Source organism: Gopherus evgoodei, chromosome 16 (assembly GCF_007399415.2).
Source record: "Gopherus evgoodei ecotype Sinaloan lineage chromosome 16, rGopEvg1_v1.p, whole genome shotgun sequence".
Lineage (NCBI taxonomy): Eukaryota > Metazoa > Chordata > Testudines > Testudinidae > Gopherus > Gopherus evgoodei.
Genome location: NC_044337.1, coordinates 5104885 through 5245082, shown reverse-complemented (window position 1 = coordinate 5245082; position 140198 = coordinate 5104885). Strand labels below are relative to the sequence as shown.

Genomic DNA, 140198 nt, shown 5'->3' with positions numbered 1-140198 from the left:
AAGCACATGGGCATGGAAATTTCTTGGAGTCCCCTGTCCACAGGCATGTCCTTACATGTCCTGCTGACGCATAGGCATAGCCCAGTGGCTTCTCTCAATGGGTTCATTGTACAGCTGATTGCCCTTGATGGGCCATTAAGCAGTCCAGATAGTGCTGATGCCAATCTGCCTGGGAGGCGTCACCCAGGAGCACAGCACAGGTTTGAGATACAGAGATATCATATAGATTTATAACTCACAATACAAAGACGAAACATACATATAAACCAGATTATCATACTTAGCAAATCATACCTTTTCCACTTCCATGGCATATCTTGTAAGATTCATTGCCGTTTTGTAATATCGATATCAATAATATTATAAATGGTCACACCCCCTAACCCGCTCCTACACAAAATTCACAAATTGTGATGAAACTAGATGTCCCAAATGCTATTCTGGCCTCTGGGGGACAACACATTGTGTATCACAACTTGACCCTGGTCACATTAGTGCTGGTCAAAAGCAATATGATTTTTAGAAACTCACTTAGTTCCTTCTCAGCTGGTTTGTGATAGGGACTCAGTCCTAACCATCTGGACCGAGCTCTATGCAGGAAGATGATTATAGAGTGGTTGAGGTAAATGCAAAGTTGTTTCCTTTTCCAGTACTTCTGCTTCCTTTTTCCAATAGCTTCGTTCAGAACTGAACAAATATCTGGGGCTTCTAATCATTTTACTCAGAGTTTTCCAGGCTGTTTTCTGCAGTGTCACTGTTTCTATCTTCCTGTCTAGGAGCCATAAGCAGTTCCAAAAAGCTGTGTGCGCTGTATGAGGTGGGGAAGTTGAAAATGCTTTTGTGGTTTTTATAAAAATGTCCATTATATCTATGGAGGCCACACTCGCTCCGCCTTTCTTCAGGGACTTCCTCATTCTCACACCCAAACTATACAACAGCGGCTCCAGTCTGCCTTGCCCCACTTCCACAGAGCAGCACGTAGCTAGTGCGCACACAAGGCTGAGAATCACAGCCGATGTTATAAACACAGGGTTTGGTTTATGTTGAGTCCCAGTGTCACAACGAGGCAGCCCTTCCTTTGTTTAAACCACAGCTTAAGCATGCTGTAAACAGAAGTGGCGAGAAATGGTAAAAGGAAGCGTAAGAAGGAAAAACAGACCTCAAACATGAACGCCGGATAAAATAATGGGGAGAGGAAGGGAGAATGAAACAAAAGGGAGAAAGAGTGAACCCTTGCCAAGGGGCCTGGAGAGAAGCTAGGGGCACTTTCTGATATTCATGGACCCCTCCATGTTCACAACCTTGCAGCAGAACTCCTCCCACTTCCCCATCCACAGGGGTCATCCTGGTCTGCAGACAAATTACAACAGGAAAAACAGGAGGGAAGCCGACTAAGGAGTTGGGAATTGATGCATTCATACTCTGCCGTGATCTGTGCAGGCCTATGCCCGAGCCCGGAATGGAGCGATGCAGAGTGGAGCTGCCTCGGAGAACACATAGTGGTGCAGGCTGAGGATAGACGAGTGATGGGGGCTACACAACAGCTGTTTGCAATACAGTCTTTGTTGGCTCAGCATCCACGTTGTTACCGGAGTAAAAGGAGAACGTACAGCATGCAATGTACAGGAGCCCTGCAGGCACAGACGAGTATTACTGGGGGTGTTCGTTGATACAGTGTCTGGATCTACCCATCTAGGGAAAGAGGGAGGAGGCCCTTTCCAATTGTCACCTAGCAGCTTACACATAAGGGTTGTTAGGGATAATGCTGGCTCTAGCCATGGGTGGTGGGTGAAAACCCCTCACCTGCCAGAGCCTTGAGCGCCCCCTTGAGGAGCCCCAGCCTGCCTGCCCTCCCCCACCCCGAGCCACTCACCCCACCCTGCACAGCCCCATGCTGCTGCCAGGCCTTCAGGTAGAGGGGGAGGGCAGGGCCTTGGGGCTCAACATGGGCAGGGCTACACCCTGGGTCAGGGGAGGCTTAGCCTGCCCTGCCCTATGATACCCGCTGCCCATGGTTCTAGCCCTTTCATCTTGGGGGGCACTGAAATCAGTCTGAAGAGGGTGTGTCAGAGCGAGAGACACAGGCAGTCACACAGGAGGCTCGGGAGGCTGGCCGGGCACTGTTCTGTTCCTGTGACAGGGAAGCCAGTCTAACTTAGCTTGCGGTGAAGTGGAGACAAAATGTGCATGGTGGGAGTTTGTTGTTCTAAAACCCTTTTTTCTCGGATGCTTTGTCCCAACTGCTAAATAAAACCACTTTGTTGGAAGGAGGCTGTTGGTCACTGGCCCGGGTTCCTGAAGGGAGGAAGCGCAGCTGCCCTCGACCCAGTCAGGCCTGCAGAGTGAGAAGCGGTTGGTATACACAGGGTAGCACACCAGGGGCTGGTCTAAGAGCTGAAGTATCCTGTGACTCCCCACCGAGATAAGGAACGGCAAGAGCCGAACACCTGAAGTGGGTGCACTCAGAGAGCAGAAAGGACCAGAAGGTCAACTTGCCCCAAAAGCACGACAGTTCCATGTGGAACCCTTCTGCCAGGTGGAATCGGCAGTAACAAGGGCCCAGTTCAATATCCAGGGGTTCCCTCTTAACATTATAAAACAGATACGGCTCGAGTCCCCGCATACACACCCCCCAGGCATCTCTAGGAGGCAGTACTCCCCCCATTGCAAACACGGAGTCCCTCTACAACCAAAGAAGACTTTTATCATGAGAAGAGACCACAGCACGGATTTGGAGAAACACTGCAACAATGAATTGAAATTATACAAACAGTAAGTAGCACAGCTGGCCCAGAGTATCTTGTGCAATGCCCTTGGCCTGTTTCCCACCTGGAGGTGTGAAAGTCCAATGGATGAATTTTCCTCTAACATGCCGCTCCCCTCTCCTTTTGCTGTACCACACTCACAGTTTAGTGTCCAAGGTCAGAATCCAGACCCGAAGGGCAGTTGAGTGACTCCTTCGCCTCTACTCTCCACTGTCACTGCGGTCTCTGCTCCTGCTTGCCATAGCTGCAATGCTGTGTTTGAGCGTCTACCACTTCACCTGGTGGGGAACCTCTCTGGTCCCACCTCATCTTTTTACTGAAACCCTGTCTCTGTACCATGTCAAAGGCTCAACCCCTACATCAGTGATTTCAGCTTTAGTGATCAATGAGGTTAAAGTTAGGGTGACTCCTCAATAAGGACATGCTAAGGACACGTCTGCTGCCTTTTATTCTTACAATAAGAACAACAACATCTATTACCCTGGCGTTCAATAACAAAGTAACTTTAACCCAAAACAGCCAAAATTGATCACTTACTGGAAAGCGGGTCTGTCTGCTGGTCAGAGTAGCTGTGACTATGCAAATAGTCTACTCCTGAGGTCTTTTCCCTTAGTTCATCACTAGATGTCAGGGGAGAGCTCCTTCAACCCCAGATTACACACATCCTGAACAAGGGACTCTTCTGCTGTCAAAGCAGCAGAGTCTTGCCCTGCAGACTCTGCCAGGTCTGTAAATCCTGAATGTCTCCTAGACATTACATTTTGTATGGATTTGCAGAGCACCAGTTAAACACAGTCAAAAATACAATCCCCTCCTTCCAAGGTTTTGACCTATTACTATAAAGCCCAGTAGATTTCAAACCCAGGCCTGTGGAGCTGTCAGGCAGACAACACCTCCAAGCTGCCAACCAGCAGCAGGTGCCAGTTTATGCTCCACTACATACGACCTACTGCACCACTGCGGGCATAGACCCCAACAAGTCCCACTGCAAGTGGTCTGAGAGGCAGTAGCCTCATGGCTCCTTGCCCTACATAAACCCAAGTGGTTCCAGGAAGCAGGGGTCAGCAACGTGTCCGTACATGGACACAAGGGTCCGTGGTAAAAATTTTGAGATCCGTGGTAATTTTTCAAGAAACGTTGAATGACTGAATGATATAAACACCGCCCCCCCCCAATGTCCGTCACTAAGTAATTTTGTCAAGTGTCCATTGCGCAACATGGTGCTGACCCCTGCCAGGAAGTGTCTAGGTAACAATATGGATTTTCTGTAGGTGCCTGACCATTCCTGCTCTTGAACTCCAGTCTTCAACCTCAGCTTGATTTGGACTTCGCCTTCTGACCTGGATCTTAAAACCCAACTCAGTCTCTGATCCTCGGGATCAGTCCCTGCCTGGAAGTTGATGACAAACTCTGCTCCACTTCCCTCAGCCTCAGGTTTGACTCTTCCCTTACCAGGATTCTGACAGTTTGCCTGGACCACCCTAGCCCACAGTGAAGATCTACCCTGTGGGAACATGGCGGCAATGGGCCACTTTTTACTCAGCATGCCCCAGATGACAGTGGAGATGCCAGAACAGGCTGACCACTCCCACTCTGCGAGCCCAAATATTACAGCTTCCAACAGAGAACCAAGCACTGCACAGGCAATGCTCCTAGCTCCATGATGAAAATGTGGCACTGTGGGCCCAAGTGGCATAGTATGCTGCAGATAACCCACTGCCACACAAGCAGGTGACCCAGCTACAGAACAAGAGCACTGCACTCGAGACATACATTGTGGTTACGCACCCAGACCTGGGGCCACCAGTCCCCCTCCCAGAACATTTTAATGGGGATCACCAAAAATTCAGAGACTTTCTTAACCAATGCTGACTGCAGTTTCTGCTCCATCTCCCTGGTCCTACCACACCAAAACAGGACTCATTAAAGATGAGAGATGCATTGGATTGGACGCTCTCCTGCTTGAATGAGGAAGCCTGATGCTAACTGACTAGAATGCCTTCCTCCAGGCATTTTGTGCTCGATGATCTCCACAGGGCCCACTCAGTTGCAGTGGCCCTGTACAAACTCTGTCAGGGGCAGGGACCAGACCTCATCCATGAAGCACTGTGACAGGGTGGGGTACCCCATCCAATGTGGGGTGAGTGCACCCCGTGAATAAGTCCACCAGAAGGTCCTTGGCCTCAAGACTGTAAGGTCTAATGGTCAGAGCCAATGGAGTTGTCTCTCTTCCCAGGGCTATAAGGCCTAGTGGTCAGAACCAATATGGCTACCCCCTCTCTCAGGGATTAGCAGCCCAGCAGCCAGTAGGGGAAGTGGGCCACCACCTAGGAGTGGGTGATGGCCAGTGTAGGGGGAGCCAGGCCCACCCTGCTCCACCAGGTCCCAGCCCAGGGCCTTATCACTGCTGAGCCAGCGGGGCTCCAAATGAAACATTCCGGCTTCCCGCAGGACTATAACTAGTCCCCACAAGCCACTTCGTACCATGTCTCTTGGAGCTGCCATTGAGCCGTCATTGGGATCTCCAGGGTTCTCTGCGTGTGCGGTTCCCAGTGACTCTCGTCCCTCTCGGGAATACACATGTACTTGGGCATCTGTCGGCATCTCGGCACCTCCGGCTTCCGCAGTCAGGGGTTCCCACTGTTCACAGGCTTGAGCCAGCAAGGAGCATCCTTCCTCCTCGGTGGTCAGCCCAGACTGAGCTGCTCTCTCATACTATTGCTGCACCTGGAACATGCCCAGCAGAGACGGGGGAGCATGGCTTCCTCAGGCCACAGTGAGGACTTAACCCTTCCTCACCCAGTGCGGGGTGCGTGCACCCTGTCACAAGCACATAAAGGCCAGTTATTCATGGCAGTAGCCTGGAATCAACAAGGGCATGAAGAATGAAGACCCTTCAGGCAAACATTACAGAACTTACAAACCACACAATGCAAAGAGCTTCTGATAACAACACCTGTACTAGACAGACCCTGGAAGAGGCTAGCAGCGGATTTATGTGAATTCTGAGGACCTCATTGCCTAATTGTAGTGAATTATGTTTCTAGATATATTGAAATAATATATTTGAAAGACAGAACATGTTGCAGTGTTATTGAGAAATGAAACAGGTGAATGGGTTCTTTAAGTATCCCAGAACCACTACTGACGGACAACAGACTACAACTCACTACAACTGAATTTAAGTCATTCCAAACAACATGTGATGTTGAGTGTATCACTAGCAGCCTCCACTGTCCACAAGGAAAGGGAGATTCTGAGCAGGCTGTACAGACAGCTAAGAAAATATTGAAGCAGGAAGATCCATTCCTTGGTCTTTTGAACTACCAGTCAACACTGTTAGTAGCTACCAGCTACAGCCCAGCTCAGCTCCTGATGGGAAGGCAACTCAGGACAACGGTTTCAAGAATAGAAAAGAACCAAGCCCCAAAGTGCCCAGACCACAGAAGAGTAGCCAAATCCAGTCAAAAGAAGCTCAGGAACACTTTCAAAACCAACTCCTTTCAAAGAATTGCCAGATCTGAATCTAACTGAGCACATTTGCATCAAACTGGATGGAGGAAAAAGGATGGAGAACCCCAGCTGTTGTAAAGAAAGACAATCCATGGCCCGATCATAGAACTGGAAGGGATCTCAAGAGGTCATCTAGTCCAGTCCCCTGCACTCATGGCAGGACTAAGTATTATTTAGACCATCACTAAGAGGTTAGGAGCCAACCACAACAGAACTGCTGGGGCTCTTAGAAAAGAGCAGCTGCATTGGCCAGGAATCAAACTCAGGAGACCTGCATGAGACTTCTACCATTGAACCACCAATGCCCTGCTCATCACATGCTAGTGAGACTGATAGTGGGACATGCAACACAAATCTTTCCTATCTTCAGTTTGTTCCAGAAATCAACTGAGCAAACTCTAAAAATTGCACGTGCAGAACCAGGGGAAGACGATCCACCTATTCTAAACCTGCCAGGAGAGCTGATGCAAATAAAAGACAACCTAGCCACCAAAGTGTTACCCATTCTAGCCGTGTAGTTAAAAAACAGTATGACTTAGGGAGAAGTAACATATGGACACATGGAAATTTTGAGTTAGTTTAAAAAAAATAGTTGTATAATTTTTAAAACTGTCAAACTGGGCTGGGGGTGAAGGGAAGAGAAGATGTGAAGCTGCATTGTAATGTGTCATCACTAGGGGGTGCTGTGTGAAGAACACTGTACTGCACTTGTCTTTACCTAGTGTTGGACACAGGCTACGTTCCCTCCCTCTGGCCCCCCTTTTTTAACAATGAAGCTGTTGCGAGTGCCCATTTCACCTCCGTCTGTGTGTCAGTAACCTGGCACTGGTGATAGCACTTCCCCTCTCCTCTGGATGCTGCTTCCCTGGCACTCACAGCTGGGGTGTGTGGCCCTCCCCACCCCTGGCAGCCCCACTCTGCTCTCCCACCAGCTGGCAGACACCAGGCCTTGGCTCACAGTTCTGCTTCCCCTCTCCATGGCAGCCCCTAGCAGCCTGTCTCCCTGCAGCAGCCTCCTGCCCTGGGGCATCGCTGCCAGCCCCACCTGTCTGGGGTAGCAGGAAGGATATTGCTCCCCTGGGCTTTCCCATTCTTCTCCGCAGGATCCCTGTGCTAACTCCCTCCAGCAGCACGAAGGGGGGACCTAGGGCCACACCTGGCCAGCTCCCCGCACCTTGGCCGCATGGCGCTCTCCTGCTGCACAGGCTGCTGGGTGCCTGCTTGCTATGCAAAGGCAATAGCATCCCCTAGTGGTCAACAGCGGGATGCTCTGCCGGGTGCTGGCTGATTCCAGATGCCCCTCGTGTTCCCCAGCAAAAGGAAGCCCAACATTTTAATAATCTCTCCTCAGCGTGGAAAAACTAAACTGCCACCGTTTCCCTGCCGACCAGTTCAGCAAAAGCATCAGTTGCAGTATTGCCAACGCCAAGCATTCAAACACTTGAGTCAGGACCCAGACAGGGCTGCACAGAGGTTTTCAGGCGCCTGGGGCAAAATCTGAAACTGAGGACCCCCCACCCGTCCAAAAGACTCACCCCTGAGGGGAGGCCCAGGAGATCAAGCCTCCCCCACACTCCCTCTGCAGTGGCAGCCTCTGTCATGGGGGACAGGGAGGTGCTGGGTCCTACTCTCGGCATTGGGACCTAGTGTTTGGGGTTGAAGCGCCTTTCAGGTTTGACCCAGCTGCCCCTCCATCATGAGGGAGAGGCCATCAGGCCAAACCTGAGTGGTGTGCAAGCCAGGTCACAGTAGCACTCGGTTTTGGGGCCCTCTCAAACGGGAGGCCTGGGGTAAACTGCCCCTTTTGCTCCCCTTTGGGTGGCTCTGCCTCCAAATATCACGCTGGGTTCTTTTCCTTTGCCTTCTGGGGCTTGAGCAGCACTTTCCCTGGTTCTCCACATCCATTAAAGCAAGAAGAGAGAGAGTGCGAGAGAGAGACTCAGCTGCTCAGCTCCAAAGCTGGGGCTCTCAGAGAAACATGAACTGTCGGACGTTGAAGCTAGATGAATTCAGATGAGAAATAAGACACTGGGAGGGGAATTAACCATTGAAAAAACTGGCCAGGTTCTACGCTAGTTCAAACAGGATGTATTGGGGAGGTTCTAGGGCCTGTGTCACACAGGGGGTCAGACTAGATGATCACCATGGTCCCTTCTGGCCTGGGGAGCTCTGGCCGCTGGCAGCTCCATCAGTGTGCTCCAGCCAGGCAAGCACTGTGCCACGTTTCCTTCACAGCCTTGGGGGCTAGAGCTGCAGGTCCATACGAGTAGCTGCATAACAATGGCACCCAGCCCAGCTAGGGAGGGTGGGGTGGTGAGGGTCAAAGGTGGCTGCACATCACTTCTGCAGCCTCCAAAGTCCCAGGTCAGATGAAGCCTGGGACTTTGGAGGCTGCAGAAGTGATGTGGTTGGTCAGCAGGCCTGGCAGCTCCTCCGGATAGCGGGCACAGGGCAGGTCCGGCAACTCCTCTGGATAGTGGGCGAAGGGCAGGCCCGGCCAATCTGGGCGGCCACCTTGGGCTGCAGGGGTTTCCCAGTCACGGGCTCCGCTAGGGACGTCTGCTCTCTCCGGCAGCTGGGCTCCTACTGAGCTCTGAGGGTCAGCCTTTATAGTTCCGGGTCGCTGCCTGACCGTCTGAGGGGCGGGCTCAGAGCTCCCTAGCTCCACCCACTCTGGCTCCAGATGGGCTGTTCCTCCTCCGGGGCGGTGGGGAGCCACATCGCCTCACTACAGATAAAAATGCACAAAAGAAAAAGAATCAAAATGAGAAGAGCACTGAAACGGATTGTTTATGCAAAACAAAATCAAAACCTATCAAAGCTCTTTTTGGAGACAGTGAATATTGATTAAAGTCCCTTATTCAGTTCAACAGGCCGTCCTGGTGAGGAAGAATGAGTGAATTCTGCTGTCCAGTTCTGAAGCAGGAATGATAATCACTTCCCTGCTCTAGACAAACAGACAGACCCAAAATGGAGAGAGGAGTAAGATAGTAAAGGTGGGGGAAATACAGGTTTTGTGGTTGTTCTCAGGCTACTCTGAGCCTGGTCAGTCACGGACAGATACGGCCGGCAGGTCAGCCTTGAAAGCTGTTGCTCTGGACCTAAGCTCACTTCCCCAGGCAGGGACATCATCTGGTTGGTCTGGACAGGTCCCTCTCCTTCACCGGTCCTTTTCAGGCTGAGCAGAGCCAGATGGGCCGTCTCACCTCTCCATGCTGGTGCCGCGTAGGACAATTGAGAGCAGGATCAGGTGAAAAGCAAAGAGAGAGAGGATAAGAGGAAGATTTGGAACACATGAGGGAGGGAAAGACAGAGCAGGATCAAACATGTATCAGGTGGGGTCCTTGCTGGTGCAGTGATGATGGTGAAGGGGAATTAAGGGCTGGTATCCAGAGGTCTGTAGTGAGGCAGCCTGGCTTCCAGCCACCCCGGAGAGGGATGAGCCCCTCCAGATGCCAAAAGGGGCGGAGCCACTGGAGCCTGTGCCCACACCCCAGAGGTCAAGGCGCAGGACAGGAAGTATAAAAGCCCAACCCCAGGGCTCAGAAGCTGCCTGGCCGCCAGAGAGGCCGGACGCGGATGCCTTAGCTCTCACTGGGGAGACTCCTGCCACCTGTGACCGCCCCGAGGACTGGCTAGACCAGTCAAGGCTGGATGCCGACCAGATACGGAGAAGCTGTTAAGCCTACTGGTGCGAAGGGACCCAAAGGAGCTGTCGAGCCTACCACTCGCCAAGGAGCCCATAGTGCTCGATGCCGCGGAGGACGCTGACCAGACGCGGGTACTGCTAGAGGGGCAGGTCAGAAGTAGCCCAGGGGCAGCCGACCCTAGTCTGGCTGCAGCACACCCAGAGCCCATGTCGGTGTGTTGAGGCCAGGATCCCCACTGACACAGCAGTGGGTTGCCTGCCGCTGTCAGGGCCCTGGGCTGGAATGAGTGGAGTGGGTGGGCCTGCGTCCCCCCTTCCACCCAATGTGCGGGTGGCAGCCTCCCCCTCTCCCTGGTCCTTCGGAGCTAGGACCTGGGCCTTCTAAACCTGTCTGTTTGCTCAGCCCTTGCCTGAGGGTCTGAGCCCTTGACTGTTTGCTGCCCCACCAGGCTAACTCCCCGACGCACTGGACCTAAGTAGTGAGGCAGCCTGGCTCCCAGCCGCTCTGGAGAGGGGCGACCCCTCCTCCAACCCGTCTACATGGTTACAATCCTTCCTCCATACGCAGTAAAAGTCTTTCTCCCCCCTCCAAATCTCTTTAAGGGCCCCCAAAAGGCAATGAGTGAAATAATCCATCCTCTCATTATATTGTCCACTTCATTTCTGACACTCCAGTTTTGGTTCATTGGTTTTTGATCCTCTGCTCCTCTTGTTTACCAGTCCTAATCTGAGCGCAGTCCTTTAGGGGTATCAATAGACCCTTCTGTCCCCTTAGCCCATCTTTTCTTACACAGTTTTCTACAACAGATCATTGCAACAATTCCTGAACCTTTGCCCACTTTTCACCTGTTAGGCTAACAATTAAAGCAGGCCTGCTTGGCCTCTGTTATTACAGCTCCTTTCCGCCATAGGATTGGCTGCAGCTGGCATGGGGGAAGATGTCAGGCTAGAGCAAAGAAAAGCAGCTGGCTGGATCAGACATTTTCCTGCTGAGCTCCAGAGCCCAGAGCCTGGCTGAGGGCTGAGGAAGGAGCCAGGTGGGAGACAGCACAGCCCAGGTGAGCCAGATGGCACATTAGCTGCTGCCTCAAAGTGCAGAGCTCAAGCAGTGCGATTTTAGGCAGGCGAAGTAGGTGAGAGTCAGGGACCGAAGCTGGGAGTTGATTCCCAGGGGCTGCGGCCTGCATAGAGACTGAAGTCAAGCTATGCAGTAACACGGACAAGAGGCAGCAGGTCGGGCCCTGCCTCCTGGCTACGAGTCTCCCTTCACCTTGGTGTGAACATGGAGAGCTACAGGTAGGATGAATTTCCCACAGCTCTGGGGGCAAATCCTGCCAGGCCTTATCCAGGTTTGATTCAGGCTGCCCTACAACTGGACAAAGAACTGGTTTCGCGGTTCACTGGCAGTTCCAAAAAATTGGAAAGAAAAAAAAAGATTAAAATTGGTTAGAGTCAAACAGAAACCAGAAATTCTGAAAATGGTCAGTGATCAAGCCAACAGTTTCCTTTCGGCTCAAACCAAACACTTAATTCAACCCCAAAACTCAGGGCTTGGTTTAATTTCCACCAGGCATTTTTTAAAGCAAAAGGAATGAAGCTTCACCAAATGGCTGGAGCAGGAAGTGCCTCTTTTATCATCTTGAACCAGTTACCTGGGCACTCTGAGCTAGGGCAAAGGTCTGTTTCCCCAGGGCTGCCCAGAGGATTCAGGGGGCCTGGGGCAGGATCGGGTCTTCGGCGGCAATTCAGCGGTGAGTCCCTCTCGGAGGGAAAGACCCATCACCAAATTGCCGCTGAAGAATGAAGCGGCAGCGGTAGAGCAGCCTAAGTGCCGCTGATCGTGGCTTCTTTTTTTCCCCACCACTTGTGGTGCTTGTACTCACCGGGTGGCGCTCCGAGGCATTGGCAGCACTTCAGTGGCGAGTCTTCCACTGCACTGAAGGACCCACCGCCGAAGACCCAGAGCGAGTGCTGCTGAAAACCCAGAGCGGCTCGCGGGGCCCCTGCAAATTGCCCCACTTGCCCCCCCGGGCGGCCCTAGGTTTCCCCCTCTGCTGGCTGTGGCGAAGGGATTTGAAGTTGGGGGTTGCAGGAGAGGGCCCGACCACGGGCTCAGGCTGCTCTGGGGCAGCGCTCTCTAGATCTCTCCTGCTTAAGCTCTTTCACTTCTTTATACCAAGTACCTACACTTGCACTTGGGCCCCTACCTCTCAGGGGAGGAATGTTTCGGTTCAGCCCATATCTCCCAGAAAGGCCTGCTTGCCTCCGCCCTTACCTGCCTGCCACAGCGGCTCCCCAGCCACAAGCTGTGTTGTGGGGGGGGGGAATCAATCCATAGCAAACAAGCAGGAAGCAGGCCAGGGAGCATCAGCTTTTCAGACAGCCCCTGGTAAATAGCCCGGCCTGCTCCCCCCACAGCCACTGCACAAATTACCGGCCGGTAGCGGGGAAAATGTCAAGTGTCTTTATATAACACGCGTTCTGGCAGTGAGGTCACCGAGAGGCAATATTGACACTGGAGACTTGTTTTGAACAGCAGCAGCTGGGGAGGCAAAGGTCCTTCTTCGGGCTGGAATGGGTCACTGGCGGTAGCTGCCTCGCAGGCTGGGACCCCAGTCCTGCTGCAGAACTCTGGGAGCAGCCCCCAGGCCCAATGGGCCAGGTCCCAGCCTGTGCTGGCTCAGAGAAAGAGAAGGGCAGTTTGCCCCTTCCATGGCCAGGGGCTGCAGATGCTGGTGCAAGCCCGGGGACCCCCGAGGGCTGCCCTGAATTGTACCCTGTTGCAGTTGCCACGATGGGCCACTCACTGCAGGGGCACAGAATGGCCTCCTCTGCCATGCCGTGCCCCCTGTGGAGCAGAGCTGGCTCTGCACTGGGCATGGAGCCACTTGGGCTGGGCCAAGGTTACACCTGCCTCACTGCCCTAAAGGGCAGGAGAACAGCAAACCCGCCCAGCGAATCCAGCATACACAGGGCTCATTCCCCTTCAGTCCTGCCTTGCACTCCCCCGCTGCTGGGCCAAACCTGCTTCAAGCCTTGCAGGGCAAACACCCCCCAGTAACTCCTGATTCCCTGAGAATCACCCAGCAGGGCCCAGGCAGCCAGAGATCGTCCTAGAGTAACAAGCGCTAGATGCAGAGGGCCAGCGGCAGCCCGTCTAGGAGTCATGACTCTCATCTCCCCTTCTAGGTGTGGACCCACGGCAGCAGTGTGGTGGGGAGGGGAACGTGGCTGCAGTGCGACACAGGGGCACAGAGGCTGCTGGAGTTTGGAGGTGGCTGCTTGGCACAATTATATCCCGTGTGTTTGTCCCACTCTCCACTGGCGCTGCAGGCTCAGGCTGTGAGATGCATTATGATGTTTGAAAGCCTGAGCGAGAGCCTCCACGGCACCTCTGCTCTGGCCAGTCATGATCTGTGTTTGAGGAAAACTGGAGCTGGGTTAAACCCATTACATACCTGCTCCGTTACACGTTTCCATTCCACTCTATGGGTCTGTGCACCAGGGCACCAAAGCCAGAGAACTTTTTCCCAGAGCAGCACCTGTGCCCTCCACATGCTGGTGCTGCAGGCTGACAGCAGAAAGGGGCAGAGTTGCTCCGAGATCCTCAGTTCCTTCACACTGGAAGCCAGCATTGCCATTACCCCAATGGAGAGGGGAAGGTGGGTGGGCTGCAGAGTGGACATGTGCAAAACATCTCAAAGAACAACAGTTACTGAACAGGTGTAAATGTCACTGATGACGACATGACCCAAGAAAGCTGCTGATGCTGCCTGAGCCCTTGTAGAGTGTGCTAAGACTCACGGAGGTAGAGGGACATTAACAATGTCATAACAGGGATGAATGCAGAAGGAAATCCAATAAGAAATCCTCGGAATGGTACCAGGTTTCCCTTTCATCCTTTCTGCAAAGGAATTGGAGAACTGAGGAGATCATCAAAACTTCTCAGTTCTGTCCCAGGACAAATCTCTGCTCTACGAACATGAGGTATGGAGTTTTTCTTCATCTTTGTGAGAATGAGGTTTCAGAAGGAAGGTGGGCAAGTAAATAGTCTGATTCATATAAAAATCTTAAACCATGTTAGTGAGGAATTTGGGGTGTGACTGCAAGAACACTGTTTCCTTGAAAAAACCTATATAAGGAGGATCAGCTATCAACCCTCCTAGCCAAAGTAATAGCTATTAACAGAGCTCAGACAATGGGCAAGCAACACAGAGGCCTCATCAATCATGAGAGGACTATGTCTAGGCCGTAGGATGGAGCTGGATTTTCAATAGGTGGGGAAAGCCTGTCCAAACCTTTTAAGAACTTGGTCACCATAGGGTTGGAGAACACAGACCTTCTGGCGAGGGGCAGATGGAACACAGAGAGCAGCCAGGTGAACCCCTATTGAACAGATTGAAAGGCCTCTCTCTTTCAGGTAAAGAAGATAATTCAGAGTAAACTGAATGGGATCCTGTGAAGGAGAGATATCTGTCCACTGGGACCAAAGAGAGAACCTCTTCCACTATGTGCTATTCAGAAGGATATTCTGAACTGCAGCAGATTTCAGCATGTCCTGGTTCTGAGCCAAAGACTCAATAGAAACAAAAGAAAAATAAGATGAACGAAAACATATAACAGGTGACACTAACTGACTCAAAACTTTTTAAAACTGTTTACACAAAAAAAGCCTTTAGAAATCGTTTTCTAAGCAAGGTACAAAAGGAAAACATGAGAACCTCACATTCACTCCAGTTACTGACCACAGGCAGCATGAAAGAACTGGGAGATTAGGGCACTCCGCCCCTTTATACTCTTGGCTGGCAGCATGAGTGTGAGGAGGGCACATGCACAGCCCCCCCTAAGGGATACTGCTATGGGAAACAGCTCTCCAGCTTCGGTGCACTGGCACACAGACACCTGGAGCAGAACGGACCTGAAGAATAGCCGGGTTAAGCTGAGCCCAGCAAAGAGGGAAAGGATGCTGATTGGAAAAGGAGACGCTCTGCTATATTGGTAAATAGAACTCAAGGGGCAGGCTGGTTGGAATGAGAGATCCTCACTTTTAATTAACAGACAAGCAAGCAGCCAGCTCAGTCCAAGTCTGCTCAGACTTCAGGAGACACCAAATTCAGACTTGGAGTGCTCAGAGCTTAACTCAGCAATCAACAGCCAGCCTCCCACTTACCACTGAACCATTGTATTTACATAATCTTTCCCATGCTAGTCACATGATACCCATCCTTCCTGCAGAGTGGAGATTAAAAAGGTATTTAGCTATCATTTTTCCAGCTCTTAGTGTGCAATTTACCCCACACAAAGCGGAGGCACCATTTAAGTCCCACGTAAGCACATAGGAGTGAAACTGACCCTTAAAACAGTTGGCCAAAGATTATGATGGAATATTTTTCCATTAGAAAATGCAATTCCATTGAAATCTAAATGTTTCACTGGAACATGTCTCTTTTGACAAAATTTTGGACAAAAAAAAGTCATTTTGACTTTCTTGCTTTGTTTTGACAGTGTCAAAATGTTTCACCGTGGCTTTATCATTTTGATTCAACTTTTCTATCAAAATAGTATTAATAATGACTATAAGCATGCATAATTATATTTAATATTTATATCAATGTTTTGACACTATCAAAATGAAATAATTTGATGGTCCCAATTTGAAATTTTTCAGACTTTTTGTTGCATGGGAAATTTCAGCTTTTTGAAACATAAGCCTGTGTACCAGAGACCTCTTCCTACTACAAACAGACTTAAGGCCTGTGAGCTATTGCCCTGAAACTTGAGCGAAAGCCTCTGACCATTTCATCAAGTCATGCCAAGAAGAACATTAGCTCCCCGAACCTCAGGCCTGGACATTTTTTGGCTTTTACTCACAAACTCCAGCCAGTCCTAGATTTGGTTCTGTCTGGTCTGCTGACACCTGATACTGGGAAAAAGGGGAAACTCCATCCAGCAATGGTCCTGTGCCTCCAACCATGCAACCTTTCCAATCTGACCCCGGAGCAGGGCTGGTGCAACCATTTAGGCAAACTAGGCTGGCGCCTAGGGCGCCTAGTGGTTGGGGGCGCCTAAAAGCCTGCTCAGGCGAGGAGGTGGAATGCAGGTGAGCTGGAGTGGGGCGGAGGGGGCGCAGAGAGGGCCGCCCGCAGTAACGGGGGGGGAGGCGCACAGGGGAACCGCTCCCTACCCCAAATCACCTCCACTCTGCCTCCTCCACTGAGCACACAGCCCCCGCTATAAGTCTCCTCCAATCGGCACGACACGCCTAGGAGGGGAAGAGAATTAGACCGGCACCGAGGTGGAGGATGTGCTGAGGCGAGGAGGCAGAGCCGAGGTAAGCTGGGGCGGGCTCCCCAGGCAGGGTTAGCTTCTGGGGGGGGGGAGTCTCCCCAGGCGGGGTTAGCTTCTGTGGGGGGGGAGTCTCCCCAGGTGGGGTTAGCTGCCACGGGGGGGGGGCTCCCTGGGCAGGATTAGCTGCCACAGAGGGGGGGGCTTCCCAGGCAGGGTTAGCTTCCGTGGGGTGGGAAGGTCTCCTCGGGGGGGGGTTAGCTTCCGCAGGGGGAGAGGAGGTCTCCCTGGGCGGGGTTAGCAGCCACGGGGGGGGGGTCTCCCCGGGTGGGGTTGGCTGCAGAGGGGGGGTTAGCTGCAGAGGATGGACTCCCCGGGCGGGTTTAGCTGCTGTGGAGGAGTGCTCCCCAGGCGGGAGGGGGGTGGCAGGCTCCCCAGGTGGGGGGCTGGGTTAGCTGCCGTGCGGGGGGTGGGGTTAGCTGGGTTGGGGGGTGGCGCAAGGTGGAAGTTTCGCCTAGGGCGCGAAACTTCCTTGCAGCAGCCCTGCCCCAGAGTGCCTGCTAAGGAAGAGCTGTGATTCTGGCCCGGAGACTCTCACCTACCTATGGCCAATCTGAGAAAGGAACATCAGTTCCTTCCTCCTTGTCCCGCCTCCTGTGTTTTCTCATCTGGGCATGTCTGTGGACAGGGAAAAGAAATTCACAAAATGGGTAGCTTTGTAAGTAGCTGCAAACATGCTGGTTGTGTCACCTCTTCCATTCCTTTGTTCCCAGGAAGGGGAAAGAAAGTTGGTTTGTAAGTTGTCGTGTTGTTTGCCTGCCTATGGCCCGATCTCCAGCAGAATGCCACATCCCCGTCCTCCCTGCCTCCTGGGGCCTGGTGCCCAGCCAGGGCACCCATCCCTGCTCCAGGGTCCATCTCTCAGCAGGACTCTGTGCCCAGGACTCACTTTCCAGCAAGGTTCCTTGCACTAGGCACATGGTGCCTACTGAGCCTTCTCAAATCTCTGGCCCTTCATTGCCATAGTGGGATCTGCCTGGGCACTGAGCCCGTTGCGAACGTCTTTCATCAGAGGCTTTCACAGCCCCTGCAAACCTTTGCCAGGGAGCTCAGGCCCAGCTCAGGGTTACAGATGGGGACACTGAGGCACAGGCTGGGGAAGTGGCCAGGCATGCCAGTCGTTGTCAGAGACAAGACAAAAGCCAGGACAGTCCCAGTCCATGTCCCACTCCCTAGAGCGCCCTGCACTTGCTGGGGTTATGGGGCTGCAGCATTTCTCTGCAGGCAGCGTGTGCATTGCTCTGGACCTGGACACTGCACAGGCCAGCTCAGTTTCCTTGTTGATGAAGGAAGATAACTTGCCCGCCAAGTACTCTGGTGTTTACAGGATCCCTCTTCAGCACTTGTAACCACAGAAACACAGCAAGGGATGTGACCCGAGTCTGGCAGCAGCTGGGGTTATTTCTGGGAGGCTTGGGAGGGGCCAGACCCGATTGGCCAGGAGCTGTAATAAATGCCTGGGCAGCGGCACCTGCTCTAGATGCTGGGGCTTGTTGACAGACAGTGGCACTGCAGGAGACTGCAGCCCTTTTCTCCAGGTAAGGAATGTGCTGTTTGCTGCACCTGTCCCCTTTCTACTCTCCCAGTCCCCCCTGTCCCCCTCCCCGGGCCCCAGCAGTGGAGCTGGCCTGTAGGGGGCAGCAGCAGGGAGGCCCTTATGGGGCTGACTCTGTACTGGTGCCTGGGCCAGCTTCCCCTCTGGAAAGCAAAACCAGGAGCTTAGAAGGCTGAGTCCCTTATCTGGGGAGGACAGGGGAGCTCCTAGCCCCTAATGCCCCTGGGAGGTGATGGCTGCCACTCTAGTCTCAAACCCAGCTGACCCCTTAGAAAAGCATCAGGCCCAGTGCCTGGCAGACAGTCCCCTCCCCTTGGGCATCCTGCAGGATGAGCACCAACAGCCAGCTAGGCCTGGCCCCCAAAGGGCTGACAAGTGAGGCACTTGTAAAGCTGTCCTGCCCCCCCCCAACAGCTGAGGGGTGTGACATTCTCACAGCTGCCAGGGGACAGGGCTTGGCCCACTGCCAGAGCACTGAACTGTGGTCTAGCTGGGTGAAACCCTCTGGGGGGTGCTGATCCATGGGGACAGAGTCAGTGGGTGCTTGGCCCAACATTTTCAAAGGCACCCACTGACTCTGTCCCCATGGCTGGGCACTGGCACTAAAGCAAAAGCCAAGGGGGCCTGATTCTTAACTCTGCCTTTGGCTAGAACAGGGTTGTCTGGGTGGCAAACTCCATGTCCATTTTGAAGCACTGTTGCAAGTGTAACCTGGCTCCAGGCATTTCCAGCACCCCCTGGCCTAAAGCCCCTTTCTAAGCAGAGCTGGACCCAGCTGAGCCCCCTTTCCACCATCCCAGGCACTAGGGCGGCTGCTAAACAGGCAGTGCCTATTGTGTGTCGCTGCAGCTCCATTGACGCCGAGAGAGTTGGAGTCAGCCGTGCCTGGGTGACAGGGGCCAAACAGAAGGCTGTGTGCACATATATGAGCAGTGAAGGAACCTTTGTTATTGACACACTGCACCTGTGTCTGAGGTTAGAAGAGAACCTGACGCTCCTTTGAAAGCCCTACTCTGCATACTGAGTTTTGGCTCGGGGTGGGCACGTCTGCACAGCAGATTGTGGGGAGGGTATGTGCATGGACAGCATTAGGCAGGACGACTGCCCTGGAGCAATGCCTGGACCTGCTCTGAGCAGACGGTCTCTGCTCTTACCCTGCTGGAGCCAACTGGCCCCAGAGACCTTGCCCATGATCTGTCCTCAGGACTCTCTGCACACAGCTCTTCAGTCTGCAAAACACTGAGGGGTTTTCCTGGGTCCATCGAGAAAACCCACTGGGGCTGGGGACTGGGGCTGTTTCTGGATAATGTGATTGGTTCTTAATGGCAACTGTTGTCTCGAACCTCCTCCACCCATCATTTTTCAAACGTGGAAGGCTAATCTAACCCCCTTTCAATCCACCATATGGTGTTAGACTGTCTCCTAGATTATATCCTTAGAATAACTACATCTTCTCCTTTCTTCACTGCTTTGAGGAGTGGAGATACTTCAGATGTCCCCATTACCTATCATCAGTGGCATCTGAGATAATATAAACAGGGCTGTTCACACATCAGAGCTACTATTTCAGACTCTCTGCAAACTCAGGCAGTCACCAGTGACACGTGGGTCATGTTTTGAAGGTTTTCTCTGCAGCTATAACAGCGAAAAAGTTTTTTCTTCTAAAAAGGAAAGCTGGGACTCTAGAGAACATGTCTGTGGCCTGCCCGCCAGCGCTGGGGAACACCCCACATTCTGAGAAAGCACTGCTGCCACTCATGGGGGCTGGGACCATCTGAGTGCCATACATGTTGGGTCTTCCCTGCCCCTCTGGAGGGCAGAATGTGCTGGCTGCATTTCTTTTCTCTGCCAACGAGGAGAGGCATCTACATAGCTGCCAAATGCCTTGTGGCTGGTGTCACTCGCCAGCTGTTCCATCCCCATGCAGACCCTCAAGGGCCAGCAGCAAGAGAAGAGATCCCTGGGTGGCTTTTTAGCAGGTGCCACACTAGCCCCAGCTAGCCAGCAGCTGTAACTGGAGCTATTCCTGCACTGGGGCGTGGCTGCATGAGATCTCAGCTGGGCTGTGGAAATGTGTGGCAGAGCTGCCAAATGATTGTCCTACAAAATGCATGGCACGGGTAGCCCTGTGCCAGCTCACAGTTGGGATTCTGGTGGCACGTACTGTTTAAACCAGGCAAAAATCCAGTTTCACCAAACCTGCACTGTCCAGGCAAAAACCTCCATGCTGGAGAACTCCATCAGGCTGGGGTCTCCTTGTACCTGGTTACAAAGTCTTTGTAGGTCCACCCATTTCTCACTAAATAGACCAGGCAAGTAACCCTATGCAGAAGTGTCACTTCACTTCCTACCCACCCGCTGACTACTGCTGAGGCATCTGTCAGAACTCCCTTTGTTTTTCCATGCAGGGCTTTGGGAAGCACCTAGAACAGCTGGTTAGCGTGACGTTCCATTGGCTCCTTCTGCTGGGAAGCCTGATGTGACTATGAAGACCAAACTGACAAGTCAGGATGATTTGGAGACTCCAGGGCTATGCCAGGCTGAGGCAGGCTCCTCCAAGCTTGGAAGCATCCGCTCCGTGCTCCTATCTAGAGTTAAGTGTCTACTTCAGCCCCACAAGCCAGGGGTGCGTTTGGCCAGTACTGAGCAGGGACAAGCCTGCCTGGAGCCTGACTCATCCAAACCTGGCAACTGCCCCTGGAAGAAATTGCTGATTGCCCTAGGAATAATGATCACCATTGCACTAATGGTCCTGCTGTTCCTCTGGCATTACAAGTGCATTGTCATTGACCGGTACTGTGAGGGGAACAGGGAGGTGCTGCCTCCCTTGTTCAAAATTCTTCAGAGAAAGGGGACATGAAACTTGGCTGTGGCCTGCTCCCAGCGAGACCACACCCCTGCCTTCCTGTCTGCAAGGACGACGTGGACCTCTGCTGAGCAGTTCTGACCGGGCCTCTCCTGGGGACAGCGGCCTACCCAGGAATGTGGCTCCTGAGCTAATGGACCTGTTTGCCTGGACAAATTCCGCACGCTTGCTTTGGCAGGCTCTTGTTTTAGTTCCTGTGTAACTTCCTCCCACTCCTGTACTTGCTTTCCCAGAGCCTGGTGACTGTAGCGTGAATAGCCCAGCTCTGAAGTGATGTAACATTTTGATTCACACTAAATTTCATGACCCTTCCCGGCTGTAGTTCTGTCTGAAGTGGGTGGCGGCGGCAGGGGAGGAAATCTCTCTTGCTCTGAGGGGCACATCAATACTCATCCTGGGGCCTGGCATGCTAGGATCACATGGTCTAGGGCTTCTCTGCTTACTGGAGGCCAAGTGGCCTGTCACAGGCTTGCCATTTACAAGGCCCTGAACAGACCTTGTCCAGCAGTCACAAGCCCTGATATTGGCCCAAAAGTCCAGGCTGGATTTCCCACTGGTCCTCTGTCATCGTTCACACCTGTGCAGAAGAAGAGTAAAATACTGCCCCTGAGCATCTCACTAGTCACACCCTTGCACAGCTGTGAGCGGTGACCCCAGGGGCAAGGCCATGGAGAAGCAGGTTCTGATTCTTGGCGCGTAGGGTGGCCATGGTGGAAGGGGGTCTAGAACATGCATCTGATCTCCACTCATCTCTGTAGAACTGGAATGATACAAATCTCTCTGGTCAGGTATCTGCTGAACCACCTGTAGATGTGATGGCCTAATCCATGTTAGACATGCCCTGCCAACTATAGTAGTTTGTTTTTCACCCTCCATGCTTGTCTGTGTCAACCCTGCAGCCTCACTCACCCTCAGAACTTAACAGCATCAGCCCTAGCTGGGGGGACAGCATGTTGGAGCAGGTCAGAGGAGGGAGGGGATGGAGCAAAGGGAGGTGTGGCTGGGGCAGTCCTGCACCCTTGTGATTGTCTGCCCCATAAGGCAGCCCCAAGCGCTGCACACGGAGATGCATCAGCCCCTCAGTTGGGCAGGTGTAAGCCAGCTGCATGTCACTGGGCCAAGCCAGAGCTGAATCAGCAGCTGTCTCAAATTCTTCACTGCTGTGACACTGTTCTTGTGAAGACTGAAAAAAGAGGGGATCCCCCATGACAAAGCTAGGAATGAGGTGCTATTAGCCAGGGCTCTGGAGGGGGACTTGAGAGCTGGGCTCAGTTCCCAGCACAGCCCCAGGCTTCCTAGAGGATCTTGGCCAAATCACCTAATCGACCCTGCTTCTCCATTCCCTAGCAGGAAATAACTCAGCAAAATGCTGTCTGGTCCTGGGAAGGGAGGGTAAATCATGAGTGCCTGGGAGGAGCTCACATGCTGCGGGGAGGAGGGCTGCAGAAGGACCTAGACAGAAAGCTGCATCTCCCTCCCAGGGGAGGGCTCTGCTGTGATTACACAGCCACAGCTGGCCCATGGAGGCTGACTCAGGCTCGCAGGGCCTGGGCTCAGGAATCGTCACCCCTGGCCGGGTCCCCAAACAGCTACACAGCAATGTTAGAGCTGAGCCTCACAAGCCTGACCCAGCTGTAGCAGGCCAGCTGTGGTGTTTAAGTGCAAGGGAGGCAGAGCCTAGGTAGCTGGTGTAGACACTTTGCCCCTTGGCCGCCTTTCTAAGCGTGACTGTCCAGTAAACCTGGTGGTGGGGCTCTAGCAGGAGTGTCCAGAACATTCCGCCAAGGGCCCAGAGCCTGAAAAGCTCCCCTTCTGCCTAGGCACCAAACGAAGTGGCCACACTTTCAAGAGTGCAGCCTGCACGGTGCTCCTATCACGGGGGAGCAGCTGGGCTCTCAGCATGCTCAAACTTCTCCCCCCATGGGTGCTGAGCACGTGGAAAGCCAACCCCGTGTCGTGTGCTGCCTGCCCCAGCCTCCACCTCTCCTGCGTGCACCAGTAATGGCTGCTCCCTTGGAGGGTAACGCTGGGCTGTGGTGGTGGATTAGCACAATCAGAACTGTGGAAAGCTCCTTCTGCTACTCCTGCCCTCCCCTGCTGCCTTGTTTACCTGGATCGATGCCTCATTCCCTGGGCCCCCGTTTAACGACCTCCTGGACACGCACATGGGTGTGTGCGCACACACGGTCAGGCCCTCTCGCCTCTCCCTCCCCCCACTCCTTCTGGAAGGTTTGCCAGTTTAATTCCCCACCTGCTGACTCTGTAGCCGCTGTCCTGGTTTCCAAACAAACCTGCCGAGCAGCCGTGAAGGGCTGTTCCCAGCACAGCGCCCTTTGCATGAGGAGAGCAGAGAAGGGACCCAGAAACACACCTTGCTTTAATTGCTAGACCCAAGAGCTTTCAAGGTGGTCCCCACTGGGAGATGAGGCTGGTGCAGGCTCCCTGCTGAGGGCTTTCCTGGCAAAAGCATTGGTCTGTTGAGTTTGCTGTCAATTCACTTCTTCGTAAATGGGCTCCTCTTCCATGCTGGGGGAAAAAAAAACAGGTCAGTTCCCCCTGGCGCTCTGTAAAGTGCCTGCTCCTGCCACTGCGTGTGTGACATGCGTATGTATAAATTTCACCCATATGCGGTGTTGCACAGAGCTCCATCGGGGCCAGCTGGCAAAGGGTTTGCTGTTCTTTCCAAGTAACTCCTGCCTCAGACCTGACAAACTCACTGGACCTACTACACCACTTTCATAGCATTGATCCATAAAGGACAGCATGTCTCCACTGAAAGCTGGTAACTTATCAATACTCATTGTGAGATGTGTGTACGGGTTGTATTTAAGGAATAATGTAACTATTCTGAAAAGTATGGTCTGGGAGAGAAAAAGTAGCAGTCAATGGAAAACTGTCAAAGAGACCAATAAAGATCGAAACTACGTGGCAGTGAGGAGGAACAATATGAAGCGTGGGGGTCACTCTGTCAGTGAATAAAGACGGGTCTGACTTCAGTATATCACAGGCTGGAGAAAGACCCTCTGTATCCATTCACTGAGGAGACACCTGGCTGAGCAGGGCTGCCTCACGAAAGAGTGGGGTCTGGCTCCTTATGGCCAGCAAATGCTGCAAAAGACTGAACTTTGGGGGCAAGAATCTACATTATTAGATAGGAGAGGGAACTATTAAGTATCAGCCCTAGTTTGCATTTTGTTAGTTTCTATATAATCACTGGTTGCCAGCACTCTCACTTGTTTCTATTTGAATCTGTCTTCTTTCTTAAACAAATGTCCTTATGTTTTACTATAACTGAACTCAAGTGCTGTACGTGATACAGGAGCAGTGGTTTATGGTAAAACCGATAAACTGGAGGTCCCTGTCCCTTTTGGGAATGGAGGATCTGGAATTTCTGTGGCTATCCTGTGATCAGGAGCGGGACACTTTGAAGGGACTCCAGGGCTGGGGTGCATCTATTGGCAAGGGACAGGACTGCATCTGAATGGCTGACAGTGTCAGGGAACTGACATGCAGCTGGCATGGGCAAGACTCCCTCACGCTGGAGACAAGTGGCAAGAAGGTGACTTTCAGCGCCAGGTGCCCAGAGAAGCATCACATTCTGCCATTCAGGTGGGGTTTGTTTTGCTCTAAGTTATCCTAATGCTGGTGGCTGCTGGGTTCAACAGTAGCAGCTAGAGTCTATACTTCTCTTGAAGCCGTCCATGGATCTTAGCAAATTCCCTTTCTTGGTCTCCGTAGTTTTTCTTGTACACCACCAATTCATGGTAATACACCCACACTGAGAAATACCAAGTGGCCCAAGGCCCTGGCTGTGCTTTTCAGATAAACCATATTGCAGTTCTGCTAGGAGAAATTAACCACCAAGGTTTGCAACTGCCCCTGGGCAGGCATGGCTGTAACAGCTGAACACTTTGAAGTCATCACATGGAAAGATGCTGATCTAGTGTTCATAAATCCCCACACATCCATTTCCTCTGCCGTGCACATCTCAGGTTTGTTCACCGACAGGAGCTGCAGCTTGCAGGGTAGTTGTAGCCATGTTGGTCCCAGGATATTAGAGACACAACATGGGGGAGCTAATGTAGTTTTTTGGATCAACGTCTGTTATTGAGAGAGAGAAGCGTTCGAGCCACGCAGAGCTCTTCTTGAGGGCTGGGAAAGGTACTCCCAGCATCACAGCAAAATTGAAGGTGGATCGGATTGTTTAGCATAAGCAGTTAGCACATGCTACAAGAGACCATTCAAGGTGGAGTGGCCCGTTAACAGCTCTGCAGTCATAGGACAAAAAGAGGGGGTTAGTGGGTTACAGACTGGTGTAATAAGCCATATGTTCCACCCTGCACTTTGCTCAGAGTTCCTTAACCAGATCTCTCCTAGGTGTCCCGTATTCCTTGAAACACAATGGTTGTTCTGTCCGCAACCTCAGCAGACCTGGACTTCACCTAGACTGGTCTCCTGAAATCTGTGTTAAACGCTAAACAATTTGTTCCCCCTGTATTTAGCTTTGTACATTTCCCAGACTTGAAGAAGAGCTCTGTGTAAACTTGAAAGTGTCTGTCTCTCACCAACAAGAGCAGGTCCAATGAAAGATATTACCTTCCCTAGCTTGTCGCTCTGATACTTAGGCAGAATGGAAACAACCTACCGGAAATAGCTGGGGAAAATGTGGGAATTGTAGAAAATATTTCAAAATACACCAACGCACGCTAGGTCTAAAAGAGGTTTTCCCTGATGTCACTGCTGAACTCGAAGAAAACAGCACAGGAAAAGACGGTTACTCACCTTTGTAACTGTTGTTCTTCGAGATGTGTTGCTCATATCCATTCCAGTTAGGTGTACGCGCCGCGCGTGCACATTCGTCGGAAAACTTTTACCCTAGCAACTCAGTGGGCCGGCAGGTCGCCCCCTAGAGTGGCGCCACCATGGCGCTCCATATATACTCCTGCCGGCCCACCCGCTCCTCAGTTCCTTCTTGCCGGCTACTCCGACAGTGGGGAAGGAGGGCGGGTGTGGAATGGATATGAGCAACACATCTCGAAGAACAACAGTTACAAAGGTGAGTAACCGTCTTTTCTTCTTCGAGTGATTGCTCATATCCATTCCAGTTAGGTGAATCCCAAGCCTTACAAAGGCGGTGGGGTCGGAGTGAAATGTGGCAGAATAAAACTGCCGAGCCAGAGGCTACAGCCTCTCTTGAACCAGGGCATACTGCGAAGCAAAAGTAAGGACCGAGGACCAATGGAGCTTCGCGACAGGTCTCATGGGTAGAAACACGAGCCAGCAAGGCGGCAGATGAAGCCTGAGCCCTGGTAGAATGCACGGTGATGTGGCTTGGGGAAATATGAGCCAAATCATAACAAGTGGGGATGTCCGCCATCACCCAAGATGAGATCCTCTGAGAGGAAAACAAGCAAGCCCTCCCTTTGGCCCGCTACCGGGGCAGAGCTGGGGCACCTTAGGAAATGATTCTGTCAGCACAACTAATGCGAGCACTCCACAGATGTCCAAGGAGTGCAACGGTTATGCCCATTGCGTTGAGCTGTGGGTAACATAAAAGGCCAAAACACCTTAGGGAGGAAAGCCGGGTGCGGTCATAACTGCACCTTGTCTTAGTGGAACCTTCGTAAGAGCTCTGATCTCAGAGACCCGTCTGGCCAAGACTAGGTTGAGGCCCCAGGGCGGGGCTGGGCGGCGCACCCGAGGGTGCAAGCGCTCCAAGCCCTTGAGGGACCTCGAACCCATAGTGGGACACTGAACGTCCATCTTAGCCTGCTGGAAGGTAGGGATGGCTGCTGAGAGTATCCTCAGCGATGATACCGCCAGATCCTGCCGCTGAAGGCCAGAGGCAGGCCAAATAGAGGGGATCGAGACCTCAGCAGGAGCAAGATCGAGCGTACTGCAGCTGTAAAGGAAACGCTTCCACCTGGCTCGGTACGTTGACCAGGCGGAAGGCTGCCTGTCACCCCGACTCAGGTACGTGAGGCGAAGAGGCTGCAGGTCCAAGTGACGAAGCCTGCCATTGCCCTGAGTGATGAGGTCTGGGCTGACAGGCCGAGCAACGTGGTATGTCAGTGCTGCCTGGACCACTCTGGAGTGATCATGATGATGATGCACGCTCCGCCCCTGCGGAATTTGAGCAGGACGTAACGAACCAGTGGGAACAGCGGGAAGGCATAATGCAGTTGGCCGTTCCACGGCATCAGGAATGCGACCAAGATCGATTCCGAGGAGAGACCTTGGAAGGAGCAGAACATCTGGCATTTCCTGCACTCGCGGTGAGCGAACAGGTCTGTGCGAGGAACCATTTCCACTTCCGGAAAGCGGGACGCCTCACATGGGGCAGAGTGATGACTCGTAAGACAGGAAAGACCTGCTGAGTCAAAGAGATAAGACGTTCCGAACGCCTGGGAGAAAGGACGTCGCCAGCTCCATCGAGTGGGCCATGCAAAAGACCCGGAAATGGATGGCCTCCTGACAAAAAAGGGGGGAGGACTATGTCCCCCCTGAATGCTTATGAAGCACCTGGCCATTGTGTTGGCTGTAAACACCGAGATACAACGGCCTCGCAGCTGCCGATGGAACCCCTGGCATGCCAGGCGGACTACTCTCATTCTTGGGGCATTAATGAGGAATGCCAGCTCCCTAGAAGACCGAAGGCCTTAAGCTCGGAGGTGACCATGAGCACTCAAGCAGAGAGATGATGCGTCCGCCGTCAGGGGCAGTGAGGGCTGGGGCGGATGAAACCGCATCCTGTCCACACCAAGGAGGGAGTTAGCCACCACTCTAGGGAGCCTAAGGCGTTCGAGGGAACGGTGACTACCATGACCATTGGCTCCCTGTCCAAGCGGTACGCCGAGGTGGGCCGGACTTGGAGAGGACGGAGGCGGAGCTTGGCGCGTTTGGTTACAAACTTGCGGGCAACCATGGACCCAGGAGACTGAGACAAGAACGAGCTGAGGTCGTTGGGAAAGCCTTCAGACCTCAGATGATTGATGCCATCGCCTAAAACCGCAGTTGCGATAAGCAGGCTCCGGCTAGGTAGGAGACCAAGATAGCCCCTAGGAAGCCCAACCTCTGCGTGGGAACCAGAGCGGATTGCTCTATTAGTAATCATCAGGCCTTGATCTGTGAATAAGACCGTGACGATGCCCACGGGCTGAGTGGTTTGTGTGTCAGAGTGTCCTCGGATAAGCGAATCGTCCCAATACGGAAAAACGCATATCCGACATAGCTACGGTAGGCGGCGACTATGGCCGTAAACCGGGAGTATTCACCGCTGGCTATAAAGCGGAGGCATCTCCCATGCGGAGGGAAGATGGCATTGCAAAAGTACGCGTCCTTCCTATCCAGGGCGGCATAGTAGCCCCCCGGAGGCAAGGATGGAATAATGGTTCCCAGGGATACCATGCAGAACTTCAACCTTATCCCAAACCGGTTGAGTCCATGCAGGACCAGGAAGGTCTGACCTGTGGTCGAGTGGGGGACTAGGGCATAACGGGAGTAAAACCCCTAGCCCCTTTCGTCCGCTGAAGGGGGACAGGGCTGGAGCAATTTTAAGGTGGTACCTATGCTCCATCGTGCGCAGGACCCAGCGACCTAAAAGTAACTGGGGCCATGCCAGGAGAAAGCGGGATCAGGATCCCGTCCTGCGACTGGTACACCGCCCTCCGGTGAACCTTGGAAGGTCCGTCTTTGGTCCCAGTGGTAATTGCGAGGGACCTCGACTTTGGCTTTTTAGGGGGCCTGACGTTTGTCTGCGACCACCTTGGCCTTGCCGTTTTCCAGAGTTCTGCCTCTGGCTAGGCACAGAGTATGGCGGCTGGGGCCATAAAGGCCTGCGTTTGGTCGCAGGCGTATACATGCTGAGACGCATTAGGACCCTATTGTCCAGCAGGCTTCGCAGTCTGGGGCTGTCTCTGCCGCGAAGATGCCTTTACCAACAAAGGGTAAATTCTTTCCCCCGTCCTCCAAGACGGCAGCGAACTCTAGGTGGGAGGTTCGAGGGAGAAACTCCTCCACCCAGGTGCTATAATTATCGCAGCTAAGCAAGGCTTGTTGCTTTGCTACCCAGAGGTGCAGGGCCCCTGCAGAGTACACCTTGCATTCGCCAAGGCTCTTTCCGCTTCGGGGCTGGCGCCCGCTGGCCATGATATCAGGATCGTGGTCCTGAGCATAAAATCCGCGCATATGGGGTGACACGGATGCGTGTCCGGACGGCCATGGAGGTACTAAAAGAGGGCACGGGCCGAGTCCCTGACTCACTCGGACCTTGCCCAACTCGGCACCGGGGACCGGCATCGGGAGGCGTATCGGTACCTGGAACGAGATCCAGACCCGCAACCAGAACGGTGTCGGGAGGTCGACCGAGATCTCGAGGCTCGGAGAAGAGCTACAGGAGTCAAGGTACCTGCCCCGGTGCCAGATGTCGGAACGGTGCCGATAGCGGGTCGGCGAACGGGATACCGACCGGTGCAGCGAGTGTGACCAGTACCGAGGAAAACAGTACCGGGACTGCCAGTGGTGTCCGGCGTGCCGACAGGACTTGGAGCGTCTGCGGGACCGTGATCATAGACGGTGCCGCTCTGCTGTACTGACAGGGGACAGTCCCTTGAAGAGACTGTATTACCCGTACCGGCGGTGCCCGGGTCAGGCAGCACTGACTCCGTCATGGCACTGAGAGCCCTCGCCGTTGGTAACATCTCCGGCGCGCAGGGAACAGCAGGCTCAACCACAGTGCGTACTGGGGAGCTGTCAGGCACCGGATTCGACGGCCCTCGTGGGGCCGGGATCCATGGTACCGAGGTCATCAGAGCTTCGGTAGGTGCCGGTGCCGGGAGAACCGAGTTAGATAAGCCGTCTGGCTGGGGTGCCGTCAGCACTGAAGCAGCGGGAGTAATACGCTCAACCACGGCGCGTGCCGGGGAGCCGTCGGGCACCGGATTCTACGGCCCTTGCGGGACCGGGATCGACGGTGCCGAAGCAGGTGTCGGTGCCGGGCGATCCGACTTAGACTAGCCCTCTGGCCGCGGTGCCGTGGGCACGGAAGCAGCCGGAGAAGTAGCTCGACCACGGCGCGTGCCGGGGAGCCGTCAGGCACCGGATACTATGGCCCTTGCGGGACCGGGATCGACGGTGCCGACGTCATCGGTGCCGCAGCAGGTGTCGGTGCCGGGCGATCCGACGTAGACGAGCTCTCTGGCTGCGGTGCCGTTGGCACGGAAGCAGCCGGAGCAATACGCTCAACCACGGCGCGTGCCGGGGAGCCGTCAGGCACCGGATTCTACGGCCCGTGTGGGACCGGGATCGACGGTGCCGACGCCATCGGTGCCGCAGCAGGTGTCGGTGCCGGGCGATCCGACGTAGACGAGCCCTCAGGCTGCGGTGCCGTTGGCACGGAAGCAGCCGGAGCAAAACGCTCAACCACGGCGCGTGCCGGGGAGCCCTCAGGCACTGGATTCTACGGCCCGTGTGGGACCGGGATCGACGGTGCCGACGCCATCGGTGCCGCAGCAGGTGTCGGTGCCGGGCGATCCGACGTAGACGAGCCCTCTGGCTGCGGTGCCGCTGGCACGGAAGCAGCAGGAGCCATACGCTCAACCACGGCGCGTGCCGGGGAGCCGTCAGGCACCGGATTCCACGGCCCTTGTGGGACCGGGATCGACGGTGACGACGTCATCGGTGCCGTAGCAGGTGTCGGCGCCGGGCGATCCGACTAGACGAGCTCTCTGGCTGCGGTGCCGCTGGCACGGAAGCAGCAGGAGCAATACGCTCAACCACGGCGCGTGCCGGGGAGCCGTCAGGCACCGGATTCTACGGCCCTTATGGGACCGGGATCGACGGTGACGACGTCATCGGTGCCGTAGTAGGTGTCAGCGCCGGGCGATCCGACTAGACGAGCTCTCTGGCTGCGGTGCCGCTGGCACGGAAGCAGCAGGAGCAATACGCTCAACCACGGCGCGTGCCGGGGAGCCGTCAGGCACCGGATTCTACGGCCCTCGTGGGACCGGGATCGACGGTGCCGACGTCGTCGGCGCCGGGCGAGCCATCTTAGACGAGCTGTCTAGCTGTGGTGCAGCCGGCACAGAAGCAGCAGGAGCAGTAAGCTCTACCACGGCGCGAGCCGGGGAGCTGCCAGGCACCGGATTCCCTGGTCCTGGGGGAGTGGAATCGACGGAGCCGAAGTCATCGGTGCCTCTGCAGACCGGATAACGCAACTGAGGTGAGCTCTCTGGCTGCGATGCAGGTGGCACGGAAGTAGCGGGAGCAGGGGGCTCAACCACGGCGCGTGCCGGGGAGCCGCCAGGCACCAGCAGGAATCGTAGACTCTCTCGACCTCGGAAGAAGGGAACGGTGCCGAGTCGACATCGGTGCCGGCGACGGTCGGTGCCGGAAGGCCTTGGTGGTACCAGCGGGGTCCGGTGCCGAGGAGGCGCTTCTGCCCGCCGCTTGAACATCGCTCCGCGCCCAAGGTGGAGGGGCAAGTGAAAGTCCCGCACCTTTTTGTTCTCGGCTTAAAAGCCTTGCAAATGGGGCACTTATCTGTCAAGTGTGATTCTTCAAACAGGAGTCATGTAGATCTCTCTTCGGCCGCGGCTTCTGGTAAGCCGGGCCCCTTTTGAAAATCCGGTGAGCCATGCATGGCTCCGGCACTGGGCTCATGGAAGGGGCTACTTCCTGAACCCCGCTAACTAAACTAACCATGTTAGCAAGGAAAACACGTATAACCATACAAATATATATATATAAAAGTGTTATAACTGCATAATTATATACGAGAAAACGAGTAGCTAGGGAAGTGGAGGTCAGCTAAGCCGCGCTCCACTGTTCCAACGACCGACACGGGCGGTAAGAAGGAACTGAGGAGCGGGTGGGCCGGCAGGAGTATATATGGAGCGCCATGGTGGCGCCACTCTAGGGGGCGACCTGCCGGCCCACTGAGTTGCTAGGGTAAAAGTTTTCCGACGAATGTGCACGCGCGGCGCGTACACCTAACTGGAATGGATATGAGCAATCACTCGAAGAAGAACAGACTGTATTCTCATAGACACACATGCTCTGTCTGGGTGACTTTGCCAAAGCGATCCATTCCATTTTGGCTGTTTTGGGTAAAAATTCACTTTAGTCTTGCAGGCAGAGGTAATGAAATGTTGTTATCCTTATTGTATGACTAGCAGGCAATGGAACTGTACTTAACAGGGCCTAATTGAGGGGGGATGTTTCCCTAGACAAGCAGGAGGTAGTGGTGCCAAATCCAAGCAAAGTCAGAGTAGGTGGGGCAGGTGTTCTTACAAGGTAGTGCATCATTTGACCCGCCAGAGTTTAAAGAGTGTGCAGATCAGACTCAACTCGGAATCCTTGTTTCTTTCTGCTCAGTGATCACTAGGCTGAATCTTAGACCTGGGGTGGGGACAGTGTTGCAGTAGCAATGAGGTTCCCCACTGCCCAGTGAAATCGCTGATGAACTGGGAATGTTCTTAATGTTTTCTCTGAATACTGTGTTGGTGCCTCAGTGTCTCTTTTGCAGTTCTTAAGTATCCAGGTGGTGGGATAAGGGTGTGTGATTGCTGTAGAGCAAAGGGCCAGTGCACCTAAATGCCTGGCACTCTGTCTCCAAGCAACTGATGGCCTGGGCCCCTCCTCTGCAAAGGTGCCAGCTGAAGGTGTTGGAGACAGATCAGGTGACCTCCTGGCCCAGGAAAGAGAAATCCCAGAGATGGAGGGGCTGGAGGGGGTTTCAGCTGGGGGTTGGCTGGGGATAAGGAGTGAAGTGCAGACGTGGGGGTCTGGCTCACTGCCCCCCAAAATGGACCCAGCTGAAGGGTCTCATTTGCTGTACCTACAAGCTCTGTTTTAGATCGTGTTCCTGTCATCGAATAAACCTCTGTTTTACTGGCTGTGCAGTGGGGGTGCAGGACCCAGTGGCTTCCCCAGGACCCCGCCTGGGCGGACTCACTGTGGGAAGTGCACGGAGGGACAGAGGATGCTGAATGCTCCAAGGTCAGACCCAGGAGGTGAAGCCGTGTGAGTTTCTTGCCCTGGAGACAGTCTGCTCACAGAGAGGAGGCTCCCCAAAGTCCTGACTGGCTTGGTGGGGAGCAGTTCCAGAGCATCACCCGGGGACTCCATGACAATCGCTGAGAGAGAAAATCTCTAGGAAGTGGGCAGAGTAGTGGAACCTGAGAACACAGCATCGCAACGAGAGCAGAGGCAGCAAGCGGCAGCAGTAGGGGCATTGCTTGACCTTCCCTTCAGAGACGGGTAGTGAACCCACAAGAACTTTGGGACTTTGCGACTTTGGACAGCCACTGTGGGATACAGTGGTGGGAAAGGGGAGTGGCGTGATAAAAGGACACTATCAGACTTTTGAACCCCAAGCTGGGAAACTGAGGCAAGGGACTATTGCCCAAGATATTGGGGTGGGGAGGGTTACTTATGATCACTTACTTTTGAATCATTGCAGCGTTTTGGGCTCTCTCTCCCTTTTCACAAACACTTTCTTTTGCTGTGCTGACTCTGTGCTTGCAAGTGGGAAAATACTGCCTCTTAGAAGTGCCCAGGGTGGTGTTTAGTTTATCCAGATTCCATGGTAGGGCTTGAGCCAGTTCTGTTTTGTAATGTTAACAGGAATCCCTAGACATTGAATCCGGCCCCTGTTGCTGCCAAGCTACTGACACCCCTGGCAGACGGGTTCTAGGTGTAAGAATTAGAACGTTGGCTTCAGTGCAGCAGGCTGCAAAGTGCAACCTTTGGAGCTGACTCTGGTGAACGCTGGAATGGACTGGTGCACATCAGAAGTAACTCTCATGACATCAAATGAGAGCAGAGTCAGACCTACTGTCTGACCCAGCACAGCCTGTGCCTCCTGCTGCTTCCAGAATAGCAGCTGGTAGAATAAAGGCTGCAGCCAGCACCAAGACTTGCTCTTATCCCTACTGGCCTCTCTGAACTGACTCAAAAGCCAAAGCATTCCCCAAAACTTGGGAAACATCTTGCACAGGGATCGGAGCTGCACTTCAGAGAGTTGGTCCTGCTACCATCAAGGAAAAGCGGGAGTGGTACAAAGAGAGAAAGGACGGATTCTATACCAATCTGGAGAGCTTCACATAGTAACCTATAGGCTCTGCTGTATCACAGTCCACCTGTCAATAAGGCCTCCTTCCATTTGCATGGGAATGAAACTATTCCCCTCCAAAAATGGGTGAAGGAAAAGAACATACTGATGAGCTTTCAGTTCAAGCCCTGAAGGGCCAAGGTGGTCAATGGGATTTTCAGAAATGTAAATCGGGATCCTCGTAAAGATTGCAAGAGGAAGAGAAAACAAAAACTCCCCCCAAACCTGTGTGTTATTTTAGTGTTATTTCTTTGCATTGCAGTAGAACCTTGGACAGATGCTGGACAAACCCAGAGCAACAGACACTGTCCCTGCCCCAAACGGCTGACAAAGGGAGAAACCCCATTATTACGGTGCAGAATTTGAAGAGCTAGATGATGCATTGAGTTAACCCTTCTCTTCCAGCTCAAATGCAAGTGGGATAGAGAAAAAAGAAACGGGGGCAGGGAAGAGGGTGCAGACCGTTCCGAGACATGGACTTTCAGAAACTTCACCTAAAAAGTTGGGAGAAGCCCTAGCAGCTTTTCGGCTAAGAAACAGGAAACTTTGTGTCTCTCTCACGTAGGATTCCATCATCCTTTGTAACTGCAGCTTTGTGCCAGCCAAACAAGCTTTCCAGCGCGGGGAGTTTGAATAGCCCACGCCAAATACGTTTAACATTCCTGCCACTGGAGTGGTGACCCAAGTGCCTCACAGAGAAGGAAACTGGTTTCTGGCCTTACAAGAAGAGGAATGACACAGACACTCACCCAGGGGCAAAAAGGTGCCATCTCCTCCCCAAACCATGCTAGGAACCTACCTAGGCCAGCGGGGGCTGGGGAGAGGGTGTCAGCAGTACGCAGAGGGAAAACAGCAAGGGCAGAGTTATAGGTTGTGGACAGAAGTCCCATGTCTAGTACTCACCTTGGTGCACAGTTCAGCTCAGTAAGGGTGTCACAGACTGGCTCCGGAAGGGCTCTGGAACAGACAGAAATGAGAGCCACAGTATTCATCTGGGCAGCAGGGGGAAAACCAAGCACAGCAGGGAGCTGCTTCCCATCTCCCACCAGAGAATCAGCAGCCAGCAGGGGGTGCTTTCCCCATGGCACCAGCTCCAAGGGGAACTGACTGGCACAGCAAACCAGGGCTCTGCTAGGAGGCAGACGTGGGCATGGGTGACTTGCACCCCACCTGTATGTATTGTACAGGCTTAGGAGATGCTCCCAGGAGCTGAATTTCCACAGCACTACAGGGAGGATCAAATGTGACAACCTAACAGCAGCAGTGGCTCTGACCACACGGCCCACGGGACAGCCCAGCTGTAGTGCCACCCAGAGCGGGGGCAAGGGTCGTCACAAGAGGTTTGTCTAAAACATTTCCTCCCCTGTCTCAGTCAGATCTGTCACACCGAGCAGCTGGCAGAGGCGGGCAAGCAGATGCTCTTCCCCAGTTACATTGACCAGACACTAATGGTGCGGGGCAGGGAGAGTAGCTGTTTGCCAGGGCATCTGTCTCTGCACAGCCCCTCCCGTCGGTTCCCTTACACCCCTGCTTTCCTCCATCGTTCTCCGGAGATCCCAGCCACCCCCATTCTTCCCTTTCCTTGCCCTCACCCCAGGCCCTGCACGCCACGGGAGAGCAGTGGGGAATGTAGGGCTATGAGGTGTTTCTCTTGTGCACTGGAAGGGTGAGGTAGGTTTGTCTGGCCAGGGAGCTCTGCTCACACAGGGAGTGCCATGCTAACTTGCTGGAAGGCTCCCTTTGCTGTAGCATATTAGCCTGCAAGTCACACCCTACAAACAGGCTTCAGTTCAGGGCTGCATCACTTGGCAGAGCCAGGCCCAGCAAACAAGGGGCAGAAAAGCACGTGTCAGTCTCCTGTGTGCTAATCCTGCACCACCTGCCACGATCACTTGTTTCCCCAGCTCCATTCCCCTGGGGAACAGCAGCCCAGAGAATGGCACCTCACTGCCAGACTCTGCGCCCCCCTAGTGGCTGTCCCTACAATTAGACTGGATACTTCCCTATAGCACAGGGGTGGCCAACCTGCGGCTCTTCAGAGGTTATGTGGCTCCTTGTATAGACACCGGCTCTGGGGCTGGAGCTACAGGTGCCAACTTTCCAATGTGCCAGGGGGTGCTCACTGCTCAACCTCTGGCTCTGCCACCGGCCCTGCCCCCACTCCACCCCTTCCTACTCCCTCCTGAGCCTGCCGTGCCCTCACTCCTCCCCTCCCAGAGTCTCCTGCACACCACAAAACAGCAGACCGAGAGGTGTGGGGAGGGAGGGGGAGGTGCTGCCGGTGGGTGGGAGGCGCTGGGTGCGTGGAGCTGATGGGGGGCTGCTGACATATTACTGTGGCTCTTTGGCAATGTACATTGGTAAATTCTGGATCCTTCTCAGGCTCAGGCCACCCTAGCAGCTCATGATACAAAAACATCAATCCTGTTTTTGTACCTCCCAAACTGTGGCCCTTACACTAGATGCTGCTTCTTGGAAGTGTTCTGATCCTTGCCCTAAATCTAATGGCTGCCAAAGCTCATATACAGGGAGCCCATCCCGCTGCCCCTTCGCCCGGCCTACAGGGGTGGAGTGCATTCTGACTGGTTGCTTCCAAACCCTTCTGTCCTCCCTGGAGATACTGAGTGATGCTGACAGAGTGGGGACAGCCTCAGGGAGCAATGGGAAGCTGTGCTTTCAAGACAGCAACAGATGACAGGAGTGATTGTGAGCTTGTGCCATCCAGCTTCAACCATCTCTGGTCCCTGTACCTTCCTCTGCCTTGTTCCAGATAGATCAGGATGACACCAGGGAACCTGCTGCAACATTTTCTGGAGTTTCTTTAACTCTGTTGTGTATCCAATTGGCTGATGTGACCCTCTTGGATTTCAGTGATGTTGCAGCAATTTGGCGCTATTTAGTTTGCTCTCTTGTGCTGTACACAGTCCTGCATAACCAAGGACCAGCGTCTGCTATTATATACAATAGGGAGAGTTCCTACTTGGAGTCTTGCTGAGCCTCGTTACAATGGTGGATACTTTATTTAATTTTGAACCTGAGAGTTACAAACTGACCGGTCAACCACACACCTCCTTTGGAACTGGAAGCATGCAATCGGGCACCAGCAGAGACCAAATAAATAAAGCAAATACAGTCCAATGCTGTGTTAATGGAAACTACTACAAAAGAAAAGGGAAAGTTTAAAAAACAATCTGACAAGGCGAGGAAATGGTTTCTGTGCTTGGTTCATTTAAATTACGATGGTTAAAAGCAGCATTTTTCTTCTGCGCAGTAAAGTTCCAAAGCTCTATTAAGTCAATGTTCAGCTGTAAATTTTTGAAAGAGCCACCAGAACTTTTTGTTCAGAATTACGAACAACGTCCATTCCCAAGGGGTCCAGAATGCTGAGGTTCTGGTCTATTCAGAATCTAGAAGCCATTCCCCCACCTCCTGTCAGGGTTAAAAACTAGGCCTGAACGACTCATCAATACTCTTTACAATTTTGAATATCCCATCTCAGGCTACCAGGTACCTCCCACCATTCCTTAGGAGCTGGCTGCAGCACCACCAAAGCCGCACAGGAGCTTACATTTTTGGCCGCTCGCATTTGTTCAGAGGACTTCGTTTCCTGAACAATAAGAGCAAAAATATGTGAGATGCAACTCCAGTGCCCCGGCTTGTAGCCCCCAAAAGCCACACTCAGTGGGAAATATCCCACAAATGGGCTATCGGGGCCAAGCCAGGAGCCTGCAAACTTGTTCATAGTTCAGACAACATCTTAACTGAGAGACTGGCTCATGGCCCCATTGCTCCCTCCTTGCATGCAAATGCTCACCCCTGCCTGCCTGTCCCCATCCAAAGACCAGGCTCACAAGCCAGCCTCCCCTCCCCACGCTGATGCACACAGTCCCTGACCATGTATGCACACTCTGCCCTACCATCCCCATTTGTGAGGATGAGGACTGTGGGAGAGCTTCCAGTGACCATGAGACACACCCCAGGGCTGCCATTTCAGATTTTAGGGTGGGGGGCAACTTTAACAGTGATTCCAGGGGCTTCTTAGGCACCTGAAAACTCTAGGACAGGGGTAGGCAACCTATGGCACATATGCCGAAGGCGGCACATGAACTGGTTTTCAGTGGCACTCACACTGCCTGGGTCCTGGCCTCCAGTCCGGGGGGCTCTGCATTTTAATTTAATTTTAAATGAAGCTTCTTAAACATTTTAAAAACCTTATTTACTTTACATACAACAATAGTTTAGTTATATATTATAGATCCATAGAAAGAGACCTTCTAAAAATGTTAAAATGTATTACTGGCTCGCAAAACCTTAAATGAGAGTGAATAAATGAAGACTCGGCCCAGCACTTCTGAAAGGTGCTGATCCCTGCTCTAGGGTTTTGTTTTTGTTTTTGTTTTTTTTTTGCAGATAACATAAATTAGCTGACAGGAGCACTGTATCTAATTCCTATATAAAGAAAGAAAAATATATATACAAACACCAAGTAAAGCCATATTTTAAGTTTATATGTACATTTAGAACAATCAGGAGATGATCAAGCATGATATTCCCAATCCCAAACCTTGAGGTACCAGTTTTGGGCCTTAATACAAGAACTAATCACTTTAACTGGTAGATAAAATTCATGCAGAATATTTGCTCAACATCACATCAATCACCCTCAAGCACCCACATACTTTTAAAATTTTCATTTATATTAACTTTTGGGAAATTATGAACAAGCAAATATATGCACTCTTTGTATATCTCATCTCTCCTTAAAAAGTTACGCAGTCTAAAGTAGTTGAGTTTCCTCTCAAACACGGAATAACTGAAAAATTAGAGAACAAATCCCGTTTCATAAAAGCTTAAAAAAAGGAAAGACGTAAAGCTTTTAAAGTGATAATTGGAAAGAAAATATTATAATAGATTGGCCAACATAGGTTTCCTATCAGCTTTAAGACATCTGAAGGGGCATTTCCAATAGATGATGTTATCACCTTTTTTCAATGGCAATATGTTTTCTTTTCCTATAAAGTTACTCAGTAATTAGAAATAAAGTTTTAAACATTATAATCTGTTTATACAATTCATTTGATATTTCTCCTGCACAAATGCAAACACACTTCAGTTCAAGGTGCTCAACAGGTAAAGATTCAAAACATAAAAACGGATTTAAAAATTGAACTTGCATTTACAAACAACTGATCTAAAAGCCTTTTTTAACCACTGGAAACTGTTCAGTCCTATAATGTAATATAGAAATCCTGAGTATGTATCTACAGTGACCAAACTGGATGATTCTTAATCATGCTTTAATGAAAACATAATATGACACTATGTGTCTTAAATGTTATTAAGAAAATTTGCTCTCTAAACAATGTCATTTCATGACACATTGAAATGTTAAGAAAGTTAGTAAAGAGACCTGTTCCAAGTCTGTAACAACACTGTAGAATTAAGAGCCCTCCAGGAACTGTGCCAAAAATTTTTTAAAAAGTCCCAGGAGTACATAGACTAATCCAAGGAAGAAAACATTTCTATTTTTTGAGTGAGAAGCAGAGGTCTGTACAAAAATTTCCTCTGATTTCCACCAGAAGCCGAGCAACTGACTTGTATAAGGGAAGCTAGGGTGACCAGACTGCAAATGTGAAAAAACAGGATGGGGTGGGGGGTAATAGGCACGTATATAAGAAAAAAAAACCAAAATTGGGACATCTGTTCACCCTAATGGAAGCACTGACTGTTAGACGGAAAATAAAACTGATCAGCTTTGTGGGAAAGACTTAAGGAGATCGGCACCCGACACAGGTCTCTTCTCTCCGCCAAGGTTAGCTAGAAACTGCTCTATCCTCGCTCTCATCCTATCAGCTGGGTAACAAGGAGCTATTTACAACTGGTCCCGGGGCTGCTAGCCCTGCTGCTGGCTGCAGGGGCTGACAGGGGGTAGGCAGGCCCAATTATAGATGATTTCCCTGCAATAATTGCAGGAGAATTAGCAGCTGGGTGCTAGGTGCAGTCTGGTGGAAATCAAAGTGGGTTTCTAATCACCGCACAGGCTCTCAGCCAACCCAGCAGGAGGGGGCATTTGGGAACCTCATTAGACTCATACAGCAAAGGGGCTGGATCCTGGGGGCAGACAGAGCCGTACAAGCCCCAACCCCAGTCCCAGTGGGGCAGCCCCTCCAGGGGAGGCACAGCTCAGCAGATCCCCCCAGTTACACAAGACACAGCTTGCCCTCTCCTGGTCACAGAGCAGCCTACACAGTCAGGGAAACATTTCCCATAGCCTGGAGCCAGGGGATGAGGGAAGCTGCTGGTCTAGGTGCTCGGGGACAGCCCTGTGCCAACAGCAACTTCATAATCTCAGCCTGCAACTAAGAGCTTTGGATTCCTCTGGCGAGAGTGCAGACCAACGAGTCTCTTTCCTGTTTGCACTCCGCTGTGGGGTGGTATGAAACTCAAGGGGGGCAGGTGCCCTCTCTGCCCATCCTCAAAGGCACCCTGCACCCCACTTCCTCACCAGCCAGCGGCTCCTCCAGCGGTCAGGTAGGCCAGACTGACACTCAGGATATTGCTAAGAGAAAACACAACCCAAACTCTCCTGCCTTTTTGGAATGGGCCCCCTGGGCCCTGTATCCATCACAAAGAAGCAGGAAATGACAAAACACCACCGTTTATAAAATCCTTTGCATAGAAGATTCCCCATTTCTTGCTCTTCCCACTCACTTGGGTCCTGGGTGCAGCTCACTGGGATCCATGTACACACTCTCAGGACGGGGTCTGAAACAACACACAGGTCTCAGTGCCCCAGCCCGCACCAAGTAGGGAGAAGGGGAGTCACACCTATTGCTCTCCAACTTGCTGGCACCCCATGGGGAGGCATAACCCATTCCAGCAGGCACCAGGCTCCTAGCTGCCATCCTGTCGTGCCATCCCATTCTCTCTCCTGCCAGCTGAAGGGCCTCACACACGCAGGCCGCCAGTTCAGCCAAGTTAGCAGGGATAAGAAGCGTGAGAGTCACAGGGAACTCCTGTCTCCCACCTCCCTCCCTCGGGCTCTGGGGGGCAGCTCCCCATGAGCCTAGCCACGCTGGCCAAGAGGGGTCCCTCACAGCTCGGTACTTCAGTTGACTCATAAGTTGGGTGACCAGATAGCAACTCTGAAAAAGCGGGACGGGGGTGAGGGGCTAATAGGCACCTGTACAAGAAAAAGTCCCCAAAAAGGGACTGTCCCTTTAAAAACAGGACATCTGGTCTCCCTACTCAGAAGGCAAATGTCTCACACTGACCCGCCGTATTCCCCCCACCCATCCTCTCAGACTTTTCCCCACTGCCCAGGGCTCTCACTACAGCAGATATGCAAAAGAAACGTAAAGCCTAAGTGTCAGAGGGGAGCCGTGTTAGTCTGGATCTGTAAAAGCAGCCAAGAGTCCTGGGGCACCTTATAGACTAACAGATGTATTGGAGCATGAGCTTTCGTGGGTGAACCCCACTTCGTCAGATGCATGTTTGCTCCAATATTTCTGTAAAGCCTAAGGAGAATTTAGTCTCTTTGGGACCAGGATCTGATCTGTAAAGCATAAGCCCCCTGGCACCGCACTGAATACAAACACAAAAGCTTGGCTGAAGCAGTGTGGGTTGCTACACACACAGGCCTGACACAAACTTAAGGAAATAATTGTTAAGCCACCTATTGGGACACGTCCTCTGCTCCTCCACCCACGAGCACATGCTGTATCCTCGTTCTTTACACAATATGAACAATGCAAGGAAATCACACGCACACTGTTGGATTCTAAATAACTGTGTTTACTAACTATACACAAACTTCCAGGCCTTCCACTGCAGCTCTCTCAGGTTCTCAGGACTTCTGCAATAGAAGACAGAGAGGGCTCCCAAACCATTAAAAGGAATCCAGCCAATTCCTATACACTACAGCACACAAAAGACGGTTACTCACCTTTGTAACTGTTGTTCTTCGAGATGTGTTGCTCATATCCATTCCAGTAGGTGTGCGCGCACCGCATGCACATTCGTCGGAGATTTTTACCCTAGCAACACTCGGTGGGCCGGCAGGGTGCCCCCTGGAGTGGCGCCGCCATGGCGTCGGTTATATACCCCTGCCGGCCCGCCGCTCCTCAGTTCCTTCTTGCCGGCTACTCCGACAGTGGGGAAGGAGGGCGGGTGTGGAATGGATATGAGCAACACATCTCAAAGAACAACAGTTACAAAGGTGAGTAACCGTCTTTTCTTCTTCGAGTGCTTGCTCATATCCATTCCAGTAGGTGATTCCCAAGCCTTACCTAGGCAGTGGGGTCGGAGTGAGACGTTGCGGAATGTAAGATCGCTGAGCCAAAGGTGGCATCGTCTCTTGATTGCGCAACGAGTGCATAGTGAGAAGTGAACATATGCACTGACGACCAGGTAGCCACGTGGCATATCTCCTGGATGGGAATGTGCACCAGGAAGGCAGTCGAGGAGGCTTGAGCCCGAGTAGAGTGGGCAGTGAGATGGTCAATCGGGACGTGGGCCAAGTCATAGCACGTCCGGATACAGGACGTTACCCATGATGAGAGCCTCTGAGAAGATACAGGCATACCTTTCATATGCTCCGCCACTGCTATAAATAACTGGGGCGAGCGTCTGAAGGGTTTTGTCCTCTGGATGTAAAAGGCGAGGGCTCGGCGGACATCCAGGGTGTGAAGCTGTTGGTCCCTGCGTGATGCGTGCGGCTTCGGGAAGAAGACCGGTAGAAAAATATCCTGATTAACATGGAAGGCAAAGACCACCTTGGGAAGAAAAGCCGGGTGCGGGCGTAGCTGTACCTTATCTTTGTGGAAGATCGTATATGGAGGGTCTGCCATTAAAGCACGGAGCTCCGAAACCCGTCTGGCCGATGTGATAGCTACCAGGAAGGCCGTCTTCCAGGACAGGTACAGCAGCAATCAAGTGACTAAGGGCTCAAAGGGTGGGGCTGTGAGCCGAGTCAGGACAAGGTTGAGATCCCAGGTAGGGGAAGGAGGCTTAAATCGGTGGGTAGAGGCACTCCAAGCCCTTAAGGAACCTCGAAACTATCGGGTGAGAAAAGGTGGAACTGTTCGACTCCCCCGATGGAAGGTGGAGATTGCGGCTAAATGCACCCTTATTGAAGAGAGTGCCAAGCCTTGTTCCGTGGACAGTAGTCCAGGACAATAGGGATCGGAACGGCCTCAGGAACTAGGGAACTAGGGAACGCTGTGTACACCAAAGAGAAAACCGCTTCCACTTGGCGAGGTATGTCGCCCTCGTGGAGGGTTTTCTGCTTCCCAAAAGGACCCGTTGAACCTGGGCAGAGCAGCGGAGCTCAGATCGGTTCAACCAGACAGTAGCCACGCTGTCAGGTGCAGGGACTGCAGGTCCGGGTGGTGAAGCCTGCCGAAGTCCTGCGTTATAAGATCCAGGCAGAGTGGCAGTGGTATTGGAGTTGTTAGGGATAGATCAAGCAGCATGGAATACCAGTGCTGCCTCGGCCATGTGGGAGCGATCAGGATCAGTCTGGCCCTGTCCCTGCAGAGCTTGAGCAGGACTCTGTGGACTAGGGGAAAGGTGGAAAGGCATAGAGAAGACGTCCCTTCCAGGGGATCAGGAACGCGTCCGACAGAGAGCCCGGGGAGCGGCCCTGAAGGGAGCAGAACACCTGGCATTTCCTGTTCCCCCTGGAGGCAAATAGGTCTATCTGGGGAAAGCCCCACTTCCGGAATACAGAAAGAAGGATGTCCGGACGGATGGACCATTCGTGGGACAGGAAGGACCTGCTCAGGTGATCCGCGAGAGAGTTCTGGACTCCCGGAAGGAAGGAGGCTTTGAGGTCTATCGAGTGGGCTATACAGAAGTTCCCCAATCGCATTGCCTCTTGGCAAAGGAGGGAAGACCGTGTGCCTCCTTGTTTGTTTATGTAATACATGGCCGTTGTGTTGTCCGTGAAAATCGCAACACAACGGCCCTGTAGATGGTGTTGGAAGGTCTGGCACACCAATCGGACCGCTCTCAGTTTGCGGACATTGATATGCAGACTCAGCTCTTGCAAGGACCAAAGGCCCTGGGTGTGAAGGTGCCCTAAGTGTGCACCCCAGCCCAGGGATGAAGCGTCCATTGTTAGCGACACCGAAGGCTATGGTGGGTGGAACGGGCGACCGGCACACACCAGGGAGGGTGTCAGCCACCAGTTGAGGGAGTTCAGCATTTTTGTTGGGATTGCGACTATCATGTCCAGGGCATCCCTGCGCAGACGATAAACTGAGGCAAGCCAAGTCTGGAGAGGGCGCATGCGTAGTCTTGCGTGCTTCGTCACAAAAGTGCACGCAGCCATGTGGCCGAGTAGAGCGAGGGTGGTACGGACAGAGGTTGTTGGGAAGGCTTGTAGCCTCTGGATGAGGGAGACTATAGCCTGGAACCTCTGTGGAGGTAGACTGGCCGTTGCAAGATTCGAGTCCAGCATGGCCCTGATGAATTCTATTCTCTGCATAGGAAGCAGAATGGATTTGTCTAGGTTGAGGATCAGACCTAGATGGGAGAATAGGTCCTTGATGACGTTTACGTGTGCGGTAACCTGAGCCTCGGAGGTCCCTCGAATAAGCCAGTTGTCGAGATATGGGAAAACATGGATTCGACGGCGATGGAAGTAGGCGGCGACTACTGCCATACACTTTGTGAATACTCGAGGGGCCGAGGAGAGGCCGAAGGGAAGGACCGCAAATTGGTAGTGTTGATGATTTATCACGAAGAGAAGGAACCTTCTGCGTGGGGGGTAAATCGCGATATGAAAATATGCGTCCCTCATGTTGAGAGCAGAGTACCAATCTCCGGGATCCAGGGAGGGTATAATGTTTCCCAAGGATACCATGCGGAACTTGAACTTCGTGATGAACTTGTTCAGAGCTTGCAGGTCCAGGATGGGCCAGAGGCCCCCTTTCGCCTTGGGAATTAGGAAGTATCTGGAATAGAACCCTCTTCCCCTTAGGTGCTCTGGAACCTCCTCTATAGCTCCTAACGCAAGGAGCCTCGAAACTTCCTGCAGAAGGAGTTGCTCGTGAGAGGGGTCCCTGAAGAGGGACGGGGAGGGAGGGTGGGAAGGAAGGGACAAAATAAACTGAAGACGGTAGCCACACTCCACCGTGCTGAGAACCCAGCGGTCCGATGTTATCTGGGACCATGCAGGGAAGAATGCGGCAAGGCGGTTGGCGAACTAAAAGGATCCTGGGAGGGAATTGGTACAGTGCTCTCGGGCGCACCCTCAAAAGTTTGGCTTCGGTCCCGCCGGTGGTTTGGTGGGGCCGGAGTTATTACCCCCTTGTGGGCCAGACTGGCGTCTCCGGGAAGTACAGCCTCTCCTTCTGGAGAAGTCCTGTCCTGGCCGAGGTGGGGGATAGGGGCGCTGGAGTTGTGGGCGGAAAGATCGCCTCTGAGTCTGCGGCATATGCATTCCCAGCGAACGCATGATCACGCGGTTGTCCTTCAAACTCTGGAGGCGAGGATCCGTCTTTTGGGAAAAAAGGCCCTGACCGTCAAATGGTAGGTCCTGTATGGTATACTGCAGCTCGGGTGGCAAACCCGACGCTTGCAGCCATGATATGCGCCTCATAGCAATCCCGGAGGCGACAGTTCGAGCTGCCGAATCAGTGGCATCTAACGAGGCCTGGAGGGAGGTCCGTGCAACTTTTTTCCCTTCCTCCAGGAGAGCCAAGAGCTCCTGGCAGGAATCCTGCAGGACTAGCTCTACAAATTTCCCTATTGCCTCCCAGGTGTTATAATTGTATCTACTCAAGAGGGCTTGCTGATTCGCTACCCTGAGCTGGAGGCCTCCTGCGGAGTAGATCTTCCTTCCCAACAAGTCCATGCGTCTGGCCTCCCTCGATTTAGGCGCAGGGGCTTGTTGGCCGTGGCGCTCTTGTTCGTTAACGGATTGGACTACTAACGAACAAGGAGGAGGGTGTACGTATAGGTACTTGTACCCCTTGGATGGAACCATATATTTGCGTTCGACCCCCTTGGCTGTAGGTGGAACGGATGCCGTGGTTTGCCAGATTGTATCTGCCCGAGCTTGTATGGTATGAATAAAGGGGAGGGCCACCCTTGTTGGAGCCTCCGCCGACAGTATGGTGACCACTGGGTCTTCCACCTCAGGAACATTCTCCACGGGTAGGTTTATGTTAAGAGCGACTCAGCGGAGGAGGTCCTGGTGCGACCGAAGGTCGATTGGGGGCGGTCCAGATGTGGCTGTCCCCGCTACTGCTTCATCTGGTGAAGAAGAGGAAGAGACCCCGGGGACCAATGGGTCTTGAAGTGACTCCTGGTCCTGTGGAACGTCCTGGGGTGGTTCTTGCACGTCCAAGACCTGCGCTGGGAGATGTTCTGTACCCGCTGGAGGAGGTCTGCTCACCATGGCCTCTGGCGCCCTATGTTCAGAGGGGCCTGAGCGCAGCGGTGGATGTGGGGCACCTTGGCTCTGATGGTAGGCCCAAGGTGTCCAAAAGGACCACTGATGAGGGTCCTGCTGATTGTCCGAGTCCCCATAGGATGCCGACCCGGCATGGGAGGAGATTGATGGCTGACGAGATGGCCATGGCGGGGCGGAGACCATGAAGTGATGGTCCCTGCGTCCACTGGAACCGTCCCTACGCGGTGTCGGGGAGCGGTGCCGAGAGCCTTGATGATGCCAAGATTGCGACCGGGACCTGCGACCAGCGCGGTGCTGGGAGGTCGACCAGTGCCAGGAGCTGTTGTGCCGAGATCGGCTGCGGGAAGCCCGGTGCTGCGAGTGATGATGAGATCTGGAACGGTGCTGGTAGTACCTGGACGGCGACCGGGACCTCGAGTGGTACCACGAGTACGACCGGTATCGCGACGGGGAACGGTACCAGGACTGCGAGCAGCCACAGGACCGAGATCGATGGCAGGACTGTGAGCGTCTGCGAGACCTGGACCGGGACCGAGAGCGACGAAGTCCCATGGTACTGGGCGAAGAAGGTCTTATAAGTGCCAGCTTGCCTGTGGATTGAGGGACCCGCACCAGCGGTGCCGGGGGTCGAGGCAGCTCAGGCTCCGTTAAGGCAATCAGGTTCCGTGCCGCGGAGAACATCTCCGGAGTGGAGGGCACGACAAGCTCAACCACGGCCCGCGCCAGGGAGCTGGAAGGCACCGGACTCGACGGCTCTTCCGAGGCTGGAATCAACGATGCGGTGGAAGTCGATGCCGCGGCAGACGGCAGTGCCGGGCGGTCTGGCGTGGCTAAGCGCTCTGACTGCGGTGCGGGCATAGCAGCCGCAGGAGGCTTGCACTTCTTGCTCAAAGGTGAAAGTGAGCGGTGCCGGGTAGAAGCTGGTGCTGGAGAAGGTCGGTGACTCAGAGTCTTCGCTGAAGAGGTATGCTCCGGTGCCGATGAAGCAGTTGATCTCGGTGCCGGTGCCGAGGAGTGGGGAGTCAGCGCCGCCTCCATCAATAACTGCTTGAGGCGAACGTCCCGCTCTTTTTTAGTTCGGGGCTTAAAAGCCTTACAGATCCGGCACTTATCTGTCAAATGAGCCTCGCCCAAGCACTTAAGGCAGGCGTCATGCGGGTCACCAGTGGGCATCGGCCGACGACAGACCGTGAACGGTTTGAAGCCCGGAGAGCCGGGCATGGGCCCGGTACCGGGATCGGGAAAGGGGCTAACCCCCAATCCCGTTAAACTATCTACAATACAACAACAAAACTACTAAATAACAATAACTAACTACAGTTGATGGAACTATATACAATATAAGAGAAGACGAGTGAATCGCTAGGGATGTGGACAAGTATCAGAGGGGTAGCCGTGTTAGTCTGGATCTGTAAAAGCAGCAAAGAATCCTGTGGCACCTTATAGACTAACAGACGTTTTGGAGCATGAGCTTTCGTGGGTGAATACCCACTTCACATGCATCTGAAGAAGTGGGTATTCACCCACGAAAGCTCATGCTCCAAAACGTCTGTTAGTCTATAAGGTGCCACAGGATTCTTTGCTGCTTTTAGGGATGTGGAGAACAGCAAGCTGCGCTCCACAGTTCCAACGACCGACACGGGCAGTAAGAAGGAACTGAGGAGCGGCGGGCCGGCAGGGGTATATAACCGGCGCCATGGTGGCGCCACTCCAGGGGGCGCCCTGCCGGCCCACAGGGTGTTGCTAGGGTAAAAGTCTCCGACTAACGTGCACGCAGCGCACGCACACCTACTGGAATGGATATGAGCAAGCACTCGAAGAAGAACTTACCATTACTACAACTGCAGTACACCACAGACCATGCACTGCAACCTTAACTCCGCCCCACTTTCACCCTTTTGAACACGTCCCCTATCCAGCTAATTTTTCCTCAGCACTGGTAGTTGTGGGTGTTTGTTGTAGTTGGTGGTGTTGGGAGGAGGCAGCTTGGTCATGGCTGGTGTGGAGAAGGGTGATGGAAGGCTGGGATCCCCGGGGGACAGAGTGAAAGCCGTGGTGTATGAGCTCTGGTGCACAGTAGTTGTGGTAATGGCCAGGTGTGTGTCTGCACTGGCAGAAGCAGAGGGTATGTACTGTTACATGGCTCAACTTTTAATTGCCTTTGTGGGTTTGGTTCAGGCATGTTGCATGTGCAGTAACACTTAACTCTTCCATGATAATAGTGTTGTGTATTAATTGCCTATGTTTTGTAATGCTTATTTGAGGCTGTGATTTGGGCGTGGAGAGGATGGACCTATGACAGTAAAAATCCAACTACTTTTTTCTTCCAGAAGCTGTACACAAGCGATCATCTGCTACAGGATAAAAGCTCACAGAAAGTGTAGCACCTGATGGAGAAAGTTTTATATGCACCCAGCTCACTCCATGCATCAATCAGGCTTGTGTGTACTCCCAGCCCTGTGTGTGCTCCCAGCCCCATACATCAGTCAGGTTTCTATGCCTGGCACGTCATCTTTCAGTTAGAACGTGAATAGCAGCTACAAAAGCAAACTGAAAGCAGCAGTGTTAAACCATCTCCCCACTGCACCGAATCTCTGCCAAGTGCACTGCAGACAGAGCTTTTAGCAAGGTATTGTTAGGCCTGAATAAAGATATAGCAGACAAATCCAGGTATGCCAACCTGACCAAAGTCAGGCTAACAGAGGTTTCTGGGAAATCCTTGAGTGGAAAAATACTGAGAAGCAGCATGTCTCACAAAGAGCTGGGAAAAAGTGAGATAAGCGAGGGGCTGCATTCCTGGCATAGTACCAGCTGTGCTGTGTTAGGAACAGTTCCTTTGAAGAACTGATAAGAAACCCCAGCTTCCCAGCCTCCCTGCTTTCACTCCCTGGTGCTGTTCTTTGTCTGTTTTTAACTCCCCTACATTCCTAACTTCTGGTGCTGTGATGGAGTAGGGACTGTCTGTGTGGGGGATGGGAGAGCTGGGGATGTCTTTAGATGAGGGACAGGATCTTTAAGCCTGTAACCTGAGCCAGGTAGGGGGGAGGGGGTTAGCACCTTGGCCCGGGAAGCTGGACAAAGGAATCGGCCGGCTGGAGGAGGGGGAGTTCAGTTTCGGTTTGGGGCTGGGTGAGGGAATTCAGGGAAGCCTATGCTGGGATCCAAGTGCCCTGAACCCAAGAAGGACTCGATTGAGGGGTCCTGACTGCCTGCAAGCTCTGCTGTAACCTGCATTCCTGTTGTCCAACAAACCTTCTGTTTTACTGGCTGGCTGAGAGTCACTGTGGGTCCCAGGAAAAGGGGTGCAGGAGCGGACTCCCCCACACTACGTGACAGGTGCTTGTTAAGATATTGTCAATCACCTAATGCTGTAAAACACGTATACTAAAGGTGTTTAGTTTCTAGTTGTTAGAGGAAGGGGGTGGGTTGCTCAAGTGAATAATCTATGATGCGAAGGAACTGTCTATATAGGCTCATACTAAGATGTAAAGAGGAAGCTGGTTCTCTCTGGAGACGAGCTGCTCTCTGTTGATGCGTGCACTCTTCAATAAAGAGCTTTTGATCGGACCTTGTGGGTGTTGCCTGTCTCTCTCGTGGTCAGACAACGAACCTTGCCGTCTGGGTTCGAGTTCCCGACAGTATCAATCAGCAGGGAAAAGTAGGCCTGGCAAGGACAAAGTGCAGACAGAGCCCAAATTTAAAAGCTTCCTACTATTTGTAATAGGGCGGCCTGGCTCCCAGCCGCCCCGGAGGACGAAGAACCCAGCCAGAGGCCGGACTGGGCGGAACTACAGAGCTCTGAGTCCGCCACGCAAAGGGTCAAGTGCCGACCCGGAAGTATAAAAGCGGGCCCTCCAAGCTCAGTGAGGTACCAGCGGCCGGAGCAAGTGGGTGTCCCTCCGGGAGCTCGGGACTGGGAGACTCCTGCAACCCAGGGTAGCCGCCCAGAGTGGCTCAAACTTCCCCGTGCTCGCTACCGAGAGGAGCTGCCCGAGCCCCCCCGAGCTCGTTATCCAGAGGAGCTGCCGGAGCTTCCCCGTGCTTGCTACCCAGAGGAGCTGCCAGACCTACCGTCCAGCCCCAGCCGGGATGAACCCATGCACCTGGACCCTGCGGAGGACGACCCCAGGATCCAGGTAAGCCCCGAGGGGGGAGTCTGGAAGTAGCCCGGGGGCAGCCGACCCTAGTCTGGCTGCAGCAGGTTGCCTGCCGCTGTTAGGGCCCCGGGCTGGGACACAGAGGAGTGGGCGGCCTGCGTCCCCCCTGCCACCCCATTCGCGGGTGGCAGTCTCCCCCTTGCCCCAACGCTCAGGTCCAGAAGCTTGGGCCTCTTACCTTGTATAAACTGAACGCTTTGCTCAGCCTCTGCCTGAGGGTCTGAGCCCTGCACCAGTGTTTGTTGCCCCACCTCATCCAGGGCCTGGGCTCTATCGACTGAACTGCTTGCTCAGCCCCTGCCTGAGGGTCTGAGTCCAGAACTGTTGTTGTCACCCCAGGTAGTAGGGCGGCCGGGCTCCCAGCCGCCCCGGGGGGGGTGACCCCCCCCCCCGCCCAACAGCGGACTGCTACACTATTCAAAATGTCTGAGGAGAAACCAAACAAAAGCCACACAGAAAATTCAAAAGGCCCCCAAAACTACCCCAACTGCACCTGCTTCTAGAGACAAACCGGCATTTCTGCTGGGGTCCCCGGGGGAGAATTAGTCAAAGTTCCTCAATTCACTGGAGCAGGAGGCTCAGAGAGGGAGGGGTCCTTGGTGGAGAAAAGGAGCTGCAGCATTCAGTGTCAGCAACACCGGTCCAAACCCGTCTTTTCACCAGCTCAGAACCCCCGTACACCAAAAAGCCAGCCAGGGTGCTGCAGATTACAACAGATGGGGAGACAAGTATCAGTCCCAAGCCTATTCCTTCTCCCCAGGATTGGGGAGAAGGGGGATTTGGCTCAGCAACCCTACAGGATGGATGGAGAACCCCATAAGCAACGATGAAATGTATCCCAGCCTAGCCTCAAAACCACAGCCCTGCCCCAAATCGAGCAGCAGTCCATCCTGTGTGACCTGCAATAACTGAACTGACCGAACACTAGGGAGGAGTACACTCAGCTGAAACACCACAGGGCACTGTGCTGCAGGGACTCAGTTCCGGGGAAAGACTACAAGTAACTTCTGCTGCTAAGCAATGACTAAGGGGAATGACGGTGTCGGCTTAACTAGTCCAGGCCCCCTGAGTGGCAGTAGCTCTGTCAGCAGCAGAAGCTCTCCCGTTCGACATAGTGCTGTCCACGCTGGCACATACGTCGGGGTAACTTATGACGCTCAGGAGGGTGGTTTATTCCCCCCCTTGAGTGACATAAGTTACGCCGACATAAGCTGTAGTGTAGACAGCCTAGAGGGGAAGTGAGAAACACCTGATAGGTGTGAACCCCAGAGGGGGTGATGGGGACTTAGTTGGGGGCACAAGAGGTGTTGATTAGGAGGAATGGACTAGAACTAAGCAAGAAAATGTGAACTGGGGAAGAACTTCCTGAGAGAGAGGACAGGGATAACCTCTTGGCACAAGCTCCATTGTTTGGGGCTTGAAACAATACACTAGAAAGTGTGCTGCAGGGAATCATCCCCGCCAGGCCCCCAGGAGAGGGGCAAGATATGACGGTGTCTTTCCTCTCTGGAGGTATTTATTGTACACTGAACACCACATACGCGTGGTGCTGACCTGAGACTGCAAGCTGAAGATCTCTACTACCTGCAGTCTGACTGTATGAAATCAGCCCCTTGCCCACTGCTCTAGCAATACTCTCTGTAGAGACAACCTTCCCTTTCCATCAGCCTGTGCCAGCTTGGACTCTGCAGCCAGGGCCTGAAATCACAGTTCCTGGGAAGACACAGGATTCTCCTTCCCCTGCTCCAGCCATACTTACTGCCATTAACACTGTCTCTGTGTGACTTACGGGACAGCAGGGGAGTTGTTAGATTCCTTGCCAGGTAGCCTTAAAAACAAAATATAGTCATTAGCAAAGAGGGGCTGCATGGGGAGGTGATGCGAATTCCCAGAAATACACAGAGTCAGGCTGCTGTGATGGAAGAACTTTGCCTGGGGAAGACTCTGGGTCATCGGCCCCTTTCCTTTCAGCCAGGAATGGTTAATAGGAACCCAGTGGACTTTGCCAATCGAGGGTCTTCAAGGTGCTGGCACGCCGTGGGCTCAGCATCCAGCACCGTCCAGTGGGTGGCAGTAGGGCACATGGCGTTACCGGCTCCATCCTAGTGTTGATGATGCAGGACTACTGTAGCGGTCACTCACCTTTGCCCCCTAGCCGGGCGAAGGATGAAGGCTGCTGACAGGAGCAGGATGGCGAGGGCGCACATGTTGAGAATGGCCAGTGTGGCAACAATCGCTGTAGGGGCTGCCTGGATTGGCATATCTGGGCATTCACACTTCTCTGACACTGTACAGACATAAGTAGTGCCCAGGTAAGGACACAGATGCAGGCTCCACAGCCTGCTTAGCTGAACTTCTCACGAGCAACCCACTCTAGGTGGCACTTCTCATAGATAGGGCCCTACCAAATTCACAGCCATGAAAAACACGTCACGGACTGTGAAATCTGGTCTTTTGTGTTTTTTTTACCCTAAACTACACAGATTTAACGGGGCAGACCAGCATTTCTCAAATTGGGGGTCCTGACCCAAAAGGTTATTTTCGGGGGGCCATGGTTTTGCCACCCTTACTTCTGCACTGCCTTCAGAGCTGGGTGGCCGGAGAGTGGCAGCTGCTGACTGAGGGCCCAGCTCAGTAGGCAGCAGCGCAGAAGTCAGGATGGCAATACCATACTGTGCCATCCTGACTTCTGTGCTGCTGCTGGCAGTGGCTCTGCCTTCGGAGCTGGGCTTCTGGCCAGCAACTGCCGCTTTCCAGCTGCCCAGCTCTGAAGGCAGCGCCGCAGCCAGCAGCAGCACAAAAGTAAGGGTAGCAGTTCCACGACCACCCCTACAATAATTTTGCAACCCCCCCTACTCCTTTTTGTGTCAGGACCCTACCACTGCACTGTGAAATTTCAGATTTAAATAGCTGAAGCCATGAAATTTATGATTTTAAAAATCCATGACTGTAAAATTGACCAAAATGGATCATGAATTTGGTAGAGCCCTACTCGTGGAACCTCACAATACCACTCACCCCACAGTCTCTGCAGCCTAGGGTGACCTCTGCTGTATCCAGCATCGCACAGTAACCCCTCCCCTGTAACCCCCACTGTACCCAGCCCAGCATGGCACAGTAACCCCTCCTCCCCGACTCCCACTGTACCCAGCCGAGAATGGCACGAGAACCGCTCCCCCGACTCCCCCCGTACCCAGCCCTGCCTCCCCAATAACCCCTCCCCCATGACCCCCAATGTACCCAGCCCAGCCTGGCACGAGGACCCCTCCCCCATAACCCCCGCTATACCCAGCCCAGCCTTGCATGACAACCCCTCCCAACCCCCAACACCTTACCCAGCTCTGCACCTCACAAGAAGACAGCAGACAGCCCTGCATTGCATGGTAATCCCCACTCCCACCCACTACACCGTATCCAACCTTCACTTCACCACAACCCTCCCTGCCCCCACTCCGTACCCAGCCTGGCACCTCAAAAAAAACCCTTTTCTCTCCTCCCCACTATACTCAGCCTGGTCCTCACAGACCTCTGCACCCCCACCAGTGCTCAGCCCGACATCTCATAATCACTCCCACCCCAGTGGTGCTCATCTAAGGGTATGCGAACCCCTGGGGGTCTTCCAGGGGTACACTGACAGCTAGATATGTGCCTAGTTTTACAACAGGTACATAAACAGCACTAGAGAAGTCAGTACAAACTACAATTTCATACAGACTCTGACTTGTTTATGCTGCTCTGGGTACACTGACATGTACGTACAATATTTATATGCCAATGGATTTATCTTATAATTCTATGGTAAAGCTGAGAAACTCAGCAATGTTTCAGTAACAGGGTGGCTGTGACACTTTTGTATCTTTATGTCTGATTCTGTCAGCAAGTTGATTTTAAGTGAGGTGAAACTTTGGGGACGCGAGACAAATCAGCCTCCTGAAAGTTGTCTGGACAGCTTGCAAGCCACTGCCTTGCACTGTATCCAGCCTACACCTCACACCACCCCCCATCTCACACCACCATCCCTTCTAACCCTACACCGTACCCAGCCCCCACACCTCACAACAACGTTCCCCGCACATACACACCCTGTTCTCAGCCTGGCGCCTCACTTTAACCTGAGCCACTACTCTGCTTCTCTCACAATAATCAACACACAGTGTGAGACTGCAGCAGCTCAAAAAAAAACGCAGATTTCTGTCTACACTGAAGCACCCCCAATAACACAAACCCCCCTACCCTGTACACACACAGTTACGAAATGCAGCACTGTAATAACCAGTAAAAACAGTGACGTTGCAGCATCTCGCACTAAACAACATGGTCACCGACACTGCTGCATTTCACAATTACCCCCTACATATCCACAATGCAACATCCACAACACGACACACACACCCAATAGAGCATCTCACAGTAACTGGCGCTGCAATATCTCACAACGATACAAACACATACGCTGACAAAGTAACATCTCAGCATAACCCGTCCCCCACCCAGCCCCAACACTGCAGCGTGTCACAATAACCCCCTCCCTGCCACACCCTGACACTGCAGTGTGTCACAATAACCCCCCTCCCTGCCACACCCTGACACTGCAGCGTGTCACAATAACCCCCCTCCCTGCCACACCCTGACACTGCAGCGTGTCACAATAAATGAAGGCTGCTTACTTGTAACTGCAGCAAAGAATCCTGTGGCACCTTATAGAATAACAGACGTTTTGGAGCATGAGCTTTCGTGGGTGAATACCCACTTCCTCAGATGCATGTAATGGAAATATCCAGGGGCAGGTATATATATGTGTGCTAGCAAGCAAGCTAGAGATAACGAGGTCAGTTCAATCAGGGAGGATGAGGCCCTGTTCTAGCAGTTGAGGTGTGAAAACCAAGAGAGGAGAAACTGGTTCTGTAATTGGCAAGCCATTCACAGTCTTTGTTCAATCCTGAGCTGATGGTGTCAAATTTGCAGATGAACTGAAGCTCAGCAGTTTCTCTTTGAAGTCTGGTCCTGAAGTTTTTTTGCTGCAGGATGGCCACCTTAAGGTCTGCTATAGTGTGGCCAGGGAGGTTGAAGTGCTCTCCTACAGGTTTTTGTATATTGCCATTCCTAATGTCTGATTTGTGTCCATTTATCCTTTTCCGTAGAGACTGTCCAGTTTGGCCGATGTACATAGCAGAGGGGCATTGCTGGCATATGATGGCGTATATTACATTGGTGGACGTGCAGGTGAATGAACCAGTGATGGTGTGGCTGATCTGGTTAGGTCCTGTGATGGTGTCGCTGGTGTAGATATGTGGGCAGAGTTGGCATCGAGGTTTGTTGCATGGATTGGTTCCTGAGCTAGAGTTATTATGGTGTGGTGTGCAGTTACTGGTGAGAATATGTTTCAGGTTGGCAGGTTGTCTGTGGGCAAGGATTGGCCTGCCACCCAAGGCAACCGTATCTGCTCTAACCCCTCAGACAGAGACCAACACCTACAAAATCTCCACCAAGCATTCTCAAAACTACAGTACCCGCATGAGGAAATAAGGAAACAGATCAACAGAGCCAGACGTGTACCCAGAAGCCTCCTACTGCAAGACAAACCCAAGAGAGAAACCAACAGGACTCCACTGGCTATCACATACAGCCCCCAGCTAAAACCCCTCCAACGCATCATCAAGGATCTACAACCCATCCTGGACAATGATCCCACACTTTCACAGGCCTTGGGTGGCAGGCCAATCCTTGCCCACAGACAACCTGCCAACCTGAAACATATTCTCACCAGTAACTGCACACCACACCATAATAACTCTAGCTCAGGAACCAATCCATGCAACAAACCTCGATGCCAACTCTGCCCACATATCTACACCAGCGACACCATCACAGGACCTAACCAGATCAGCCACACCATCACTGGTTCATTCACCTGCACGTCCACCAATGTAATATACGCCATCATATGCCAGCAATGCCCCTCTGCTATGTACATCGGCCAAACTGGACAGTCTCTACGGAAAAGGATAAATGGACACAAATCAGACATTAGGAATGGCAATATACAAAAACCTGTAGGAGAGCACTTCAACCTCCCTGGCCACACTATAGCAGACCTTAAGGTGGCCATCCTGCAGCAAAAAAACTTCAGGACCAGACTTCAAAGAGAAACTGCTGAGCTTCAGTTCATCTGCAAATTTGACACCATCAGCTCAGGATTGAACAAGACTGTGAATGGCTTGCCAATTACAGAACCAGTTTCTCCTCTCTTGGTTTTCACACCTCAACTGCTAGAACAGGGCCTCATCCTCCCTGATTGAACTGACCTCGTTATCTCTAGCTTGCTTGCTAGCACACATATATATACCTGCCCCTGGATATTTCCATTACATGCATCTGAGGAAGTGGGTATTCACCCACGAAAGCTCATGCTCCAAAACGTCTGTTAGTCTATAAGGTGCCACAGGATTCTTTGCTGCTTTTACAGATCCAGACTAACACGGCTACCCTCTGATACTTTACTTGTAACTGGTATTCAAGTGTCCTCTATATAGAGCCAGCTGAGGAGTTTGTTGGAGTTAATGTTGATTTTCATTAACTCTTTGAAGACTGAGGAAGCTCCCAAAGGCTGGAAGCCAGGATGACCCAGGTAATTACTGTCCTGTCAGTCTGACATCAATCCTCCCAGGCAAGATAATGGAGCAATGGACACATGACTTGTGACAAAGGGGGAATGTTTGGTTTGCTTCCGTTTTCCCTACACATGGCATGGCTACCTGGGGGGAGGGGGTTAAGTTTGCTCTCATGTCAGGCTAAGAGACACAGGCGTGTGCATCACCTCCCTGTCTGGGCAGCATGAAGAGTCATTGAGAAACCAGATCAACCAGGAGACAAGTGAGACAATGCAAGCGCTGAGAATGCCTGGGCTTCCCCAGCGGAGCAAGTGATCCCATAGGCCTCAGTTACCTTTTCCCCGGGGGTGCTCCACCCCGCCCCTCCCCCGAGGCTCTTTCCTGCCTCTTCTCACCCTCTGCCCCCTCCCCGAAGGCTCCACCCTCGCTTTGCCTCTTCCCACCCCCATTTCATCCCCTCTCCGAGGCCCCCACCTGCTGCTCTCCCTGGCAGTGCCCAAATTAGTTGATCAGGGGCACCACCAAACAGTTGATTGGTGGCACGGTCCAACAGCTGCAGCTGGTGGATGCTAAACACCCACTAATTTTTTTTCTAGGTGAGTGAGCCAGAGTCCCCTCTTCTCCCCCAGCCCCAGTATGCTTCTGGCTTGCTCTCTCCGTCCCCAGCAGCAGGCTGCCCCCCACCCAGGCCCTACTGCAGGGACAGGGCCCGAGTGAGCTGGAGTCCCCTCCCCCCCGCAGCAGAGCCCAGCCAGGGAGCGGGCCCCCACTGCCTCCCCACCAGGCTCTCTCAGGCAGATATGGCTCTGTCCTGCTCCCCGTCCAGCTGCCAGGGAGAGCAGCCAATTTAGCCAAAGGTACTGAGGGTGGGGGAAGCGCAGGGATAGACGACAGAGGCCCTCTCCCTCCCTGCCCCCAGCAGTCCAATATGGGGGGGCACTTGTCCCCCCCACAAACATCACCTCTGCAACTGACCGAGGCAGGGAGCAAATTCCACAGCACAGGAGCCCTCACAGCTGCCCCGTCAACTGGAGCCTCTCACAAAAGAGGGGACTGCAGCTGTGGTTATCTGGCTCAGGGGGAGAGAATTCCTCAGAAAGGCCAGTGGCAGACAGACTGGGGCTTTATAGGTCATAACCGACGCCTTGAACTTCACCTGGAGACCCCTGGGCAGCCCCTGGAGATCCCAGGGCACTGGCGTCACAGTCCTAGCGAGATGTAGCCACGGCGTTCTGCTCCAGCTCGGGTTTGCACAGCTGTAAGCTGTTACCCCACACAGCGCCTCGTAGCAGTCTCATGCTGAGGGGACACAAGCCTGCATCAGCAGCAAGGTCTATAGCCAAAGGCTGCAACTTCCTAGCCAGACACGGGCGAAAACACTACCTGAGACAGTGCTGTAACCTAGGCCATCCCATCCCTAGGAGCTGCCCCAGGCTCCACCAGAACCAGAGGCAGTGCTAGCCCACTGGGGGCCTGGAGCAGGAGTACGTTGGGCCCACCCTGCCACCCCACCTAATAAATAGCAAACAGGGGACCCCAAGCACAGTCTGCTTATGCCCAGCGCCAGGTCTGGCCAGAACCAGTGGAGCCACTGCCTTGCTGGCCCTAGGGCTCGCACTGCCCAGCAGTGGAGAGCTCTCCTCCCCCACAATGCAGCAGGCAGCCAGTGGGGGAACTGCTGAGCGGCTGCAGCAGGGAAGGGACAACACATGCTTAGGACACTCCTGGCCCATGTGAGAGCTGCCCCAGGGGCACAGAGGAGGCAGTTGGGGGAGGTGGCACCTCCTCCCCCTAGCAAAGGGGATACTTTAGACATTGCAGGGCCCAGTCCAGAAACCTCCATTTCGATTCATGCTGAAATACACCTTTTCTTCTTACTGCAGCTGACAGCCAGTGTCCCAGGGTGGACCCCCTGCTCCTGTCTGAGCTGCACACGATGCAGTTTGCTATTACTAGGGACAGCGTGACCCAGTAACACACAAGGGTGGTGTATACACAAGAATGATACCAGCATCTTACCTGCTGCATGAAGCAGCTAATGGCTAGAGCTGACCGGTGTAGGTAGCAGGAGATAAACCCCACTTTGGACTTGTAGCAGATGGTGATTACAGATATTCACAGAAAAACAATAAGCTACACCTTGACCTTGTTTGGCCTGAGCTTCAGGTAAGTAACTGAGGGAACAGCCCATAGAGAGATGGTGCTTGGGTCCTGGGCTGGGTTGGAGAAACCATGGTGGGAACATAGTAAAGGAAAGCACAATAGCATCTCCTATTGCTGCAATATGGCCCAAACCTCCACGCCTTGCTCAGGCCAAGCTCCCGTGCAAGGCAGGAGGACTGCAGGCCCTCTGAGAGTGGAAGACTGGCTACAGAAATACTAGTGAATAAAACACAACTGACATAGTTGGCATCAGAGACTTAGTGGGATAATACGCTACTGGAATATTGGTACAGAAGGGTACAGCTTGCTCAGGAAGGACAGGCAGGGAAAAAAGGAAGGTGTTGTCTTGTATATCAAACACGTACACACTTGTACTGAGACGGAAATAGACTTGTTGAAAGCCTCTCGGAAACGATAAAAGGGGTAAAAAAACAGGGTGATGTCAGCATAGGGGTCTACTCTAGATTACCAACGAGGAAGAAGAGGTGGATGAAGCTTTTTTTTAAACTAACAAAATCATCCAAAGCATAGGACTTGGTGGTGATGGGGGACACAAGTTACCCAGGCAGCTGTTGGAAAAAACACAAGAGGGTACAGATTATCCAATGAGTTCTTGGAATGTATTGGAGCCCATTTTTTTTTTTAAATTTCAGAAGGTGGAGAAAGCAACTGGGGAGAAGAAAAACCACAGGCACAGTTCGGTGATAAAGGCACTCAGCCAAGTTTATTGCTCTCAAGGCACAGTCCTAGTGCCCCGGACTCCATGGTTACAGGTTCACTAACACGAGTGCCCAGTAGCAAGGAGTGGCTCAGTCAGCAGAGAGTGTCTCTGCTGTCCTGTAGGACACACAAAGGGTAAAGATGAGGTACCTCACACACAGACTGAGTCAAACAACTGTGATAAGCAATTTACGCACCACCTTACAGGTTTCATGACATGTTTGTTACGTCTCCTTATTCCTGATATCTCAGACAAAATATTCCTATTCATCATTTTGTCAAACCATTGTATCTTGTACTAGATTGGGATGTATCTGTACTAGCTAGAATATATTTATGTAAACATCTACTGCCTAGTACACTAGCAAGAACTTTGCCAAGTTGACGTACTAGATGCTTATCTTCTTTAGTACATGGCCTGACTTGGTTCACAGCCTCTGGTTCAGGCCTCAGATCATGCACCAGGACCAGTGCTCCAGGCCCTCTTGCTACTACACTGAGCTTGGTAGTTTGCTATTCATAGCGGAAGTGGCCCTGACAAATCAGCTTTCCACCCAAAGAGATCTGATTTCTGTGGGTACTTATCTTTAGGGGTGCTCTTTGTGCAGCCTCCTTGGGAACTGCAGAGACCACTAATAAATCCGGTGGTGTGTGCAAAATTGCTCAAAATCCTTTTGTGCTACTTGATACTTTTTTGCCTTTTTAGCAGTTGGGACTAACGTTGCTGGTGTCTCCCACAGAGTTTTAGATGGTTCATTGACAATGCTATTCTAGCAGCTGAGGAAGAACATAATATGTCAAAGATTGTGAGGTTGGTCTTGTTACTGAGTTTCTATTTTGAGGATCTCGCTGTACAAGACAGCAGCTCTTAGAAGGCTCTATAATCATTAGGAGCTGAGGAGACTGCCTCGTTAGAAGACGATGGATTTTTGGGAGATGATGGAGGCTCAAGACATGCCTCTTTGTTTGCAGATTGTCTTTGCTCTTCCATGTTTGCCGTTGGGGGTCTGGCAAAGGATGCAGGAGGAGAGTGCAATGGGCTGCATTTTTGTGACTGATCAGAAGGAATTCAGCTCATGGATGGAAGTCCCCAGTATGTTCAACAGGGCCAAGATGGGCTGGTGTAGGGACAAGGCTGGTTATGATAAGGCTGAGCCACTGCAGTGGATAAGCTGGGGCTCTGAAGTGAGTGTCCCTAGTTTGGAGAGGCCTCCCTGCTCTGTGTGAACGGAGAGAAGAAAGTTCTCTACCAGAAATTAAGAGTGGGGTGATAGAGAAGAGCGGTGGTGCTGATCTTCGACGTGTACCGATGCTGAGTGTGACACCACTGATGCCTAAGACAATGCCAGAGACATAGCAACATTCGATCAGCCAGTGCTGATGTCAAGGAGGGCAACTGCCAATGTCAGGTGTAGGCACTGAGGGTGTCCTGTATTTCTTCAGTACTGAGCTGGAAGTTGAGCTGGAATCACTTGACCCTGCCCCATGAGCAAGCTTAGTTCCTGGGAAGAGAGGAAGGGCTGAAGCTTCTCCTTGTGGGAAGAGGGAAATCAGTATCAGAAATCATTTCTGCCCAGTGATCAGATCTCCATGGCCTTGGTGAGGAGGTGACATTGGCCTTCAGTGCCAGAGTGGCAGCAGGTACCAAGGTGGTCTATGATCTTGGACCCCTGTCCAATGGCACTGAGAATTTTTGGCTGGTCCAGCCAGTGTCTCTAGTGACCAGTTCCATCTTATCAGTCATTGCCTATTCTTTGGGGTCTACAGTTCCTCTCTCAAGCAGCCAAAGTACAACTTCAGGTGAGTATTCCTGGATTATCTTGTCCTGTTAGAAATGAACTGCAACCCGAGCTGTACTCTACCAAATGACTCTCACCAAGACAGAAGACAGCAGCTATGGCTGTGTCTGAGTGGAATAAGTCTGGGTCAAGGAGGACAGTGTGCGAAGCCCCAAAGGACACAGAAGTTACCATTTTAGGTTAAGATCATGTTGCAAAGAACCTAGGAGAAATTTAATAAATTAATTTTAATTTTTGAAAAAATAATTTAACAGGGAATTTTTCTGGGATTTAAACCTAACTAAGGAATTAGAGGAAAATGCAAGAAAATTCTGCCACAGGGTAGCGGGAGGACACTGCTTATGCCATCTTGCTGCCACAGGTGGTAAGAGAAAACAGAAGGATGACTGTGGCTGCCTTGCCCTCTGTGTCTTCGCGGGGGGTGGGCCCACGGGAATGCTCACAATGCAGCCCAATTGAGACTGCTGTTTTTAGATTCTGATCTCGTTTTCTCATGCGCCACTGGAATGGGTTTCATACACAATGGACACACATTAGAAGAACAGCAGGATTCCAAGAAGCTGTTTGTTTGAACAGTTCTGGATTTGATTCTCCCCATGATCAGCCTACACCAAGTGACTCCCAATACCTGTACCGTAGGGTCGCATTTGGCCAATTAATGCCTGCTCCCTTGCTACCCAGCGCCATAGGCCAATGGCCGCTGCAGACTGAAATGGCTCCCCCCCGAGGTTTGAATGGTCAGCCCCACGCTCCCTGGGAGAGTCCTGCACAGTGATGAGCCTGCACGGAGCTTTTCCTCTGCATATGCCAAGACACATGCCTTAAGTGGGGCCACAGTCACCACAGCCAGCGGCAGGAGGCTGCTCCAGCCGCATTACAGGACCCAGATGGCTCTTACAGCCAAGGGCCCATCTCCCCCTGCATGGGCTGTGAGCAGCACAGGCTGTGTGGAGGCCAGGTGAGAGTAGAGAGCATCTTGGCCTGCATACACTGGAATTCAGGCCTTACCAGCTTCTCCAGCCCAGGGAGAGGGGATTCCAGAGAGCTCTGCTGGGGGGCAAGAAGGGAAGAAAGGAGTCAATGCATTCTAAGAGAAACACGGCTAGCGTTTTTATTAACCAGGGAAATGAACCCTAGACACTAAAATACAGGACAAAAAGGGCTTGCTGGCACCAGCCTCTCTGCTTGGCCCAGCTCAAAGGACCTCTCCAGGTGCACTGTGCTTCAGTCCAAAGTACTACTGAGCTACCTCCATACAAAGGGCAGCCAGTGGGGAGAAAGAGCATCCCAGAAACCACAACCACCCAGTGGAGAGGCAGAGCCTGTGCTTAACAGGGGCACCTGGATGTCACCTGAAGCAAGTATAACGGAGGTGCTGAATGCAGGCAGAATGGCTGCAAGGGAGCAGTGCTCAGGGATTGGTGGGGAGGCTCACATTCTAGCTGCAGTTCTTAGGCAGGCGATAGACACCACCGGAGTAGATGAGTTGCTGGTCCCGGACTTTCTTCTGGAGGAAGCCTTGCAGCTCCTGGATGTCAATCTCTGTCACCACCGGACCCGTCATCACAAACATCTTCAGCATGCTGTGAATCCGCTCCAAGGACAAGCTCTCCAGGTTGGTCAGCATCGCCTGAATATATGTCCAAAAAAGCTGCACGGGGATACAAAGGCAGGGGTAAATCCCAACCACACCCCCAACCCTGGCATCCCACATGCTTCACTACAAATCAGGGAACAGAGACTTTGGGAGCATATGTACACCCTGACACAGCATGAAAGGGATCTGCAGGGCTGACCGTGCATGTGTTGCACTCTGCTGCATCGGAGCCATGCAGACCCACCCTTTGCATGGTCAAAGGCCAACAGTAGCGCTAGGTGTTTTAGGACACAATGCTGGAGAACAAGCTCTGGCTGGCAGTGCGCTAACAACTCCCAGTGGCCAAGCTGAGTCCCAACATGTTCCATGGCAGCTCTCTCTATCCTCTCCCAGTGCCCACAGAATCCCTAATGCCTGACCCCAACAGGATGCTTTGTGGCTGCTGGACTTCACACCCCTTCTTAGGAACCCAGAAAGAATGGTGGAGCCCAGGGCATGGCCCAAGGCGCCCTCTGGCTAGACAGTGGCCTTTCCAGGCCAGAGAAGCTGGCTTGTCACTGCTTTCAGGAATTCTTGGGACCCTCTGAACACAGCTGGTTCTGGGGCAGAGTCCCTCCAGAGACTGGAGATACGGTGTATGGCTGGATCCTAGCCTGGGCCTCGCAGCCCAGCCTTGAGGTGGGAGCATTAGCACCATTCACCCTAGACTGGTCATTCTGCTAATTGGGGGTGACTGGAACAGAGCAAGAAACCACCACACAAGGAATGGCAAGAGTCTTCCCACTCTGAAAACACCCAAGGTGCTCAGGAAAGTACCTGCAACTCCTCCTCTTTCTGGTCAGCCTGTGATGCCATGGCAGAGTCGCCTTCTTCATCACTGTCTATCAGAACCACCTTCTCCACCTGATCCTTCTGCTCCTCCTCAATCACTGTGAATGTGCCCTGGGGATCCTCACGAAGGATGCCTTGCTGCAGCCACAGGGTCATCTTACGCCTCAGCGATGTCACGGGAACCTTCAGCACTTCACTCAGCTCCGCCAGCGTCCACGTACCTGAGGGAGACCACAGGCACCACAAGGAGTAGAGTCACTCCCTGGTATGGGAGTTGGACTCAACCCAGCAATGCCCAGTCCAGCAGCAAGATAACGCTGCCACCACACAGGCCTGAGCCTGCATACCATCAGCACAGGCATTGCCAGAGCAGATCACATTAGCACTCCCTCTAGCCCAGTGTTCTGTCCCCAGCAGCAACTTCCCGTCGAACCAGGCTGCATAGGAAGGTGGGCTATTCTGGGATCATGCTTCTCCCAAACCCTGTACGTGAAGGGCAAGCTTAGATGCGTATGCAGGATTCTAGCCCTTCTAATGTAACAGTGGAGCTTCTCGGTATCTATATCCATGGCCAGACCTTTTCTGAAGCCTGTTAAGCATTTGGCTTCTCTAACCTTTTGTAGCAATGAGGTCTTTGGGCTAATTGTGTTGTGTGAAAGGATTTCCCTTCACCAGTGCCAACGCTGCTGCCCTGCAGTTTCACTGAATACAAAAGTCAGATTCACCTCCTCTATCACATCCCCTCTCATCTCAACAGTTGTCCGACCCAGGCCTCCAAATATCCCCAACCTAGGAAGTCACTGAACAGGCTACTCAGAGGGAACTGCGGCAATCTCTGTGCACTTGGGATGGCACTGAACCGGCACCACCAGAGGAAGGGAGCTGGGGGGCAGGGCATGAGAGCAGGGAGGGGGCAGGCAGGTATGGCGGGAACTGAGGGAGGAGCTGCCAGTGGACAAGAGTAGCCGGGGGTAACTGTGCAATATGTTCCTGAAAGCGGGCTGTGTGCTGAGCTGCAGCGCAGGGGAACAGGTCTGTCTCGGAGCAGCACTAACAGTAGAGCAACCATGGCCAGATTGAGTGGGCTCTGGATCTGCTATCGAAGTCTCAAAGTGTTCGGTGTGTGTGAGCAGAAGTAGCTTGTCCTGCACAGCAGAGGGCAGTGGTGAACACACCAGGGATGTGGCTGGGCCCACCTGGCCTCACTCACTCTTGCTCTGGAAGTGCAGGATGATGGCTGCATGCACAGGAGACACGGAGAGGGAGACAGTGCGATCCGTCAGCTCCACATCCAGGTTCACCAGGCCCAGGTGATGCTTCCAATTGAGAGTCCTCATGGCCTGGAAGCAGAAGCAGCTCACACTTCATATGCATGAAGTCTCTCACTGCCTTATCACACAGATTGCCACTCACGACTAGAATGGCCACTCCCTGCAGCTTGCATCATGCTCAGCCCCACACAGACACAGCTCTCCCACCAGACACAGGCACAGCCCCCCTGGGCTACCCCTCCCCAACAGCTGCTCAGCCTTCTGGGCCCAACCTCTGCCCCCTCCTCCTCTCCATACAGGCCATTGCCCAGTCCCTCCCTTTCCAACCCAGGCTCTGCGTCACCCAGTACTGCTCTCCTTCTCAGGCTGTGCTGCAGCAGGGGTTGATTGGGAAGAAGGCCTGAAGGCAGATGGGGCAGAGGGGCTCGTTTCTGTCCAGAAGCGCTATTCAATGGGATCAGGGTTCTGTTAGGAGTGACATGGCCTCTGCAAGGCGGAAATGGGCATCACCTCGTAGGCTGAGAGCTCTGCCCACTGGGCCAGGTATGTAAACCATTAGACAGAGGCTATTTAGCATTTCCTCCCTAGACAGTCTCCTGTAGGTGTGGAGGGCACTGGCACTCCGCACCATGTGCATCTCCCCTCCCCATCCGTGAAGGCCTATTAGGGGAAGACTAGACACAGACAGGCTGTCTGGCATGACAATGATCCCAGGAAGCACCCCCCAGCCAACTCCCGGCCTGAGACAGAATTGGATCTTAGATAGTAAGATGGTGGGCAGTGGGGACTGAATTCATGAGATGCCAGGTTTCCATTTGCTGTCCCCATGCTGAGGCCGCTGTGCGGAGGTTAGCTTATGGGAACCAGCTGGGTTTCCAGGCACACAGATCTCTCACTGCTTTGAATTCAGTTGCTTTGGCTAAGCTGGTGCACTCATGTGTGAAGATTTATAATGGTTTCAAACAGGTTCTACTGGTTCAGCTTGTGGCTGTAGAATGTATTCACACCAGCTAAACTGCTCTAAGCCGTGTGAAATGGATACGGGAGCATCCACACACACCTACCCCAGGTTTGCTACATGTGGATAAAACTGCCCCTTCTGTTAAATCACTGCCACTGTGCATGGCTGGCCTCAGCCAGCAGGCCTCTTTGGTCTTACTAATGTTTGCTCTCTGCTCTGCCTGGCGCGCAGCAGGCTGGGTCAGTCCATGCAGCTGGCTCCACAGAGATGAGAACCCCTCATCTCTACACAGAGGAGAAGGAGCTTGGAGCCTCCACCTTGACTCAGGTCTGGTTAAAGGGGCATGGACAGAGGTGTCTTCTGCCACAAAGGGCTACAGGCTGCTGGAGACCAAGAGAGAAGCCTAAGGATCCAGGAGGAGATGTGCACTGCCAGGGATGCAGGCAACAGGTGGAACCAGATGGGGAGAAACAGCACTTGGCAGGGCCAAGAACACAGCGTTGGCAGCAACCAGCCATTTCTCCTTCTAATTACCCACCATGCTGCCTCCAGCTTTTCAGCCCACTCTGCAGCCCCTGGTGGAACAGGCTCTCCAAAGCCAAGGGTGAGGGAGCCCTGCTCTGCTTTCTCTCTCGTGGGTGTTAATTGCCCCCCATTGCTAACCGCAAGGCATCCCCTGCCCTAGCTAGACAGATCATAGGGCTCCCTCACCTTTAACTTCTCATACTTCTTGGAATAGGCTTCCATGGCCTCCTTGATTTGCTCGGGGAGCTCCAGCTTCTCCTCTTTCAGCGGCGGCCAGAACTCGCTAGACAGGATGACAGCAACAAGGCTAAATGGGGGCCTCTCCTCCTCTGGAAGCTTCTCTTCCTCATCACGGATGTTGGTGTTAATGCGCCGCGAGTCAGCCATATCCTGGGGAGAGGCAGGACACAGCACCCAGCTCAAAGTGCCTGCTTTTCTCCTGGCCAGGCTCCGAAGCAGAGACAGGGCTGGGCCCCACAGCAGGCCAGAGGTCACAGGGGCCATCACAAAGGAGAAGTGACTTGAGCTGGAGAAGGGGGCATGAGAACTGTCTGCAGGAGAGGATGTGGACATTAGATGGCTGTTTCTCCCCGCTATCTACTGAGGAGAGCACCAGACTGGCTTTAGCACAGACCGCCAGGGAGAAGCGGGGATCGCTCCACACCTGCAGCCAAGTTGCTGCCTCTACTGTACCTGCTCTAGTGACACATGGGATGACAGCCCCAGATTCACCAGCCCAACCCACTCAAGGGCTCAAAATATGGAAGGACTTTGACCACAGTTCTGGGACCCCCACATCACCCCCACTCCCCATGGAGCCCCCTCCATCTCTCACCCAGAGTCCCAGAGAGCCCCTCCCACTCCTCACGCTGCTTCTGTCCCATTCCAAAAGGCCCGCCCTTACTCTGCAATGCCTTGGAGAGGGGCCTCTGGGGGTATGGGCTCAGATTTAAGGCAAGAGTCCCACAGGCCACCCCTGGCTGCCATTCTCTGCGACACCCTGAGACGTGCTGTGCAGCATGAATTAAGCCCTGGCACTGGATCATCAAGAACCTACTTTTAACATGACCTCACAATAGTGCATCTGGGCTTCGCCAAATCGCAGCTTCAGCAGCTCCACGTTGCGGATTTCCCTGAGAACAACAGAGGCAGAGGCTCACAAGCAAGACCCTGGGAAGAGAAGCTGAGTTCCCCGCACAGAGCACAGCAGGGAATGGCTACCTCAGGCGGATGGTCCCAGGCATTTGAGTGAGGAGGGACACTCCACATCCAGGGCATTCACCCCTCTGAGCCTGGGGCAGCTGCCACTGGGCTGGCAGTTTATACCTGCCCTTGCCAACCCTAACTAGCAACACAGCAGCACGCCTGGCCCCCTTGCCAGCCATTCATGCCAGAGTGTCTAGCTTTCGTTAGGCCCATTCCAAAGGTGGAGGAACCAACGCAACATGCCCAAGGTCAGCAAGCAAGTCAGAGGCAGAGCTGGGGACAGAACCCAGGTCTCCTGACTCCCAGTCCCATGCTCTTCCTACTGGGCAATGCTGCCTCCCCACATAACAGCCTCTGCCGGCCTTCAGGGCCCCTGAAGCAGATGAGAGGGAGCAAAGACGATCCTGGGGAGGGGCAAAGCCTGCTCTCTTCCCTGGACTCCCAACTCTTTTCCCTTGCTGAGCAGCACAGCGTCCTCTTCCTAGCGTCTCAGGGCTACACAGGGCAGGCTGTGCAGCCAGCTGGGCCCAGGATTGCCTGTAACAGACTGAGAGGCCAGGGATTCAGCTCTGTGGCTGACCTTCCCTTCCAAAGATCCTGGCCCACACTGCCAGGTTTCCTGCCTCTGATGGCCCATGCTGCTCTCCTGGAGCTAGCCACATAAAGCCAGAGGCCATTTCACTCCAGCGTCCCTCCAATGACAAGTGTCCAAGTAGACAGCCACAGCTCAGTGTGTGAGATCACAGATTTCAGGCTGAGAACCCAGAACTGCAGAGACAGCCTCACATCAGACAAGGCCTCTCCTGGGACTGCCTGGCTGGGGCATCTCCTGTGCCGACCCTGGGGGCGAGTGCAGGCCTCACCTTTCAGCGCTGTAGTTGAACTGGTGCAGCAGACGGTCAGCCAACAGCGTGCGGTACTCATTGATGAACAGATCCTTGCTCCCATAGATGCTCACTAGCAGGCTGATGATGTCTGAGGAGCGGCGCTTGGAACTCAGCTTCCCTAAGACGACATGCCAGACCAGAACATGAGAGAAAGAGCCCCCCAATCTCCCCAGGCTCTGCCCCATAGAGGGCCTGGGGACGAGCAGCGCTCACTCACAACACCACAAAAGGGAACAAGGAAGAAGTCATGGGCTGTGGAATGTTCAGGTCAGGATGGGGGTAGCTGCGGCTGCTCTGATCCTAGTGTCTAACCTGGGTCAGCATCAACTGGGTCAGGCAGCCAGTCCTCTGGCTCCGAGATGTCATCGTCACTCTCCTGACCATTTTCCAGCGTCACTGGGTCAGCTTTCGAGAGCTCATTGGCTAAGTCACCAGACCCTTCGGCATCGCCCGTTAGACCCGCCACAATTTGACGCACCGTGTCCTCCCTGGTCCTGTCCAAAAACAGGAGTTGAAAGGGGCAGGATCAGCAAAGGAGTAAGCACAGTTCAGCCTGCCATGAGATGTATAGCTGTCAGACACAAACCTGGGGGAATAGTAAATTATAAACTGCACAGGTCACTAATGAAGAGGACCAGATTGCTTGGTAAACTGGGCACACACAAACATTATGCATTTTAATGTGGCTAAATGTAAACGTATATACCTCAGAAAAAAGAATGTAGGCCATGTTTACAGCGTGGGGGCCTCTATCCTGGGAAGCAGTGACTCTGAAAAAAATTTGGGGGTTGTGGCAGATAAACAGCGGAACATGAGCTCCCAGTGTGACGATGTGACCAAAAGAGCTAATATGAACCTGGGATGCATAAACAAGGGAATCTTATGTTATCTCTGTATTTGGCACTAGTGCAACTGCAGCTGGAATCCTGTGTACATTTCTGGTGTGCTCCATTCAAGAAGGATATTGATAAATTGGAGAAGGTTCAGAGAAGAGCCATGAGAATGATTATAGGATAAGAAAACACGCTTTACAGTGACAGACTCAAGAAGCTCAATTTATTTAGCTTAAGAAAGAGGCAGTTAAGGGATGACTTGATTACAGTTTTTAAGTACCTACACGGGGAACAAATATTTAACAACAGGCTCTTCCATCTAGGTGAGAAAGAGCTAACATGATCCAATGGCTAGGAGAAGATGGTTACTCACCTTTGTAACTGTTGTTCTTCAAGATGTGTTGCTCATATCCATTCCAGTTAGGTGTGCGTGCGCTGTGTGCACGTTCGTCGGAAGACTTTTTACCCTAGCAACACTCGGCGGGTCGGCTGGGCGCCCCCTGGAGTGGCGCCGCTATGGCATCGGATATATACCCCTGCCGACCCAGCCACCCCTCAGTTCCTTCTTGCCGGCTACTCCGACAGTGGGGAAGGAGGGTGGGTTTGGAATGGATATGAGCAACACATCTCGAAGAACAACAGTTACAAAGGTGAGTAACCGTCTTTTCTTCTTTGAGTGATTGCTCATATCCATTCTAGTTAGGTGATTCCCAAGCCTTACCTAGGCGGTGGGGTTGGAGTGAGATGTAGCAGACAGCAGAACTGCTGAGCCAAAGGCTGCATCATCTCTAGACTGTTGGACCAAAGCATAATGAGAAGCAAAGGTGTGGACCGAGGACCAGATAGCTGCGCGACATATTTCCTGGATTGGTACATGAGCCAGGAAGGCAGCAGATGAAGCCTGAGCCCTGGTAGAATGTGCGGTGAGGTGGCCCAAGGGAGCATGAGCCAAGTCATAGCACGTGCGGATGCACGGCGTCACCCACGAGGAGATCCTCTGGGAGGAGACAGGTAGGCCCTTCATCCGGTCAGCCACTGCAACAAAGAGTTGGGGGGATTTACGGAAGGGCTTCGTCCGATCGATGTAAAATGTGAGCGCCCTATGGACATCTAGGGAATGGAACTGTTGTTCCCGTCGAGATGAATGTGGCTTCGGGAGGAAGACCGGAAGAAAGATGTCCTGATTGGTATGGAAGGCTGATACCACTTTAGGGAGGAACGCTGGATGTAGTCGCAGCTGTACCTTATCCTTGTGAAAGACAGTATACAGTGGGTCTACCGTGAGTGCTTGAAGCTTGGAGACTCGTCTGGCCGATCTAATGGCTACGAGGAAAACTGTCTTCCAGGTCAGGTATAGCAGTGAGCAAGTTGCCAATGGCTTGAATGGTGGAAGCATAAGTCTGTTTAGGACTAGGCTGAGGTCCCAGGTTGGGGCAGGGCGGCGTACTTGGGGGTATAGGCGCTCAAGACCCTTGAGAAACCTAGTAACTATAGGGTGCGAGAACACGGAGCAGCCATTCTCTCCTGGGTGGAACGTGGAGATGGCCGCCAAGTGTACCCTCAAAGAAGATACCTCCAGGCTCTGCTGCTTAAGAGACCAAAGGTAGTCCAGGATGGTAGGGATTGAGACCTCAGAGGGAATATTCTGCATTGCGCACCAGCAGGAGAAACGTTTCCACTTGGCCAGATACGTTGACCGAGTGGAAGGCTCTCTGCTACGCAGGAGTATTTGTTGTACTGGAGCAGAGCAACGCAACTCTGACTGGTTTAGCCATGCAGCAGCCAGGCTGTGAGGTGAAGGGACTGCAGTGGTCCTGAGTTATGAGGTCTGGGTGGAGTGGCAGGGTAATTGGGTTGGTTATTGACAGGTCGAGCAGCGTGGTGTACCAGTGTTGCCTTGGCCACGTTGGTGCAATCATGATTAGGTGCGCTCTGTCCCTGCGGAGTTTTAGCAGGACCTTGTGAACCAGCAGGAACGGTGGGAAGGCAAAGAGGAACCGGTGCTTCCACGACATTAGGAATGAGTCCGACATCAACCCCGGTGAAAGACCCTGGAAGGAGCAGAACATCTGGCATTTCCTGTTCGCATGGGAGGCAAACAGGTCTATGTGGGGAAATCTCACTTCTGGAAAACCGAATGAATAACGTCTGGCCGTATCGACCATTCATGACACAGGAAGGATCTGCTCATTCGATCCACCAGAGTGTTCCGAACCACTGGGAGAAAGGACGCTACCAGGTCTATCGAGTGGGCTATGCAGAAGTCCCAGAGTTGGATGGTCTCCTGACAAAGGGGGGGAAGATCGAGTCCCTTCCTGCTTGTTTATGTAATACATGGCTGTTGTGTTGTCTGTGAACACTGAGACACAACGGCTGTGTAAACATCTGGCACACCAGGCGGACCGCTCTCAGCCATTTATGTGAAGTGCCAGTTCCTGCGATGACCAGAGGCCTTGAGTATGAAGGCGTCCGAGGTGAGCCCCATATCCGAGAGATGACGCGTCTGTTGTCAGAGATAGTGAGGGTTGGGGGGGGATGGAACGGTAGCCCCGCACACACCAGGGAGGGGGTCAGCCACCAGTCTAGGGAGGCTAGAGTGCTCGGGGGAATGGTGACTATTGCGTCTATTTGGTCTCTGCTCGGACGGTATACCAAGTTGAGCCAAGTTTGGAGAGGACAGAGGCAGAGCCTGGCGTATTTGGTCATGAATGTGCAGGCAGCCATGTGACCTAGGAGACCGAGACAAGTGCGAGCCGAGGTCGTCGGGAAGTTCTGTAGACTTCGGATGATTGTTGTCGTTGCCTGGAACCGCAGCTGTGGTAAATAGGCCTTGGCTAGACTGGAGTCCAGGATAGCTCCTATGAAGTCTAACCTCTGTGTGGGAACGAGAGTGGATTTTTCCGTATTGATCATCAGGCCTAGACGTGTGAATAGGTCCCTGACAACACCCACGTGTTGTGTGACTTGTGTCTCGGAGGTTCCTCTGATGAGCCAATCGTCCGGATACGGGAATACATGTATCCGACGTCGGCAGAGGTATACGGCGGCTACGGCCATACACTTCGTAAACACCCTTGGAGCCGTGGAAAGGCCAAAGGGGAGGACCATAAACTGGAAGTGCTGACGGTTGGGTACCTCCTGTGTGAAGGAAAAATGGCAATGTGAAAGTACGCATCCTTCATATCGAGGGCAGCATACCAGTCTCCAAGATCTAAGGACGGGATAATGGTCCCCAAGGAGACCATGCGGAACTTCAACTTTATCATAAACTTGTTGAGTCCTCGCAGGTCTAGGATAGGCCTGAGGTCGCCCTTTGACTTGGGGATCAGGAAATAAGGGGAGTAAAATACCTTGCTGTTTTCGTCTTTTGGCACCTCCTCTATTGCTCCTATGGCGAGAAGCTTCCACATCTCTTGCAGGAGGAATTGCTCGTGAGAGGGGTCCCTGAAGAGGGACTGGGTTGGAGGATGGGAAGGCGGGGCTGAAATGAATTAGATTCGGTATCCGTGTTTCACCATGCGTAGGACCCAGAGGTCTGAGGTTATCTGGGGGGATGGATCCTGGCCTGAAACTGGTACGCCGCCCTCGGGTATACCTTCAAAAGGCGGACTTCGGTCCCACTGGTGGTGTGGAGGGACCTTGGTTTTGGCCCCCTTGGGGTCCTGACTGGCGTCTACGCCCACCCCGCCCGCGCCATCTGCCAAAGTCTTGTCTATCTCGAGGTATAAAGTACGGGCGGTGAGTCTGGGGACGGAAAGGCCTGCGTTGGGTCACGGGTGTATGCATGCCTAAAGAACGCATGATGACTCCATTGTCCTTCAGGCTCTGCAGTCTAGGGTCAGTCTTTTCTGAGAAGATACCTTTACCATCGAAGGGTAAATCTTGGATGGTATACTGCAGTTCCGGTGGGAGGTTGGAAACCTGTAGCCAGGAGATGCATCTCATGGAGACACCCGAGGCCAGGGTCCTGGCTGCTGAGTCGGCTGCATCTAGCGAAGCCTGGAGGGAAGTTCTGGCCACCTTTTTCTCTTCCTCCAAGAAGGCAGCGAATTCCTGGCGGGAGTCTTGGGGAAGTAGCTCTGTGAACCTACCCACCTCCGCCCAGCTGTTATAGCGACTCAGCATGGATTGCTGATTTGCTACCCAGAGTTGTAGGGCGTCTGCTGAATAAACTTTGTGGCCGAGTAGGTCCATTCGCCTAGCCTCTTTTGACTTCGGGGCTGGCACCTGTTGGCCATGGGGCTCCCTCTCATTGACGGATTGAACAACTAGTGAGCAGGGTGGACATACAAATACTCGCACCCCCTAGAGGGTACCATGTATTTACGCTCGACTCCCTTTGCCGCAGGAGGGCTGGAGGCTGGGGATTGCCATAAGGTGTCGGCATTGGCTTGTATGGTCCTGATAAAGGGTAGGGCCACTCTGGTGGGGGTATCTGCTGACAGAATGCTCACTACAGGGTTCTCGACCTCCGGGACCACCTCCACCTGGAGGTTCATGTTGAGTGCTACCCTCCTGAGGAGGTCCTGATGGGCTCTGAGGTCGACTGGAGGAGGGCCCGAGGAGGATGTTCCTGCCACCGCCTCATCCGGAGAGGAAGAAGAGGAAATACCGGGGACGAGCGGGTACTGTGTGGCCACCTGGTCTTGGGCCGTCTCCTGCTCCAGCAGTACCGGGGAGATTGATGGGTGAACTAGTGCTTCCTCTGTTCCAGCCGGAGGAGGAGGGGTAGCTGTAGCCTCTGGTGCCAGGAGCTCTGATGGAGCTGAGCGGGACGGGACTACTGGAGCACCTTGGGCCTGGTGGTACACCCATGGCGTCCAAAAGAACCACTGATGTGGGCCTTGGTCCTGGGTCTGGGCTTCTTGAAAAACTCCGGCAGGCACATCTGAATCACGGTTTTGAGCATAGTAGCTGTCTGCGTGGGACGACACCAAAGTGTGTCTGGATGGCCATGGAGGAGTGGAGAAGCCCTGGGCAGAGGTTCCAGCGGACCTTATTCCACTGTGTATCGGAGACTGGTGCCGGGAAGCATATCGGTACCGGGAGCGAGATCGAGACCTGCAACCAGAGCGGTGCCGGGAGGTCGACCGAGATGTTGAAACTCGGCGTTGTGATCAGCTACGGGATACATGGTGCCTGGAACAATGCCGAGAATAGCGGGCCGGTGAACGGGATACCGACCGGTGCTGCGAGTTCGACCAGTACCGAGGAGGGGAACGGTGCCGGGACTGTGAGCAGGAGTGCCACCTGGACCTGGAACATCTGCGGGACCGTGATCATGAGCGGTGCCGGTCCGCTGTGCCAACAGAGGATGGTCTTATCAAGGCCGGTTTGCCTACTGATTGTATTACCCGCACTGGTGGTGCCGGGGGTGGAGGCAGTGTTGATTCTGTCAAGGCAATCAGATCCCTCGCCGCTGAGAACGTCTCCGGCGTGGATGGTATAGTCAGCTGTACCGCGGCCCGTGCCAGGGAGCTAACAGGCGCCGGACTCGACGGCCCTAGTGGGAGCGGAATCGACGTTGCCGGTGCTGCGGCAAGTGTTGGTGCCAGGCGATCCAACTTAGACACGCTCTCTGGCTGCGGTGCGGGCGGCACAGAGGTAGCAGGAGTCTTAGCCTTTCTCGACCTCGGGGAGAGGGAGCGGTGTGGAGCCGACTTTGGTGCTGGCAACAGCCGGTGCCGAGAGGCTTTGACAGTACCTGCACGGTCCGGTGCCGAGGAGGCACTTCTGCTAGTCGACTGGCCAGTGCTCGGTGCCAAGGGTGGAGGGGTGAGAGCTGCCTCCATGAGGAGCTGTTTAAGTCTGATGTCTCGCTCCTTTTTTGTTCGTGGCTTGAAAGCCTTGCAGATGGGGCACTTAGCTGCTAGGTGCAATTCTCCGAGGCACTTCAGACAGGAGTCGTGTGGAACTCCTGTCGGCATCGGCTTGTGACAGGGCGAGCACGGTTTGAAACCCAGTGAGCTGGGCATGGGCCCCAGCACCGGGTGTGGGAAAGGGGCTAATCCCTGAACCCCTCTAACTATAGCGGACTAACTACGCTATAAACAAATACGCTAATTATAACTATATAAAAAGGATTATAACTATATACACGATAAAGAATCAGAAAACTACGAGTAGCTAAGAAAGTGGAGGTAAGCTAAGCCGCGCTTCACTGTTCCAACGACCGACACAGGCGGTAAGAAGGAACTGAGGGGTGGCTGGGTCAGCAAGGGTATATATCCGGTGCCATAGTGGTGCCACGCCAGGGGACACCCAGCCGACCCGCTGAGTGTTGCTAGGGTAAAAAGTCTTCCGACAAACATGCACACAGCGCGCGCGCGCACCTAACTGGAATGGATATGAGCAATCACTCGAAGAAGAACGAGACAAATTCACCTAGAAATAAGGTGAAGATTTTTAACGGTGAGTAATTAGCTATAGGAACAATCTACCAAGGGTTGTGATGGATTCTCCATCACCAACAATTTTTCAGTCAAGACTGGATGTTCTTCTAAAAGCTCTGTTCTAGGAATTATTTTGAGGCAGGTCTCTGGCCTGTGTTAGAGAGGAGGTCACACTAGATGATCACAATGGTCCCTTTTGGCCTTGCAATCTTTGAGTGGTATGGCACAAAACAGAATATTGAAAGGTATGAGCATCTAACCAGGGCATAGCTTTGCAGCAATAAACACCATTGTTTAAAGAGGGGGTCATTCCAGTTAACAGTCTAGGTCATACAGCACTACAATGCTTGAAATGAAAGAAACAAAAACCCTCCAGCAAGAAAAGGATCAGAGGAATTTACTGTACATCAGCACCATTTACTGGGTATCGATGGAAGTAGAACAGAAACAGCTGAAACCTGAGAGCCATTAGGAAGTGTCCAATAAAAACAACAGACTTACCCTCCTCTAACTAACCCACCAACAGCGTGTAAAACTTGAGGTCACTGTGCAGGAGCCCAGAACTAGCCACGATCCCATGGACGCTCTGACAGGGCATACAGACCGGAGAGGAAAGTGCCAGAGAAGTCCTGGTGGTAGGGTCTGGCCGTGCCCCTCCGGCCCTGTCATTCTTGTATGATAGGGAGGAGGATGTAGTTAGCAGGGGCAGGAGGTGCAGGTTTGCCCGAAGCAGGGGACTGCAGGAGATTCCTGAAGCGACAGACAGAACTCCTAGCTTGGAGAACATAAGAACGGCCGTACCGGGTCAGACCAAAGGTCCATCTAGCCCAGTATCTGTCTACTGACAGTGGCCAATGTCAGGTGCCCCAGAGGGAGTAAACCTAACAGGCAATGATCAAGTGATCTCTCTCCTGCCATCCATCTCCATCCTCTGATGAACAGAGACTAGGGACATCATTCTTTACCCTTCCTGGTTAATAGCCATTTATGGACTTAGCCACCATGAATTTATCCAGTTCCCTTTTAAACATTGTTATAGTCCCAGCCTTCACAACCTCCTCAGGTAAGGAGTTCCACAAGTTGACTGTGCGCTGTGCGAAGAAGAACTTCCTTTTATTTGTTTTAAACATGCTACCTATTAATTTCATTTGGTGACCCCTAGTTCTTGTATTATGGGAATAAATAAATAACTTTTCCTTATCCACTTCCTCCACATCACTCATGATTTTATATACCTCTATCATATCCGCCCTTAGTCTCCTCTTTTCCAAGCTGAAGAGGCCTAGCCTCTTTAATCTTTCCTCGTATGGGACCCTCTCCAAACCCCTAATCATTTTAGTTGCCCTTTTCTGAACCTTTTCTAGTGCTAGAATATCTTTTTTGAGGTGAGGAGACCACATCTGTACACAGTATTCGAGATGTGGGCGTACCATGGATTTATATAAGGGCAATAATATATTCTCAGTCTTATTCTCTATCCTCTTTTTAATGATTCCTAACATCCTGTTGGCTTTTTTGACCGCCTCTGCGCACTGCGTGGACATCTTCAGAGAACTATCCACGATGATGCCAAGATTTTTCCTGAGTCTAAATTAGCCCCCATCATATTGTATGTATAGTTATGGTTATTCTTTCCAATGTGCATTACTTTACATTTATCCACATTAAATTTCATTTGCCATTTTGTTTCCCAATCACTTAGTTTTGTGAGATCTTTTTGAAGTTCTTCACAATCTGCTTTGGTCTTAACTATCTTGAGTATTTCAGTATCACCTGCAAACTTTGCCAACTCACTGTTTACCCCTTTCTCCAGATCATTTATGAATAAATTGAATAGGATTGGTCCTAGGACTGACTCTTGGGGAACACCACCAGTTACCCCTCTCCATTCTGAGAATTTACCATTAATTCCTACTCTTTGTTCCTTGTCTTTTAACCAGTTCTCAATCCATGAAAGGACCTTCCCTTTTATCCCATGACAGCTTAATTTACATAAGAGCCTTTGGTGAGGGACCTCGTGCTCTTTTCTATTTGTCTCACTAGGATTTGACTTCCACTTTTTAAAGGAAGTCCTTTTATCTCTCACTGCTTCTTTTACATGGTTAAGCCAAGCCACGGTGGCTCTTTTTCAGTTCTTTTACTGTTTCTTAATTTGGGGTATACATTGAAGTTGGGCCTCTATTATGGTGTCTTTAAAAAGGGCCCATGCAACTTGCAGGGATTTCACTTTAGTCACTGTACCTTTTAACTTTTGTTTAACTAACCCTCTCATTTTTGTATAGTTCCCCCTTCTGAAATTAAATGCCACAGTGTTGGGCTGTTGAGGTGTTCTTCCCACCACAGGGATGTTGAATGCTATTGTATTATGGTCACTATTTCCAAGCAGTCCTGCTATAGTTACCTCTTGGACCAGCTCCTGCGCTCCACTCAGGATTAAATCTAGAGTTGCCTCTCCCCTTGTGGGTTCCCATACCAGCTGCTCCATGAAGCAGTCATTTAAAGTATCGAGAAATTTTATCTCTGCATTTCGTCCTGAAGTGAAATGTTTCCAGTCAATACAGGCATAAATGAAATCCCCCACTATTATTGGGTTCTTAATTTTGATAGCCTCTCTAATTTCCCTTAGCATTTCATCATCACTATTACTGTCCTGGTCAGGTGGTCGATAATAGATCCCTAATGTTATATTTTTATTAGAGCATGAAATTTCTATCCACAGCAATTCTATGGAACATGTGGATTCGCTTAAGATTTTTACTTCATTTGAATCTACATTTTCTTTCACATATAGTGCCACTCCTCCGCTAGCACAACCTGTTCTGTCCTTCCGATATATTTTGTACCCCGGAATGATGGTGTCCCTTTGATTGCTCTCAGCCCACCAGGTTTTTGTGATACCTATTATATCAAATCCTCCTTTATCACAAGGCACTCTAGTTCACTCATCTTATTATTTAGACTTCTAGCATTTGTGTACAAGCACTTTAAAACCTTGTCCCTGTTTATTTGTCTGCCCTTTTCTGATGTGCCAGATTATTTTTTATGTGACTGTTTATCATCTGATCTGGCCCTTACATTATCCTCTTCCGTCCTCTGTTCCTGACTATAACCTGGAGATTCCCTATCATCAGACTCTCCCCTAAGAGAAGTTTGTGTCCGATCCACATGCTCTTCTGCAGCAGAGACCTTTACCTCAACCAAGAGAAGAGTACAGCAGACTCCAGGGAAGACGGACAGGCTGAGCCTGACTCAGGCCTTGTCTACACTACAGAATTTTGTCAACACAAGTTACACCTATGTACAGCCACCACTGTAATTAAACCGCTGCTGCATGTCCACACTATGCTTCTTGTGTCAGTACAGCACCACCACAATAGCATCTCTTGCATCACATAGAGAGCAGTGCACTGTGGGTAGCAATCCCACCGTGCAACTGGCCATTGGGACGGGTTTGCAATGCCACATGGTGTGAGGACAGCATCACATGAGGAAGGTTTCTCAATCCCATCATTCCATGGGCATCCTACTAGATTGCCAGCTGCTTTTCAACTGCCCTGGTAACCTGCAGCCCAGCCATCTATGTCAGAAAGCATGAATCCTGCACTGCTCTTTAGTACCGTGATATGCGTTATGAACACAAGGCTGCAAGAGGAGCCCAATGGGTGATTATTCGTTTGAGGGAGGCCTTGAAGGAGCATTTTAACACTGAGCCACAGTAATGTGTGTTGCTGTAGTGTGCTGAGTCTGGCACTGTTTGTTTGCACTGTGCTATGAACCTAATAATGATTGCTGTGCGTGCCCGAAAAGTAACACATTGTAAATCATTTTTTAAAGTAGCACTTGCTAAACTGACATTGCTGAGGGGGAGGGAGGGAGGGAGTGTGTGTGTATGTGCGCGCTTTCTCTAAGTTCAGACAGCAGCCAGAACTGAGGCAGAAGCGGGTGCACAGAGAGCTAGTGTCCCTCTGTTCCCCCGCCACCACCGGCTGGGGGAGAGGGACACCCTGACATCAGCCCCCCCCCCCATCCATCCCCGCTCTGCACAGCACAAGTCTCTTATCCACACCCAGTAGCAGTCCATGCTGCCTGCCTGCTACTGTGGTCCTAGCCCAGAGAGGAAGATTCTGCATTAATGTTTTGCTTCTCCCACAAGTTCTCCCACAGCCTCCTCTCCCCACAAACCAAGGAGATCCACCCTCTTCCCTGTAGACCAGGCAGGAATGTGTTTGCTGCCAGGAGCCCACATGCTCAGCTGGGCAGTAGCTATGTGAGCTCTCCACACCGAGGAATTTCAAGCTTCCTCAGGCTTTGAAAGTGGAGGGTACGTGCCTGTGTAGCTGAATGCAGGGCAGCAGAGTTCAAAACAGTGAACAGAGCAGTCATGGTGGGCATTGTGGGATACCTCCTGAGGCTAGTAACGATGATTTAATGAGCACAGTGTTTACACTGATGCTTTTTCGATCTAACTTTGCCACAAAAAGCTCTACAGCTCCTGTCGAGTTGGTTTTATTTTGTTGGCAAAGCAGGAGTTTTGTCGGTGGGAGGAGCATTGTAATGCGAACATTTCTGCTGTTCTGTTGGCAAAACTGTGTAGCAATGCCAACGGCTCAGACACCCAGCCAGAGCGATTTCCCCAACCCTCCCTACGTTGGTACTGGATCTTTGGCAGCACTGTAGACGTACCACCCCCTTCTATGCAGGGGCCACAAGAAGGGAGCATCCCTGAATATGTTGGGGTTTGTCTTTCATTTTGATCCCTCATCCAGAGAGATTAAAGAAGGTGCACAAAAGGGCAGAGCCACCCCCACAAATACTAAGGAAGTGCTTGGACTACCCAGTGTAGATAACTGGGCATCGTCAAGTCCTCCACAGACACTGTTGGACAGCCGCTGCCTTCCTCCAGCGTCACAGGACTTAGAGTTCTGACTGAACCCCGCAAATACGCTGCAGAACCCAGATGCGCTAGTGACACCCGTACCAGCCACATAGACAGACTCTCCCGATCCAACTGTTACCAGGATTACAAAGTGATGAGATTTCATTTAGAGATTGTATTTCGCTGTGATCTTTAACATGACTAATAGAACGTAGCCCCAACAAAATGGCTCTTTCTAATAAGACCTCAAATAAATATCCTTGGATTTTAACTAACTAATGCTATATGCGTATTCCTCCTTTATAAAACCAAGCAAACTGGCCTAAGAAAAAGTTACACAACAACATTAAGAAACTGCTCTTGATGTTTTAAATTAGTCCCCTTTGTACCAAACAATTCCAACAGCAGGGATCACATTCCTAGTCATGCCTTAAGTCAAGTGCGTCCTTATTCCCTAGTGAATTATTGGAAGTGGGACAAAAGTATTAGTGCACTAAAGAGTCAATAGCCTGAGATGGTAAGTTCAGCTCCTTGGGCCTCAAAATAGATCTGTGTTAATCACAGGACTGCATGTGTATTCTATACATGCTGTGACAAAGTTCCTCCTCTACCTTGGTGGGTCCTGCGCTTATTGGCGGATTTGCTCGCCTCACAGATTCACCCTGTGGGTCAGGAAACAGCCTAGAGACCTTCCCCTCTAGTGGAACCCACAGTCAGGTCAGTTCCTCCTGTGTCTGATCAGGCGTTGGGAAGTTTGGGGGGAACCTGGGCCCGCCCTCTACTCTGGGTTCCAGCCCAGGGCCCTGTGGACTGCAGCTGTTTATAGTGCCTCCTGTAACAGTTGTGCGTCAACTACAACTCCCTGCGCTAGTTCCCCATGGCCTCCTCCCAACATCTTCTTTATCCTCACCACCGGACCTTCCTCCTGATGTCTGATAACGCTTGTACTTCTCAGCCCTCCAGCAGTTTGCCTACTCACTCTCAGCTTCTTGCACACCTCCTGCTCCCAATTCCTCACACGCACTTCCTCTCCTCTGGCTCCCCCTGACCTGACTGGAGCGAGACCTTTTACAGCATTAGAGGGGCCTTAACTGGAGTCAGGTGCTTAACAGCCTCACCTGACTTAGCAGGTTAATTGGAGTCAGGTGTTCTCATTAGCCTGGAGCAGCCCCTGCTCTGGTCACTCAGGGAACAGAAAGCTGCTTATCCAGTGGCCAGTATCTCTCCCTTCTACTCTGCTGTTCCCAACTGGCCTGGGTCTATCACAATGCCTAGAATGTTTGTTGTATCTACGCTTAATGGATGATTGTTTACTGATGTGGTTCTTTGTGAATTTAATAAACTGTTAATTGGCTAAGAATAACCAAGTGTCTTGATTTGAGAAATACTGTCCAAGATAAAAGAACCTAGAGCTTAAAATTAATAAGCTAGCGCTCCCTGGACTCATTAAGAAGGGGTTACCCTAATTAAATTCTATCCCTTTACCGGCTACAACATTTAAACTAGATCTGCCAGTTTGATATGTTAGATTTTAGCTTTGAAATCTACCGGCAGATCAGAAGATTCATTAAATTGTCCCATTCACACTTACCTCAAGTACTTCCTGATGGGCTCACAGGCCACCTCCAGGATAACCATGGAGGGGTCCAGTTCTCGCAAGGCCTTGATGGCTGAGATGTAGAGAGTAATGATGTCCGACGTATTGACTCCTAAAGGGGGAAGAATAGGCAGTCTCAGAGCGGAGAGCAAAGCTCGGACCCAAGAAGGGCCCTAAGGGAGCCATAGTTAGATCCAGAGAGGTGGAGGAGAGGTGCTTGCTGCAGTGCCCTGGTGAGATGAAGGACAGCGCTCCATGTGTCTGGGCAGCAGAGTCCAACCAGGGAAGCTGCATGGGAGCTACTGAAAACCAGCTCAACTCAGACTGAGCGCTCAGCCCATGCAGCACTTTGGAGAAGCCTTTGACCAAAGACAACCTTTGAACTCAGGTCCTTGCGGCACTGCAGAGAAAAGGGGAACTTGAGGTGTGGGACAGAGCATTCCTACAACAGACTGATATCCAAGAGCGCACTCGCATGGAGGGGGCAGGAACATAGTTACCACATGCTCACCTTGCCATGGCAGAGGTGCTCTTCAGGATATCCCCACTCACACACCCCCTTCAGGGACCAGGCCCATATCCAATCCCTGGGGGACACACAAGGGATGAAACACTCACCGGGATGGAGAAGCCGCATTTCCAGAGCGCTTTTCAGGGAGCTGAGCAGCTGCTGCCTCTGATTGGTTCTTTCCAGGCAGAACTTGAGATCCTCCACAGCTGGCTTTGACTCTGGAAAATCTATAAACCAAACGAGCAGTCAGAGAGGGTGCCAGGCCCCATAAGGAGGCAATGGGAGAGCACAAGATGCCCAGGGCACCTAGGGAGGGGAAAGCAGGACTGTATGGTCATGAGGCAGGTCTGGGCTGGCAGGCGAGGAAAGAGTGAGTCAACACGGCCTGGGCAGCAGGCAGGGGTCATGCTCACCACGGATGATGCTGAAGAGCTCCTCAATGCGCATGCTGGCATAGATACGGTAGAAGAACCTCTGGACATGGCACCTCCAGCGCTTCAGGGTGCTGCTGGCCTCTGGGGTGGAGTTGGCCATGGAGCTGTCCTGCAGGAACACTCTGCTAAGCCAGCCAATCACCTTCTCGATCCACTGCACAACAAGAGGGATAATAGAGAGAGCCACATAGCCCAACCGTGCCAGCCACCATCCCACACACCTTCAGCAGACTGGAAATAAAGTGTACATTTTTAACAGTCAGAGTAATTAGCCATTGGAACAATTTACAAGGGTCATAGTGCATTCTCCATCACCTGACAATTTTTAAATCAAGACTGGAGCAAAAGGTCTTCTGTAGGAATTATTTTGGGGAAGTTCTCTGGCCTTTACTATACAGGAGGTCAGACTAGCTGATTCCAATGGTGCTTTCTGGCTTTGGAGTCTATGACATTCACAGCAGGCTCCTGGGGCACGCAAATCCACGCCAGCCACCTGAGAAAAGCATTGCCCTCTGCCATGGTCCAAACCCAGCTCCGACTAGAGATCACTAGTCCCTAATAGCCAGCAGTGCAGCTAGAGGAAGCATCATCGGGGGAGCGAGTTAGCAGATGCAGCCAGATTTGAAATAAACCACAGAAACAACATGAGACAGATCCCACAAACCACTCTTGCTAACACAACAGATCTCATGTGTCCAGCGCCAGGCTTGGGAATACCCCAGCCCGCGGACAGAAAGGTGGATGCAGTGACGCTTTCTATTTTTTTTTCTTCTAGAAGCTGAGTGAGCAAAGCTTCAATAAGGGGAAGCCCTTCGGATTTTGTGGGAATAGGGGAAAATTGCCATGGCTGGGAGTTAACTACTTCGGGGGCATAGGGGGAATGATCGCCTACGGTTATAGGGAGGGCTTGCAGAATTTGATCATGCAGTTTAAATTTTTTAATATCTGAGACACCTAGCAGGTTTTTTGATCCCAACAAGGCTTTTATTTTTCTTAGGTATTTTCCATGGGCAATTTTAACCCAAACCACAGGTTTTTCTTGTACTGCATTGAGACCTTGAACAAACATAAAGGAGCCAGTAGGACAGTGGGGAACGTTGGGCTCAATAACGCTGACTTGAGCTCCAGTGTCTAATAAAAAGGAAGTGGGGGTGTCACCATTAACTAACAGGGTGGCGTATGGGCGTTCATCGGTGGGATCTTTAATTTGGGCCGGGCAGCATCCGGCCCCTATTCGTTTTTTGTCCTAACAGAGCCCTCCCAATTTTTCCAGCCTAGCTGTTCGGCTACATTTTGCTGCTCTTGGTTTGACATTTTACACAGGGCTTCTTTGGGGACCCCTTTGTTAAGAAGGAAGCCGAATAGTGCCCATTCAGCTTTAGTTCACTCAGGATATTTTTGGGGATTAAACTGACTTTTTGGAGGGTTTTTTGGTGGTGAATCAACTGGGAGAACAACAGGCGGGGGTGGCAGTAACAACTTAATTTTACTAACCATTTCAAATAACGTTAAGATGAGTCTGCGAACGGCCGCATGCAAGTGCAGCATGGCACCAGTGTCAGCTCCAGGGGCAGCTTCTAATGCCACATTAACCGCCTCTGCTGAGACAGGAATTTGGGTGAGATCAGTAACGTGTATAAAGGGTGTGGCCACCAATTGCTGTTGAATAGTTAAATTAAGTGGATTTTGTATTGGATCCCACAGGGCTATGGAAGCTCCTGCAATTGCCCATATTAGATCGTGTGGAGTAACTAAAGTTCCCGGAGGGATATATAATCCTTTAAAACTGACTTTCATTGCTAAAATGGCAGCTGCCGGGGTGGTAAGTGGCCAAATGCGATTATTTAATAAAGGGTGACCTGGGAAGCCTCGTGCCCAATTGGCCGTTTTGGCTAAGGTGCCGGCCTCCTCGCGGTCCACCAATTCTGCTCCGTGTTCTAAGGCTAGCCGCCTGACCCAAACCATGAGTGCCTCGTCGGCTTTTTGTTGCGTTTCCTTTAAAAACTCTTTAAATTCGGCCTTAGTACGTGTTCGCAGTTCAGTAACCTGCGTGGTGTTGCCTGTTTGTGCGTCTATTTTAGTTTTAGTTATTGCAATAGGCAAAGCTTCTGCTACGGTTTCAGATTCTGCAAATTCTGGGGCTGTTGGCAGAGCTGGATACAGAGGAGTTTTAGGAGCTTCATATGGGGGTGGCAAAATTTTCCGAGAGGGACTTGGGGGCGGGGAGTAGTGATGGGCTCTACCTTTTCTGTCTTCTTCTCATTATTACCTTTAGGAGAGCCTCGGGCTGCCCGTTTAGCTGCAAACATTGTGCCTCCATGGAGGACAGAACACAGATCGAGGGCCTTGCATATCATGCTAAACAGGACGGTGGAAACATCCTCAGATTTATATTCATCAGGTCGCAATTTTTTGGTTTTCTTAATCAAATTTAATTCTTTTATCATTTGGCATAATAATTTATGTGCCGGATCAGCAGGTATTACCCGAGGTGGGGGAATTAATTTGGAAACGGTGCCTCCAGATTTTTTAACAATGCGGCTACATTCTTTCCAAAGTTGAGAGGGATCTGCAGCACTGAGGTTTTCCACAGTCTCCGTGCACTGAGGTTGCAGGGAACAATCGGCTGGCTGACTCCTAAAGCTCGGGTGGCACTGAAGGAGGCATCCCATATCTGCCAGGGTTAATGGTACAGCATAAGCTTTTAGAGTTTTGCCCGAGCCAAGAAAACAGATCCATTCTATTTTTGGATTAGTCGAATTTTGGCTAGTAAGAAGGTGAAACTGCAAATGTTGGAACTGTTCAGTTTCATTATCTGCACGATCTGCAGTGTGCCACGGGCATGGCCCAACCTCCGTGCATCCTGTTCGTAACGCCATGTAGATTGCCACGTACTTTTAGGGGCAAAAGAAAAATGCAGAGCTGTTATTTACCAGGCTGCACGTGGCAATAGACTGTATAGGTAAGGGATGCAAGGAGGGTCTGGGTCATGATGCAAACTGCAGGCACACACACAACTAAAATTAATTAATTAAAAGTTTTATTGGGGATAGTTACAAGGGGTAGCGGAGTAGCGTATGATTAGCTAATAGGGTTAATGGAACTTAAAACATACAATGGCTAAAGTATTTACTATTAAACAATATTTATAAAAAAAGATGCAGTAAACAATATTTATAAACACGGATGCAGCATTTAGTAATAACCAATACTTACGAATACAAACCAACTCATAATGACCGGCAAAGGTAGAAACTCTGCTTAAAACACGTGAGCTGAGAGAGGCTTCGAGGTGATCAGGCTCGGTTACGGGTGTGCACAAGGTACACAGGATTCGTTTTTCTTTCTCCTCTTCTGCCTGCACATGGCAGACCAGCCTAAAATACCCACTATGACATCACAGAAGCGTCATAAGGGACGTGGCCCAAAAACTGTGTGTGTTCGTTTCTGATTGGTACAAGCAAAGTTTACACCAAGTAGGGGAGCAGGTGCCTGAAAGTCTGGCTTTGCCCCCAAAAGGTGAGGAAATGCATATAGTTCAGAATGCCTTTAACACTGACTGACAAAGGAAGAGGCCAGGGCAATACCGGTATGGGCAAGTCTTTTAGGATGCAGACAGGAACTTATCTTAACACACACATGCTATATTCTGAGCCCAGCCACTAACCACGCACCCTACGAGATCGTTGCAAGTCAATAGCCAGACCTGCAGCAAAGATGACTTCCAAGACCTGCATATGAGAGAGAGACGTGTGTTGAACTACGTGCACCCCAAGGAAGGGCGTGTTAACTGGAGCTGCATTTCCTAGCCTCCTGAGAGGTGTTCCAGGTACACTGCCAAATGCTGCAGCACCAAGTTGCCACCTGCTGAAGATCTACATTTCCTCAGACATTCACAAAGTCGTGGGGATGCCCATCCTTGAATGAATGGCTCTTCTCCAGCAGGAATCCCCAGGGACAGCACTAGGGATGGCTGCAGCATTTCCTACCCGACAACAAACCCTATCACCCTCCTTAGTGTCCACATGGAGCCACCAGCAAAAAAGCAGCAGTTTGGTAGTACTGATTATCAGCCTTCTTTACTACGCCAAAAGAGCTGTAATGAGGCACTGGTTAAGCTGTCAGCATCCAGCCAGAAATTACTGGAATCCATTCGCATACTATATACGCAGTTACATAATATACACTAAATAACAATTAATTACAACCCCAATATAATTTATTACAAAATCTCTGTTTTTACTTTGGTCTTGATCATTTTTAGGCATCAATGGGGAAAACAATGAGTACTGATGACTTCCTCAACCTTTGGAGCATACCATGGCAGAAGACTTGGTTAAACACAAGGCTCAGTGGCACCTTACATGCTATAAGAAATGTGTCCATAAACTGAATCTGGGAAAGTTGGAGAAGAAATACATTGAGCATCAGGAAATAGTTGAAGATGTTGGTAAAAGTGCCAGCTGTGAGTGAGACTCGCCTTATACTACGTCCTGTAGCATGCACTTTGAGAACACTGCTTCTTCTGTGGTAAACCAGAACCCAAAGGCATCCATCTACTTTCAGCACCTAAGTCAGGTGAGAAACTGAATGAAGCAGTCACTCTTAGCAAGAGCATAGCATGGAAAGTAAAGTTTAAGTGGTTGCATGGCTGGGATGTTTTTCCCAGAAGCAACCATGCAGCATCCAGACTCATTAAACACTGTTAAATGCCAAGAAGGGGCAATTTTAAGCTACAGGATGAGGTTACTCACACTTGCAATCCATCCACATTTGATGGACCAAAGCTTATTAATATCATGACATAAGCAGTCTTCAGAGATGAGACAGCTAAAGATGTCAGTCAAATGGTTACTTTGGATTACAACTTGTAAGAAGCCTTCAAAACCCAAAGAATTATCCAAGGCTCCATCAATCTATGGGCTCCAATCAAGAACAGACTACAGCTGTGCTTGAATGCAAGGGCTTGTCTACATCACAAAGTTGCAGCGCTGGTGAGGGGGTTACAGTGCTGCAACTTAGGAGTTGTACACATCTGCAGGACATCACCAGCGCTGCAACTCCCTGTTTGCAGCGCTGGCCGTACTCCCGTTTTGTCTCGGGTGTAGAGGATCCAGCGCTGGTGATCCAGTGCTGGTAATCAAGTGTAGACACTTACCAGCGCTTTTCTTGACCTCCATGGAATAAGCAGGTATCGCAGCATACCTGAGGAAGCCTCTCTGGTAATCAAGCAGGTCTCCTTCCCCGGTTTGCTCTCGCATTCCCCGAACCCCCGAGCAAGCAGGTCTCCTTCCCTGCGGTTTGCAGGGGGTTCGGGGAACGCGAGAGCAAACCGCGGGGAAGCAGGTCTCCTTCCCCGGTTTGCTCTCGCGTTCCCCGAACCCCCGAGCAAGCAGGTCTCCTTCCCTGCAGTTTGCAGGGGGGTTCGGGGAACGCGAGAGCAAACCGCGGGGAAGCAGGTCTCCTTCCCCGGTTTGCTCTCACGTTCCCCGAACCCCCCTTGAAGCCGTCCAACAGCGCTGCAGCGTGGCCACATCTAACACCACTTGCAGCGCTGGTTGCTGTAAGTGTGGCCACTCTGCAGCGCTGGCCCTATACAGCTGTACTAATACAGCTGTAACAACCAGTGCTGCAAAATTGTAGATGTAGACATACTTCCTGAATAAAGTCAGAGTGAAGGTGGCAGAGACTCTTACAGAACTGACTGCAGACAGGTCATTGTTTGCTCATCTCCTGGTCATGCCCAGATCTCAGTGTGATGTTGATCTACGTGAGACTTTGGGAAATACAAGTTCTCCATGGTGCCACAATTGATGTTTGAATACAACAGAACAATACCTATGTGCCAGGTAAAAAGCAGATTAATTCACATCTTGCATGTTTTTCATAAGGCAGCACCTACTGACAATGTGACTGATACCTTATGCCAGCAGAGGCCTTTCAGCACACCAGTCATAGATGGTATGGCTAAGGTACAAGCTATCGACACACACACTGTTTACACCTGCTGAGATTTGGCTGAACACTTCATTATGAGGCTACATAGAAAATACTGGACCCGTGATGAAGTCCACCTTGCGTTTGACATGTATGTAGCAGAATCAATTAAAAATATTACCAGAAAGAAGACACTCCATGGTATTACACTTGTCCAATACAAAATCATTGATTCCATGAACATCTCCAACATCACAAAGAACTGTCTCATACCCACACAAAAGACAAGTTAACCACACAGCCTATGGAGAAAACACTCCAGCATAAGAAGAATTTCTCGAAGAATGTCATCGCATGGCATAATAAAGCTTCTGCCTTCCACTGTTCTATGGAGTTTCTTTGCTATTCCCATGAGGAGGCTGACACTAAAATTATCTTGCATGCCATCAATGCCACAGAGAGAGATGCTACCAAACTCCAAATTTTTGCACAAGACTCAGACGTTCTAGTGCTCTCTGTGAGATGTTACTCAAGACTCCCGCAAGATTCTTTTTGTGCCTGCTGCTGGGGAACAGAATTGCTGTATATCCCTCAGAGATGTTTTCCTATAACTCAGACCAAAAAAAGCTACTGTACTGCCAGGTTTCCATGCCCAGGATGTGGCACAGCTGGAAAGACCATATTATCTTACTAGAAGACATCTGATTCAGTCTCTGAAGACCCTCTCCTTGTTCTGAAGGTGCTCGGAATGCTTGATGGGATCATAAATGCACTGGAGGCGTTCATGTGATGAGTTTACCATTTGAAGACCAACATTACAACACTTGCAGAGTTATGTTGGTAGATGTTTTGCAAGAAGCAGAGAAAAGGAGAAAAATTGCCAACCAACATGGGATACATTTTTACCTGCTATCAAGAGGGCAAATTACCAAGCTATGGAATGATTCTGGGATGGCTGAATGCATCCAAAACTACCTTCCCCATCAGACATGGATGGGTCTTGGAGGATGGACCGATCACACCAGTTGCGTGTGAATACCATGCACTCCTGAATCAATTATTTAGCTAATCAAAAGCTCATGTACGAAAACCAGAGGCTGCAAACATTTGGCAGCAGCCTGCCTCGCACAGAGATGTGTGAGTGCAGCATGGACAAGGATCAGTGTGACAACATGTCTAACAATGGTGCCCTAGATGGAGACAACACTGATGACGACTTTGATGAATAAATGTTTTCAATCCTACATGTCAAGGCTAACTTTCCTAGGTTTAGCCAAGATGAGCATCTTTATGTGAACAATGCATCCCTGTGATAAACGATAATTTAAAAAACATTGATTTTTCAACATTTTCTTGAATATATATATATATACATAATTGTTCTAGGTTTGTCATGTTTGGTTCCATTGCATTTGTGGGAGAAGGAGCTTTTGAACGATACCCAACCTAACTCATTTCTGACGACACTGTTTCCACCAACTGGAGGACCTGGACCTGGGAGCTGAGGGGCAGCGAGTCCCCCCCGCGTTGCCACAGAGGGTGACACCATTGAAATTAGGATTCTGTAGATTTTTACAAATCAGATGACGTCGCCCTTATCTTTCCATCACTAACTTGCCCATAGAATGAGATTTTACTATATTATGCTCCCAGATTATGCAGCTGTTAGTCCAGGGGGGATGTGCAGGATCATGTGCCCCTCAGATTTGTTGCTTGGCTTGTACTGAGCATGCTCAGTAACACTGCTGAAGCCGGCTGCCCTCATTCTGCCCCCACACTATCAGCAGCATGGGACCTCTCTACAGCTCTCTCCCTCTTTATAAGACTCAAGGTTAAGGTTAAGACTCCTTCCCTTAAACCCAACTGGGCAGCAGGTGCATTCAACCTTGCTCCCTTTCTTGCAAGGTGGAGTCACCCTGTGACAGGGAGCTTCTAATGGGGTTCTGCAGGGACAGCGTGGATCCAACCCTATTTAACGTTCTCATTAATGATCTAGAAGTAAATATAAAATCAATGCTTATAAAATTTATGAATGACAAAGACTGGAGTGGTAAATAATAAAGACAGTGCAGTCATTCAGAGTGATCTGGATCATTTCATAAGCCAAGCCCATTCAAACAAAATGCATTTTAATACAGTCAAGTGCAAAGTTATATCTAGGAACCAAGAATGCAGGCTGTGCCTACAGAATAGGGGGCTATATGAGAAAGCAATGACTCTGACAAGGACTAAGGGTCACAGCGGACATGAGCTCTCAGTGCAATGCCGTGGCAAAAAGAGCTAATGCAATCCTAGGATGTATAAGCAGGGGAGGAATGAGCAGGGAGATGATATTACCTCTGTATACGGCATTAGTGAGACCAATACTAGAATACTGCATCCAGTCCTGGGGTCCACATTTTTAAAAGGTTACTGAAAAATTGGAGAGGATGGAGAAATGTGCCACAAAAATGATTTGAGGGCTGGAGAAAAATCCTTACAGTGAAAGACTTAAAGAGCACAATCTGTATAGTTTATCAAGAAGAAGACAGAGGCGACTTAATTATGGTGTACAAGTACCTTTATGGAGAGAAAACAGATACTAAAGGTCTCTTTAATTTAGCAGAAAAAGGCAAAACAAGAACCAATAGCTAGAAGCTCAAGCCAGACAATTCAAATTAGAAATTGTGCCAACTGTTAATCACTCTCGTTAAAAAATTATGCCTAAACTCCCAAGAGAAGTGGTGGATTCCCATCCCTTGAGGTCTTCAGATCAAAACTGGATGCTTTTCTAGAAATTATCCTGCAGCCAAACACCAAGTACTGGGCTCAGTACATAGATTCATAGAGTTTAAACATCTCTGCTAGAGGATGTTGTAAAGGCCAAGACTATAAGAGAGTACATTAAAGAACTAGATAAATTCATGGCGGATAGGTCCATCAATGGCTATTAGTCAGGATGGGCAGGGATGGTGTCCCTAGCCTGTTTGCCAGAAGCTGGGAAATGAGTGACAAGGATGGATCACTTGATGATTATCTGTTCGATTCATTCTCCCTGAAACACCTGGCATTGACCACTGTCGGAAGACAGGATACTGGGCTTGATGGACCTTTGGTCTCACCCAGTATGACCATTCTTATGTTCTGAATGCTAGAAGGGGCAATTGTGATTATTTCTTCTGACCTATAGCATAATCCTGAATCAATTCTTTAATTAATACAGGGGAAACAATGAATTGTAATGGCCTGTGTTATGCCGAATGTCAGATTAGGTGATCACGATAGTCCCTTTCAGGCTTAAACTATGTGAATCTATGAAATGGGAAATTTCCACGGGCTTCTATGTCAACAGTTTAGGGGGCTTGGCAGGTCAAGTTAGGATTTCTTCAAATAGGAGATTCATTCTGACATCAACCCTTTAACTTGTGACAGAAACAAGCACATGCCACCACCACAACAGCTCCTGGTTGCTGTGGGCCTTACCTCCTGGAACTCACTCAGGAACGAGCGCTCATACTCTCCCCTGCATCTGCGCTCCATCCTCTCCTCTATCATCTTGTGCAGGATGGTGGTGACAGCATTAGCACTCACTCTCTCCAGCAAGTTCAGCCTGTGACTGCAGACAAACAGTGACCTCGTTCAGAACATGTAGATAGGAAAGTACAAAACAAAGTGCAAAGTAACTGGGTTCAGGGGAGGGAAGGGGTAGAGGTCTGTACTGCACATTGGCTAGCATGTGTCAGATTAGGAACTGGCCTCTCTCCACATAGACAGGAGCACTTTTAATCCTGCCAGATGTCAACATTGTACGGTATTTGGGTGCTCAAATACCAAGGTGATCAGCATTGTGTAAATGTCTAGCTGGACACGGGGCCACAGACTTGAGGGGGACTGGGTTTGCTCAGTAAGTAGGGTGCTTATTTGGGAAGGGTTTTTATCCATTAGGAAGGAAAAAAAATAGAAAATAGGGCAACTAGAACAAAACTTACAACATCAGACATTAATGGAAAGAAAATTAGTGAGAATATAAAACTCATGGATTCCAAACAACAGGATATGGTATAATGTGATATAGTCCAAGTCATATCAAATTGTTACACTAGTCTATTGGGGAAAAGCACATCTGGAGACAAAATACATATATTCTATACAATTAAATGTTACTTATAACAAAAATAATGCCTTTTGAGCATTTCACAGGTTTTGGCCACCAGAAAGTTCATCAAACAACGCTACAAAAGGAAGAAACTCCTTTCCAAACTTATAAACACAAGGGTTTTTTTTTCCATTCCCAGCCAGGCAGAGAAGGTAAGGAGTCACATTCCTAGACCTTTCATTCCTTCCTGGTTTTTGGTTTTATACAAAGCTGAAAGTTCAGTTAACGTTACATCAAGTGGGGGTTAGATTATTTTTTTACACATACAACACTCTGTTAATTCCTGTGTGGGTAATCTTAGCGACAGACAGAATGTCCAGCTATAGCTCCCTATCAGCACAGAGGATCAGAGAACTGGAGTGGGAGCTTTCATATCCCTCAATCAAAGGGAGAGGGGGCTGGCTCTTTAGCAAATCTTTTCTCTCAGGGGCCTGTCAGGAGCTTACATTAAATCAGCATCAAAAATAAAAACTAAGAGATTTTAAATAGACTAAGAATCCATCACCCTCCCAAGGGCTCAGGTCCTATTCTCTCCTGTGATGGTACAACCCCATTAGTTCTCCAATCGCCTATAGCAGCTTCCAGCCAAACACTGCCAGTAAGGTCTGATATTTCTAATGGGGAAACAAGGTCTGTTTTTAAACCCCTCATTCAGGCCTTCTCCATACATACCTGAGGAGTAATGAAGGGCAACCATGCTTTGCACTCTTGGTACCACCAGATGTATTTCTCCTATTTTTTCCATATTAAACGTGACAAACTTCTTCAGGAACCTTAACTTTGCGGGGGGGGGGGGGGACACGACGACGACGACACACACAGAAAATCTTTCGCTTAGAAACATTCTCCCTTTAAAAAACACCAATCAAAGCCCGTGTCCAGGTCAGGGGATGCTCATGCCTCAGCAGAACCTGTTTGTCTAATAATATGCTCAACCACAAATCATGAGTTTGATGCAAGCACCACTGAGTGAGATTCTCTGGTCAGTGCTGTCCAGGTCAGACTCGATCATAAAGGTCCTTTCTGGCCTTAAAAATCTATGTATCAGAAGGGTAGCCGTGTTAGTCTGGATCTGTAAAAGCAGCAAAAAGTTCTATGGCACCTTACAGACTAACAAACGTATTGGATCATGAGCTTTTGTGGGTGAATACCCATTACATGCATCCGAAGTGGGTATTCTCCCATGAAAGCTCATGCTCCAATAAGTTTGTAAGTCTACAAGGTGCCACTGAACTCTGCCGCTTTTATGTAACTATGATGGGCTCCTATCTGGGTTGTGTGTTCACTCTGTCTAACAGACCCCTCCCTTTAAGATACGCACAGGATTTCATTAAGCTGCTGAAACTGCTCCATGGCTGTGGGACACCAGCACTGCTCTTTCTTACTGCTGCAGCCCATACACTGCAGGCCGTCTCCTCCTCCATCCTCCATGTCACTCTCTTGTTCATTTTCACTCATGCTGCTCTCGCATGCATTCATTCTGTCTTCACCCTTCTTCCACTGCCGCATGTAAATCTTGAAGGTGCGGCTGTAGAACTGCTGGATCATCTCCTGGAAAGTCTTTGTGGTGGTGAAGAAGAGGATGGCTTTGAACATGGTGTAGACTTTCTCTCGCAGCATCTGGGAGCCTGTTCCAAGGAGCAAGCCCATTTTGGTCCATTTTTCCAGAAGGTCCAAGCTGTTTAGATAAGGGTCTAAGCGGCACTTGAGCAGACAAAACGCATCCAGGAGAAGCAAGGAGCACTGTGGTTCTTCGGCTGTGTTTTCATACTGGCCAATACAATTCCAGAACTCAGGAGCTATATTTGCCTGAAGGTCTGTCTGTAAAACTTCAGTGAACCATTCTTCTAGGACAGAGTGCAAGCCATAGCGTTGCAGCACTTCCACAGCAGCCCTCAAATCACTGTCCTTCAGCAGCCCCACTGAACTGGATCTGGATGCTGCCTAAAGAGAGACATCAAGTTAAATACAAGCATGGGCACCAACAAATTACTAACACTGGACTTTGCAAATCAGGAGAAATCACTTCAGAGAACAGGGAGCAGGATATGAATGGAGCCTGCCACTAGTAGGTAGTTGGGTCACATGTGTGTCAGGTTGACTGTAGGTTACCAACCAGCTGCTGTTTAGTGTTCCCTCTTTGGAGAGGCTGAGGTCTGAGTCTTGCTCCTGATGAGAAGGTGCCCACATCACAAGCATGAACACTGCAGTTAGCATCAACTGCTCCCCTTGCTGGCAGCAGCCATGGAATTCATAAGCTGACTGGCCTATTTATCTAAGAGCCGGAAACCACAACAGCAGCCATTCCACATTAATAATGGCACATGTAAGTTTCTGTTATATGTCCCCTCTAAAACCAGCAGAAATACTCAGACCAGCCTCAGAACTGGCAGATTAGATTTAGAAACAAGATGAATTTTTCTAGACAAAGCAAAGTGAACTGGTTCCCAAATTAGAAGATTTTAAAAATAGGTGCACTCTCTGAACTATTGTGGAGATCCCAAGGCCCGTGGACATCCTCTTGTGACCATCTTTGACTTTGCAGGAACACAAACTAAGGAAATTCCCACATAAAAATGTTGTTAGAATGCAGGCAGACATCCATTTCTCTGGTTTGCTACTTTTCAAGAACAGCTAGATATAAACAAAATGTAGAGACTCAGGAAATTCAGAATTAAGTCTGCGCTTATAAGAGGGCCAAAGGCACTACCTTAACTCTGCTGTCCAAGTGATGCCCTACTAGAAAAAGAATGTCAGGATACCTTACTCGACTATAACAAACAGCATGGTGAAGGTGGACATTCCTCCCAAAAAATCCAGCAAGGAGCTGAGGATGCCCAGGAGCTCCCAGGGTGGGGCTCTATGATCCCAGGTGCTGCCAACTAGCCGTGAGCTAGCAATGTGCCCATGTGCAAACCTCCCAGATCACAAAATTCCAGCATTTCTGAGAAGAGGCCAGGCCAGTACAGTAACAAACCCCAGACACAACTATGGGGCATAAATGAGAAAACCAGTGGTTTGTATTTCTGATACTGTCCCTGAAAGGAGCAATGTCACAAGGAGGTGGCCGTGCCTAGGCCAGCAGAGTTAAGACAGCCCAGTTACCGAACCTGGCAAATTCTGGATATTTGTGCCTCTCACAAGGGCAGGCTCAGCTCCGGATTCCTAGGTTTGCAGCGCTTTGCTCAGCTCCTAACACAAACATCCCCGCTGCAGCAGCACCCACAGGCCAAGCAGCTGGTGCCCCGCTGTGCGCGGTGCTGTCCAGACCCGGGACCCTCGCTGTCCCCAGGAGCTTAGAGCCGAACAGCCTCCAGCCGGCTCATCCGGGCCCGCTCCACCCCGCACGTCCGGCACCACCGGGCTTCGGCGCGGTCCAGGCAGCAGCCGCGAGTCACAGGGCGCAGCTCGCGGCCTGGGGCGGCTCGTTCGGGGAGCTCGGGGGGGGGGGGCAGAAAGGGGGGCGGGGGGCCGCAGGGGGGGCTGGAGAAAACGCTGCGGGGCGGCGGGGCCCGGTTGGGGGACGCGGCGCCGGCCCTGCCGCTCTCACTCACCAGCCCCAGGGCGGCAGGTGGCACCAGGCCGGTGCTCAGCGCGTGCCAGGCCGCCGAGAGCTCCGGGCCGGGCCCCGCCGCCTCCATCTGGGCCCGCGCGCGCGCCAGGAGGCTCTGAGGCGGGGGCGGGGCGGGGCAAGCGCTGGAGGCGGGGCGGAGGCCGGGGCGGGAGCTGGGGGCGGGGCTGAGGCCGGGGAGGGGCGGGGCGGGAGCTGGAGGCGGTTGGGGCGGGGCTAGGGGGCTGCGGGGCGGGCGAGCGGGCGCTGGAGGCAGTTGGGCTGGAGGCGGGGCGGAGGCCGGGGCGGGGCGGGAGGCGGTTGGGGCGGGGCTAGGGGGCTGAGGAGCGGGCGCTGGAGGCGGTTGGGCTGGAGGCGGGGCGGGGCGGACCCCGCGGAGGGGCGGGAGCTGGAGGCGGTTGGGGCGGGGCTAGGGGCGAGCGGGCGCTGGAGGCGGCTGGGCTGGAGGCGGGGCGGAGGCCGGGGCGGGGCGGGAGCTGGAGGCGGTTGGGGCGGGGCTAGGGGGTTCGGGGCGCTGGAGGCGGCTGGGCTGGAGGCGGGGCGGAGGCCGGGGCGGGGCGGGAGCTGGAGGCGGTTGGGCTGGAGGCGGGGCGGAGGCCGGGGCGGGGCGGGAGCTGGAGGCGGTTGGGGCGGGGCTAGGGGGCGAGCGGGCGCTGGAGGCGGCTGGGCTGGAGGCGGGGCGGACGCCGGGGAGCCGCGGCCGGGCCCGGGGGTTCGGGGCGCGATGACGCAGCAGGGGGCGGCGCTGCAGAGCTACAACAACGAGCTGGTGAAGTGTGAGCGCGGGGGGGACGGGACACGCCGTGCGCGGCACCCAGCGCCTACCAGGGACAGCGCTTGGCGGGCCCGGGCCAGGCCCGGGTAGGGCGGGTCCCCAGGCAGCAGCGGGGAAGGGCTGGGGGGTCCGGGTTGCTTAGCCCCTCCACGCAGCCGGTGCCCCCGAGGACCTGCCTCGCCCACGGCACGTGTTTGTGGGATAGGCCTTGTGCCCTGAGGGCCCGGGGCCCTGACTCGCCTCCTGCCCCAGGTATCGAGGAGCTGTGCGCCAAGCGGGAGGAGCTGAGCCAGCAGATCCAGAAGGAGGAGGAGGAGAAGAACAAGCTGCAAAACGACATCCGGCTCCTGACGGAGAAGCTGGCCCGCGTCAATGAGAGCCTGGCTCGCAAGATGGCCACCCGTAACGAGTTTGAGAAAACCATTGCTGAGACCGAGGCTGCCTACACGAAGGTATCTGGCCTCTGGAGGCTGGGGGATTGGCTTTCTCCAAGGCAGCCCTTTTCGCTCTGGGGGCTTGTGTGTTACTGCGAAAGCACAGAGGCAGGGCCTCTCTCTGCCGTTAGAAGGCCTCACGTCTAGATCAAGCCCTAAACTGTAATCAAGAACCAGGGGAAAGCAGGGCTTTGTGCTTTGGCTGGACCAAAACCAGGTTCAAATCATTCCTTGGCCAAAATCCCACTATCGCCTACAAACAGCTCTGCCAAAGTAAGTTGCTTACTGCCACACACCAGGGCCTTCCTCCTCGGCACGGCACTTCCCACCTTGGGAAACCAGTTGTTCCTTAGCTGGAACAACTCTCCCAAAAGAGGGTTACTGCTGCCCGGAAAAAAACCCACAAACTTGCAAAAACCAGGCACTGCCCAGTTTGAACATGGGACCTTCAGACCCACACCACTGCCCTCTGCCACTTGACTGTGTTGCGGGTGGCTTGCTGGTCAGCATTAGAACACTGGGAATTGGGATTCCTGGGCTCTCCTCTTGGTTCTGGAAGGACAGTCTGGCCTGTTGGTTAAAATAACAGCAACAGACAGGATAAGCAGGCTTGGGCCATTCATTTCAGAAGGCAGATTGGGTGAGACTTGGGGTTTGAGGTTGGGCTTATGTTTCCAGCTCCACCTGAAGTGTCCTTGTGCAACCTTAGGTTTCTTTCTTTGAGAGCCTCATGCATTCCTGCTATGGGATGGTATTCCCTAGTGATGAGCAGATGGAACCCTCCTGAAAGCCGTATCCCTTGAGCTCCTGTGCACCTACCTCCCAGGGAATGCACCCCTAGCTGATTCCACTCCTTCCCCATCACCACAGAGAGTAAAAGCAACCCTCTGCCATGGCTGTTGCTTTCCTAACCCCTTTAGGCTTAGTTTGCCAAAAGTGTACATACAAGTAACTTTAGTTTGGCTCTTAGGTAAATATTATGGTTTTGTAGTGTCTCAGAAAAGGGATATTTCCCCAACTTTTAATGTTCGAGCCTCCGGGCTTGCACCATCACTAGGACTATGTCTGGACTGGACCCCCCAAAGATGTTTGTCAGAGGTCAGGCCTACCATGTAGCACCCCCTCCTGACCTAGGGTTGGCATGGCAGGCATTCCGTGCATCAGTTGCTCTTCTCTCAGCACCCTTTAGAACTCCACAATGTCCAAGAGAGCATGAGATAAAATTTCCCTGCTGTGGTTCTACATTATTAAAAACAAATAAACCTGAAATCCAATCTCTGCCCTGGACCTCAGGCATTGCCCAGCCCACCTGTGGACTCCGGCACACCTCTTAGGAGAGTTTCTCTTTCTGTCAGCATCTTTCTGCAGCTGAGTTCCAATGATCTTTTATGAGGCACAGGTGTTCTTTATTCAATTAACTGTCTTTGTCCCTTTAAACTAGCTCCTCAGACTCCTCTTAAAGGAGCCAGCAACTCTGTGCAGTGCTATAACAGATGTGCATTGTACCCATGGATCTCCGAAGTTGGATGCCTGTGTTGGATTTCTGTCTTGTAAAACTCATTCCCTGGCCCAGTGTGCCACCCATAAGGCTTTTACCTCCCCACCAGGACTGCTGGCTCTGGCACCTCACGGGAGAGGCCCTGATGGCTGCTGAACCTCTGGATGGGCAGAGTTCTGTGCACCACTGGGAACAACCTTCCTCTGCATTGAAATTTGCAGCAAGCGAGGGGCTAAGGCATCAATTCCAGCCATGGCATCAGCACTGACCTCAGCTAGGGGCTCAAGTGCTGGGTCTGGAATATCTGAGACCCTTCCATGTGGTGTAACCAAGATTCAGCACAACGCCGCACCACATGTGGCCAGCCTGACCAGTCTGAATTCATCTAGCTTCAGCAGCTAACATCAGACAGGGAATATAGCATACCTTTTGTACAGTGAGGGTCATTATCCATTGGAACAATTTACCAGGCTGACAGAGGACCTTTCATAGATTCCAAAGCCAGAAGAGATCATTGTGATCATCTAGTTTGACCTCCTGTATAACACAGGACAGAGAACTGCCCCGCAATCATCCCTACAGCAGAGCTTTTAGAAAAACATTGTCTTGATTTAAAAATTGTTAGGGATGGAGAATCCACCACAACCCTTGGGAAATTGTTCTAGTGGTTAATTACTCTCATTGTAAAAATGTGTGCTTTATTTCCAGTCTGAATTTGTCTAGTTTCAACTTCCAGGCATTGGATCGTGTTAGACCTTTCTCTGCTAGATGGAAGAGCCTGTCATCAATTATTTATACCCCATGTAGGTACTTAAAGGCTGTAATCAAGTCACTCCTTAACTTTCTCTTTCTTAAGCTAAATAGATGCAACACTTGAGTTCATCACTCTTAGGCAGGTTTCCCAATCCTTTAATCATCTCCTGGCTCTTCTGACCCCTCTCCAATTTATCACTATTCTTGAATTGTGGACACCAGAACTGGACACAGGATTCCAGCAGCAGTCGCACCAGTGCCAAATACAGAGGTACAATAACCTCTCTACTCCTACTTGAGATTCCCCTCTTCATGCATCCAGGGATTACACTAGGATGTTCAGCTGATTATCCACCACAACCCCCAAATCTTTTTCAGAGTCACTGCTTCCCAGGATAGAGTTCCCCATCTTGTAAGTATGGCTGACATGTTTTGCTCCTAGATATATACATTTACATTTAGCTGTATTAAAATGCATATTGTTTGCTTGTGCCCCACTTACCAAACAGTCCAGACCTGAGCCCAAGTGACCTGTGCTCTTTGTTATATACCAGTTAGAGGAGTGTTCCATAGCTTGCACCTGGGAGTGCCAGTCCATGAGTGTGAATGCACAGGGGCAACTCTTGAAGATAAACAGTTACTGTTAAGTAACCTTTCTCTCTGCCTCTGGGAAGAGATACTGGGCCTTGGCCAGTAATAAGGGTTTTGAAGGGAACAGAACTAGCAACAGCATGCCGTGGAAGAGGAGAATTGAACATGCAGACTTCTGGCTCCAACCCCGTGCACAGCCCCCTAGGGTACAGGGTATTGTGCAGGCATTTCTTCTTATCCCTGTCTACCACTTTCTCCCACTGGCATTCTATGCGAGGCCCACAGTGCCTTATCCATCCCTAGCAAAACCTGCAATGGTCTCTGGGCCTAGCACAGCTCCCAATAAGGGCTGTTAAGCATACAGTGCTTTGAACCCTCCTTATACTTAGGACAGCCCCAGGGCTTCAGGGTGTGCTTGCTGCTGTCTTAGACAGGCAAAAGCTTAGGGAGGGGTAAGGTGCTGTGATCTCTGTAAGGAACACCTCAAGGCAGATTTAAGGCTCAGTAGCTGTGGGCTTGTCTACATCAGAAAGTTGCAGCGCTGGTGAGGGAGTTACAGCGCTGCAACTTTGAAGGTGTACACATCTGCAGGGCATCACCAGCGCTGCAACTCCCTGTTTGCAGCGCTGGCCGTACTCCCGTTTTGTCTCGGGTGTAGAGGATCCAGCGCTGGTGATCCAGCGCTGGTAATCCAATGTAGACACTTACCAGCACTTTTCTTGACCTCCGTGGAAGGAGGAAGCCTCTGGTAATCAAGCTGGTCTCACTTTCCCGGTTTGCTCTCTCGTTCCCGGAACCCCAAGCAAGCAGGTCTCCTTCCCTGCGGTTTGCAGGGTGGCTCCGGGAACGCGAGAGCAAACCGCGGCGAAGCTGGTCTCCTTTCCCGGTTTGCTCTCTCGTTCCCCGAACCGCCGAGCAAGCGGTTCTCCTTCCCTGCGGTTTGCAGGGTGGCTCCGGGAACGAGAGAGCAAACCGGGAAAGGAGACCAGCTTCGCCGCGGTTTGCTCTCGCGTTCCCGGAGCCACCCTGCAAACCGCAGGGAAGGAGAACCGCTTGCTCGGCGGTTCGGGGAACGAGAGAGCAAACCGGGAAAGGAGACCAGCTTCGCCGCGGTTTGCTCTCGCATTCCCGGAGCCACCCTGCAAACTAGTCTCCTTTCCCGGTTTGCTCTCTCGTTCCCCGAACCGCCGAGGAAGCGGTTCTCCTTCCCTGCGGTTTGCAGGGTGGCTCCGGGAACGCGAGAGCAAACCGCGGCGAAGCTGGTCTCCTTTCCCGGTTTGCTCTCTCGTTCCCCGAACCGCCGAGCAAGCGGTTCTCCTTCCCTGCGGTTTGCAGGGTGGCTCCGGGAACGCGAGAGCAAACCGCGGCGAAGCTGGTCTCCTTTCCCGGCTTGCTCTCTCGTTCCCGGAACCCCCCTTGAAGCCGCCCAACAGCGCTGCAGTGTGGCCACATCTAACACCACTTGCAGCGCTGGTTGCTGTAAGTGTGGCCACTCTGCAGCGCTGGCCCTATACAGCTGTACTAATACAGCTGTAACAACCAGCGCTGCCAAATTTTAGATGTAGACATGGCCAGCGTTGTGTGGGAAGTGTCACCTGAACGACCTTTCCTGCTGCTGTGGTGTTTGGTGTTTGAGTTTTGGGAATAGAAATCTCTCATTCTGGAAGGGTGAGAGGCGCAGAGGGTTGGGTTGAATACCAGCAGCTTTCACTCCAAGGTGAATGAAGCTTTGGGTGTGTCAATTACCAGCACTCTGCTACTGTCATAGATACTCAAACATTGTAAAAGACAAGGCTTGAAAACCCTTGGCCGAAGGCACAGTGGTAGAGGTCAAGGCATACTGTGCTGAGCTTTCCTTCCGTACAGGCTATTCCCATGGTGAGAGGCCAATGGGCACCCCTCTGGGCCTGTTCTTTCTCCTTATATTAAAATTACTTTTGATAAAAATGCGGGGAGGGTGAGTGAGGCCCTTTTCTTTCAAGTGTGTGGGGCAGTGCCTGCAGAGAGCAGCCGAAGCAGATCGTTCTGCAGTGGCGGGGACAGGCAGGGGAAGGTAAAATAGGGCTTAGCCTGGGCCACTGCTCTCCTCTAGCAACTCTTGGACCCCACCCCTTCCCAGGGCACTAGTACCCACGTAGCCTCCTCCCCCCCTTGGAGAGAGACTGCAGGGAGGAGCCAGCTAGAGAATGAAGCCTTGGCAGCTGCAGGACAGGTTCAAGAAGGTGCCTGGGTGCTGATGTCCTGAAAGTCCCACACCGGCTTCCCTGCACTATGACTGAGTGACTTCTTCCTCCCCACCTCCCTTGTCTTTCCCTTTTAGTTATTCCCCTCATAACACTAACTGAAGGTTTAGAACAACCAAACCAAACCAAAAACCTGGGGGAACTGAGGTGCTACTTGCTGCCATCAGTCACTGCTGGTGCTTGTGTATTGTTCCTTTCCCTACTGCTCTTCACGGCAGGGACTGTCTTACTCTACGTATGTCTGGTGCCAGCACAATGGGCCCCTTTCTGGTGGCCACCAGCTCCGACCAGACCGGAATAACCCTGATAATTAATAACAGTGCCATTTACTGCTGAGGAAGTTCAGCTTCCATTTTAAAAAGAGTTCTTCACCAATATGCTTTAAACTAGCCCCCATGCCAGGGCTGTGTGCTGGCTGTGCAGACAGATAGCTCCAGTGCCTCTGCTTCAGCTCCCCAAGGCGGCAACAGGATGAAAATTACTAGAGTCTGGTTAGTTTCGTGGCTAAGGTTTCTCACCCTCTGGGGGGTAGTGGAAATGTGAATGATCAGGGCTGGTGGGAAAGCTGGAACACTGCTGTTCACGCAGAGGGCACCCAAAACCAGGGAGTGGCAAAGGGGTAGAGTAACAGCAGGCTTATAGCGAGGGCAGAGGAGGAAGATTGCTTCTCCCCCCCCGGCAGAGAGCAGCCGGGGTGGAAAAAGAGGGCTCCTTCCACCTGCTAGAGCAGGAACAGGCACTTCTTAGAGGTGACAAGTGGAGTTGGTCATGGGAAGGTTCCAGCAGGAATCCCAGCCCTCTCCTTAGTCACTGGCATTGGTGTGGGGGCCTTCTCTGCAACATGGCTGTCAAGTAAGCCCTGAATGGGTCCGTATCATTAGTTGCTTTAGCTATTAATTGGCATCTGATTTCTATATATAAAACAAACTGGGCATGGTGTGTGGCTCCTGAGCGTAATGAAAAGTGTTTCTGCCCCAGCCTTGCATGTCCTGAGCTCTCTCCGGTTAACCAGAATATGTTCAGACCTCTAGAACATATTCTGTCTCACTGCCGCCTCCTCTGGTCTCCACTGGCTGGTACGACTTTCTGCTGTCAGCCTGATTGCCTTGCTGTCTCCTTTTGTGTCATTGTCAAATCTCAGGCTGAGCGGCCTGTCCTCTCCCAGCCCCTTTCTCAAAGGCTGAAGCTTGGAAAAATTCATGCATGCAAATGGAAATGTTGATAAACATTATCCCGAGAGTGAATTCTGTAACAATAGTTATTCCTATTTTAAGAATACACTTTGGTGAGACACTGGTAAAACTCCCATCTACATGGTGTAATTGGCTTAGAATTTCAGTAAGTAACTGAGATTTGAGAACGTCGGTAACAAAATACTTGGCAGATCTCTGCTAGCTCCATCCCTGTGACTGTTGGACAGTTCTGAGGAGTCTGGGCTATGCCCCTCCTTTGCCCAAAGGTTCATTTCTGTGCAAACTGATGCTCCACATCACCCCTAAGTCTACTGAGCATTTTCTTTGACTAAACAACAAAAAGCCATTTTCTGCAAACGGAGCTGGTGTTTTGTCACAAGTTATTTTAAAAACAATTACAACTACCAGTGAGCCCCTGTTGCATCCTGTCAGTCCCGTGGGCTGTGTGGGATAGGGAGGGTCTGCTCGGTGATTTCTCTGTACTATACCTAGCACAATAGGGCTATGGCCCTTGGCTGCAGTTCTGGGCACTACCATAAATAAGTAATAAAGATCTACAGAAAATCTAACTTCTTCTCAGGCAATATGTGAACAGGAAAATGGCTAATATATCGGAGCTGCTTGGTAGCAGTAGTTCAGCTAAGTGTTGTCTGGTCTTTCTGGGAGCTGTACACAGCTGCAAGGGGTACTCTGCCCTGTCCATGGGAGAACACACCTTCTGGAGCTGGCATAACTCTGTTCTTTTCCTTCTGAACTCAAAGCTGCCATCTCAGAACGGCCAGCTCTGAGGGCTTGTCTACATCAGAAAGTTGCAGCGCTGGTGAGGGAGTTACAGCGCTGCAACTTTGAAGGTGTACACATCTGCAGGGCACCACCAGCGCTGCAACTCCCTGTTTGCAGCGCTGGCCGTACTCCCGTTTTGTCTCGGGTGTAGAGGATCCAGCGCTGGTGATCCAGCGCTGGTAATCCAATGTAGACAGTTACCAGCGCTTTTCTTGACCTCCGTGGAAGGAGGAATCCTCTGGTAATCAAGCTGGTTTCCTTTCCCGGTTTGCGCTCTCGGTCCCGGAGCCACCCAGCAAACCGCAGGGAAGGAGACCTGCTTGCTCGGGGTTCCGGGACCGAGAGAGCAAACCGGGAACGCCGCGGTTTGCTCTCTCGGTCCCGGAGCCACTCAGCAAACCGCAGGGAAGGAGACCTGCTTGCTCGGGGTTCCGGGACCGAGAGAGCAAACCGCGGCGAAGCTGGTTTCCTTTCCCGGTTTGATCTCTCGGTCCCGGAACCCCGAGCAAGCAGGTCTCCTTCCCTGCGGTTTGCTGAGTGGCTCCGGGACCGAGAGAGCAAACCGCGGCGTTCCCGGTGTGCTCTCTCGGTCCCGGAACCCCGAGCAAGCAGGTCTCCTTCCCTGCGGTTTGCTGGGTGGCTCCGGGACCGAGAGAGCAAACCGCGGCGTTCCCGGTTTGCTCTCTCGGTCCCGGAACCCCGAGCAAGCAGGTCTCCTTCCCTGCGGTTTGCTGGGTGGCTCCGGGACCAAGAGAGCAAACCGCGGCAAAGCTGGTTTCCTTTCCCGGTTTGCTCGGTCCCGGAACCCCCCTTGAAGCCGCCCAACAGCGCTGCAGTGTGGCCACATCTAACACCACTTGCAGCGCTGGTTGCTGTAAGTGTGGCCACTCTGCAGCGCTGGCCCTATACAGCTGTACTAATACAGCTGTAACAACCAGCGCTGCAAAATTTTAGATGTAGACATGGCCTGAGTGTTCCCAGGCTTGTATGAATCCACCCATGGCAGCCAGGACTATAGGTTATTCCTACAGCTTTCTTTCTACCTGTAATAACCCCTCAGGCCAACAGTCACAGGGATATGGTGCTTGTGGTGATCAGAGATGTTTGTAATCTGTAGCCAGTCAAATCCAGTTTCTTATTCAAAGAGCTCTTGCAAATGGAACTGACAAGTCACATCAGTTTGCACATAATTTAAACTTTGGACTAGGGAGGGCATGGCCCAGGCTCTTCAGAACTGTCCAGCGGCCACGGCTTGCAGTTACACAGCCTCAAATCTCACTCAATTACATATTGAAATCAAGACAATTACTCTGGGGGGCAGGGGGAGATCAGGGTTTTGTTTGTGCTCGGAAAAGTGCATTATTAAAATGAGGAATAAATGTTTAGAAATTTCATCACAATGGAAATTTAACACTTTTATGCATGATTATTGATTTTTTTTAAACTAGGTTAGCCTATGAATAAGGAGAAGTCAGTCCTTTTTCAGGAAAAACCAAGGAAGAAGGAAGTGCTCTCTGCCCACTAGCTGTGTGGTTAGAAGTTGGATTGCCCATGTCCCAGAAGTATGCCCTAGCCACTGAGACATAGGAACAATAGGGCTCTGGTTCTCCTGGTGAAGCTGGTCCTGTTCATATGAAATAGTTCAGTAGCCACGGAGCTAAGATTGGATAGCTAACAAATACATTTGAGTTCAACTCCAAGTTACTGATTTGATGCAGGAATTTCTGGTGTATGCTGCAAGTCAGATTGGATGATTGGGGGTCACTTCTGGCCTTAACATCTATAAACGACGGTGTTTGCCAGTTACATTTTTAACTGTTTTTAAACAAATTGCCTTTGTTAATATTGCTAGATGCTAAGGCCAGAAGGGACCATCTAGTCTGACCTGCGTGACGCAGCCAGAGAGCATCCATCCAGTGGTTCCTGCCTTGAGCCTGGAACGTGGGTCTGACAGAACATATTTCTTAGGAAGACACACCCAGGCTTGAGTTAAAGGCTCAGAGTGCTGGAGACTCACCCACTCCCTTGGCAACTTGTTCAAAATCTGGCTCGGGCTAAGAGAAATGCTGTTTCCATAAAATGAAGTAACTTGTTTCCCGTCCTCCCAGATCCTGGAGAGTTCCCAGACGCTGCTCAATGTCCTCAAGAAGGAAGCTGGGAATCTCAGCAGAGCCACGGAACTGAAAAGTAGCATCACAAAGGAGAGCTGAGCATTTGGACTCAAACCTCCTGGCATCACTCCAGGGAGCTGCAGCGCCTTCTGACCCTGGCCCACATTGGCATTCTGATCTAGGCGCTTGGAATGGAAGCAGCATCTAATAAAGGCTTTGTTTTGCAAATATAAGTGTTCATTTCAGAATAGTCTCAGTGCCAGGTGGGAATCCATTCCACTTCAAGCCACATCCAGCAAAACTCAGGCTGGGTGTGTAACAAGTGCCAGTTAATGGGGTCATGATGCTGTGGGAGTGCAACTGTGCCTATAAGCAGCAGCCTCAGGCAGTGCAGCCCTGGGAAGAAATGTGACTTGGGACATCAGCACTTTCCCTTTCAGTTACTCCTGGGGGGGGATTCTGCATGACCGCGCACCTGCAGAAAACACTGCCCTACAGAAGTCCTGTGCTTCCCTGCAGAGAATGGGGGCAGACGTGGGGATGACCACGGGTGCAGTTTTGTGGGAGATTGCCCCTCGAAACCAGAGGCAAGGCACAGGGTTACATGATACTGCCCCCCCATTTCTGCAAGTGCAGAGCTGAAGGAGGTGGCCTCTAGGCTCTGCTGAATCTGCAGCTGAATACCACCTCCTGGGTTCTACTGCCAGTCAGGCTCCCCTTCTGTGTGCTGGGGCCTTCCTGTTTTCTGTGCAACAGTGAGTGCCTGCTGTGGGGAAGAGGCAGTACAGCAGGGAGGGGAATCGCAGGGGGAAGCAGTAGCCCAGCCTGCAGTGTCCCCTCAGCAGCAGCTCGGGCTCCCCTGTTAAGCAGGCCCATCGAACCCTCACTCATACAAACCCCACACACCCAGACCCCCACCCCATCAAGCCCCACTCCCCCAGCACCCAGACTCCCCTACTGAGCCCCAACCACCTTCACCTAGAGCCCCTACAGAGTCCTATTGCTCCTGCACCTGGAACTCCCCAATGAGGCTCTGTGCATCCAGATCTCCCACTGAGCTGCCAGAATGCAGATTTCCCCACACAGAAACCTCTCATCTCACATCTGGATCCCCTCCACACTTAGACCCTGCTGAGCTGAGCCTGCCCATCCACATCTGGTGCACCTGGCACAGAGGGGCAGGCCCCCAGGGTGTTTCTGAAGCAGGCCCAGCCCTTGCATGGTGTCAGCCTCAGGTGCAGCCTCACTGCCGAGTCCCTGTACCAGGGGAGGTGAGGGCTTCAGGGTGATCTCCCACCTCCATGCAGCCAGTGGTCTGTGCTCCCCTATGTCACGCTGGAGACACATTTATTTACTGACAAATTTGTAGAATTTAAAAACATGTAATTTAATTTTTTAGCATCAAATCCCCTCAGGAGTGAGACGGGATGGTTTGCTGTGGCAGGAGCAGTTTCCTCTGTGCAGAGGAGTGGGCGTGTGCCAGCAGCAAGCTGGCACTCACATGCAGAGGCAAGGTGGCTTGTGCTCTGGGAAGGGAGAAGTGGAGCAGCCACAGCTACTGGCTGAATGGGGGAAGAGGGGCACAGTTTGTTCCCAGGGTGCAACAGGAGGGGAGGGGCTGCAGAAGCTGGGGCTGGCTGGGCGGTGGCCCCGGCAGAGCCCAGCCCGGAGCTACAAGGTGTGTAAGAAGGGTAGGGAGCAGCACTCTGAGCTCTGGTGAGCTCTGAGGGGAGGCAGCACCTCCCCCTCCCAAGAGTCCCTAGCTCACCACTCCACTTCTCACCAGCGGGGGGGGGGGGTCTAGAGCCACAGTTCCCAGCTGGGGGGCTGCAGCCCCCTGTGGGACCGTGAGCCCTTTCAGGGGGGCTGCAGGACCCCATGGGGCTGAAATCACTGAGCCCTGGCACCCCCTGAGCACCAGTTGCCTCCCTGCAAACTGCAGGGCCAGAGCAGGGCAGGCCCAGGGGCAGCTCCACACCCCTGACTCCCCAGCCCCTGGCCTGGTCAGAGGGGGGAAGCTGGAGTCCCGCAGCTGCTGCCATGGAGCAGGCAGCCACAGCATTTCCCCAGCTGCTGCTAGGGCCCAGGGGTGCTGCTGCTCCTCAGCTCACGCAGCTGGAAAGAGCTGCCCAGGCAGGGGGGACCCTACTCGGGGGCCGGCAGAGCCCTTGGGGAGCAGTGACCACTGGGGAGCTTTCCTGGTACACAGCTCCCATCTACCCCCTCCCTGCACCCTGAGCTATCCCCATCCCGCACACAGCTGCTAGCCACCCCCCTGAGCTACCCCCATCCCACACACAGCCCCTAGCTACCCCCTCCCTGCACCGAGCTATCCCCATCCTGCACACAGCCCCTAGCTACCCCCTCCCTGCACCCTGAGCTATCCCCATCCTGCACACAGCCCCTAGCCACCCCCCTGAGCTACCCCCATCCCACACACAGCCCCTAGCTACTCCCCTCACTTCACACAGCCCCTAGCTACCCCTTCCCTGCACCCTGAGCTACCCCTATCCCACACAGTCCCCAGCTACCCCCCTTCCTGCACCTTGAGCTACCCCCATCCCACACACAGCTCCCATCTACCCCCTCCCTGCACCCTGAGCTATCCCCATCCTGCACACAGCCCCTAGCTACTCCCTCCCTGCACCCTGAGCTACCCCCATCCCACACACAGGTCCTAGCTACCCCTTCCCTGCACCCTGAGCTACCCCCTGCCCACACACAGCCCCTAGCTACTCCCCTCACTTCACACAGCCCCTAGCTACCCCCTCCCTGCGCCCTGAGCTATCCCCATCCCGCACACAGCCCCTAGCCACCCCCGAGCTACCCCCATCCCACACACAGCCCCTAGCTACTCCCCTCACTTCACACAGCCCCTAGCTACCCCCTGCCTGCACCCTGAGCTACCCCTATCCCACACAGTCCCCAGCTACCCCCCTGCCTGCACCTTGAGCTACCCCCATCCCACACACAGGTCCTAGCTACCCCTTCCCTGCACCCTGAGCTACCCCCTGCCCACACACAGCCCCTAGCTACTCCCTCCTTACACCGAGCTACTCCTCTCACTTCACACAGCCCCTAGCTACCCCCTCCCTGCACCCTGAGCTACCCCCGTCCACGCACAGCCCCAGCTACCCCTCTCCCTGCACCCTGAGCTACCCTCCTGTCCCCACACAGCCCCTAGGTACACCCTCCTTGCACCCTGAGCCATTTTCAAACTTTTTGAGCTGAACCCCCACCACACAGCCCAGACAGGCTAGGTGGCCGGCTGAGGTGAGCCGGGGTGGAGGTGGTGCTGCCTCCATGAACCCTGCTGTGTGGAGCTGACCCAAGCCTCACTGGCCCCTGCCCCCCCCCCCAAAATAGAAGTCAAACTATGCCTATGCCCAATGGCCCACCTTGGCCCGGAGCCCTGAGTCACCCCCTTCCCCACTGTGGGGCCCTGGAGGGTCTCAAAGAAAAAGAGTGAAGTCCTGCTCTAGACGAAGTATAGTAGCCTCAGGGACCCCCCCCACCCGAAACAAGACTTTGGCTGAGAGGCGGAACTAGATGTGCAGCTCCGGCCGTGTGCATCTCCCCTGAGTACTCTTGCCAGCCTGGAGTCACTGGATCTGTTTGTACCTGTAAAACAGCAGCATGCAAGTCACGGGCAGAGCACTGGTGATTGGCTGACATGGCTCCTGGCAGGGTCAGACTTGGAGTCAGGGCCAGTTCAGTGCATTAATAACTTCAAATTCAAGTAAGCAACTTCCTTCCCCTGGCTGGAGGTTTTGCTGAGCTGCAGCTCCAGGGGAAGTTCCAAGGACTAGCACCGAGGAACGGTCACCAGCAGGACTGCTCTGGTCAGCAGAGGAGGAAAGCACCTCCTCAGGGGGTTCCGTTTGAACGAGATTTCAACAGGGTCACGCTTTGGTCCACGGCAGAAAGATCTGCCTTGTTCCAGCCAAGTATTTGTGAGCTACCAGGAATTCTGCTGCCACACTCCCATGCCCTATAGCCAGTGGCTCTCAAACCTTTTTTTACTGGTGACTCTTTCACACAGCAAGCCTCTGAGTGTGACCCCCGCCCCATAAATTAAAAACACTTTTTATCTATTTAACACCATTATAAATGCTGGAGGCAAAGCGGGGTTTGGGGTGGAGGCTGACACCTTGCGACCCCCTCAGGGGTCCCGACCCCCCGTTTGAGAACCCCTGGTAACTACAGATTAAATGCAGTTTGATTTATGCCAGTGGTTTTCAAACATTTTAGGCTGCATACACCTTTCCAAGTAACGCAGTCTGCTGCATCGGACCCTATCTATTCATAGGCACAAGCCTTACAAAAGAAAACGTGTTGTTCCCCGTTACAGGATTTTTCGTGTATACCCCTGGCCAGGGCTCATGTACCCCCATTTGAAAGCCACTGGTTTATGCTGTCCCAGCTCTCCGTGGGACTCCCCTTTCCACACGGTGAAGTGTGACTGTGTGAGAAGCAGAAGACGGGAAAAGTTGGAGGGTGTGACACAAAGGAGGCAAGTTCAGGGTTTGGGTCAGCACCACAGTTCCTGGTTTTCTCCCCTTTGGGCCAGGTGAATCTGCTCCTTTCCTCACCCTGTTCACCAGCCATCCCTCATTCCTTCTCAGCACCAGCTGCAGACCCTCTGCACTGCAGGTGTGGAACCAGGGGGCTCTGAACTCAGCTCTGGAGATCCGGCCTGGTGATCTTTCCAGGCCCTTTTTCTGCTTTAGAGACTCTCCAAGCTGCAGCCCCTTTAAAGATCCTCCCCTGTCCCTAACTCCCCCAAATCTTCCTCTGCTCTTCTGGCCTATGGGGAAACACTCCGCTGTCCATTGCCAGCAGCACAGCAGGTGGCTAATTACCAGGCACATCAGCATGCTTAGTGTTTGGCAACTGGACCAGGGTGCAGTCAGTAAAAGTTCCCACTCCTCTTCTCCTACATGGCTTGGTGCCTCCCACTGGCAATAGCATATGCTGCCCTCCCTCCCCAATACCCTTTCTGAGAATGAAGAGAGTCTCTCAGGTTCCTCAGTGTGTATTTCACTGAACACCTCATCACTGGCTAGTAGGGACAACCATCAGCACCAAGGGCTGGCTCACTGCCGTGATATTTACTGGATCCCATTTATCAAACCACCAAGAAAGTTCTTTCAAATTTCTGTAATTCCAAAGTACAAATCACCAGGCACCACCACACGTGGGAGTCACTTGGGTCCTTTCATCCGATTTGGAAGCACAAAGTGTTACAATGGCAGAAAGGGGGGCAGGGGTTACTGGGCTCCTCCAGCAAACCTGGCGAAGTGTCAGGGGAGCAGTTGAGTTTTCAGAAGTAGCAGTTCCCAGTTAGGTCACTGGGGGCAGGGGGCTGGCACCGCCAAACCTCTGGCCCTGAATGCCAGAGGGTACATAGACACACGCTCCCCTTCTGCTTTGTACACACTATTATCAAGGCAAGTGCAAGGTACACAAAGGATTTTCCATTCAGATACAATCAGAGATAACGTGATTGGACACAGTCAGACAAACAAACAAATCAGTAGATTTAAATCAAAAAGACAGGAGCGTGGTCCTTTGAAGGAGGTGGCAGGATCAGATACCACCCTCCCATCCACAATGCCCAAATTGGCCAGCTCTGTGCTGGTCACATTTCCTTTAATCTCAGGAGCACAGGTCACGTTAGCAGCTCACGAACATTGGTCTTTTACAGAGCACACTATTCTGACCCCGAATCTCCAGTTCTAGAGATGTGTCCACCAGCAGTGAGAGCCTAGCAGACTGCATTGCATATTGGCCTGCATTACCAGTTAGTGCCAGAGAATTATAAACCCCCTAGAGAACAGCATATTACTTATTCAGGCCCCTGTGGAAGAAAGCAGAGAAATGGCCCATTTGCACTTGGAGCAGAGGAGTGAGAAAGGCCAGGTGCAGATTTAGCAGGTGCAGATTTAGCAGGGCAGTTTGACTTGGAAAGCAGGTGAGCTCTCCATTCTGAGTTTGCCCCGGGGCCGGGAGCACAGGCACTGGACGTGGCTCGGGCCCAGCAGATGGCATTCAGGTTCACAGGCAAACCACAGCAGAGTGACTGTACTTAGAGCCTGGACACCAACAGCTGAGCTAGGAAGATCAAAGCTATCGCTAGTGCTTGGGAACTCTTTCAAGGGGCCAAGTCATGCAAGTCCAGCTGCCCATAGGGAGCAAACCAGCATTGTAGGCTGGGGACACTCCAGCTCTTATCAATCATTCTCCTACTGATCTGCAGCAGAGAACAATTTGCCCATTCTCTTACCACGCTTCACCCCCAGTGTGCGCACCACCCCTTTTGGCCAACGAGGCTGCCTCATTGGCCCACAACAGCTGTGTATCAGGCCCAGAAACATGCTTGGCCTGGGACTTAGCTATTAACCTCCAACAGCCTCCAAGCTTAACACTAAAGTGGCAGCAGAGGCCCCTGTTGCCATGCAGCTCCCAGTCCACAGCTGCTTTCATGGGTCCAACTGCTAACCCAATTTGCAGACAGCCCTGGAGATCCCTCAGTGCTCACACCGCAGAGACTTTCCACACTGAGAAGTCAGTCTCCAAGCCTTTCTAGAGCCCACTCTGGCTGGAGAAAGTAAGAGCAAGGCTCTAGCCCCTAAGTCACTCTCAGAAGTCTATCGGCAGCTGCTCTTGAAGGAGGAATGTGTAAGGCCACTGGAAGAACACGTCAGCTACCTTGGAACTAGCAGGTGTCCCCCAGAATCCAGTGCAAATATTCTCCCGAAATGCCCAGTAACATCGAGTCCCCTGCAGGGACAAGGTGGAGTGGGCTGGGGCCAGCAGCCCATTTCTGTGGGGCTTCAGAAAGTCTCCATCCCACGAAGCGCAGCCGAGGACACTGAGAACAGAACACCGGCGAAGCTGCCCAGTTCCCTGCTCGGCAGGCGTGCTGCAGGTGCAATGGCCCAGGAGTCAGAAGTACAGGGCAGGCTCACTGCTGAAGTCTGAGAGGCCACGGTGATCGGCCGGGGTAAGCTACAGGAGAGAAGAGAGGAGTTGGAGCAGAAGCCTTGCTAGTCCTTGTGATGCAGTAGGGACTGTCTGTGTGGGAAGTGGGAGAGCAGGGGAGGACTTTAGGGGATGAACGATGTCAGGGCCTGTAACCTGAGCTAGGTAAGGGAGGGGAAGGGTCAACACCTTTGCCCGGGAAGGGGACAAAGGAAGGGAGTGGCAGGAGGGAAGCAGTTTGAGTTTGGGCTTGGGGCTGTGTGGGCGGAATTCAGGGTATCCTAGCTAAGATCCAAGCACCCTGAAAGCCCAGAAGGACTCGGTGGAGGGGTCCTGACTGTGCCTGCAAGCCCTGCTGCAACCTGTGTTCCTGTTGTCCAATAAACCTTCTGTTTTACTGGCTGGCTAAGAGTCACTGTGGGTCCCAGGAAGAGGGGTGAACCGGACTCCCCCACACTCTGTGACAGTCCTATGGCCGGGGGTGCCCATGCTTTGGGACGGCAGTGGCCGATGACCAGGCCCCAGTTGTAGGCTGAACGTGCTTTATCAGTCCCCAGAGGGAGGCACGCAAGCTGATAGCTGCATTAGTCTCCCTGATGCATACAGGCAGCGGGAGGCCACTGGCTGCAGTGGAAGCATCTGACCCTTGGTTCCGCTGTGGGCTCCCCGCTCCACAACGCAGTGTTTCAGCATGGAAGGATCTCCCCCTCTCCTCTGCATCCCAGCTGGTGGCAGCACTTCAGTGCTCGGCCAAGAGCCGGACCACAAGAAACAGGCTCAGGAAAGCACTGCTCTGAACCACAGACAACCCCGTGTCTGCTGATTGTGAGGTGGGCACAACCTCAGAACAGCAGTCAAGCCCCTGTCACCCACAGTCTGCCCCTCCTGGAAAGTAGCGCCCCCCCAAAGCTGTTCATCCTCCCTCTGCCTGCCCAGCGCAGCTCACCAGCCCTGCAGGGAGGGGGCCCCGCCACACAATATGACTGAGCAATGGCATGGGGGGACACATGACCCCACATACCCCCCACCCATTCCTGCACACCTCTGCTCAGAACTCTCACCATGACCTGGTTCCCTGGGGGATTGGCCTCTTTCAGGAGGGGCCCAGCAGCACTGGCAGGCTGCTCCTCGTATTCCTGCTCCTGCCACTTGCTGAACTCCACGGAGTGTTTTGGAGTGTAGCTGGAGAAACCTGCATGGAGGAGAGACGGACACGTCAGAGCTACTGATCAGAGCAGGACCCCAGCAGCCAGCCAGCTGCTCCCTCCCTCCCCCAAAAGGGGGATTTCCTCTGGGCCATGTCACCCAAGCCACAGAGGGTCCGGCCCAGCCTGCTGCACACAGGAAGAGGATTCACTGCCAGGCTCCTGTCAGGGGGTCGATTGGGGGCTAGTGGAGGCCTGGGCCCCTAGGGTGGGGCTCTGCCCAGGTCTAGTCGCTGCAGCTGCCCCCTCTGCAGATGCCCCTGCAGTTACACTCAGAAGGGGAGCAGCAGGGCAAGCACTGACAATGCACAATCCACTCAAGGGGGAGGAGCTTGGGACTCCCCTCCCCCTATTTGGGCCTTGTCCACATTAAATTCCTTTTAACACCCACTTCTGCTACGCTGCTCACAGGGACTTCAGGAGCCCTGCAGCCATTTGCCTACTGCTGCTCCCCAACCTGCCTTGATCTGGGAGTGGGGTCAGTCCTGCTGGGTTGGCTGCAGAGCACCGACGCCAAGTGGGTGCTGCCTAAACCCTGGTGAGTCCCAAGCGCCACCACTGCCAGCTCAGCCTGCCCAGAGGCAGGTCTGGAGCAGGAACAGGCTGGCGACAGATTGCCCGGCTCACCTGAGCTGGGCACGTTGGCGTGCATGGTGCAGGTCGGGCGTGGAATGAACAGGGAAGGGGGCTTGTCCTCGTCCTCCTCCACTTCTGAGGCAGACTCTTCCTCCTCCTCCTCCTCCACCAGCGAGCTCTCAGAAGGGTACTCAAACGTGGTCTGCAGGCTTGTCTCGCTGAAAGAGATCTTCATCTGGAGAAGAGCAAGGACAGTCATTGGGAACCAGGCCACAGAGCCACCACTACCTACTCCGGCTCAGCCGGGTTGCTGACAGGTGCTATGACTTTGCTCCTGGTTTAAGATGCACCTGACCCCCGACTCGCCCACAGACCCTCCCAGCTTCAGAGCACTATCTAAAGGGGAGACAGCAAACTGGAGCAGGATGTGCAGCCAAGAATCCCATCCTGGGCTTCCCGCTCCCCTTCCCTGGGCCAGGGCTCTTAGCGCGGGCTCCTCGCCTGTCATGGTACCACCAAAGAGGAAGCCCTCAGATCAAGCCAGGCGCCAGAGCACTGAACAGGTTCTCGGTCAAACCCAACCTTCAAATCCCAGCATCACTTCAGAGCTCTCTGCAAGGAGCATCCGTTCCCCCTACAGATTGCTCTGGCCGCGGGGCTTGCATGCAGTGCACTGCAGCAACCCAGTGCTCTGGGACTCCCCCCTCCACAGGCCCTGCCTGGACACAAGGGAGCAGCCCCCCTGCTCCAAACATCAGGAAGTGCCTCCCCACACGTGAACAGAACCCCAGGGTAATGCCCACCAAACGGTACCTGTCTCCCCCACTTCCCACTCTCCCTGCCCCCAACGTGGCAGCTGAGGCCCCACAGGCCTGTCCAACTGCAGGGTGAGGAGCTCTGCCAGCCCAGTGAGCAATGGGGAAATGGCCACATCCTTCGCAATCAGAGCCCAACAATGCCCTTGCCTGGAAGGGGAGGCTGGCAGCTCCTGCCAGGCAAAACTGCTGGCTAGAACCCAGTGAGACCCGCTGCATGGCTGGTCCCCAACGTGCCTACAGGTGTCTCTGGTCAGTTTCCCCAATGCGGTTCTGGGCAGCAGAGGAAGCACTAAGAGTCTGATCCAATTACCTCTGCTCCTGCTCCCAGCAGCAATGACCAGAGCTGTTCATGGGGCGGGGATCTCAAAAGAGAGGCCAGGAAGCACCTGAGATCCCTGCCCGAACCATAGCTGCCATTCGGGCAAGGAGGGGACCTTACTGCTAGCCAGTAAGAGCAGGCAATAGGCTGGCACCCCACTTTCCTCCCACAACTCAAGCCTTGCCCTTCCTATTCTTAGCCTGAGCCAGCACGAGAGACAGGAGGCACCTGCATCTTCCCAGCAAGGTTTGGGAATGGAGAAAACAGCTTCCAGCTGCGGTGATATGAAGGCCACTCCATGGAGGGCAGGCTGCCCTGGTAGGCTAGCGCGCCCAGCAGAGGCTCTGTCCCTTGGGAAGCAACGTGGGATATGCCACTCTGGAAGCGCAGCAGGCACCAGCTGATAGCAAGAGTCCATTCCCGCTCAGCCATGCCAGGCAAGCAGGGCATCATGTCCAGACTCCAGCCTGCCCGGAGACTGGTCACAAGGACGGGCTTCCTAGCTGCACTCAGGTTTCTAAGCTGAAGTGTTCTAATCATCTCTGTAGCTATTGGGGGGGTAGGGGGAGGCAGTGCCTCCTCCCAACTGCCTCCCCTCAGCCCGGGGCAGCTCCGATATGGGCCAGAAGCACCCCCAGCACCTGTTATCCCTTTCCTGCTGGGCTGAAGGAGCCCCAGGGAGAGCAGGGCAGGACTTGACTGGCTCTGCCTGAGCCTAGGGTAGCCCCTGGAACCGGATGGCTCCCCACCCCTACACAACCTTCGAGAGAGGTGAGACCAACCAGCAGTTCCAGTTCCTGATTCTCTGCCCCAGCCCCGGGCAGAGCAGCCTGGGGGTTACCCTAACCCCTACTAGCCGGCGTCAGTCCCCTGGGGACCCCACTGCTGCTTGGAATAGTTGAGCACAGCCTGCAACAGCCGCTGCCCCTTCCATGTCTGATGTGCCCCTCTGCACCCCAACATGCCACCTGCACCCAGGGCGGTGGGAGCGGTGAGGTCAGAACCAAACATGCCAGCTCTTTGTCCACTGGGGAGCCCCTCCACCTCGCTCCACAGCACAGGAATCACAGCTGCCCAAAATAGCTGACTGTGACCCCTGGAGCCTGGGGCTGAAGGGGAAGGTGTTGAAGGAGAGGAGATGGCATTGGTGTACCCAGAGTCTGGCATCATGAGGCTGGTCCCCGTGCTAACCAGCAACACGTACCCAGTCTCTGCAGGCACAAACAGCAATTGTAAACAGGTGTTCAAAAGGAGGCCCTGAGCAGGGACCAGATGGCCTCTCACTGGGGCATGGGAGAAGGAGGGAGCTAGAATAAAACATCTACTATTGACACTCAGCCAGTTATGACAAGCAGATGTTTGGGAAGGGATGGGAACCCTCCTGCTTCAGGACTTGGCCATTGGCAGGAGACTGACTAGATGGCCCGAGTAGATCCAGGATAGCACAGCTGGGTACTACAGTTCCCACACTAGGAGCTGTGCCCCAGAACAATCCTGCACTGGCCTGGAGACGGGCATTTTCCATCCCACATTTTGGTTCAGTGATCCTAAGAAGCTCCAGAGCCCTACCCCACAATCTGGCTGCTCAGAGATCCAGTGAGTTAGCACCTGAGGCTTGGCCAGCATTGCTCCTGAACATGCCGGATACCAAGGGGAGGAGCGGTGCCAGGCTCCAGCCGTTAACCTGGAGCTGGCAAGGACAGAGGGATGCCGACTCTGTTGGACAGCAGCTGAACCAATCCGATCATAATTCCATGTTGAAAGAACAGCTGCAGACAGACTAGCCAAGGTGCCAAGCCACTTTGTGCAAGAGGTGGCATAAAGAACATTGAAAAGAGAGGAAACAGTGGCCAAACACGCCCACAGCTGCAGCACTCTGGGGACCAGGGCTATTCCTGGGGCGCTTTCAGGAAGGGCCCAAGGGCGTCATCTCGGGGGCACAGTAGACAGGGGAGGAGCAGTAAGTAGCGCGGGGGGCAGAGCGAGTTCGTGCAGAGGGCAGAACCCAAGAAGTAAGCGGCGAGCAGCAGAACATGAAGATTTCCTGAGACGCCCTGAGGCTGGGGGTGGGCAGGACTGCCTGGACTGGACACTAGGCTGACTGGTTCCCCTTCACCTCAGGCAGCAGGACTCTTCAGAGCTGAGCCCTAGCGACAGACAGGGATTGCTCTGCAAGATGAACGGTGCTGGCCAGCCTTTGGTTTGGTAGTCTGGGGGTTCCTCTCTTCCTGCACTGAAGCCCACCAAGGGTGGTGCACACCACACCCCTCGTATGGGCAGGCTGCCCCAGCTAACTGCCATGTTACCGCATGACCCAGCCCCACTGAGGCAGGTGCAGCCCATCTGCATTAGGGTAACACAGACAATGCCGTTACCCCAGAGAGACACCTCCACACAGACAGGGTGTCCATGATGCCACCTCACTAGCGTCCGTGACCAGCATGCAGGGTGACTAGCAACGCACTACGAACGAGCCACATTACGGAACCCAGAGGGGCTCAGTGGGGTTGGAGGGGAGAAGCTCCGAGCCAGCCATGTAGAACAAAACAGTGGCCACACTGCGCAGGACTGGGCTTGGCGCTGCAGCTGCTCACCCACGAACAGTGCTAGTGTAAACAAGCTCATTCAGTTCCCAGTGTATTCCCCTAATCCCCGCCCTCCCGCTCAGTTAATCCATGAGATCCCCTGACGTAATCCCGACCCTTGCTCCCCAGTGTCTCCACTCTGGAAGTGCCAGAGCAGCTGACAAGCTCCACATACACGAGCTTTCCTCCTCTCGCCTGTGAGCGGCACAGTCGCACAGGGCAACGCTCCCCCACCGAACTGAGAGCAGAGAGCAGAGAGCACCGACCCGAATGGAAGGAGAGGAAGTTTAAGTCAGCCCAATGATCAGAGTTGGAGTTTGGGCAGGTCACCCGGTTAATACCCCTCCTCGTCTGGAAGAGTGCCAGAACCTTCACCCACCAAAGAATCCGGTCCTTGGAGAGCCACTTCCAATCACCCCTTACAGCCCTATCAGTTAGGATAGACAATCGCCGCGCACACACACACACACACACACACACACCCCACACCAGCAGCACCTGGTTTCGCTTGTTGCTTCCCACCCCAGTGCTACACTTGCCGTGCCACAACTTCATGTGCGAGAATGCCAAGATACAGGCCTGTGGTGGGGCAGTCTCAGACATGGAGTGGACTGGAGGGACACTCAAATCCGCCAGGAAGCAGATGGTATTAGGGAGATCGATGGAGCTGGTGGCAGTAGGGCCTTTACAGTTAGGATCAAGGAACGGTAGGGCTGATTCCGCTGGGAGAAAGCCTTGTTAGGGTTCAGAAAGGTTACTGACCTAGGGGAAACAGCAGCCAGTAAGTGGAAGATGGGGTTAAGGGAATGCTAGGCACTCACTAGTCACACTCACTGTACACACATGCAAGCAGCCTGCCGGCCAGGGCCTGACATTCACCCTTAAGGACTAAGAGCGGAATGACTTCCCCAGGCACCTGCATTCACACCATCGGCTCCTGGGAGTTGTTACCAGACTTGGGACTTTCCCATGTTGCAACATGTTTCTGCTTCTGACCAGCTGAGCAGCATTTTGGCAGCCAGGCACAGTCTAGCTGCTTTGACCTTCCTCCAACCCAGGGCGTTGGATTCCTGCCCACACGCCCGTTACTGAAGGTCAGTGAGCAGGACACACTCTGGGGCAAGTGTGGCCACAACACAGGTAGCCCCCCAGAAAGTTACTGGGGATAGGGGAGGTTAAGATTCAAGCTCACCTCTGTAGGCAAAGTGGCTCCATGCGCTCCAAACGGGCTCTCACAGACGGGCTGTGTGTTAAGCAAAGCCAGAGTCTCTGGGACCCTGAAGAGAAGCAAAGAGTTGGGACAGGGGTGGGAGTTCCCTATTGCGGCCAAGGCGGCCTGCCAGCGCTCAGCACATTCCAGCTGCTGCTCAAGGAAACAGGACTAAATAGATGAGAGCAAGAGACAACCCTGACCCTGCTACTGGCTTCTCCAAAAGAAAAGCCCCCGGCGCAGCTCCCCATTGTGGGAAGCACTAAGCCAGCACGGCACCATACCGTGAGCACTAGGCAGGCTGGGGTGTGCAGCACGCTTGGTGCACAGAGCGGAGATTACACTAGTGTACAGCACTGCCAGCCCCCGGAGTTTTACTGGGCTTTCTAAAGCAGAGATTGTAAATCTATTTGCTAAACTGGGAGCTGCAGACCATATTTTCAAGAACAGTTTGATCTCTTCCCCCCAGCCACAGGTGTCTAGCAATTAAGTTATCCTTCTGCAGTTTGCTCATGATGGTTACATTATGGCTAGAAAGAAAAAAGGGAGCGTCCGTGCAGGCTTATCTCAGAGCCTTACAACCCCAGGAAGGGTGGGACTGGGGGGGAGAACATCTCACATTCTTCACAAGGTATTCACACAGCAGTGATGCAGGAAGCAGGTTCTAGATTGTGGAATCACAACGGAAAGCCTCTAGCTAGCCTCTGCCTGAGATACGCAGGCTTCAGAAGCGAAGTCAAAAGGCACCAGCAGCCAGCTTGCTTCATTTCTTTCCCAGGGCAAATGTATTCAGGGCCCAGTCACAGGAGCGCACCAGTCTGTGCATTTCAGCTGTGGAACCCCCCGTTGCTGAAGCGCCATTAGCAGAAGGAGCAGAATGGTGCTCCACAGCTGGTGTAGCTGACTCAAGTTCTACTCTTATATCTTAACTGCAGGTGCTGATGTCTCAATGTGTCATTTCACCAATTACTTTACCCAGCCCCATGCCACAAACGCCATGTCCTAGACAGAAACATGTCTGAGCATTAATGCTTCACGGCAGGATGGAAGCCGTCCCCCACTGAGTGGTGAGAATGAGGCAGGGCTGTCAGGAAGGCACACGGTGCTGGTAAGCCATGTGACGTCTGTTTCCATAGCAAGTAACCTGTTTACTTGCCAAGGTTTCCCAAGTACTGAGAACAGAGCACAGTCTGATCCCAAGGGGGCGTAGGTTGTGCCTGCAGGCAGCATAACAGACACACATGGATCCAACAACAGCACCACAGATTTTTAATCTATGAAGAAATCCAGCCCCATGGTTTGGGGCAGTGCTGAACGGGTGAACGCACCAAGGTCCCAACCACACTTCAGTGTTAATTCTAGGCAGGGTGTGTCACAGCCGCCCTGCCCAAGCCTCAGCTTTACAGTCTGCTCAGGCATTCGCCAGGCCACCGCATGGGCTGCACAAAACGTAACATTCTGCATGTTTACTACATCTCAGCTCCATATGGGATTCTGAATCCAGGTCTAACCAGGGACAGCTAGCGGCTGCTCCGAAGGAGGCCAACACTTCAAGAGATAATGTCTGAAGAAGCTCTAGGGTTGCTTTGAAATCTAGTCAGCTAGTTTAAACCTGCTAGTCCAGGGATGGGACAGAGGACGGGACATGCTTCTCCACAGCCAGGGAACCACAATCCCTCACCTGTCCTGACAGTGCTGAGCAGCGGCATAGCCGTGTCAGCTCTGCGCAAGCTGGAAAGCTCGTCTCCCTCGCCCACAGAAAGTTACCTTTTATTGGACTATTACCTCACTCACCTGGCCCAGTGCTACGCGGGGCAGTGACTCGGTCTCACGAGCAGGTCTGCAGTGAAAGCTGTCCATTATCTCAGAGCTGTGGCAGCAGGGGAGTGTATTCTGTTACTTGGGCTTTTTGCAGGGGAAGCAGTTTGGAGCCATCTGTCATGGAAAGTCCAGACACCACCACAATCCCAGCCCGGCTTTCTGCACCTATTCCCCTATGAGGCCCTCTCCTGCAGATCGACAGGGGCTCTGGACTGTTCAGAGGTGCAGTACAAACAGAGCCGAAGGGGGAGGTACTGATCCAAATTCTCAGTTCCAGACTCCCCACTTCAACACTTTGTCAGCTCCTGCCAGCTGGACGGCAACGCGTGACAGAGCAAGGGCTGGCGCCACACCCGAGAACAAAGCATCTCAGAACAGACAGCTCTGTATCTATGGACATGGAACTGCATGGGAGCCTTCATGGACACCAGCCAGCCATGCCACCTACTTGCTCAGCAGCCAGAGACAATGCAGTCCCATTGTGAATTGCACTGGAACCTGTGACAACATGAGAATTTTCGGAAGTATCTGTACGAATCCTAGGTGTGCCTCAGTTTCCCTCTGCACTTAGGAAAAAAGTTTATGTTTCCTACTCAAACAGCGCAGCTGGCAGGAGGTCTGGGGTGTCACCTGGTTGTCTGGAGGGAATGAACAGGGTCACAAAACAACTGGCTGAAACAGACCCCAATTCAACAGAGTATCCAGCAAGACAAAAGCAACCAATGAGCGAACAAGCCACATCTAACAGCAGAAAACCCTGAGAAGACCGACAAGGAAGAGAGCAGGAGATGGAGTTCATCACAGCTTGGCCGGCTGACCATGGCACTGGTTTGACTATGAGTGGACTATGACTTAACCTCTGCCTGTCTGTACCGCAGAAGCACTATCACATTATGTAACCAGGTGACTAACAAACGGGTACCTTGGTTTTGAAAAGGCTGTCTGTGTCAGGGTAAAAGCTCCTTGAGAGCACTGCTCCTGGAAGGAGCACAGAATAAGCCTCTAGCAGGAGCCTGGCTGGGCAGGATTTGCTGCAGAGAAACAGGGATTGCTGGTGCCAAAGAGACCCAGCACATTAAACAGGTCACTCTCAAGAGACTGGTTATGAGGCTGGGGCATGGAGTCCCAGGGTCTGGTCTATGACACATGCCAAGAAGGTTTTCATGCAGACTAGAGACACTGAGGCTAGTCCTCCCGGGGTTACTTGTCAGAAGGCGTCAGGGAGGTTGTGTTACCATGACAGGTGATGACACAAGTATGGTGATTATAGAGCAGCCAAGTGCTGGCAGAACGTCATCTATGGAAGCCTAGAACAGCCTTGGAGAAGCTGGGAGTTTTATATCCCTAGGAGCAGCCCTGTGGTAGCAGAGCATTTGCAATAGTCCCAGGAGAACCATCCAGATTATGGCCCTCTACCTTCTTGGAAAGGGGTTTTGTACAACTAGAAGGGGGATCTAAGAACAGCTATCACAAGATTTAAACCCTTCCAGTTTCAAACACAGAAGACAGGACAGACGGCTCAATCTCATTCTAGAGTGAAAAACCAGGCTCCATGTCTTAGCTGGTGGAAGCCCACAGTAATGTGGGAATAGGGGAGCCTGGAACCAGTTCTACCATCACAGGTTACAGATTGCATCACTAGGCCTGCATCTCCAGCAGCCGCTTCAGGGCCCTGCAAGGGCTCTTCCTGGATTATTCTGCCAGTAATGCTGGACAAGCATTTTCCTGTCGTACTCTTTGCTGAGGCAGGGAAGGGGTGAGTGTGAAGTTAGTTACTCCATGCTAGGCTACTATGATGCCATCCCACAGGAGTCTGCCAAGGCAAGTTCTGTTCAGTGACTAACACTTTTGCCCCATCAGTTGAGCGTCAGTGTTTCTACCTGTACAGAGTAACCCCAAAATTTACCCTGGCTAGCATGCCAGGGAGCGCTGGGCTGCTGACAGAGGAGAGTGTCTATAGGATCAGACACTGGTTCCCACGCCATGCTGCTCAACGAGAGAATCTCCCCTTACAAAGCCAAGTCACAAAGCTGCTCTGTGTAATCAATACACTGAAGCACATGGCAGATGGGAGGAAGGCATCTGGACTCAAAATATTAAATTCCATGTAAGGGAAGAGAGTTTCAAATTCCTAGTGAGAAGAGGCAGTGCAAGGAGAGAGGCATCGAGGGCATCAGGAAGTAGAGTTCTTCCAGAACTCAGCACGCTCTCAATATCAGCCCAGGCTGTGTTCCAACAGCCTCACAGCTGCATTGGGCAAGTGGAGTTTGTTACTCGTGTGTGACAGCGTAGCTATTCACCATGCCTCAGGAGAACGACTACACTCCCCTGCAGATCTGCAAGAAGGAAACTGCACCAATGTCTTCGGCAGCTGAGTTAGTAGCTTACCCATTTAACGTAGGTAATGTCTGCAAGTTGCACAAACACACCTCCCCTCCCCACTTCCAAACAACAGATCTCATCCAAATGCAGAGTGAATTGCTATCCTGGCCACTTGGGAGGGGAGGGATAGATCAGTGCTTTGAGCACTGGCCTGCTAAACCCAGGGTCCTGAGTTCAATCCTTGAGGGGCCAGTTAGGGATTTGGAGATTGGTCCTGCTTTGAGCAGGGGGCTGGACTAGATGATCTCCTGAGGTCCCTTCCAACCCTAATAATCTATGATTCTACGAGGAGCCTGTCCACACAGAGTTATTCTGGAATATCTATGGCACTAACACTTCACACCCTATGTTAATCCAAATGAACTTTCAAGTGCAGACAAGCCCCAAGACTCTTGATGCCCTAGACAGGCCTGAAGTGGAGATCTCTGTACCGGTAAAGAAGGATGCTGGTTTGTAGACCAGTCTGAGGTACTCCATGTGTGCTGGGCTGGTGGATATGAGGAAGAACACAACCACGAGGCAGATCACCCCAAACGGCTCCTTTAAAGTGAAGGAGAATCTGAGAGGGTCACTATTCTGACCTTTCATCTACAGATGAGCCTGAGCCTTCTCAGACCTAGAATGGAATAGAAGCCTCCTGTGTTCTAGGAAATACTGGGAACAGAGTCCCCTTCCTATCCCGTAGAGGAGCTTCTCCTAGTGTTCAGAACTGAAGGAGACAGGTGCCAGTGTCTCAGCATTTTGAAAGAGGGTTCCCTCACCCAAAAAAAAAAAAAAAAAAAAAAGGAGGTTTAGAGAGCAGCAATAATAGAATAATGTCACTGGAGACTTTTCAGAATCGATGTGCTGGATATTTGTTCTACAAAGAAACAAGAACATGCTTCCCTAGTGGGGAAGGCAATGAGTCTCCCAAGTTGCATTGGAAGCTCCCAGGTGTGTCCTCAGACCTGCCACACAGTTTTCTTGAGGCGTTTGATTATGAAATCTAGCAGCGTGTCTCAGAACAGAACCTGTGAGAGGCCTCGCTCAGATGACTGCAGGCTAATAGCGCTCGGCTCTCAGACAAGAGGATGGCACTCCCTGTGGTATGCCCAATACAAACCAAAAGCGCAGACCAGGAATCTCATTGATTCAAACTGTCTTTATCTTTACCCAGGATCTCCCCCAAGACATAAGGTGCGGCTGATAATGGTTTCACTTCTCCAGGAACAGCTAGTCACACACATGCAGCCCGCCCAGGGATTATACTGCATCTTAGTGGCATGTCCTCATCCCACTGCACAGGAGCAGGAATTTGGCTTTTATAACGGTTGTTTTTCAGTAGGTCACTGTTCACCCTGCTGCACTTGTAGAGGCTGACCAGCAGCAACACACTGGAGCTAGCTGCAGACTAAGAGATAGCCCTGCAGCAGTTACCTTCAGGTTTTCTTTGCTGACATAAGAGCTATGGGTTTTGTTGAACCTCTGACTTTGTTTCCTACAGATGGCAAGGAAGAGGTTCCTACTTGCCTGCACTCATGCCAATGCAGGGATTCTGAGCCCACTGGGGAGGGCCAATACCAGGGACTGGAGAGAAATTCTGTAAAAAACAAGTTAAATGGAGCACTTGAAGTGGGCGTGCCAACCTCTTCCAATAGCAGGAGGGTCTGATCCAGCCCAGGGATTAAGGAGACAGATCAGAGATATTTTTAAATGTAATCCAGCAGCACCAGGGCCTTTCAATCCCCACTCCAAGCCAGCTCTTGCCTCAGGGTCTTGCTGAGCCACAGTGAGCATCACAAGTTGCCCGTGCGAAAGAGAAGCCTCCTGTTAGCGTAATAGCTCCTCGCGGGATGGGCAGCAGGCAGAGAGAAGGGGCTTGTGGGCAGATCAAGTGCAATAGCCCTTCTTATAGAATGCAGTCATCTTAATTGCTCTTTATTAGAGGGGTGTTTTCCTAAGGCTACTCCCGGGGCTGCAGTAACTCTCCTTCTGGCAGAGGGGAGCGAGAACAGCAACATACCCCCTTTCCTTTCCTCTTTGTCCTCCAAGCCAACCAAGACAGAGTGCACCGCTCCCACTGTGCCCTAGGCCCAAGAGCCAGGGGCTGGCTGTGGTTTGCAGCATGGTGCCTGTTTCATGAACTCTCCCTTCTCTCACATCACAGTCCAGGAACAGCAGCATTACAGCAGAGTGGGGAGAGCGGCTGCTCCTGCGAGAAGGCATCTGGCTCACTACTGACTAAGAGGGACGAGGTGGGTGAGGTAATAACTTTTATGGGTGAGAGAAGCTTTCAAGCTCCGCAGAGCGCTTCTTTGGGTCTGGAAAAGGCACCCAGATGGTGTCTACACTGCAATTACACACCCACAGCTGGTGTTACTGGATAAGATGACAGATCAGCAAAGCAGGAGTCTGCCCACCCAGGACTGGATCTCTCCTGAAACAGGACTTTGACCACAGAGCCCATTCATCACTCCGCTTTACAATCCACTTCTTGCTCTGCTGTGTATTACAGCCTTGTCCCTGCAGGCGGTAGGTGTGTTCTTCCCAGCAGTAATAGGAACCATAGTCAGCTTTACTGGAGCCTGCAAGGCAGCAGAGCAATGGTAGGAATCCATTCCTGGAGCAGGTCACATTTCATATCGCCCTCAGCGAGGCTCCATCATGCAGAGGGGGACACATACACTAGGGTTGGAGGGAACAATATGCCGACACTGCTACCAACAGTTCAGCTCCACTGGCGTTACAAGCTGCAGGAAGGACTCCAGGAGGCCACTGGTATTTTAAGGACCATGTCACAGAACTCTGCTCAGAGCAGGTCTGCAAAATGGTGCTTCATTTGTGGCTGCCAGCACCTGGCCTAGATGACAGCTCCGTGTCCCACTGATTCAGTTCTGCTGGGGGTACCTGGTAGAGCAGCAGTTCTAGAATTTCACTGCACCACAATCCCCTTCTGACAACAATTACTGCATGGCCCCAGGAGAAGGGACTGAAGCCTAAGCCCACCCAAGCCCTGCTGCCCTGGCCTAAGCCCTGCTGCCCAGGCAATGGGGCTCGGGCTCTGGCCTCAGTAAGTCTAACGCCAGCCCTGGCAACCCCATTAAAATGAGGTCGCAACTCACTTTGGGGTCCCAACCCCCAGTTTGAGAACCGCTGTGGTAGAGCAACTGAAGGGCAGACCGACTGTCGAAGCACCGTTGTGCAGACCTGCTCTGAGCAGGGTTACATGGCATGGTCTTTAAAATGCTTGTTCCTCATTCCATGAAGAGGAGCATTTTTGTTGAAGAGCCTTTTAATTTTAAAAGGAGATTTGCATACCACGTTTTAAGCAGCACAGAGACATTAGAAAATGCAGCAGGTTGGAATGTGACATGCATGTCTGCAGGGAGCGAGCCTATCACCAAGAAGAGCCCTTCACAAGCAGCAGCAGGACAGCACTGAGCTTAGATAGTTTCATAGCCGAAGGATCTCACTCTTGTATTTCTACCTGGCTGCAACTCCGCACTATGCAAAGCAGAATAGAGCAAGTCACACTAATGCTGAGACCTCCGCTGGCTCTCCAGCCATCCGAGTCCCGCTCATCACTTACCAAGCCTCAAATGGCCTGGTGCACAGCTAGAGACAGGGGCTCCAACAGGACCCCTGAGCACTGGATGCTCACTGGGGCCCAGGCACCTCCTAAGACTCAGGGCGCAGCTCCAGAGCTGGAGACATGAATCTCTAAACACACAGCAGGTTCTACACCACGACCTATAGGCAGCCTCGCAGGCACAGAAAAAAGGAAGGCTTCAAACCAAGACTAGCATCCCCCTCCCACAGAGGCCTCCCCCTTTCTTAAGCAGCCTGCAATCCTTTCTGCCAACTAGCACAGACATGACAACCATCAGGTGCTTGAGAGAAACCTAGATTTGTATCTTGGCTTTGGCAGATGACCAGCCTGAGAGAGAGACTGGGTCACATGAGCTCACTGGGGATAGGTTTTACCCCACTATCTCCCAGGCATTTGATATTCAATATTCCTCCCTTCCCTGCAAAGCCCAAAGGGTCCACACCCTGCAGTGAAGCCCAGCTCTCCCTCCTGAAGTTGCCATGCTCAGAACAGCTCGCTAGTCTGTTTAGGTCCTTGTACCACTTCAAGGCCCCGGGCATGCTGAGACACCCTATACTGAAAGGGCAAGCCACCTGTTAAGGACAGGAGACCACCACATAAGCCTCTGCCCCCCCTGCCTGCCAGAATAATTATGTTAGTTAATTCCTCTCTCAGCCAGCACACACAGTCTGCTCCTCACCAAAGCATCTCACAAGTGAGCCGGCTGGATGAGCAGACAGCCCGACTTGTGATTTCAGATGGAGTATACTTGCCACGTGGCACTTTGCTACATTGCATCCTAAAGCCATGAGGGCTCAAGTAGAACCAAGTGTGGTTGAAACATCCAACTCTAAAATCGTTTGCTGTACTTTGGAACTGCCTGGATAAGGCCTAAAGGACTCTTGCACAGGAACAGGAAACAACTCGCATGTGCCAGATCCTGCACATATGCGGCACCCAAAATAACACATTTATTATTGTAGGGTCATCTCACAGGCCTCAGCCTTTATTTCACGGGAACAAGCTCTATGGAATCAGGAGAAGAAAAACAGAACTGCAGATAAGCCCCTAGGTAAATCCCCGCCCCCGCTACTCAGGTCTGGGGCAGGAAGAGAAAGGGTGGTCCTGGTCCAGCCAACTAATGCTCAGCTGAGCACTGCACTCTGCCATCTTTGGGCATGGATGACAGCGTGGCAACAACAAGGAAGGGTACTCAGTCTCCTAGCAGCCAGCAAGTGGAATGAGACCAGCTAATCACAAATCTGACTGTAAAATACGTCAGAGCAGGAACCAGGCTGTTGAGATTTTATGCACTCCGCAGAGCCACGGCTGTGTCTGCACATTCCACAGCGGGCACAGTAATGCAGGCCCCATTCTTACTGTTTCAATATCACTCATTAAACTAAACCTAACACTAAACAAACAGCTTAATCAGATTGTATGGCGAACACAACTGACACACGGAAGGGCACATTTACCAGGAAAAATATCACTTTGAAGTCAAAGAGAGGCTCCTCTCCTGGAGAAGGAATTTTCTTACACAAACCATTCACTGGAAAAGCAGAATTTCACTGTGATCACGTTTACTATAAGTTGTTAAAAAGGCAGTCACTTTCCCTGCTTTCCTAGAAACCATGGCCAGGCCTTGTGCCCATTCCTTACAGTTAGGGCTGCGAGTCTCTCAAGGAAGTCTCAGATTCTGTGACTTTCTGTGACCTCTGCAGCGGCTGGTGCTGGCTCAGGAGATGCCCAGCTTGGGTAGCCCCTGGCCAGCAGCAGCAGTTTGGGTGTGCATGAGATGGGCTCAGGGCTAGAGGTTGGGAGATGCAGGGGCACTTACCTTAGGGTGGGGGGCTCCCCGGCTGCCACTGGCATGGCCCTGCAGCTCCTAGGCGGAGTGGTGCATGGGTGACCGCAGGCCCTGCCCCTGCAGCTCCCATTGGCTGTGTTTCCCAGCCAATGGGAGCAGTGCAGCCAAAGCTTGTGGAGCCCCCTGGCCCCTCAGGAGCTGCAGGGACACCCAGAGCCCCTGCCAGCCCTCCCCACCCCCCAGCACCAGTGGGGGTTCCAGGCCACTGCCCTCCCCCGCAGCACCCGGGCCACCTCCCCCAGCACCCATGGCGCTCCCAGACCATTCCTCACAGAGCACCCGTGGCCCCCCCACCCAGGTTTTAGTTAGGCATATATAGTAAAAGTCATGGACAGGTCATTGGCCATGAATTTTTGTTTACTGTCCGTGACCGGTTCATGATTTTTACTAAAAATACCCGTGACTAAAACATAGCCTTACTTCTAGTGTGTTGAAAAATGGGACAGTGTGCTGGGAAGAGCTACAAAAATGATTCAAGATCCACAGGACAATGAGAGGAGCAAAGAGCTCAAGATCTAAGAAAAGATCAAGAGGCAATTTGATCAGTCTGTAAGTTCCTACAAAGGGAGGAGACGTGACACTGAACATGCAAACATGCATGCCCTTGGTGCCAAGGAATGCTTACCACAGGCACCAGTGACAGTGCAGATCTATGACGTGTTCAAAGCACTACAGGGACCAGGAGAAGGCGCATGCTAGGCATAGAACCAAACTACTGCCAGGAAAGGGACTATATTGAGGCAACCCTGTCCTCTAAACCATGAGAGGGCAGTGGTGTGGGCTTCTGTGTCTAGCTATAGATCTCTGTTCTATAATTAAGGGTTCTCCAACCTCTCCACAGCATACATCACCACATGCTTTGTTTCGATACTGTATTGTGGTAGGGAGTTCCACAGGCTAGCTACGTAGTATGAAAGTTATTTCCTGAAATGCATTTATTCCCTTTCAATTTCACCAAATGTCCCTTTGTTCTTGTACTGGGGAAAGGGTAAACTGGAGTGCTCGATTGACCCTCTCCCCTATGCTTTGTTTTATGCCCCTTTCACGACCCCTTTATTCCTCTCTTCTTCAGTCCCAGTCTTGTCAGTCTCCAACCATAAGTAAGTCTCTCTAGGCCTTGTCAATTTTATCATCATCTCTGACGCACCCACTCCCATCCTGTAATTCAGGAGTTCTCAACCCCTCAGGGCAGGGGTAGTCAACTATTTCTTGTTAAGGCCCAAATTTCTTGGTCAAGGTCCAGACTTCAGAGACAACAATAAGAAGATTTTGGGGACTGTTCAAAAGCATCTGGCAGTCCAGATTTGGCCCGTGCTCCACTTGTTGACTCCCCCTGCCTCTACTAAAACATTTGCAACAGGGAGATCTGAACCAAGTGTAAGCTTACTTTACTGCAAACATTCCACGTCAGGGCATATTACTGACTTCTGAGACTATTACATTACCCTTAGCTATTTTCTAGCATGTTTTGTACATCAACTAGTTTGCTTTTTTGACTGCCGTTGTACATTACGGAGAGAGATTCACTGAACTCTCTCGAGTTGTTAATTTAGACTCTAGCTCTGTGTCTGAGTAGTTCAGGTTATTCCCTCCAGTACAAGTTACTTTGCATTTATCAACAGTGAGTTTCATGACATCCTGCTGTCCATTCATCAAACTTTGTTAGATCCCTTTGAAGTTCCTAAGTCTTCTGTAAGCTGATACGTTTGTGCCACTGTATGCTGTCCAGCACAATGAACATTAAACAGTGACAAAGACCAAAGCGGCTGTACTCCCTAGCTAACTTTCCACATTCGGTTCATCCAGTTCAGAAGTTTCCTCTAAATATTACACCTGCTTGGGCCACCCTGTGGACTACTTCCCCCAAAGTCTGAGTTAGGGTTAGAGGTTTAGCTAGCGCGATGTATTCTGCTGTAATTCCCACTTTGGTTTGGTAAAGACAAAAGACATTTGGTGTCATGTTTCAAACTTACAAGCCAGTAGCATTATAAGCTCTTAATTACTAGGCAATACAACAATGGATTTTAGTATTAGAAGCTGTAACAGTTCAAGCCTGCTTCTCTGTCTAGATGATTACATCAATATAACTATGCCTGTTACACATGCATAAATATGCACAAAGCACGATTCTGAATCCCAGCCTCACAAGAGCAAAGTCAGCTCCCACCTAGTGAGAAGATCAAGCAGTCATTATGTCTTTGAAAGCCATTTGACAGCAGTCCAGGCTGGCATGTGTATTTCTTGGAGTTATGTCAGAGTTGTACACGGATTCCATCCTAAACAAAGGCACTGGGGTCTAATTTCAAGGAGTTAAGCTGCTGTTAACATCCCAAAGCTCTGCCTAGTGTGGCCCTACTAATCCCTGAGACACTAACAAGACCTCATTAACTCAGACAAGAAGCCAAGTTTATGTCACCTCATTATACAGAGCAGCAGCGAGGTAGCGAGCACATGAAGGGAAGTGCAGAGCTACAGTGCACATTAGCCACCGCATGCAGTACTGGGAAAAAAAGTTAGGTTCAACCCAGCTAGCCATCTGACACACCTCCCTTTCTACTCATTCTCGTGAACATTCTCAATTCGTTCTGTTTAAAAGACAACATCTGAAACGCAGTCTTGCTCTGAAAAGTGACTGTAGCACACCCCGAGGGCTGTTTCCCATTCTGAGGATGTACCTAATGGAACAGAACCCTTCTGAGTCTCCCAAGGGCTGTGCTGGCTTCACAAGGCTAACAGGAGCAGAAGCCGTTACCACTTCTGTTGCCTTCCTACCACACACAGAGCAGCTGGGACCATGAGCCTGATACACATGGGAAAAACATGGAGTCACTTTTCCGAGCAGAGCTGCCCTGGCACTCCCGTCAGGTTACCTTTTTGCGGCGAGAGCCCATCTTGCTCATGCAGGACCTCTCCAGGGACAAGTAGCCGCCAATCACCTCAATCTCATTCACAGTGGGGTAGCGCTTTTTAAGCAGTGGCTCAAGATCCGGTTGGGGCGCATCAGGGCTCCCCAAGGTTTTGCCCTTGCTTCTGCTTTCCTCGTTGTCTTCCTCTTCTGATTGCTGGATTCTGCTGGCTCCACTGTCAACCTCCACCCCAGAGTTGGGTGGCTTCCTTTTGGGCACTATGGTGAACGTATTGCTGCCTCTCTGCTGCAGGGCAGAGGAGGCAGGATGGGGTCTATACAGGGGTATAGCAGAAGCCTTCATCCCCAGGGCTGAGGTAGCTTCTTGGGGCTGCTCTGAGTCCTTCAGTCCTGCATCTGGGCCCATCTCCTGGGGCAGGCCCCCAGCATCCAGCTCCACAATATCATCATCAATGTAAGTCACAGGCACCAAGAGCTCTTGAGGGGTCTGTGAGGGGGTTATGGGTTCCCCCTGTTGCTCACATACAGGCTTCAAGGATGACAGGTCCCCTGCAGGCTCTGTCAGACACTGTCCCCCGCCACGGCGGGGCACAAAGAGGAAGGAATTCCGTGAGTTCAGGCGCAGATTGGCCAGGGCCTGTGCTTGGAGATCATGGGCAGGGATGGCGGCCAGGTCTGGCTTGGGGGCTGGGCGGATCTCAAAGGAGACCCCATCTCTGAGGACAGATACAGACAGCGGCTGGAGAGGGCTGGGGGTGGCACTGGATAGGGATGGCTGGATCTCTTTGCTCATCTCCAGCTTTGGCCTCATGTTGTCGCTGGCAAGGGAAACGCTTGGCGATGGCACCGGAGGCACCTTAGCACGCGGGGCCCTGCCCCCTGGGCTGGCATTGTGCTCCAAGGGGCCATTGGTAAGTGGGGCACAGCTGCCTGGCCGCAGACCCCGGGGAGTGACAGTGAAGGAGTTGGAGCCGATCTTGTGCAGGAAGCCACTGGCCTGGGAGGTGCCCGGGGGGGCAGCAGTGCTGACTGGGGAGGCCGGGGCCCGCCGGTTTGGGGGGCTGGCCGGAGGGCCTGGGACCGGCTGAGGGGCAGTGGTGCTGACTGGGGAGCCTGGGGCCCGCCGGTTTGGGGGGCTGGTCAGAGGGCCTGGGACCGGCCGGGGGGCAGCGGTGCTGACTGGGGAGTCCGGGGCCCGCCGGTTTGGGGGGCTGGTCAGAGGGCCTGGGACCGGCTGGGGGGCAGCAGTGCTGACTGGGGAGTCTGGGGCCCGCCGGTTTTGGGGGCTGGCCGGAGGGCCTGGGACCTGCCATCGGGCAGCAGTGCTGCCTGAGGAGGTCAGGGCCCGCCGGTTTGGGGGGCTGGCTGGAGGGCCTGGGACCGGCTGGGGGAGGGCAGTGCTGACTGGGGAACCCGGGGCCTGCCGGTTTAGGGGGCTGACCAGAGGGTCTCGGACCAGCTGGGGGGCAGCAGTGCTGCCTGGGGAGCCCGGAGCCTGCCGGTTAGCAGGGCTGGCTGGCGGGCCTGGGACCCGTTGGGGGGCTGCAGCGCTGACCGAGGAGCCCGGGGCCGGGAGTGGCCGGGGGGCGGCGGCGCTGGCTGGGAAATCCGGGGCCGGCCGGGCTGGGGGGCTGATAGGGGAGTTTGGCTCCGCGTCCCTGCTCCGCCGCCGCCGGCCCCGCGGCCACTGGTCAAACTTCTGCAGCAGGCGGCTGACCCTGCCGGCCTGGCCGGGCTCGACCGGCTCGTAGACGAAGACCTGGGCGGCGCGGATCTCGGTGAGCGCCGAGCCCTGGCGGGCCAGCAGGTCCCGGAGCGAGTCGCGGCCCCGCGGCGAGGCGGCAGGGGGCGGGTCCCGGGCGCCCTCCCCGGCCGCGAAGCAGGCGGCGGCGTCGGGCTGGGACTCGATGATGAGGATGTTGTCGGCGCGGATGGTGCGGATGCCGGGCACGGCGCTGTACAGCTCCAGCAGCTCCTGCAGCGGCCGCCCCGCGCCCCGCCGCCCGCCCCCGGGCAGCCCCTGCCGCAGCCGCCGCCGCTCGCTCTCCAGCCGCATGAAGGGGTTCTCGCGCAGCGGGCCCAGGCTGTCGGCTAGCACCAGCCGCTCCTCCGGGAGCGCCGGGCCCGCCCGGCCGCCGCCGCCGCCCGGCTCCGGCTCCCCGCCCGCGGGCGGCTCCGCCAGCTTGGCCCGCTTCCGCTCCAGGATCTCCCTCTTCCACACGGGCAGCGCCGGCCCGCCGGCCGAGCAGAGCTGCGGCTCCATGACACGCGCGGTGCGGACGGCACTGCCAGGCACCGGGCCACCCGCCGGCCACCTCCCGCCCTGCGGCGCCGCCCTCTCCTCGCCCATTGGACAGCGACAGCGGCGGCACCGCCCCTCGCACCCGAGCGGCGCCGCCCATTGGACAGCAGTTCCGTCACGGCCAGGCCGGCCGGTTCCGGGTGAGAGGCGTGGCTTGGAAGCCGGGGCGGGGCAGGGGCGCGCTGCTGGTGGGGTTCCCGCCTGGTGCCGCGGCGCCCGCGGGCTGCGCTGTGTCCCCTCCGCCTGGCAGCCCCGCTCACCGTGTGCGCGGCAGGGGGCGCTGCGCTCGGCCGGCTCCCGCCCGGCCCAGCCGGGCTCCCCTGGCGCGGGGCCCTCTGCACGGCGCCCGGCTCGCCCCACGGGGCACCGCACGGAAAGGCTCCGTAGCCGCCTCCTTCGGGGGTGCCGGGCTGCTGCGACCCAGCAGGGTGCGGGTGCGGGTGCGGGTGCGGGTGGGGGGTGGGGGAGGCAAAAATCCGCTCTGCTGTAGCTGCGGGTCCGCTTCCCTGGGCCGGGCTCTGTGGCTCGCTAGGAAGTCGCCGCCAGCACCGGGAGCCTTTCTTGAGCGGGGAAACACGAGCAAGGTCAGCTCCGCCCTGCCAGCGTGTGTCCCTTTAACACGGGGGGAGAGTGCTAGGCTGGCAGCAGCCCGATCGGAGATGCTCTTATGATGGCAAAACAGCCCTGTCGCCAGAACAGCTGAAATCACCCGCTGGGCTGCAGCAGCGGCAATAGCCCTTTTCTGCCGGCATAGGCTGCCCGGCCGCTAGCAGGGGTTACCGGGGGAGCTGTGCTGGTGGAGAGCTTTTCTCTCACGTGATTGCTAGTGCTGGTTCTCAGACGGGGAACATAGACCCCCCCTTCCCCTCCGCCCCGGCCCCCAGAGGTCTTCCAGAGGATGCATCAGGTCACCTAGCTGTTTCCCTAGCTTTGCAGCAGGCTACATAAAAAGCACCAGCGAAGTCAGTGCAAACTAAAATTTCATACAGACGATGACTTGTTTCTACTGCTCTGTGTACTATACATGCAAATGTACATACAATATTTATATTCCAATTGGTTTATTTTAGAATTATATAGTAAAAACGAGAAAGTCAGCAGCTGTTCAGTAACGGGGTGGCTGTAACACTTTTGTATTCTTATATCGGAGTTTGTAAGCACATTGTTTTAAAGTGAGATGTAACTTGGGGTGTGCAAGACCAATCCTGAAAGGGGTACAGTTTGGAAAGGTTGAGAGCCACGGTTCTAGTGCAGACTAGGCTCAAGAATCCTAATGATTCTTACTAACAGGAGAGAACAGATTTCATAAGGAGCTGGGTTGTATTGCTGGGAAAGATTAATTGCTCATTTAACAGCCTTCTTTATCTTCTAAGGAAATAGAATAGATTAGATGTTCTTTGGTGGTACAAAGCTACATTTCAGATGAGAGAAAACTAGACTGTGTACTGAGACAATCATGGCCCCACAAACACACACTCAAAGGGCTTGTCTACATTTGAAAGTTCAGATTAAGGGAGAGTGTGGATTTAAAGCATAATAGCTATTCTGGATTAACTCCATGTGTAGACAAGCCCTTAATGCCAGCAGCAGCCTATTTTCAAAGGGAAATGGTGAGATTTTCAGTGGCTCTGTCTGTGCAGAACAGAAATCAAGCTGAGGTAGATGTTGGCAACCAAATGAGTGAACTGTCTCATTAGTGGTGACTCCGCACACAGCCTCTGTACCAGCACAAAAGGACCTGAAGAAGGAACATTTCTCCTTAACTTCAGCCTCCCTAGCTCCACTGAAGTCCCTAGTAGTTACAAACAAAGGCCCTGATCCTGTTCCTTGGCTGGGATGCTCCCTTGCATCTCTGGAGTGTAACTTGCAGAGTCAGCTCCTGCAACCTGCTCTTTGCTTTGCTCCTCCACATTCCAGCTCTTCTGCTGTTGGAAAAACCTCCTGCGGGGTTCTGGAAATCCAGATCTGGACCCACCCAGTCTCATTAGGAGTTAAAAGGAAGCCACCAGAGCTGCCAAAGGCTATCATCTGAGGGCTCATTTCCCTGAACTAAAAGAGAAGAGACAATGGGCAGTAAGTATGCAGCATGTTGCAGAGGGAAATAAAGCAACTGCCCTTTAGAGAAAAATGAAGGTTAACATTTTCCACCACAGGTGCCTAGTTAGGGGTGAGATTTCCAATAGCACCCCAGGGTGTTGAGAGCACAAACCCCATTACAAGTCACTGGGACTTTGTGCTCCAAGCTTGCTTAAATGATTCTGGAAATCCCCCCCCCCTTCCAAAAAAGTACCTTGGAGTAAGTAATTGACTTGATGTGAAAGGTACAGAGTTCAGTGGGAGGTATCATTACCATCAAAGGGAGCAAAGGCCTGGTTAAGCACTTTCAGATACCATCCCATTCATTTAGGTGCCTGACTTGGGACATCCCAATGGGAAAATGTTGGCCTCAGTTCATTTTTCTAAGGTTTAAACCCAGAGCAGGCATGTAAGAATTAGCTCTGTACGATCAACACCTCCTGAGCCTGGCCCACCCAAAATGTACTGCACACCATGCCTGAAAAACCCAACACTCTTCTGTTCGAAAGAAGGGGGAGAGGGAAACAGGGTCTCAAACATTCTCTGGTCTCTGACTGGCCAGCATGATGAGGAACAGGCTGCTCCAACACATGCCTGTGCTGTCAAAAAGTGGGGGAAAGAAAAGCAGGCCCCAAGAGGTGCTCTCCTCAGCTTCCTGACTGTACAGGTGAGAGTGTGAACAGGCCACTCAAGGCCTCACTTTGATTCATGCCATAGCTCCCTGGTGTGTCTCCAGCAGTGGATGCTGTTTACCATAATGGTGGAGAGGGGCACCCTTTGGGAGCTGAACAGCTGTGGTGAGGATGAAGGTAAAGTCTTACTGTGCCCCGGGGTCAGCAAAATGCTGCTGGAAATCAACATATAGGAAAACAGGAAACATTTGCCTATGACTTTTCATGCATTTTATATTATTCATGCACCAGAACATACAGCACCAGCCTTTGCTATTCCAGTTGTAGTGAAGGCATTATCCTTGACACCAAATTTCTTTGGCTAATCAGGAGTTCATGTAATCATTTAGCCATGCATAAGATAAGAGGACTCACATAACTGGAGTTATGTACAATCCATTCTGAAATCTTACCCAAATATGAGAGGTTGCAGAGGGAGCTGACAGTATGTGTCCGCAGCAAGTTATATAAGTGATCTTTGTACTGGTACCTGCTTCAGCACCTGCAGTCTTTAATGAGCCACACCCAGGTACAGCCTGCTGCTTAAACAACAGCAGTTTCACTTCCTCTTACAGAAAAGGTAGAAAAACAGCCCTTTGTTGACTGCAAGAGGCACTTGATCCTGTTAGTGAGTCTTGAGCACAGGGACTTTTGCATACCTGCACAGACTGATTATGCTCAGCTGCACAGAAATTTCTGCAAAGCAGGAAGATTTAGTGTTTGTTTTGGATAACATCAGCATGCTGCTGTACAAAAGACCTGCCTCTGTCCCTAAGAGCTTACACTCTGAAGGAAACAAAAAGAAAGAGAGGTTGGAACTGGGGAGAGGGCTAATGATTTGCCACATCCTGATGCTACAAAGCTCAAATGATATACAGATATTTTCACTTTCCCAAGTTAACCTTCTGCCTGGCTGTTAGTAGATGGTTAGGTTCTTGTAGGCATCATTGAAGTGGGGGCTAACATCAGTCTGCGTTTGCAGAATGAAAATTAATGTGACTACCATGCATACTCAAATGCACTCACCAGGTACTGCTTGTTTAGTGCTGATAACAATGCATGGAAACCTTGTGGCCACACTGGACTTCTGCTTTATCAAGATCATCCAGCCATCAAGGTATTAATCCCGTGCATATCCTATGCTAGGGGAACCAAAGCACTACCACCAAGGGGTCCCTCTGAATTTCATACAACCAGGATCTGTTAGCAAAGACTGCATGGCACCACTAGGCCAAGGACTCAACTGTGTAACAGCAGGGTGCAAAGGCAGGACATGCACACCGGGGTGATAGCAGAGGGGCAATGGCCGGGCACACAGCCTGCCA

General features: G+C 52.4%; 3 protein-coding genes and 2 long non-coding RNA genes across 5 annotated transcripts; 3 read left to right on the top strand and 2 right to left on the bottom strand.

The window, feature by feature from the left end:
* Positions 1 to 16690: 16690 nt before the first annotated feature.
* Positions 16691 to 21004, top strand: LOC115636120. The gene is made up of 2 exons (XR_003996816.1): positions 16691 to 17810; positions 20236 to 21004. It is a non-coding gene; the product is annotated as an uncharacterized LOC115636120 (long non-coding RNA).
* Positions 21005 to 49290: 28286 nt separating this feature from the next.
* LOC115636119 lies at positions 49291 to 60593 on the top strand. Its single transcript, XR_003996815.1, has 3 exons — positions 49291 to 49561; positions 55380 to 55383; positions 60583 to 60593. It is a non-coding gene; the product is annotated as an uncharacterized LOC115636119 (long non-coding RNA).
* Positions 60594 to 62763: 2170 nt separating this feature from the next.
* On the bottom strand, positions 62764 to 97309 carry ANAPC2 (anaphase promoting complex subunit 2). The gene is made up of 13 exons (XM_030535837.1): positions 97223 to 97309; positions 94990 to 95612; positions 92996 to 93128; positions 83576 to 83750; positions 83270 to 83389; positions 82646 to 82763; positions 69266 to 69447; positions 68930 to 69071; positions 67918 to 67993; positions 67047 to 67250; positions 65314 to 65443; positions 64089 to 64324; positions 62764 to 63326 (listed from the first exon to the last, which is right to left on the bottom strand). Exons 1-13 carry the CDS (start codon positions 97307 to 97309, stop codon positions 63114 to 63116), a joined length of 2439 nt encoding a protein of 812 aa, XP_030391697.1. The 3' UTR covers positions 62764 to 63113.
* Positions 97310 to 97913: 604 nt separating this feature from the next.
* Positions 97914 to 107853, top strand: SSNA1 (SS nuclear autoantigen 1). The gene is made up of 3 exons (XM_030535894.1): positions 97914 to 98015; positions 98267 to 98466; positions 107618 to 107853. Exons 1-3 carry the CDS (start codon positions 97964 to 97966, stop codon positions 107717 to 107719), a joined length of 354 nt encoding a protein of 117 aa, XP_030391754.1. The 5' UTR covers positions 97914 to 97963; the 3' UTR covers positions 107720 to 107853.
* A 4806-nt stretch (positions 107854 to 112659) lies between these two features.
* TPRN (taperin) lies at positions 112660 to 136174 on the bottom strand. Its single transcript, XM_030535985.1, has 4 exons — positions 133829 to 136174; positions 116437 to 116620; positions 115666 to 115796; positions 112660 to 114631 (listed from the first exon to the last, which is right to left on the bottom strand). Exons 1-4 carry the CDS (start codon positions 136172 to 136174, stop codon positions 114569 to 114571), a joined length of 2724 nt encoding a protein of 907 aa, XP_030391845.1. The 3' UTR covers positions 112660 to 114568.
* Positions 136175 to 140198: the final 4024 nt, after the last annotated feature.

Coding starts and splice junctions, on each gene's coding strand:
- ANAPC2 (XM_030535837.1), bottom strand. CDS start 97,309: ATGGAGGCGGCGGGGCCCGGCCCGGAGCTCTCGGCGGCCTGGCACGCG. Junction 93,129..94,989: donor CAGCAGCTTAATGAAATCCT/GTGCGTATCTTA, acceptor GTTTGTCTGCAG/TCACAGGCTGAACTTGCTGG. Junction 83,751..92,995: donor TCCTGAGTGAGTTCCAGGAG/GTAAGGCCCACA, acceptor CTTGTTGTGCAG/TGGATCGAGAAGGTGATTGG.
- SSNA1 (XM_030535894.1), top strand. CDS start 97,964: ATGACGCAGCAGGGGGCGGCGCTGCAGAGCTACAACAACGAGCTGGTG. Junction 98,016..98,266: donor CAACAACGAGCTGGTGAAGT/GTGAGCGCGGGG, acceptor CTCCTGCCCCAG/GTATCGAGGAGCTGTGCGCC. Junction 98,467..107,617: donor CCGAGGCTGCCTACACGAAG/GTATCTGGCCTC, acceptor CCGTCCTCCCAG/ATCCTGGAGAGTTCCCAGAC.
- TPRN (XM_030535985.1), bottom strand. CDS start 136,174: ATGGGCGAGGAGAGGGCGGCGCCGCAGGGCGGGAGGTGGCCGGCGGGT. Junction 116,621..133,828: donor TGGGCTCTCGCCGCAAAAAG/GTAACCTGACGG, acceptor GCTCTTCTCCAG/ATGAAGATCTCTTTCAGCGA. Junction 115,797..116,436: donor CGCCAACGTGCCCAGCTCAG/GTGAGCCGGGCA, acceptor TCCTCCATGCAG/GTTTCTCCAGCTACACTCCA.